General features: G+C 49.6%; 1 protein-coding gene across 3 annotated transcripts; it reads left to right on the top strand.

Moving 5' to 3' along the window:
• Positions 1-48,521: 48,521 nt before the first annotated feature.
• KATNBL1 (katanin regulatory subunit B1 like 1) lies at positions 48,522-125,817 on the top strand. Of its 3 annotated transcripts, XM_085627471.1 has the most exons (11): positions 48,522-48,647; positions 48,725-48,926; positions 68,268-68,398; positions 70,001-70,044; positions 70,141-70,423; positions 75,844-75,962; positions 96,538-96,588; positions 96,669-96,758; positions 115,441-115,530; positions 118,502-118,595; positions 125,203-125,817. In XM_085627471.1, the coding sequence occupies exons 3-11, from the start codon at positions 68,282-68,284 to the stop codon at positions 125,233-125,235; spliced, it is 921 nt and encodes a 306-aa protein (XP_085483597.1). In that variant the 5' UTR covers positions 48,522-48,647; positions 48,725-48,926; positions 68,268-68,281; the 3' UTR covers positions 125,236-125,817. The 3 variants fall into 3 exon arrangements, with proteins under 3 accessions (XP_085483597.1, XP_085483598.1, XP_085483596.1); XM_085627472.1 differs by lacking the exons at positions 48,522-48,647; positions 48,725-48,926 and adding an exon at positions 48,927-48,990; XM_085627470.1 differs by lacking the exons at positions 48,522-48,647; positions 48,725-48,926 and adding an exon at positions 60,887-61,052.
• Positions 125,818-144,179: the final 18,362 nt, after the last annotated feature.

The raw sequence follows: 144,179 nt of genomic DNA, 5'->3' as shown, positions 1-144,179 counted from the left end.
CGATTTGACATTTGCTGGCCTTGATCGTGAGTCCGGCCCGCTGGAGGGCGGCCAGGACGGCCTTCAGGTGGAGGAGGTGCTCGGCCCAGTGGTTGCTGTACACGGCAATGTCATCTAAGTAGGCCGCGCTGAAGGCCTCAAGCCCGGCCAACACCTTGTTCACCAGTCTTTGGAAGGTGGCCGGGGCGTTCTTCATTCCGAAGGGCATCACCCGAAAGTGGTAATGCCCATCCGGGGTCGAAAAGGCGGATCTTTCTTGGGCGCCGGGGGTGAGCTGGATTTGCCAGTACCCGGCGGTGAGGTCCAGCGTGCTCAAGTAGCGAGCGGCCCCTAGGCGGTCGATGAGTTCGTCGGCCCGGGGTATCGGGTGTGCGTCTGTCTTGGTTACTGCATTCAGGGCTCGGTAGTCCACGCAGAATCGCAACTCTGGGGGGTGACCGGGAGCTGCGGCCTTGGGCACCAGGACGACAGGGCTGGCCCACGGGCTGTCGGAAGGCTCGATGACCCCCAGGGCCAGCATCTTCGCTACTTCGGCCTGGATGCAGGCCCGCACTCGGTCAGGCACCCGGTAGGCTCTGTGTCGTATGGGGGGGCTCTCCCCGGTGTCGACGTCGTGGACGCACCAGTGGGTCACCCCCGGGGTGAGAGAGAAGAGGGCTGCGTAGTCCCGCAGTAATTGCTGGCAGTCGTTGCGCTGTTCCGGGGTCAGGGACGAGGCGAGTTGGACCCCTTCGATTGATCCATCGTGAATGTCGGATTGCAAGAGGTCGGGCAAGGGCTCGGAATCGTCCTCGCCCCCTTCGTCAGTCGCCAGCAGCAGGCTCAGTTCGGTCCGGGCGAAGTGGGGTTTTAGCCTGTTAGCATGTAGGACCCGGAGGGGGTTCCGGGGGGACTCCAGATCGACCAGGTAGGTGACGGGACTTTTCTTCTCCACCACCTTGAAGGGCCCGGTCCACTTGTCCTGGAGGGCGCCGGGTTCGACCGGGGCCATGACCCATACTTTCTGACCTGGCTCGAATTCTATAGTAGAGGTGTTGCGATCGTACCACCGCTTCATGTCCTCCTGGCTGGCCTCGAGGTTGGCTTCGGCCATGGCTCGGAACCTGCGGGTCTGGTTTCGGAGGGTCAGGAGGTATCGGTAGACGTCAGGAGGGGCGCCTCGGGGCTTCATCTCCCAGCCCTCCTTGACCAGGCTGAGCGGTCCGCGGACCGGGTGTCCATACAATAGTTCAAACGGGCTGAACCCCAGGGACTTCTGCGGGACCTCCCGATAGGCAAACAGGAGGCAGGGCAGCAGGACATCCCATTTCCGCCGGAGGGGTTCTTCCAGGCCCTGGATCATCCCTTTTAATGTTCGGTTGAACCGCTCAACCAGTCCGTTCCCCTGAGGGTGATAGGGGGTCGTGAACTTGTATGTGACCCCGCACTGTTGCCACAGGGACCGCATGTACCTGGAGATAAAGTTCGTGCCGCGGTCGCTCACCACTTCGCTGGGGAATCCCCCTCGGGAGAAGATCCCCATCAAGGCCCGGCCGACCACAGGGGCCGTTATAGTTCTTAGCGGGACCGCCTCCGGGTACCTGGTGGCGTGGTCCACGAGGACCAGGATGAAGCGGTGGCCCAGGGCGGTTTGGGAGTCCAGGGGTCCCACAATATCGATTCCGACCCGTTCGAACGGGGTGCTGACGGCTGGAAAGGGCTGGAGGGGGGCCTTGACCCGACCCCCCGTCTTTCCGCTGGCTTGGCAGGTCTGGCAGGACCGGCAGTGGTTGTCCACATCTCTCCGCATCCGGGGCCAGTAGAAGTGGGTCACCAGACGACTGTACGTTTTGTCTTGCCCCAAGTGTCCGGCGAGGGGCACATCATGGGCCAGGTTGAGAAGGAACTCCCGGAAGCGGAGGGGGACCACCAACACGCGGCTGGCCCCGAGTTCTGCTACTTTCTGTTCACTGTACAACAGGCCCTCGGCCCAGTAGACCCAGTGGGTGCCGGTCTGGTCACCGTTGGCTTGCGCGGTCGCCTGTTGTCGGACCCCTTCGAGAGAGGGACAGGACTGTTGTTCTTGCTGGAACTGCACTCGGGTGGGGCCCCCTTCGTGTCGCCATTGTGTCAGCTCTGGGAGGGCGCTCGGAGAAGCCATCTCTTCGGGGGAGGATTCGCTGGGTCCAGGGTCGGTGTCCGCCTCCTCCTCGCTGCTGGTGGGAGGGGGTGTGAGCCCCTCGGGTTGGGCGGTCCCGGAGGTCGAGGATGAGCGGGGGGCCTGGGTGGTCATGGACCGGGTGATGGCGCAGGCCCAATCAGCCAGTCCCAACATTCGGAGGTGCTCTCGTCGCTCTACTTGAGCCCAGGGGGAACTTTCCAAGTCGTTCCCCAGGAGGCAGTCGACCGGGGCGTCGTCGCGCACTGTCACCTTCAGCAGGCCCGTCACCCCTCCCCACTCGAAGGGGACCAGGGCCATCTGGCATAGGCTTTCACTGTTGTCGGCCGTCCGTACGGGGCACAGCACATTCGGTAGAATCTGTTCAGGGGTCACCAGGTGGCAGCGGACAGCGGTGATACTGGCGCCTGTGTCACGAAGGGCTTCGGCCCGTTGTCCATTGACCGTGACCTGCTGCCGGTACTTCTGGGTGTTGGTTGGGATGGGGGTGCAGGGTACCATCTCTTGGCTACCCAGGCAGACCAGGGACATGGCTGCCGGCTCCCACTCAGTGTTCTCTCGGTCGAGGGCCTCCTCTTCCTCTTCTCCTCCCCCCAAGGCGGCGGCTGTCAGCTGCCGGGGCGGGGGCCCGCCGGCCCCGTTTCTTCGGTTCAGAGGGCAGGCCGGATCGCTGGCAAAGTGTCCGGTTTGTTGGCAGCCGTAGCAGGTCACTGGTGGCCGTGGTCCGGGTCGGGCCGGGCCCACCCTTCGGGCTAGGCTCGGGGAGAGATGTGGCTGCGGTGGCCCTCGAGGGGGGCTCCTGGGGGCCCCGGCGGGAGGGTCTCGGTTCCTGTTCGGCCCTCCCCCCCCACCGCGCTGGCGGGGGGGTCCGTTGGGGTTCCTCTGGTACTCCCCCATTGAGTTCCGGGGGACCCGGGAGTTGACCCATCGATCGGCCTCGACGGCAAGTTTTCGCGGGTCGGTCATTTTGCTGTCGAGGAGGTGCTGTCTCAGTTCCACGAAGCAATTGTTGGAAAGGTGTTCCCACACGATGAGGTCGACCAGCTGCCCGTAGGTGGTTACTTTGCTCCCTTTGATCCACCCTTCTAGGGCCCGACTGAAAAAGTCCACATATTCCACCCATGTGGTACCCGGGATTTTCTTGCAGTCTCTGAACCGCTGGCGGTACATTTCCGCTGTTAGCCCGTAGCGGGTGAGCAGGGCCTCCTTCATGTGATCGTAGGAGGTCATCACCTCCTCCGGTAGCTGGAGCAGCGTGTCCCGCCCCTCACTCAGGAACCGCCCCCACAGGCCCGCGCCCCAGTCTTTTCGGGGCACCCGATGAGAGGTCATGGCCACCTCGTAGGCCTTGAACCATTGTTGGATGTCGTCATTCTTGTAATACTCCTTGACGACCTCTTTCGGGATATGTACCTTGGCCTCGGAAGGCGGTAGAGTGTCTCTAGTACTGGGGGTGTCGGTCCCTCCGTTCTTGGCCTTGATCTCGAGCTCCTTGAGACTGCGCTCGTGCTCAAGAGTTAGTTTCTTTTCCTCCAACTCCCGGTGTCGTCTCTTCTCCTCTATCTCTTCTTGAAGGCGCAGCTGCTCTAGGGCCAGTTTCTTTTCTGCCAGCTGGAGTTCGCCGTCCAGCCGCAGTCGGGCGAGCTCTAGCTCGTGGCTCCGGACCTTTTCCCGCTCTCGTATTTCTTCTTCGGAGAGGCCGGTTTCTAGGCTCTTTCTTCCTCCGGTTGCCGGAGTCCGTGCGGTTGCTGTGGTCTCAGTCAGGGGCAAGGGCCCTTCTTCCTGGGAGGGGCCTGCCCCGGCCTCCAACCATGCCCTCAGAGCTTTCTGCATCTCCTCTTTGGTACCTAGGCTGGTGGTTGCAATGCCTTTGTCTTTGCAGAACTGTTTTAATTCTTTGTGCGTATATTCTTCCAGCCGTTCGGGCTGGAACTCCATTGTCGCGTTGTTTTCCTGGCTGCTCATGATGCTGTTCGTTTGGATGGGTAGCTAGTGGGTACTGGCTGGTACGTACTGCGTTCGGCTCGGATCCCGTCGCTGGCCACCAAATGTTGGAAGGCGGACCCCGAGGAGTCGGTACGACCACCAAGGGGGGCCCTCACACTGCACGAAGTAGCCGAGCGCTGCCGAGAAGTCTCCTAAGAGATCCTTCTCCTATCACGTACTAGCACAGTAACACCACCACACAGGACTCAAGGAGGTTGTCTTGTGACAAGCAATTCTTTATCAGCAATAAAAAGGTTACGAGGTCAATATTTACACGAAGGGATCGAGGGATCCACCAAAAGTCTCAGTGTCTCTTTGGAAGGGTCGGGGTAGCGGGACAGTCTTTGGCAGGAATGCGGTACGAGGGTACCTGGGGCCCAGTTCTTATCCTCAAGCTGGAGGACCTCCGGATCTCGGATGGGTCGAGCCGCGACGGCGTCAGCAGGGCTCTGGCGTACAGTTCGTGGAGAGCCGCGATCAAATCAGCAGGGCTCTCAAGATGGTTTCTGCTCAGCTCGAGCCGCGACGTCGTCAGCAGGGCTCCTAGGAAGGTTTCAGCGAGGTTGGGCCGCGACGGCGTCAGCAGGGCTCCGATGTTCCAGGTGGTTCAGAAAGGGTTCACAAGAAGGAGCCGCGACGCAGTCAGCAGGGCTCGTGATGGTTCCGACAAGAGTTCTTCTCCGTAGGGTCAGCCGCGATTCAATCAGCAGGGCTCTCGACTCCGGGATACAACTGCCGAGCTGTGGTGGGGTCGCCCCAGATATAGGTCTGGAGCCCTTTGATGTCCGGACCTATGCGCCCGAGGGGGCGGAGTGGCCGGGTGGAGGTGGCCAGACGCCCAGCAGGAGAGGCGCCAGGCCCATGGGAGTTGCAGGGCGATCACACCTCGAGAGGGGAGGACAGTTGGGGGTCCCATCGATACTGTCCTCCGCCGGGGGCGATGAATGGTTCCTGCGGCACCCCCTGGCTAGTTCGTGGTGCCTCGATGTCGGGGCTTCGCTGGGGTCGAGGCCGGGTTGAGCGGGGGTGCACGGTGTGACGTGGATGCCAACAAGATGGCGGAGCCACGAGGAGTATGCGACCACGTGCAGCTCCGGGTGAAGGGCCTTGGTGCAGTTCAGACGGGTGGCCCGTGAAGGCCGGGGCGGGGAACGGGCACAATCCAGGGGGTTAAGGACCACGCCACGCGGCCGGGTCCAACAGGCGTAATCCTGCTTTCCTTTTAAATATCTATTTTGTTTTAAAATGAAACCACATAGGCGGGCACGTTATACCACGTGTACCCAACAACTCCTTATCTTCGAAACTAAGGCACTTGTGATGCGTTTGAGCTTGTAATTGGTCAGCGTATTTGATTCGTTATTACCACCATCGATCTCCTCGCATTATTGTACAGCTTTCTCAAATTAAGGCCTCATTTTACTGGCCTCTGCGCTTAACGAGCATTTAGGAGAAGCGATCATCCGCTGATTCAATCAATGCCGTGACCCCGGCAGCGCATTACGTGACCTCGCAGTGCTATAACGGCGGCCCGGCGGTGTGACCTCGTGACACGTTCATGGTCTGAGGTAAATATCTGCAGCTGTGAGAACGGCCCGCCTGCCTCTTGCTGCCAACAGCCTCTTCCTGATATACTAAACACCTTCCTTAGTAGTTTACATGAAATAAGCCAGCTCTAGACTGTGGGTTTTAGACATCGGGTAGGTGGGGTTGGCAGGATGTAACAAGCAGCTCTTCTAAAAGGACGAGGATATCGACAAGACATGCAGCTTGTTCTGTTTGTCTTTGCTTGTGTCTAATGATGCTCTCTCCTTTATTGATAAACCACGCCTGTGAGTTGATGCGTTTCAGAGGGCTGTCCGCGGTAGAATGCCAGCCGCAAATGCCACGAGTGGGGAAAATACTCGTTTACTCTAATGACTTACTTACAAAACTTTACAATTTTTAAATCATTGAAATATAAATTTGGAAGGATGGCAACGCCCAGCCGCTGCTATGAGTAGAGAAATGCAAGGAGGCGGTTTATGTGAATTCTTGCCTGGGCTGGACCATCTCTTGACTACCTCACATAGATTCTTATTACATAAGTTACCACACATGAATTTCTTGCTTTACAATAGAGATTCCTTTTCAGGTCTCGCCTACGCCGCGCGCATGTGCTGCATAGGAGGGCCTTTAGTCGTCGCTCGGCTCTTTTTTGAAGCACATACTCGTGCTTGTGGCGGCATCCACCTTGCGGGAGCGAGCAGTGGCACGCATGCTAATTGGCTGTTGCTCGCTCCCGCAAGGCGGAAGGCACCACAAACAAGAGTGTGCTTGAAAACAGCTGCTGTTGCTCCCCCTGTCTCCCACAACCCTCCCGCCCATTCCTTTCTTTGATGCTTTTTTTTAAACTTTCAACTCGAGGCGCGCATGCGCTTGTTTGCTTTTGGTGCAATATGTAATTAATGTATGTTTAATTCATAATTGGATTGTATCCTCTTAAAAGCGAAGTTGAGCACTTCACCAATAATGTTACATTACATTAAGACTGTTGATTCCTCTTGAATTCTTTCACCACAAATCAAGCATTTCAGAAGATAGGTACGTCCACCCTCAATCACTTTTTCTTATCTGAATGCCCCCAACACGGTCCTCCCGCAAGGGTCAATCGGCATTCTCGAATTACCATAATTATTTTTGAAGGGAACATCGCTTTCTAACCATAAGCAGCACGTTATTTGGGTCATATTTTTATGTCCGAGTTTTGTTGTGACTCAGTAACTCTTCAGTATCAATGATACTGACCCGTGCCCTCTCCGGTATCAGTTTACACAGACAATAGCATTTAGCTGCTGCCAGAGGCCTGGCACTTACATTCTACCATCGTAGAGTGTTTCATTCCCTATGCGCACTTGCGATGCCGGCATTCTTTTTTGAAAATAAGATTGTAATCAAACTTCACGGTGCCTCTATTTCTACCAGCCTCTCTCTCTCTACCTCTCTACCTCTCTCTCTCTACCTCCCTACCTCTCTACCTCTCTCTACCTCTCTCTACCGCTCTCTCTCTACCGCTCTCTCTCTACCTCTCTCTCTCACCTCTCTAGCTCTCTCTACCTCTCTCTCTATCTCTCTCTACCTCTCTCTCTCTCTACCTCTTTACCTCTCTCTCTACCTCTCTCTATCGACCTCTCTCTCTACCTCTCTCTCTCTTTACCTCTCTACCTCTCTACCTCTCTCTACTTCTCCCTACCTCTCTCTACCACTCTCTCTACCTCTCTCTCTACCTCTCTATGTCTCTCTACCTCTCTACCTCTCCCTCTACCTTTCTACCTCTCTACCTCTCTCTCTCTCTACCTCCCTACCTCTCTCTCTACCTCTCTACCTCTCTACCCCTCTCTCTCTCTCTCTACCTCTCTCTCTACCCCTCTCTCTCTCTCTCTCTCTCTCTCTCTCTCTCTCTCTCTCTCTCTCCCTCTCTCTCTACCCCTCTCTACCTCTACCTCTCTACCTCTCTCTACCTCTCTACCTCTCTCTACCGCTCTCTACCTCTCTACCTCTCTTCCTCTCTCTACCTCTCTCTACCTCGCTATCTACCTCTCTACCTCTCTCTACCTCTCTACCGCTGTACCTCTCTCTACCTCCCTACCTCTACCTCTATACCTCTCTCTACCTCTCTACCTCTCTCTCTACCTCTCTCTTCCTCTCTCTCTCTACCTCTCTCTACCTCTCTACCTTTCTCAAAGATGGCTGCAGCGTCTACGTGGGATGCGGCAGACTAAGTGGCAGCCAGAGCCTGATAGCACAGCTTGTCCTTTAAAAAAAAAAAAAAGCATTGTCATAGCCAATAGGTCTCCCCTTTGGGACCTCATAAGTGTTTAGTTATCCAGTACAATATCCTTGGTGCAACAACATCAAGTGTTGCATGGCTAAACACTTATAAGGTCCCAAAGGCGAGACCTATTGGCTATGCCAATGCTTGTTTCAAATGTTTTAAGTCAGATTGCTTCCACTATAACATGTTTTCATCGGTGAGCCCCTTATGCCAAGGAGTACATTCAGTATGACAGTGCCAGAAATGTACCCTGGATACTTTAGCCACAGCCATGGGTACCTCTGAAAATGTCCTCCGGTATACAAAGGTCAGCATTTTGCCATTGACACCCCCAATAAAAAAATGAGTACGGGAAATCTTATGACAAGAGTTACCTCAAATACCTGTTCCAACATTAGGCTAGGGATCGACCTCATGCTAAGAATTACGTGCATCATGACAGAGCCTTCAGCCAGGTGTGGTAGCGTGTGTTCTGTGTCCCTGACGCTGGGTATGACTGGGTTAGCGGCTTTCTCAGGCAGTTCGAGTCCCCACAGCTAATGATGGTGCCTTCGTAGAAGCATGTCGGGGCCTGCAGTTTGCCGTAGGTAGCACCTTAGATCCATATTCTATTAGTAGCCTTGTCCATAAGGCAAGAATAACCCCCAGTAAACCAAACCAGCTGCACACGTGCACGCATGACACACATGCAATGACGCACATTCTCTCACACACATTCTCACTATATCTCTTGCACTCTTTCGTACCTTTGTACTTTGTCACACACACCCACATACACTGCCACTCACACTTCTGTTAGTCAATCTACTTTTATTGTGTTAGAAAAGCTTGCTCTGCTGCGTCTGCTATACCTACCTTGCCTTTTAATTAAGCTTAATAAAAATCTATTCTCAAAAATAATAATATATTGCCTTGTCAATGTTTGTTGCATGTATGATGTGGATGAAAAGTGCACTTCCTTAAAATAGCTCTAGAGGGCTTATGTTTGGTTTTACGTGTGGATCAAGCAGTTACAGTATTGGAAATTGTGAAAAAGTGGTTCTGTATATACTGTTCCTTAATAGGTACAGGGTGTACAGAGTCCACAGACCCCAAGGGTTTAACAGAGGTTAAAGTTAGATATAACCTTACTCTCCAAAGTGGTAGCCTGGTCGAGCAGTAAGGCAGTATCAGAGGACAGTGTAAAGCATTTGTTGTACACACTCAGTCAGCAAATGGTTCCACACACTCAATAACTGAACTCTAGGCCAATGGTTTATATATAAAAAATATATGCTTGTTTTATTTTAGAACCAACACTTGGAATTAAAATATACTTTCTCGACAGGAGATGTTTCACAAAAATACTTTTGTATATGCAATAGACTTTTTAGTAAACAGTTACAAGTAGTTGCAGTAGGCAACTCTATTTCTAAACACAACAATACATTGAGCTCAATGATAAATTCCAGTTATATGCAACAGATTACTTTTTAGATTACTTTTGTAATTCCAGGACTGGATCCTAGATTCAGTCCTGGGTCAGTTCTCAGAATCAGTTGATGAAAGTCGACTTTGTTACTGTAATGATTTTTAACTAATATTTAACTATTTTAAAAGTTGACACTTAGAAAATATTTCAGAGCAAACAATCAATGATTCCCTATGGAAGAAAATTCAGGTCATAGGTACAGTATGTTCTCGTTACTTTTGTAATCCAGTACTGGGTGCCTAGACTCAGTACTGGGACCTTTATCCAAAACAGGTAAGTAATTACGTTTTCAGATATTATACGATTTTTGAAGAATATTTAAAGATTGCAGAAATCAACACTTAGAAGAAATTTCAGAACAACAGTCAATGGTTTCCTATGGAAGAAAAATGAGTTAAAGGTAAGTATAGTTGTGGGTACTTTTCAGAGTCAGTGCTGGGCACCAAGATCCAGCACTGGGAGCTCACCTAAGAGCAGGTGAGTAAATTCGTTTTTGTCACTCGGCTGATTTTTGGTGAATATTTGAAGATTTGAAAAGTCCACACTTAGAAGAAATTTCAGGAAAAAGCCAGTCAATGTTACCCTATGAGGAAAATAGAGTTTGCGGTTTAAGGGTAAGTACTCGACTGGCAGAGTTGAGGTTCTGGGCACAGACTCAGGGGTCTCCCAGGGTCAGGTAGGTACAGTTGGTTCACCCTCAGCGAATCTAGGGCGGCCGGGTGCAGAGAGAGTTAGGCCCAATGTTATCCTATGAGGGATAGGGGGGCCTTGGTTGGTGGCTGCTGTCTGGCAAGCCACGCGGCTGTGGGAGCTGGGCTCCTGGTCACTTACTCAGGGCAAGTGGGGAAGTAGGAAAGTGTAGAGTTTTCACTGCCAGGGCCACTCGGGCGGCTAGGTGCAGAGGGCTTTTGAGCCTTCGGGCGCTCAATGGATTTCAATGGGAAATCTCCGGTTTGGAAAAAGACTGCAGGCTCGGGGACGAGGACTCTTCAGGTGCCACCACCACTTCGAGAGGTAAGTTGGGTAGTTGGAGGATAGGTAGGTACCCCGGGATTGGACACAGAGGGCCGTGGGGCGCCGGGTGCAGGGGTGCCTTTTGGTGTCGGAAAATCTTACCCTCTGTTGATCGCGGTTGGGGTGGCACTCTGTTCTGAGGCTGCAGGCTTCTTCAGGATTGTCGAGGGGGGTCCTTGGGTGCCAGACTCGGGGTCACAGTCGCCGTGGGGTCATCCTCGTGGGTTTAGTTCACTCCGGCACCGGCCAGGCTTGGCTGGTGCAGAGTGGGCTGGGATCGCGGTTCCGGGCTGCTGCCAGGGGTGAAAGGTAGGTTCTGAGTAGAGCCTCTACTCATGGGAGTCCCAGGGGATCAGAGTTCAAAGGTAGCCAGGTCCTCCGGGGTTTCTGAGGTTGCTGGCCACAAGAGATGCCGGGTTTGGGGCAGGTGCAGGTTCGAGGTCAACAGGCCCGTAGGGCTGGGGCCAAAGCAGTTGGTGTCTCCCTCTCCTTCGCAGCTGCAGGGCAGGTCTTCTTTTCTTCTCGCTCTTCTTGTAATTTCAGAATCTGGAATCTGGGGAAGGAAGGTTCAGGGTGCCCCTAAATACTAGATTTAGGGGCATTACAGGTAGGTGAAGGACAGGGACCAATGGGTCCCCGTCCTGGGGTGGGTACACCCCCTATCCTGCCTCTCTCCTGTGGGAGGGGGGCAGTAGCCAAGTCCTGATAGGGTAGGGGTCCCCATCTTCAAGATGGCGAGAGCCCGGAGATGTGCTTCACCTCGCCTCCCCCACCTGAGGGGAGGGGTTGGCAGGCTGGCACATCCCCTGTCCTTATTTGGGGTTTCTGGCCAAAGCTTCCTGCCAGAGTGGGGGTTGCAGGGGCCTGGGGAAGCTCACAGAGGCGGCATGCCTTTGAAGCTTCCCCCTGCCCATTCTGGGGGAGGAGATTTAGCACCTCGCCCAGGATGTGCATTGTTGCAGGACCAGGAGAGCAGGGGCTCTCCTACCCAGGGGTCCAGCAACATGTCTGCTGGGTGGCAGCCTAGGCAGCCTCAGAGCAGACGTGGATTCGTAGGTTAGGTTTCAGGGGCACCTCTAAGATGCCCTCTGGGGTGCTGGGTACATTAATTCCCACACTGGCATCAGTGTGGGTTTAATGTGCTGAGAAGTTTGATACCAAACTTCCCAGTCTTCAGTGTTGCCGTTATGGTGCTGTGGAGCTCGTGTTTGATGAGCTCTCAGCACCATGCACTCTTAAATGACAGCACTGCACTTACAGTGCCCAGGAATGGACCTGGGTACTGTAGGGGCACAGGGCTCCTGTTCCTGTGCCCACACCATTGGCATAAGGCACCCAGCTAGAGGGGTGACTGATGTATGCCATGGCAGTGTAGGTGATGGGCATGGCACACAGGGATGTGTGCCATGTCGACTTTGTTTTGGTTTTGTACCCAAACACTCAGCCTGCAAAGGCAGTGTGTGTGCGTGTAAGGGTACAGGGCCTCTAAGGGTGGCACAAGGTGTGCTGCGGCTCTTAGAGGTCTCCCTTGGTCACAAAGCCCTGGGTACTTAGGGTACCATTTAGTAGGGCCTGACATGTGGCCAGGGTTTGCCAATTGGGTTTGGTTTGTTTTAGGGAAGGAACATAGGCCCTGGGCACCTGATGGGCAGGAGTCCAGGGCACACTCAGTCAAAGTACATTCAGCAATTCAGCAAAAAGTGGGGGCATACCATGCAAGAAAGATGGCACTTTCTCACAGAAATGAACTAACACACGTTCTTACAGGTAATATCACGGCATCCGGCTGACCTTATGAAATGCTGGACTTCTTCGGCAACCGTGAATTTTATCCAGTAACACTTTGCACTTTTGGGTTTTTGAGACCCAGCTTGCAATGGAAAAAAACCTACAAGTCCTGACATGAAGCAATGTGGTGAATGGAAAGCCAGGAATGCCCGAAGGTGTCACACTGTCCTCAATCCATCACCATGCCCAAAGCCTCAGCTGTAGTCTCCCTCCTCGCCCCATCCCATATTCTCAGTCCACTCTCCCCTCTTGAACCAACCCCGTTCTTGCAGATGGAATTAACTAGGTGACTACAACTATGGAAGGAGCAGGTATTCTGTGGGTGCCTTTGTAGAAATATGTGTATATTCATGAGAGTTGTGTAATGTTTATATGTGCACAGTAAGAGGTGTGCTCATGTAAGTGCTGGGTGATGGTGAATAGTGTAAGTGAGTGCAGCATGACCGGTGCGAGTGCAGGGTGAAAAACGTGCCTTATTGAGTGAAGGGTGAGCTGCGTGATTGCGATGTGAGAGAAGGACCCATGTGTGTGTTGGGTGAGAGGAGTGCGTGCAGAGTGAAAGGGGGGTGTGCAGAGTGGTGTGAATGTAGGGTGAGTGGTGTTCCTGTGTGTGGTGCAGAGTGAGGGCCGAGAGTGAAGGGTGATCTGTGAGAGTGACTGGTGAGTGCATGATGAGAGGAGTTAGTGCAGAGAGAGTGGTGTGTCCCTATGAGTTCTGGCAGGCAGATGTCCCTGTGTGCTGGTTGGATGAACAGGGTGCATGTATGAATGCAGGCTGAGGGGTTTGTCTGTGGGAGTGCAGGATGAGAGGAGGTAGTGCAAGGTGAGTGCTGTACTTTGTTGTGGGGTTTTAGTGCAGGGTGAGTGCTCTGCCCATGTGAGTGAAGGGTGAGCTGTGCAAGTGACAGGAGTGCCTATGTGAGTGCACCATGAGTGATGTGACAGTGTTAGAGTAGGGTGAGAGGAGTGTCTGACGGTTGAGTCATGTGACATGAGTTTGGGTGCAGGTGAAAGTGAGGAGTGGGAGGAATGACTGCATGTTGAGTGATGTGCTTGTTTGAGTGAGATTGCTAAGTGAGCAGTGAGAGTGACAGGTGAGTGAAGTGTCACATGAGTACAGGGTGAGTAGTGTGCTTGTGTAAAGTGCCTGGTGAGTTGTGTGAGGGCAGTGTGAACACTGTGAGTGTAGGGTGAGCAGTGAAAGTAACAAGTAAATGGAGTGCCATGTGCTTGCAGAGTGAGCGGTGTGATCATGTGAGTGCAGGGCAGGAGGAGGGTGAAAGGCGTGAGTGCATGGTGAGCAGTGTGAGTGCACTGTGATCACTATGAGTATAGGGTGAGTGATGAAAGTGACCAGTGAGTGGAGTGTCATGTGCGTTCAGGGTGAGCGGTGTGCTTGTAAAGAGCAGTGTAGGAAGAGAGTGAATCGCGTGAGTGCATGGTGAGCAGTGTGAGTGCAGTGTGATCACTATGAGTGTAGGGTGAGTGGTGAAAGTGACCAGTGAGTGGAGTGTTGTGTGCGTGCAGGGTGAGTGGTGTGCTTGTGAGTGCAGTGTAGGAAGAGAGTGAATGGAGTGAGTGCATGGTGATCACTGTGAGTGCAGGATGAGCATGAAAGTGAAGGGTGAGCGGTGAGAATGAGATGGGAGTTGTCTGAACGCGGGACGTATTCCCAGACACCTGGAGAATCTCAGCATTGCATTGATGGCTGAAGTAGGGTTTCAGATATAAGTTAAACTACTGCTATTATAGCATCAATCAGGGGTGGAGGGTGGAGGAAATGTAAGGAATAGGCAGAGTAGGGACCCAGGGGGAACTGTACTCTGTGAAAAAACACAAAGCCTCCTCTACCAATTCACAAAGACATGTAAATGCTCTTTTAAAGACCTGCGAAAAACTCTGGTGAGGCGGGGATAAGCCTCCAGACTGAGACTTTAGCTCCCCTGTTGTATGTCTGAGCCCGGGCTGCTGCAGCTTGAGCTGCTGTGGGCTCGACTGGGCAGTTACTGGAGTCTTATCTCCGACACACCAGAGTTTTTCACAGGTCTTTAAATGACCATTTACATGCCTTTAGGAGCTGATAAATGAGGTTTTGTGTTTTTCACTGACTCCAGTACCCTCTGGGTTCCTCCTCTGCCTATTCCTTACATATGCATTTTATGTTTACTTATAGAGTGGGAGAATGCATTTCGTGAAAAGGCATCTAATGAGTAAGGATGCCACCTTTACAAAAGAAAAATACCTGCCATTTGTCGTTGTTTAAAGAGTCTGCAAAGTTCTCTCTTTGACACTAAATAGGGCTGTAAATAAAATGGTATGTATTTATTTGTAACATTCCTTTTCTGTATTTATTTCCTTAAATTATTAGTCATGGATCATTAATGCAGTCGTAGAACACATTTAAACGTGCTATTTATATTTGCTGGAGGAGGGTGGGCGCACACTGCCTCACATCCCAGCACACAGTTTGCCCCGATGCATCATAGTAAATGCAGTGCATGATGACACTTAGGGCCCAATTATGATCGCGTACAGAAAAGCCCTGTGACCGCCATGGAATCGGGGAAAATCCCCCCGCAGGACCCGCAGCAATTCCGTTGGTCAAATTACAATGCAATTTACGCAAAATCAGACCCGGACGGATGTCACAAAAGACCGTCCACCACGGTCAGAAAAGCTGCAAATCCGACTGCGGCGGACGGGGATAGTTGTTCGACAGCTCGAAAAGGCCGCTCCTGCCACAGCATGACTGCACAGGCAAGTACGATGATAAGGCGGAGCTGGAAGACCCAGCACTGCGACCGACCGCCGCGCATGCACATAGGCCAGATGAATGGCAGACGGAACCAACTTCACAACAACGGCCGAAGTGTGCCTGTGCTCCCTGCCGCCCTCAACCACAACACACATGCAACAATGATACACCCCAACTTGCTCCTGGTAAGGAAAGCCATGCGCAGCATGGAAGAGACATCTGGAGGTCATCACTCATGTGGACACACCCACATATCACAGATGAAAACCAACCCCTCCCTGGACCAGCAGCCTTTGCACACCACAAGCCGAGACAGAGACAAAACACCATTGACTCACACTGCACAACATCACGCCCACCTATCTCCACACAACACCACTCTTACCCACACACCTCACACACTACAAACATCTCCACCACTACCATGCACCCAGCACCCATCATTCATTTGCACCATACCCCCCAAGAAAATGCCCAAATTCCCCGACTCAGAGTTGAAAGTGATGGCAGACGAGATAATCTGGATAGAACCACATTTGTTCGGGCACATGGTCCAACACACCCCACTTGCTCGCAAGAATCAGATGTGGGCAAGGATCCACAGTAAAGTCAATTCCGTAGGGACCACCTTCCCACTGTGCGTGACATCAGGAAGAAGTGGCTCCACCCCAAGGCCCAGCTCAAGCATCGGGCCCAGAGGAACCACGCGGCGGCACAGAAAACTGGTGGCGGCTGTAAGAAGCTGGCTCTATATATACTGCACCAAAGTGAGGTACAGTGTGTATAGAGTCCAAGGGTCTCCAGAGGTTTGGCAGAGGTTAAAGTTAGATAGAACCTTACTCTCTAAAGTCATAGCTTGGTCGAGCAGTAAGGCAGTATCAGAGGACAGTGTTAAGCATTTGCTGTACACACTCAGCCAGCAAATGAATTCACACACTCGAGAACTGAACTCTAGGCCAATTGTTGTTGTAAAAAAATATACTGTAGTTTATTTTTAGAACCAAGCAAGCCTGGTACAGATAAGCATTAAATACTTTTCAGTAATACGTTACTGGATATAGAATAGTTTGAAAATGCAATAGAAATTGTACTTTGTTTGATTTACAGGGGAGCAGTAGTATGCAACAATTAGAAAATACAGTACATTGAAATTTAATACGCTTTTTCAGTAAATTACAGGTAAGTTACTTTATACGTTACTTTTCTAACTCAGTGCTGGATACCTAGATTCAGCACTGTGACATTTCCGAGAAACAGGCAAGCAATTACGTTTTGGTTATTCGCATGAGTTTTAAAGAATATTTTCAGTTTTTAAAACTCCACACTTAGAAACTTTTGGGAGCTGTACATTGAAATGAACAGGCGTTCACAGTAAATTGCAGGTAAGTTACTTTTCAGGCTACTTTTCTAATTCAGTGCTGGATACCTAGATTCAGCACTGGAAAATTTCCTGCAAACAAGGGAGTAAACAAGTTTTAGTTATTTGTGCGATTTTTAAGGAATATTTTTATATTTCAAAACTCCACCCTTGGAAACTTTTTGGAGAAAAAGTGTCAATGTTATCCTATGGGAGGAAAACAGGTTAGCGGTCCACAGGCAAGTAAACAAATGTGGGTGTTAAGGTTCTGGGGTTAGGCTCAGGGGTCTCCCAGGGTCAGTGATGCACTGTTGTTGCACCCTCAGCGGCACTAGGGCGGCCGGGTGCAAAGTGTTGAAACCTAATGTTATTCTATGGAGCTGTACATTGAAATGAATAGGCGTTCACAGTAAATTGCAGGTAAGTTACTTTTCACGCTACTTTTCTAATTCAGTGCTGGATACCTAGATTCAGCACTGGAAAATTTCCTGCAAACAAGGGAGTAAACAAGTTTTAGTTATTTGTGCGATTTTTAAGGAATATTTTTATATTTCAAAACTCCACCCTTGGAAACTTTTTGGAGAAAAAGTGTCAATGTTATCCTATGGGAGGAAAACAGGTTAGCGGTCCACAGGCAAGTAAACAGATGTGGGTGTTAAGGTTCTGGGGTTAGGCTCAGGGGTCTCCCAGGGTCAGTGATGCACTGTTGTTGCACCCTCAGCGGCACTAGGGCGGCCGGGTGCAAAGTGTTGAAACCTAATGTTATTCTATGGAGGAAAGGGGGTCTCCGGTTGGTGGCTGCTGGCAAACAGGCCACGAGGTTTTGGGAGCAAAGCTCCTAGGGTTTAGCTCAGGGCAAGGTGGGGACCAAAGTAGCACCAAAGGTGCACCCTCAGCGGCACTGGAGCGGCCGGGTGCCGGGTGCTGTATTGAGGTCGGGTGCCCTGTTGTTTTCAATGGAGAACCTCCGGGACAAAGAAGCACTGCAGGCTCGGGACGAGGATCTTCTGGGTGCAACTACCAATTCGAGGGGTAAGTTGGGATGTCGTTGGGTTGGTGCACCGTTGGTTTAAGCACACAAGGCCGTGGGGCGTCGGGTGCAGGGGTGCCTAGGGACGTCAGATTTTTTTACCCGCTCTGGTCACGGTAGGGGGGGGTTCTCTGGATTGAGGCTGCAGGCGTCATCTGGAGGCTTGAGGCAAGTCAGGGGTCGCCGGATCTCGGGTCGGGATCGCTGGGGGGACCTCCTTGTGGTATTTTTTTCGCTCGGGCCGGGTTCGGCGGGTGCAGAGTGGGCTGGATTCGCGGTCTCTGGCTGGCACCAGAAGCTGCAGTTTGAACAAGCCGTTGTTCACAGGAGATTCAGTCTTTAAAGTGAAGGCAGGCAGGTCCTCCGGGGTGTTTGAGGTAGCAGGCTACAGGACACACCGGGATTTCGCAGGAGCAGGTTAGAGGGGAGACAGGCCTGTAGGGCTGGGGCCAAGTCAGTCGACGTCGTCCTCTTGCTAGCTCTGCACGGCTCTTCGTCCTTCTTCTTATCTTCTTTTCTTGTTGTTGCTGGATCTGAGGAAGGAAGGTTCAGGGTGCCCCCTAAATACAACATTTAGGGGCGTTACAGGTAGGTAAAGGGCAGGGACCAATGGGTCCCTTCCCTGGGGGGGGGGGGTACACCCCCTATTCTGCCTCTCTCCAGTGGGAGGGGGCAGGAGCCTGTCTCTGGTTAGCTGGGTCCCCCCATCCTCTAGATAGCGGGGACTCGAGGTTGTGCTTCACTTCGCCTCCCCCAGGGGTGGAGTTGGCAGAGGTGGGCACACCTCTCTTCCTCACTTGTTTTTCCCGCCAGTTCTCCCACCCAAAGTGGGGGGTAGAACCAGAGGGGACCAGTTGCTGTAAGCAGCAAATGGGCTGGACAGGCTCACAAAGGTGGCATGCCTTTGAAGCATCTCCTTCGTGAACCCTGCCCATCCTGGGGGAGGAGGCTTGGCACCTCGTCCTAGGATGTGCATTGTTTTAGGCCCCCGAGAGCAGCAGGTTCTCGACCCAGGGGTCCAGAAACATATCTGGTAGTGGCAGCCTAGGCAGCCACTCAGTCAGGTCACAAGAAGTTGGTCGAGTTTCAGGGGGCATCTCTAAGATGCCCTCTGTTGTGCATTTTACATTAAAACCCACACTGGCATCAGTGTGGGTTTAATGTGCTGAGAAGTTTAATACCAAACTTCCCAGTCTTCAGTGTAGCCATCATGGTGCTGTGGAGTTCGTAATGACAAACTCCCAGCACCATATACTCTTAATGGCAGCACTGCCCTTACGGTGCCCAGGAATGGACTTGGCAATGTAGGGGTACAGGGCTCATGCATCTGTACCCTCACCACTGGCATAGGGCACACAGCTAGAGGGGTGACTGATGTATGCCAGGGCAGTGGTTTGTGGGTATGGTACACCGGGATGTGTGCCATGTCGACTCTTCACTTTGTTCTGCACCAAGACACGCAGCCTGCAAAGGCAGTGTGTGAGTGTCAGGATACAGGGCCTCTAAGGGTGGCGCAATAAGTGCTGCAGCCATGTCATCTCAAATTAAATGTGCCAAACATGAACATCAAAGTTGTGCTGTGTGCAGAACATGCTGACAAATTGACCTTACTGCAAAAGGTGACTCGATAGCAACAGTAGGCGAACGTGCCATGGACGAGCCCATCCAGCCCCCCCGCCCCCCGGAAGATGAACCCTCGGATGCAGAGTTCCTGGTCTGTTCAGGTGAGGAGGACCTATATGGCCCTTCCGGCAAGCCCAGGACAGCCCATGATCAGGCCCTCACTGTCACCACCACCACCCCAATGACTCCCACAACAGCTGCACCACCAACGCAGACCCCTGCAGTAACAACCTGTGTGTCAGCCACCTCCACCATCACCACTGCTGCCTCCAACACTGTCCCTTTGCCAACAGCTGCGAATAACACCAGGCAAACCGGGGATGCTGGGGCAGTGTGCAGCTGTGGCGCCAGGCAACGCAACAGGTCCGTGGCTTTAGGGCATGTGGGAGGCCAACTGGGGGACAGTCACAGGAGGACAATGAGGCAGAAGCCCTGGACACCGTGCTAACTGTCCTTGGTGCATACCAGCAGAACCAGGGACAGATGGGCCAGGTCCTTGAAGTACTGCCGGACCAGCGCCTGCTGCAGAGGTCCATGGACAATCACTTGGAACAAATTGCCGAGTACATGGGCCAGCTTGTGGGTGATCTGCGGGACATGCCAGCTGCTTTGACAGGTGCCTGCCCCCCCTCTGGCCAGCCGGACGTTAGTCACACCACTGCAGCAGTGGCCACAGGGAGGGGTGAGCCATACCACAGTGAATCCTCAGACACCTCTAAGCATGCAGCAGGTTCCCCCCCTGGCAAAAAGCTGAGGGGTGGTCCCAAAAAGATCACGGGATGATCACGTGGCACAGCACCGTGCCGTACCAGTTCTTGGAGCAACCGCTGATGGCACCACTGTAACACCGAGGATTGACTTTGTTGTAAATCAGAACCTACATTGCCACAAGGATGGGAGTGTTCTGTTGTACTTTGGAACTCTACCATTGTGTGTCCTACACTAACGATCCGTGTACCATCACTTTCAAAATCACCTGTCATCTGTCACACATTGGCCACAACTCACAACAGTATCCCTTGGTGTCAAGAGCATTTACATCACAGTAAGTAGCACGTTGACTCACATTGCAAAGTATCCGAATATGTAAAAGCGACAATCCAATGATAGAGTGGAGGAAGCTGGAAGGACACAACGAAATAACTGTGCGTTGACAAATGATAGAATAACCCCAAAAGCACATCAGTAGGCAACACTGTACAATATGCCTTCCAGAGAACACCGGCCAACACCATCAACATGGACAGTAGGGGGACTGGAGCACACAACTGCATCTCCCCACACAGTTCACCCCTTAGCATCCTGGTAAATGCAGTTCAGCTGAAATGCTAACTTGTGTCACCGTTGTCGTGTGTCACCAAGGTTGGTGCAGGTCAGTGCTGTGATTCTCTAGACTTGTGTGTCACGTTATCATCCTACATCAGTAGAGGTAAGCTACATTGTGATCAGTGTCTGCTGAGGAAGCTGCCACAATCCACTCGAGTCTCTGTACCTCTCCCTGCCCAACTCATGTGAAACACTTCAGTCACATGACAAGTAAGCATCATGGCTGAACTGCATTTGCCAGACTGTCAAGGGGTGAAGTGTGCTGGGTGGTGAAGCAGTGTGCTCCCATCCCCATAATAACATCAACATGGACATGACGGAAGTTGTCACAGATCACATAGCAGAGAACTTGAAATCCTTAGCAGTGTGCCCACAAGAGCCAGCATCACACCACATCCTGTCATGTGGACGATGGCGACATTGTCGCATTCAGACACTCAAGTACTGTTGCCCAGGGATTTACATAAGACGTGCGATTTATGCATGTTTCACCACATGAATACCAGTCCCTGACAACATACCCACGCCAAATCTATTTTCCAAACGTACTTAGCTGTTCCTGCATGAGCACAACTGCTGCGTGCACAGGCAGGCATCACGTATATGGGAACTGTTACACGTGTCCTTTTTGTGGCAATGTTCTGCTAACTCCCCCATATGTGATTGTGGGTAGTCATTTGTGGCTTCAAATTCCCACAGCGAAAGCATACTTCAATAAGTGTGCATGCACAATGGGCCTCTGTTTAGACAAGTAGTCGCTCTCACATCAGCCTGAAGACCTTCGGATTACAGGTGTCTTGACCGTCCCGCGCGATTCAGTCGCTGCTGAACACGGCTCTCCCACTATTTTTGAGGTGAACTGACACACAAATTATTAATAGTGTCTGATAATGAAGCCTGTTGCACACTTTTTTATCAGACTTGTGGGCTCTGGCCTTGTCCCTTCCTTCCATGCTTCTCCGGGAGTTCCACCAGGTGTCATTCCTCCAATTTGCACACTGCATTTTGCGGTTTGAGATCATCAATTTGGCTGTACAGCTGAGCACTGGTTCTGAGATTGCTCTCACGCCATGTCTGACCGTCCTGTGGTCCAGGCCGAGCCCGGTCAGTTGCAACTGTACCGCGACGCATGCAGCTTCTCTCTGGATGTGTCCCATTGGCTGTGCTGGGCTTCAGTTATAGGCTAACGTTCTGCCATGCATATTTCACCTGCGTGCAACCTATCTTTTCCTGCAGAAGATGTCTGTTTCAGTGGGCCATGGATGTCTGCCTTTCAAACACATACGTTGCTGACCTGGATCATGAGCTGTGGGTGAGTCCTTTGTTGGTCCACGTGTAAGACTGCTTCGGTGAGACACGTTTATGGGATGCCTTCCAATGTGTCAGACGGGCTGACAACTGCGCCTGTGCGTTTGCGCAATGGCTCCTGTGCAATGTCTATATCGAACCTCTCCCATGTTGCGATTGGATGCGCCTTGCAACCTCGTGGTGCGAGGAGCACATCTGTTCCTTCATACTGCTGGACTGGATGGTGGTCCTCTTTGCTGAAGATGAACTGGTGCATCTCTTGGAACTGATTGCCTTCGAAGCTGCCTGTGCCTTCTTGGATTCATCACTACTTCACAGCAACAGGAACTGTTGGTGACTAATTCAATTCTCGTTTCCCTTTCTTCACACCTCCTGACAAGAATTGTCTTCCAGCTCTCTGACCATAGCCCTATCTGCATTGGCTTGGACTGTGCTGAGCTCTGCGGTCTGATTCACTTGGTACCACAGACCGGAGCAAGTGGAGGCTGTCATCTGACTGTTGTGGACATTGTCGTCTGGCATGAGCCCGGCTTCCATTATGCAGCTGTAACGCACAAACATTACCTGGCGTTGTTGTTTTGCAAGTACCCAGGGCTCGAGTCGGGGGCACACACAGGTACATGGCATTCCCCCCTCTTTACATGGGGTCGACGCCGTCCCCCCTGCCAGGATGTTGGTGCTTAACTTGTCCCGGTGTACTCTCCAGTTACTGGGACCCGTTCAGCAGCACCTGCACGTTGACTGCTCTCCATCCCAGCAGCAACGTGCAGGCAGCGTATGAGCCTTTCTCACCTCCAGCCGGGCCGAAGCAAAGGATATCCGGCCTCCTTTTGTTTGTGCACGCTGACTGGTGGCCGCCTTGAACCTACATTTGAATGTAGATGCCACAGAGGGAATCATGGGCACGCAGCTGGCCTTCGCTTCATTTAAGGGAGCAATGCTTTTGCCTGTGTTCTGTCCCTGTATATCAATGCAGACACTGTGAGGCTGTCAGATAGGTTTGTCTGTCCCAGTATTTGTACAAATCATTTCAGTCGCACTATTTTACTTCTTTCATAGCGCTACGTCGCGGCGTTGTGAGGTCATTTGCATTTTGTCTTACTTAGTCAGTCCCCCCACTTCTTTTTTTGGGACCTGTGCCCTGCAAGTACCTTAGTATATATTTGCAAATATATATATAGGAAACTTATTCCAACAAGGTGAAGTGTTTTAAAAACAGATGTAGACACATATATACAACTGTGCACTATGCTGTTGTAATGACCAAATATGACCCTGAGAACAACTTAGTAATTTATCTATTTTTATTTTCTTGTTTATCAATATAATTTTATACAATACATCAAATTTGGTCTTTTTCAGTACTTTTTTATACAAATTGCTCCCATTGTGGATACTAAATCATTGTATATACAAATTGATCAATAACATTCCGTTTAATCTCGGCCATAATAATTCCTTTAGCATGGCTCTATTAGATTTGATTGATCAATTATATTCCAATTAATATCAACAAAAAATGTTTTTATTAAAGCATGGCTCAATTTAGATCTACGTGCGTTTCGGCGTTCAGCCTTCCTCAGGCAGCCATGATTCTTTAGCTCCTAGAACATAATACGAAAAAACAAACTGTGATCGTTTATATACAATAACTGACTCAAGTGCACAATAAATGAAAAAAAAGAACGATTCTATTTATCATACATTATTTACAACAGCTTCCAGTTCTATCATGGAATTCATGGTGTCTCAGTCCAACATAAGGAGTATAAAATGTGAATAATTAAGAGTTGTGCGGAATATAAAGGATGTGTCACAATGCCCATGACAATATAGGCCCTTGTAATGTGGTGGCCAGCAAAATGAAGACGGAGTCCGATATAATGTCACAAGTCCTTATTAGTAATGTGGCCCAAATACTAATTATATCTACCTTCAGGTTTGCATACCTTTTGCCAATAGATCTGGTGTCGGTAATCAGAGACTGTGTAGATAAACGCGAAGCGTGCTCTGCCACCTATTGGATAGCACGAGCTGGCATGAAATTACACCAGCGTATCTGTCAACAAAAAAGAAGCTAATCAGATGAAATTTGCCAGTCACATGTGGGACCATAGGGGCTGTCTGTGCACCTAATCTGAAACCATGTACTTCTATATAACAGATGTACAATAGTACGCTAGAGCGAGGTTTTGAAAAAAGACCTTAATTACCTAGCGTTCTAGGATATCGAGGCTTCCTGCATCCGGTATTCGTTCGTGCAATATCCTCAGCTTTTCCTAGAAGCGTCTTGTATATCCAATAGTATTGAAAATGTGCAAAAAGTCACGAGGATTCAAAAACGTGCCTCAATAACACAAACAGGTGTGTTACTCAATAACGGGACACATCTAAAAAGAATCGGATGAGAAAAGGGGAGAGAATGGAGGCCAGTTTTACGGGGAATGTTGGGAGAGTGCCCGAAACTAATATGCAAACCTACTTGTAAGTATGATTACAGTGAATGTGTATATACTTACTAATGATTAATGACAGATCCCCACACTACGACAACCGACTGCTCCCATAGGACTTGGGGTTAGAGTTACCGCTTCTCATTTGCAGCTCAGCACCACGATCTAAACGGAAGAGCATGACTTTAGAGCCGCTTGCCTGTCGCATGCTGTTCCGGTGACCCACCCGTCTCAGTGTATAAAAGAAAAGTAAAGTAAATTCCCTCTTATATTTGAATGGGTGAGTGGACTAGTGATCTCAACAGTCCAGTCACCTAGTGTGCTAACTTGACAAAGGGACTAAGCTAAATATACACTACACTGTCGATCAAAATGCACCTACCCGGTTCTGCGAACTCGTCGGTCCAATTAATGGCCGCTGCGTCCGTTTCCGTGATAGCAGTAGAGACAGAGCCATATCACCCGGGTGTGATTATATCCCCTCAGCTCGTCTGCGATAGGTTAAATCACGTGAGCAAGCTCATATGGCGTCCAATGGCAGCTACCTATGGAAGAATACCAGAGCAGGCATTTTCCAAGTAAACAAACGGGCGCCATTTCAGGCTGATGTTGTGTCCCTAAGATACTATGAGAGATGGAAGGATAAAATCCAAATAGTTAACAAGTATGTGTCCCAAAGTGCAAATAGTTGGATACGCACCAAAAAGAGGGGGAAGGGGGCACAAGCACAAGTGAAGCAAATGGCAAGGGATTGTATGTAGTGTGGCCAATCAAAAGCTAAGATAGAAACTCAATGTGCTAGGAACGCTCTGCCCTATCCATCGGCCTAAAGCGGAGATCCTGTGGCCGCAACCAGCAAAGGGCGGGCGCTAGTACGATATTTACAGTGAACCTCACAAGGAGAAAAGATGGAAATATTATGTCGGAGAGCCAGTTGGTTGGCATATGGCACAGGTTGGTTGGCATGGTAGATAATAAACCTGTGTAGTGACCCATATCTCCTGGGGTGGAGATTAACAACTTAACCCTGTGTGGCCTAGTGCAGTAAAGACTGTATGTCCTGTAGTTCTACGTCAATACCTAAATTGCACACCCATTAATTGTTAAAGCGAATTGCTTGACTCCATGGGATTTCATTATTAAGTCCTCTTTTGTATGTGTCAAGAGAAAATATCCAAAAAACCTCTCTCCTTTTGCGGATTTCTGTCCCTTGGGATCCATTGATGCTGATCTTTTCTAGAATCAGCCACCGTATGTCTTCTGTCGTGTGGTTGAGATCAATGAAGTGTTGTACAAGTGGTGCTTTTACCTTTTTCGTCCTGATTGCTGATCTGTGTTCAGTTAGTCTTGTGCTCATTGATCTAGATGTCTCCCCTACATACGTTTTATTGCAGGGACACAAAATTGCATAGATGATATTTGCTGTTTTGCAATTCGTCAGGCTTTGTAGGTCTACAGTGACTCCATTAATGAGATATTGTTTGACTTCCAAAGCAAATTTACAAGCGATGCATGACATGCATTTAAAATTGCCTTTCACAGCAGGCAATCCATGTAGGGTGGTCTGTGACATGCTAGGTGGAATTTGTCGCATCCGAGATCTTGTTATGAGGTCCTTTAGATTTTTGTTCTTGCGGTACGCAAACATGGGTTTTGCCAAGTGGTCTGATTTGTCTCTTGTGGCATTTAAAATATGCCAATTTGAATTGACAATCTGACGTATGGTGTCATTCAACGTCGAATGTCGTGTGATAAATACAAGCCGATCTTGTTGTTTAGGAGTTTTGTCGCTGAGCAGATATTGACGGTCATAAAATCGTGCTCTCCTGTAAGATTCACGGACCAATCTTCTAGGGTACCCCCTAGCTATGAATTTGGCTTTCATGACAACAGACTGCTTGTCATAGTCAGACAAATTGGTACAGTTTCTACGAAGACGTAGAAACTGTCCAAATGGGATGGTAATTTTTTGAGTCTTGGGATGATAGCTGGAGAAATGTAGCAACGTGTTGCGGGCAGTAGGCTTCGTGAATAAGTCAACTGAAAGCTTCTGTTCATTGACTTTGATCGTAACGTCAAGAAATTCAACACTTTGTCTGTCACTAGTTGCCACAAAACGGATGTTCGTGTCGCAGAGATTGAGCCATGAGACAAAGTCCGTGAGATCCTCCTCAGTTCCATTCCAGATGTAAAAAACATCATCTATGAATCTTGACCAACTTGTGACGGATTCACTAAATGGAGCAACATCATTGTAGATATACTTGTGCTCATAGTGTGCCATGAATATATTCGCCACTGTTGGGGCACATGAAGCCCCCATACTGACTCCCTTAGTCTGCTGGAATAATGACCCATTAAATTCAAAAGTGATTTCCTGCAATACTATGTGCAGACACTCCAAAATAAATTGGGTCGGACAGTCAATGCTGAAGGCTTCAATGAACCAATCAACTGCTTCTAATGCAGCTATCTGAGGAATGTTGCTATACAAAGCCTCTATATCCATTGTTACAAGTATTTGTGTTGCCTCATGGAAATGTAACTGTTCGACCTTATTAATGAGGGCTGTGGTGTCCCTTATGTAAGATTTTATTTTGGGGACATACAGACGTAACATGGTGTCAACGTATTTGGATAATGTTTCAGTAACAGACCCAATAGTTGTTACAATGGGCCTGTGTGGTGGGTTGGTCATACTTTTATGGATTTTGGGGATCCCATATATAGATGCCATTTTGGGTTTCGTGAAATTCAAATACTGCCACTCTTTCTCACATATGATCCCTTCGTCCAGAGCTATGTTAGTCATGTCCTCTATTACTTTGGAAACTCTTTTGGTGGGGTCAGAAAAGATCGGGATATAATGATCTTTATTAGAGAGCATAGTGAGCATGTTAGTCACATATAGATCAGTTTCCATCAAAACGATGCCACCACCCTTATCACATCCTTTGATGGTGATGTCTTTGTTGTTCTTAAGACCCCCTAAAGCTTGATGGTTATCCTGAGATAGATTATATTTAGGTGCTGGGATGAATTTTGTAGCAGTGGTTAATTTGTTGAACACCACATGTTCAAAAATGGTAATCTCCGGGCCCACTTGTTCAAGCGTGGGGACAAAGGTGGATGGGGGTGCTAGACCTGATTTATTGGGGATGGATGCTTCCTGAAGGGTCTGACCTTCGAAAAAAGCATGAAGTCTGATATTCCGAAAAAAAGCTTGGCTTTTGAGTGAGGAATAAAGGACAGGCCTTTGGTCAGCAAGGACTGGGTCTGACCATCAATCTTATATCCACTGAGGTTAAATATCGGTATTTGCTTTACTCGCGCCAATATTGGGCATGTCTCGTTACCAGGACCTGAGGGTCGTCCTGGTAAAAATTCTGTCCCTGCGGATAATTGTGTGCTTGTTGGTAGTTGCCCCGTTGACGTCATTGGTATCTGGGGCGCCATCTGGATCTCTGCGTCCCGCGCCTGCTAAAAAACCAGGTCGTTCACCTCTACTGTTGCCTGGAATTTGACGCCCTGGGGTACGAGCCTGATACTGGTTGTAGTTTTCACTTTCGGAATCTGACGTGTCCGAAAAAGTAACCACTTTTTTGACAAATCTCTCTGACAAATATTTGCTTAAACTAAATTAGGGGTACCCTTGTTATAGTACATTAAGTACCTTAGTATATGTCTGTCATATGAGAGGTGTCCGCAGAGCTTGTTCTCTGCGCGGTCCTAGAGTACTGTCTGAACATTCTGTCAGTGGTCCGAGGACATTAGCTTCAGAGTGAGTAGGAGAGCAAGTGAGGCAGTATGGCAATGGTGTCCTGTGCGTAGGGGCGCTTCATTGTGTTCAGTCCCTGCGTGCCCAAGTTCTCTAATCCTGTGCATAGTCCTGTATGTGTACAAAATGACAGAAACATGTGTCAAAGTCTGTGAGACAACAGCAAGGCACACAGACACAGTCATAGTCGCTCATTGTTGCATCACACTCGACGGAAGTAGTTGACGATGAGCTGTTGAAGCTGGTCAAGGCCTTCTTCCTCACCACTGTCATTGTCATTGGGCATGTGTGGGTTGGGAGCGGGGTTGATGTTGCTGGTCCGCCAGATGTAGCACTCACATGCCAACCCTGGATACTCTGCACACACGTGTGAGATGATCTGCTCCGCCTGTCATACCACTTGCACGTTGATGGAGTGGTAGTGTTTGCGGTTCCTATAGATGGGTTCACTTGCCTGTGGTGGTACGAGGCCAATGTGTGTACAATCAATTGCTCCCATCGACATTTGGGATGCCTCCCAGGCAGGGCCGGCTCCAGGAATCTTTAATTATGTGGTCCAACAAGGCATTCGGGTGGACCACGGCGTGCCCAATTTGTCACTTATATCTCTCACCAGTTTTACAAGGGCCATGGAGATGCATTCTTTCCTTCCAAATTCTGTTTCTAGATGTTATCACTCTCAAGAAGTGTGATTATCCATAAAGGGTCCTTCTGATGGGAGGAGGTTACCTGAGGTGGGAGTATCAGGCAAGTGACACTTCTCATGCTCTCACTCATGCCCTCCTCCTCGGATTCCCTCTCTGCCACCCTCGTCCAGTGCCCCTCATATCTCCATAGCCACTCGCTAATGTGCATTTCATTTGTTGTATGGCACTAATGATATGAGTGCAGGGAATGACAGTACCTTACATCACGCACACATTGTACAGAGACAATCAATCATGCAAGTCTGTAAGTACATCAGTCTACAGGGAATGTCACAAAAGCCAAAGAGCATTACTAGGTGTGGGAGTCACATGTCATCCACACTGGTAGACAGGATTTTTTAGGGCATTTGGTCTGGAGAAGCACTGACTCAGGACGTGGGTGGGAACATTTACAGGCAATGGCAGCCAGTACGTGTGTTGGGAGTGCTAGGATTACAAGTATGTCTGATTTGCAGACAATGGACACCTCTGATTGTCGGCCTACGTCACTGGCCCTTCACAAGACGACCCCTGGCCAAGAGACGCCAGTCAGATGTCAAGGGATATTCAAGCAGAGGTCACAGGTTGGATGTTTCGTTACACAACATTGATAGAGTGCGGGAGTCCTTTGCCTTTTTTACTTCTTTCCTCATTTAAGTCCATCTGGCCACGAGGAGTGGCTATGTATGTCATTTCACTCTCCTTTCCTTGGACATTCCATGTGTGTGAAGACTTGGCTCACGGGTCCCACTCTCTCATCCCTTCACAGTGTAGTGAGCAACTGGCCACGGTTCTAGTTGTTCTGATGTAACAGCTGTGAGAAGTTGGCCTGATATATGCTGTCCACTAGTTCTAGTGGGCACCTTGTATCAGTCCAAACAACCCCTTATGGTGAATAGTTAAATACAACCTTTATTGAAAGCTATCCTAGTGGTAGCTATGGAGAGCAGCCTTCAGGCTAAGTCTTGCAGGAATGTAAAGCAGCTTGTTTTACCAGTCTATAATCTCTTGAATGATCAAATGAAAAGACAACCACACTAGGTATATATTCAAAATATATGTATTTAGTATAAAACACACCCCTCTAGTCTCTTTATGAGACTGGAGTTCGAAGTACTTAGTTTACAAGTCAGCAATTATCAGTAATAGCACAAATACACGTTTGGGCCCTAGGGGCGTACCAAACCATATACCAACAAAAAGGGGTATAATAACCACGACTGGAATAGACCCTAGGCCTATAGCCTCTAGAATCGCTGGGACCCCAAGGAACCACCCAAGGTAGTGACAAAGGGGACCCACGGGGACTGTATGCAGTGTGTAAACACAACCGTGGGTTCCCGTTATCTTCTATGGGCAATGTCGCGGTTGGAAATTTAAAGATTAGGGACACTTCTAATCGAGTCAGGACCAAACCCTTTTGGACTTAAGACGTTCTAGGGCTAGCACCCACGAGAGCACCGGAGCACTCGAGTTACCTCACCCAGGGAAGCTGGGTGCATAGGTGTCTTTTGGTGTCGGGTCGCGTCGTCGATTGTAATGCAAGTCTGCAAAGAACTGCTGCTGCCGTGAAGAGGAGAAGTGTCCGCAGAGATCCAAGCCTGGATCTGGGATGGAAGGAACCTGAAAGCAGAGAGGACAGAGTCTGGGTCACTTGCCAGTGACCTAGGGCAGGATGGACCAATGCCCACAGATGTCGGGTGCTTCAGGTGAGCGAATGGGTGTCTTGACTCTTCAGCCACGAGGTCCAGGAGGCATCGACGAAGTCCACGAGCCGGATTCAAGCTGTCCCACGAAGTCTGTCGAGTGATGCGGTGTCGGCGACCAGAATGGACCCAACAAGCCTTGGCAACGGCAAGTCACTGGAATTTAAAGAAAGGACTGCAGTGCAGACCAGCAAGGTCTGAGGGATTCACCCAGCGAGGGTAAGTCAGAGCACGTCTGGAGCAACCAGGAAAGCCCAAGTAGAAGAGGAGTTGCCTTCATGGGGACCTGCTAGCCAACGGGCTAGTGATCGCGAAGGAGCCTCAAGCGGTCGCACTTGAAACTGACCCACAGGTCACTCGTGGAGTGGAGGTCAGCAATCTTCGGTGTAGGAGGTGCTCAAGGCTGGGGCTACTCGGAGCCCAAAGCACAACTTCGAGGAGGACCAGGAAGATAGTGTTGCTGCAAAAGTTCACGGTGTCCAGGGGTCACGGTTCCATGTCACCCACGATAGCCACGGGGCTCAGCTTTGCTGTGGACTCAGGGTAGCCTCTGGGAAGTCTGGAAATCCACCTCTGGTGATGCAAAGTCTGGAAATCCACCTCTGGTGATGCAAAGACTTCAGCCTCCGGCGGGAGCTTCAGTGATGCAGACCGGTCAGTTGCTTCTTTGGTGCCTGCCAAGCAGGGGAGTCACTCCTTGACCCCAAGGGAGATTTCTTCAGTCTTCTAGTCAGGATAGAACGTCGAAGGTCCAGGATGTACGTTGCAGAGTTTCATCCAGGGTAATCTAAATTCCTAGGGACTGGATTCCTATACTTATAGTAAGTTTAGAAGATAGACTAACTCTAAGTCCCCACCTATGGGTGGGCTTGGAAAGAGGGGTGGTTACTCCCATTTCCTTTGTCCAGTTTCACGCCAGAGCAGGGGCAGGTAGCCCCTGCAACCGGTTTGAACTGGGCTATGCACAGGGACAGCAAACGTGCCCCCAGGGCAGGACTTCAAAGCACCAGAGAGTGCTCCCGCCCAGCCCCAATACACATCTGCCTGTCTGGGGAGGTGGTTACACCTCCCTTCGACAGGAAACCTATTGTCCAGGCTTCCCCTGCAGGAGTTTTGGTCAGCAGCAGGAGGCCAGACCCGTGTCTGTGGCAGAGGCATCCATTTTGTGATGTCAGGGCTCAGGAAAGTCTTACCGGGTTAGACCAGTGTGAACACGTCGCTCCCTCTAGAAGGGTGGAATGCTACCCCCGCCGCCAGAACTGGCGGGGGGGTAGTATTCCAAAGCGTTTGACACCAAACACAACATGTTTTGATGCAGCCATCCCAAAGTTAGCATTTACCGCGAGGTTATAATGCACTTAAGAGTATATTGTATGGCTGTATCACAGAACAGCTATAAGGAAGGATTTCCGAAAGCTGCAGAGGGGCTCAGCTCATGCTTGGGCACCCTCTCACATAAAACCAAGCACTCTGCCTTCAGGATTGTCAAGGCCTGCCATAGGAGTGGCTTATAGGTTTATATGTGTCTGTATAATGGTAGTGATATAGGTAGCCTATACCACAGTAAGGGGTGCAAGCACACCCTTACCCAGGCTGCAGTAGCAGACCTGTGGTGCCATTTTGGAGTGCTTCCCAGGGGTGGCATAATACATGCTTCAGCCCCTGGTAGGCCTCTGAGGTACCTATGCCCTAGGTACATAGTATACCATGTACTAGGGGCTTATAAGGCACTCCAGAATCCATTTAGATATGTACCTAATGTACATGCAAACTATTTTACAGAGAAAGCAGATAGACTGGGGCCCTGAATAGCAGGATCCCAGTCCAACTAAGTCATACACCAGCAAAACACCAGGCAAAAAGTGGGGGCAACCATATAGTCTGATTCCACCTTCCTACACCAGTCACTCCCAGAGGGCTGGCTTACCCCCCACCCCACAGCACAGGCGTCACTGGACCTGTGACCCCGCCAACAAACGGGGCCGGAGGCACGTGCCCTGGGCCAGCTCTCCTATACATGTACGGTGTCTGTGTGGTTACTACCTATGCATGGGGGCCTCGTGCCCCACAACATTAAACATGGGGTGCACCAATCACTTTAGGCAAACGAGTTGTGACGTGTTAGGTAATTCGCAGGTCGCCAATGCAAATAAAGTATGTGTTCGCATGCGCAGTAGCTGGCATCCGCAGCGATGATATGCATTGGCACCAATTGAATGTTGCAGGGTTGCGGTCGCAGCTTCCGGGCCACCAGGGTGTGGCACACACTATGCGGATGAGCCATCAGCCAATGGGAGCCTTCGGCGGCGTACATATTTTGATATTGCGGTGTGTGCGCTCTGCAACTGCGGGGCTCGGCATTGGCCCTAATTGCCTTCAAGGGCACCAAGGGTCACTCATGGGGATTGGGTGGGCCTCGCACTTTGCACTTGGCAGGTTGCCACATTCATCGTGGTGCCGCCATGCTTGCTGGGAGTTGTAGATGTTAAGGGTTGCATGCGTGGAGATGTTTGATACGTACCTCTGCTGTTGAGGGCGGCGGTGTCTTGGCTTCCAGAGGTGCAGCAGGTAGTGCAGCGGGAAGGCCTGTTGTGCAGGATCCATGGCGGCTACGGGGGTTTAGATGGCTTCTGTTTCGGCTCCTCCTCTCCGTTGTTGTATTTCCGCCATCCACAACGTGGTGGTTTTTAGGCTGCGGTGGGATGGGCTGTCTACAACCTCGTGATTTGGTTGGCGGACGGAACGTGTTTCCGCACGCCGGTCCTGCTCTGTTTGCTCCGTCCACTACCCTTGCGTACGCAAAAGTCGCGCAGAGCCTGACAGACAGCTGCGGACAAAAAATGCCCTTTGTGGGTCCATTGTAATTTGTTGGTCGCAATGAACACACCTGGGGCGGAAAACATTACGGTTTTCTGCCACCAGCACGGATGGCCTTCCGTCCGTCATCATAATGAGCCGCTTATTTAGGTATCAGACTTTCGTTTTTCACCCTTGTTGGTGCAGCCAGTGCTGTGTATCTCTGGACACGTGTTTCAGGATAGTTGTCTTTCTTCAGTAGAGAGAGCAACACATTCCTTTTTGGGGGTGCTGGAAATGCTGCCCAAAGTCTTCTCAGGTCCACTCGCTGGGCGCAGGTGTATCAACCAGAGCTTGTCAGCTCATTAGCTCAAGGAAGCTAATGAGCTAATGAAAAGGCTCCCTTGAGCCATTGAGCTGACGAGCTTTTGGAGATGCACCTGTGCACCAGAGAGAGGTACTGAGACCTGAAAAAACTGTGGCAGCTTGCTCAGCAACCCCAGATAAATGTAGTTTTTTATCTCTACTGATGAAGGATAATATTCAGCAAACACATGTCTAGAGATTGCCAGCACTAACCTGCACCAACTTTGGTGAAACACTTTAGCAAAAACTCAAGTAAGCATTTAAAATGAACTGCATTTACCATAATGCTATGGGGTTAAATGTGCTGGGATGTGAAGCAGTGTGCTCCCACCCCCCTTGTGCTATTTATATTTGCTGTTTGGAGTATACACAAATAAATACTTAAAATACCGGTTTTAGGGATTTTGCTTTTTTTGTACTGGCTGGGACATCAAAATACCGGTGGTGTCGGTATAAAGCTGGCAACACTAATCAGGAGAATTAAAGTTTGTTGCAGAATCAGCACATTATTTATTTTCTTCACCCTTCATCCCTAATTGATTCCATCATAATAGCAATAGTTTAATATATCTGAAACCCTTCGCCAGCCGTCAATACAATGCTGAGTTGCTCCAGATGTTTGGTAATACGTCCCATGTTCAGACAACTCCCTCCTCATTCACACCGCTCACTCTTCACTTTCAAGCTTACCCTGCACTTACAGCGAACACACTGCTCACCATGAATCCTCCTCTTACCCTAAGCTCACATGAGCACACCGCTCACCCTGCACTCACAGCTCCACACTGCAATTATGCTCCAGGCCATGAACTCACGCCGTTATCCCTCCAATTACCCCGCGGTCACATGAGTACACCGCTCATCTGGCATTCACAGTAATCACACTGCACTCACACCACTCACCAAGCACTCATGCTTTTCACCCTGCACTTACACAAGCACACTACTCACCCTGCACTCGTGTGACACTTCACTGCCCTGTCACTCTCACTGCTCACAAAACTCATATGTCACATCACTCTTGTCACCCTACTCTCACACTGTCACATCACTCACTAAGCTCTCACATAGGCACTCCTGTCACTCACACAGCTCACCCTTCACTCACCCTGCACTCACACCCCACAAACAAGCACAGCACTCACCCTAGAGTCACACCACTCACCCTGCACTCCCACGGACACATTTCTCAGCCTGCATTCATAGAGGCCCTCTGTTCATCCAGCCAGCCCACAGGGACACCTGCCTGCCAGAACTCACAGAGACACTCCACTCACTCTGCACTAACTCCTCTCCTCTCATCATGCACTCACCAGTCACTCTCACAGATCACCCTTCACTCTCGCCGCTCACCGTGCACCACACAGGCACACCACTCACCCTGCATTTAAACCGCTAATACAACCCTGCATCACTCCCCTCACTCTGCACGCACTCCTCTCATCAGACACTCACATGGGCTCTCCTCTCACATTCCATTCATGCAGCTCACCGGACACTCACATCAGCACATTTTTCACCATATTCTCGCTTTCCCCTCAGTCTCCCGAGTAAAATGATACCTCACTTGTGTGGGCGTCCAATGCAGATTTGGCTAAAAACTTTTTTTTTTTAAATGTACCGCTTAGAATTCTCGGTGCTATACCCTTAATCCCTATGTTTTGGGCTCTTCCCAGTCACAGGCCCATGCCCCACCCACACAAGTGAGGTATCATTTTACTCGGGAGACTTAGGGGAACGCTGTGGGGTAGGACATTTGTGCCGGCACAGAGATTCCATGCAAAAATATGTGGAAAATATGTTTTTTTCAGCTAAATTTCAGGTTTGCAGGAGATTCTGGGTCAGAAAACGTTGGAGGATCCACGCAAGGCATACCACAATGGACTCCCCCGGGTCTCTAGTTTTCAGAAATGTGTGGGTTTGGTAGTTTCCCAAGGTGACCACCGAGCCCGGGCCAAAAACCCAGGTGACCCCCCCTGTAAAACCAGGTTATTTGTGATAGGTAATTTTGATGTTGTATCAATACATTTTGGACCCATGCCTGTCGTGGGTACTTGACCCACCCATGCGAGTGAGGTACCCTTTGTATCGGGAGACCAGGGGGGAATGCTGGATGGTAGGAAAATTGTGTTTTTTCTGACACCAGAATATTATGACACAGTAATGCAAGGACAATGTGTGACTATAGCCACCTTTTGAAGTTTGCACGGCATTGTGAGTAAAACAACTTGTGATCCCTGAGAGGCTCACCACCCAGCACTGCCCATCTTCTTTACTTTACGGAAATATCTAAAGTTGGTAACTTTTTCTAGAGACAGACTACACCTCAGCACAGAAAGACAGGTGAGACAAATATGACTGCCTATCCATCTGTTCCTCAAGTACACACATACTGGTTGGATTTGGCACATCGGTGAGTGAAAGGTTCGAAATGTATATTTTATTAACAAGAGATTTCACAAAAAGGAAATGCACTGTTAATAATTAAAAGGTTAAAAACCTGAACCAATGACTCACAGCTTGTGAGGTGTAAAGCCACAACAAGGCACAAACCTCTTTACAGGCCATTCACACACCTTGTATACTTGACACACACTTTCACACCACCAGCTACGGACCAAGCACATTGCAACACTCACATCCACAGACAATGTGGACACAATGTACACCCTGGCAGAGAGGGACAGAAAAGACAAACATTACTTCAAAATGACCAATTCCTAAAGTACTCACACATACTGGTTGGATTTGGCACCAACCTCTTTACAGGCCATTCACACACCTTTTATACGTGACACACAAGACCATTCACACCGCCAGCCGCGGATCCAGCACATTACAACATTCACATCAACATACAGCACCATTCAAGGCCCCATCACTTTCATACGCCCACATGACTGACACACCAATCACACCGGCTGGTGGTTGACATAGTGTCTGCAGTGGCGTTTGACTAGCAGAGTGTGGAATGACCAGCAGCAAGTCACTACTCACACACTGCCAGCCAAATGCCAGCCCACACATACCGCCAGGCAAGCACAAGCCCACCCACACCGCCAGCCCACACATACCGCCATCCAAGCGCCAGCCCACACAGCCAGCCAAATGCCAGCCCACGCACACCGCCAGTCAAGCACCAGCCCACCCACACCGCCAGCCCACAAATACTGCCAGCCCACACATACTGTCAGCCAAGTGCCAGCTGTGAGAAGTTGGCCTGGCATATGCTGGTCACTAGTTATAGTGGCCACCTTGCACCAGTCCAATTCGACTCTTATGGTAGATAGGTTTAAGACAACCTTTTAAAGAAAGCTATCCTAGTGGTAGCTGTGGAGAGCAGCCTTCATTCTCTGAGGAATGTAAAGCAGCTTGTTTTACCTTATAATCTCTTGAATTACCAAATGAAAAGACACGACACAGGTATATATATCAAATATATATGTATTTATTTCTAGACACAATCTACTAATCTCTTTATGAGATTAGAAGCCAGGTAAACATTCAAATGTCAACAGTTCTCAATAAATTAATCACAAATATGGCTGGGGCCCTAGGGGCGTACCAGACCATATACTAAAAAAAGGGTTTAACCAAGTCGACTTGCAAAATGACAAAGCCTAGGGCCTTGGGAATCGCTGGGGCTTCACTACTGCAGTGTTAGCAGGTAAGTAAAAAGCCCACGGGAGACGCGTGCAGTGTCTAAACACAGCCGCGGGTTTCCTATAGGTTACAATGGAGCAAGTCGCGGTTTGTATTTTAAAGTTTTAGGGCACTTCGAAGAAGTCAACAAGCAAGCCACTTACAAGGTAAGTATTTCGAGGGCCAACACACACTTGGGCACCGGAGTGCACGAGTTACCTCACCCAGGGAAGCCGAGTGCATAGGTGTCTTTTGGTGTCGGGTCGCGATGCTGTTTTCAATGGAGACCAATGAAGACTTGCTGCTTTAGACGACTGAAGAGGTGTCCGCTGGAATCCGAAGGTGGATTGAAGATGAAGAGGACCTGAAAATTGAAGGGACAGTGTTCAAAGTCACTTGCCAGTGACCGGTGGCCAGCAAAATGGATGACCACAGATGTCGCGTCGCTTCAGGTCGTCGATGGTGTTTTGTCTCTTCGCTCACAAGGTCCAGGAGGGATCGACGATGACCAGCAGCTGGATTCGGAGTGTCTCACGACGTCTGCAGCTGACGACGGTGTCGGCAACCGGATTTGAGCCAACAAGCCTTGGCAACTGCAAGTCTCGTGTGAACTGAAGATAGTCGGTGATGCAGACCAGCAAGGTCTGATGGACTTACCCAGCGAGGGTAAGTGAGGGCTGGCCCGGAGCAACCAGGAGAGCCCTTTGAATCATTGAGAAAGTCTTCGGGGGACCCACTAGCCAACGGGCAAGGGATCGCGACGACGCCGCCACAGGAAAAGTTTCACAGGAGCCCACGGTCACTCAGGGCGGGGTAGGCCGCTGAATTTTGGAACAAGACCTGCTGGGGACTTGGGCCACAAATGGTCCAAAGCACAAGTTTGTAGAACGTTGTTTAGGGTTTGCACTCGAAATCAGTGCACGGTTCCCAGGTATTGCTGTTCCTCGTCACTCGTGGGGTCCAGATGCCACAGCTTCGCTGGGGACTCAAAATGGCCGTCGAGAGGTCAAGAAATCCGCTTCTGGGGCCGCAGGGACTTCGGACTCCGGCGGGAGCGGTGAAGTTTGCAACCGTTGATTGAGGTTATAGGTGCCTGCCAAGCAGGGGAGTCACTCCTTGACTCCAACGTTGATTCTTCAGTCTTCCAAAGACAGTGGAACGTCGAAGGGCCAGGATTCTTCTTTGTAGAGCGTTGTCCAGGGTGATCTGAATTGCATTGGCAATGCTTGCTATCTTATAGTGAAGATAGGGGAGGGACTAGCTCTATGACCACTCCTCTAGGAGGGTCAGGGTAGTGGGTGGTTACACCCACTTCCCTTTGTCCAATTAAGCGCCAGAGCAGGGGCAGGTAGCCCCTGAACCGGTTTGAGCTGGCATATGCACAGAGGAGCCTACTGCTCCCCCAGTGCAGGACTTCAAAGCACTCTAGGAGTGCACCCACCCAGCTCCAATACACTAAATCCTGTCTGGGAGGTGGTGACACCTCCCTGTGACAGGATGCCTTTTGTTGGGCTTCCTCCACTGCGAGTTTCGGTCAGCAGCAGGAGGGCAGCCCAGTGTCTGTGCTGGTGGCATCCATTTTGTGATGCCAGGGCTCTTGGAGATTTCTACTGTTTAGTACAGTGGGTACATGTCATCCCCTCTAGAAGGGTGGGATCATACTCCCATACCAGTTACTGGTGTGGGGGTATGATTCCAAGTTGTTTGACACCAAACACAACATGTTTTGATGCAGTCATTCCAAAGTTAGCATTTACCGCGAGGTTATAATGCACTTAAGAGTATATGGTTTAACTGCATCCACAAACAGTAGCAGAGAATAGACTCTGCCAGCTGCAGAGGGGTCCTGCTCATGCAGAAGCACACCCTCACATAGTAAACCAAACACCCTGCCCTCAGGATTGTTAGGGCCTGCAAGAGGGGTGGCTGATAGGGTTATATGTGTGTGTATGGTGAGATATAGGAACCTATACCTCAGTGAGGAGTGCTAACACTACCTCACACTGGCTGCAGTAGCAGGCCTGTGGTGTCAGATTGAGTCTGCTTCCCAGGGTTGGCATAATACATGCTGCAGCCCCTGGTAGGCCTGTGAAGTACCAATGCCCTAGGTACCTAAGGTACCATATACTAGGGGCTCATAAGGTACCACAGTATCCAATCACTAGTGCATCTCATATGCACACCAAGTTGTTTAGAGAGATCAGTGAGACTGGGGCCCTGATTAGCAGGGACCCAGCCAGACTATAGCCAGAAACCAGTGTATACATCAGAAAAAAAGTGGGGGCAACATAAGTGCAGATCCTACTCTCCTACACCAGCCCACGCACTCCGCCAGCCAAGCGCCAGCCCACGCACACCGTCAGCCAAGCGCCAGTCCACGCATACGTCATCAAATTTTTTTAACAAGAAAGGAAACACAAACCAAATGCAACTTGATACAAAACTATACCCACTAAAATAATAGCAGTAACTAAAGACATCATTCTAAAGCCAACCGTGAAACTGAACAACTATATAAAACCATACAGACCAGGCAGTACACTATTAGACTCACGGTTGCTCCCAAAAACTCTTTTGAGTGTGATACAATCGGAAACATGTGGGCACATACAGTCCAGGATTAGAAGGACAATCAGCACAGTGCATACGACTCTCCTTCCACATACCTTTTCGTAAACAGACTCTACATCTCTTACAGGGATGTTTTTTTGGGGCGTGGGAGGAATTAAATCGGGAAAGTGGCGACCTTTCAATCTAGCCACATCCTCCACCACGCCGACTCCAGGAAAACTTGCCTGTTCCACTACAACAAGGCTGCCTAGCACAGACTCCTGAAACTGAACAAAAGTAATCTTTGACGCAGGAGAACACTCCTTGGATACAACAAAAGCATTAAAAGTTGCTAAATTGCAGAGATGGATGGCCAACTTCTTATACCAAATGTAAGCCTTACGAACAGCAAGGTAAGGTTCCAACCTCTGATCTACTCTATCAACACCGCCCAAGGGCTTATTGTAGTCTACAATGCACACGGGTTTGCACACTTCAGCAACCTGACCCCAAATAGTCACTGGTGAAGTACTCTCATCGTGGATGGTAGTCAGCATGTACACATCCCTGCTGTCCACAAATTTAACAGCTAGCAGTTCCTCACTATGCAAGGCACTGCACTGTCCCCTCTGAACCTTTATTCAAACAACCTAAACCCTCAGTGGTAGGGACAATTGCGCAGAGAAATGATGAGTCAATTCAGTATATCAATACAAACCCTTGCTACAGGTTAACAATACGACGACCACCAACATCGTAATATAGGCTAACAAAGGTAACCACAAGCATCAACAAGTTTGGAAACCGAGCGAAAGTTAAACTAAATTCCACGTTGTCAGCCAGTATACGAGCGTAAATGTCTACCAATCTCAACAGAAAAATCAAAAGGAAAGTACTGGTAGGTTAAGTATAACAGTAGGATTCGTAATCTAATAACAGAGCACCACAAGACGGCATCACTAATATATCAACTACATGGGCGCTAATGTAAGTATACTAAAGTCTAAGAACTAATATTAAACTGATAATCAAGTCTCACGTCAAATTACGAGTAATCCCCAGAATCGTATACAATAATCATCATATGATTACACTCGTAAATACCTGAAAGTAAAGCGAAGGGTCCAATATCTTGACCACCTTTTTTCTGTAGTTCCCCTTCTTTCCTCTGCACACAATTTGCAAATTTTAAACGTTGTTTGACATTATATCTTACATTTTGCTCCAACCACGATGTTTACCTATTAGGTCTTGTAATGTCTTAATAGCTACATATTTTGCTTTAATGCTTGATGTCACTATGTTTATTTACTTTCTGTTGTTACATTAAGCAATTTCCTTATGAAACTCGGTTATTTCTTTGTCTCCAGCCCTGATGAAGTCCGTGACCTATTAAGTCAGGACGAAACACGTGTTGGCTGGCAGTGGGCTTGCATCGAAGAAGTTTCTTTCAAGAAATAAACACAAAATATGAAAACCTGGAATTTAATTTGAAATATTTCGTTTGATGTGCACTCGCACTTTCACATGCTTGTTGACTTTCTAGTAACCCTTTTGCTCGGTTTCCAAACTTGTTGATGCTTTATTCAAACAAGCTCTTTTGGGTAACCTTTACGGTTAGAGCGGATTGTGCCACAAGCAAGCGTATCCACTTTGAACATTTCCTTAAACAATAACACAGCAGTGTAGAAGTTATCTAGGTACAAATGGTGACCTTTGTTAAAAAGTCATCTAGCAAGTTCCCACACAATTTTCTCTGAAACTCCTAAAGTGAATAGACAAACAGGGGGGTCAATAGCGGAATCCCTGCCAGTGTACACCCGGAAATTATTGACATCTCCTGTCTTACTCTCAGACACCATATACATCTTAATTCCATAACATGCCCACTTGCTAGTAATATACTGTTTAAAAACCAAACGGCCCTTGAACAGGACCAAAGACTATACTATATGTATAGGCAAAAGATTTACACAATCCACTCTACACCCTGCCTCACCACTAAAGTCAGGCAACACCGGCTGCACCATGTTTGGATCAACCCAGAGTCCAGTAGGAAGCCTTGCAGCCTCAGGCTGCAATCCCGATGTCTCTTGCTGCACCATCGAAACATCAGTGTCCTTCTCTAAAAACAGGCACTTCATCCGCATCGAGAGTAGCTTCATCAGATGATTCCTCGTGACAGAAAACTCACTGCCAGAATCTTGCACTCCCTCAGATGCACTGTCAGTCTCATAATCCTGCTCAGAGGAAGATTCAAAAGCATACCAACCACCTGCTGAGCAGTAATTCTACGGCTAGCCATAATCCTTACTAATAAAAGTAACTTGTCAAACAAGTCAACAACAACAAAAACTTTGTAAAATAAGTAAAAAAACAAAAAGGTGGCTTTATCACAAAGACCTATATACTCCAAGGCTATACCACTCACTTGCCAGAAGTAGCTAGGCTCACCACCACCTACTCTGCACAGACACAGTAAGGACCAACAATATCCCACTAAAAAAGAAAAAGAAAATTACAGATAAGACAATGCAAAACACATAGCAAAGAATGTCATGCTCAAAACACTAACTAAATATGCTTCTATTATGACACCACTAACAAAAAATTCATACATGCATGAGAATAATACTAATTTGGAGTAGACACAACAAAAAAATTCTTACCAAACAAATACAACTACGCAAAACTGCAGATCAACCACTGCCGAACCCGCAAACAAGAATCAAAAGCTTTGCACTAGAATAACAAGGAGAAATAAAACATTACAATCACATATGCAAATAATGCACTAGTCCACACACTATCTACCAGCCAAGCAAAGGTGGTAGGTGGGCCTAAAAGCATAAGGCTGATCTGCCCCCACGGGGAGCAGAAACAGACAAAAAATTCACCCTCATAAAGGGGGAGCGACTCTTGCCCAAGGGGTCACTCCCCAACACCAACATTTTAAAAAACCCTGGTGTTTAGTGGCTTGTGCACCCCTTAGGGACAGATGGGCCTGAAAACATATGGTGATCTGCCCCCAAAGGGTGCAGAAATGACCACAATAATCACCCCTTAAAGGGGAGCGACCCTTGCCCAAGGGGCCACTCCCAACAACACTAAAACAATCCCTGGTGGCCTAGTGGGCATACAATAAAATTCATTGTTTATTTGGGCTGATCTGCCCTCCAAGGGGGCAGAAACGGCCCAAATAAAGGCTCCCCAAAGGAGGGTGACCCTTGCCTAAGGGGCTGCACCCCAAAAACATATTGCTGCCCTAAGGGGAGTGACCCTTGCGCAAGGAGCCACTCCCCATCAACACTAAAACAATCCCTAGTGTCTAATGGCTTGGGCCTAGAATCACAAGCCCGATCTGCCCCCACGGGGGGCACAAACAGCCAAAATAAATGATCCCTAAAGTGGAGCGACCCTTGCCTAAGGGGCCGCTCCCCACAAACATATTTATTTTTTTAATCCCTGGTGGCCTAGTGGACACACAATAAACTTTATATTTTACTTGGGCCGATCTGCCGTCCCATGGGGGGCAGAAACAGCCAAAATAAATGATCCCCAAAGGAGAGCGACCCTTGCCTAAGGGGCCGTTCCCCACAAACATATATATTTTTTAATCCCTGGTGGCCTAGTGGGCACAAAATAAAATTAATATTTTACTTGGGCTAATCTGCCCTACCAGGGGTGCAGAAACGGCCCAAATAAATGCTCCCGAAAGGGGAGAGGCCTTTGCCTAAGGGGCTGCTCCCCAAAAACATATCCCTGGTGGCCTAGTTGGCACACAGCTACTTTTTAAATTATTTTTATTATTCCAATCTGACCCCCCCCCCGGGGGACAGACCCATCCAAACAAATTGCTCCCCCGAGGGGAGCGACCCTTGCCCAAGGGGCCGCTCCCTGACACAAAGGGCAATAAATAAACAAAAAACTGGCTTTCCTGCTGCACAATCGCGCCCCATGCATGATCATGCAGCAGGAATGCTTTAAGAGACATCGGAGGAAAGGAAAACCCTTTCCTTTCCACCGATGCCTCTTTTTTAAAAATCTCCCCTCCCATGAGGAGAAACGTACCTCCTCTCTCTTGGATTCGTTGAAAGCAATGGCTTCCAGGGCGTCCGGTATCCTCTAATGATGTCATTAGATGATGTGGTGGGGGCGGGGGTGGTGGGGCAGCGGAAGGGCTTCCCCTGCCTTCTCCGGTGGGGACAGCTTGAAGGGCGGCCCACGGGGGGAGTGCCAGTTTGAGCTGTTGGTGTTCATTATTTAGCAATGCCAATAGCTCAAACTTTAATAATGCGAGACCTATTGCATTGCAAATGCTTGTTTCTTCAGTGGACTCTCGGTTGGCAGAGAACTGCTGTTGCTAAAGGCAAAAAAGAGATGTTTTGGCTGTGAGCGGACTGGCTCTATAGCAGGCGGCTTGAGGAAGATGCATACATAACACGGAAGAGGTGCCAAGAGAGGTCACGTGGGCTTAGTGGGTGAAAGGTCATGCATTGAGAGATTAGGCAAGCACATCTGGTTTAAGGGTCTGCCCCAATGAGAACAGGAGCATTTGTCAGCCAGCTGTGCGGGTTATTGAACATTGGAGTATACTTTAGAGTTGGCAATTAACTACCATCTGGTTAATGGGTTTTGGTTGATGAAATGCAATTGCCGTATTATGGAATTTATGGCGGGAAAAAGCAAAAGTGTCTAAACAAGCCAGTTTGTGGAGCTCAGTTTAAAAATGGTTTCACTGTTTAAAAACAGGTAATTGCCCGAAGCAAATAATTTCATGTGCTTTGAGAACTTTTCCAGACAAGCGCAGCATAAATCTACCTCAAAAGGCACGTTTTATGAGCCTAAACTCATATTACCTTGTAACATGCAGAAAAAGATTCTGAAGCTGGGTTTTGACTTTGTTCGATTAATAGACTGACAGGAGGCTCAGACATGCTAAAGGTTTAGGCCTGCTCAGCAGCAGCGGCTCACGTTTCTCAAGCAAAATCTATTCAGCACTGTAATTTGACCCTTGCGCTGCACCCAAACGAACCCTTTGCTCTATCTCCCGTTAATGTATGCAATGGGGGGTGGGAGGGGGGGGGGGCGTTTGGGCAGCTAGCTCTACGACGTTGCGTTTTGGCGCTAAGCCATATCTAATAAATGAGTGTGATCTGGATGTGCCACAAACTTTAATGACATGTGAAAAGCAGGCACAAACAAGGAGGCATGCTGTATGTGGACTAACACCTGCATTTAATATGTGCAAGCTCTGGGAAGCCTATGTCGGCAGGTATGCACCCTATACATTGCTGCAGTCTCAGTTATGTGTGAGACCCACTTTGGAGCTGGAGAACCAGGTCGAGCCTTAGCGTGGGCTCAGCCTCCTGTGATTGTGCATAAATCACTTAATCTCCCTGTGCCTACCAAGAAATTAATGTGTAACTAACTGTTGATATGTAAAGCGCTCCAATACCTTCGGGTCGAGTTCGTGCTAAATATACATCCGCAAAAAGATATGTGTGCTTTATCCTCAAGCACACATCTTACTTATATGTTCTGTTAATTACACTAGGAATTTCTACAGCATAATGTAACTCCACTGTACAAACCCTGCACTAGAGTGCGCAGACTCACCTTTGCATCATCACGCAAACTAGCCTATTTTATTAGCACGGGCAATTCTTTGTAGACCTGGCGGTGCTCGGTTTTCTATAATTTCCGCCTCCTACCAAAGCTACTTTTTTACGCTCCGCTCCATTGTGTGAAAGATCGTACATTTCCCCCTTTGTTTCTTACATGGCCTCCTTTAGTTCTAGTTTATTCGAAAGCTTACATTCTTTATAATGGCTTAGATAGCTTTATGGTCCACCCAACTGTTTACTCTCAATAATTTTTTATTACAATGTCGGCAAACATTGTCAAAGTCAATAGGTTTTGCTGTTCTGTAATGCATGTGTACAGAGGCACAAATCCACAATCCAGTATTTGTAAAGCGCACAGCTACCCGTAGGCATCCCGGTGCTGGGGGCAGTCGGGAAGATTAAGCGAGCTATTGCCCAGAGTCACATGGTGCTGGGCTGACCTGCCACCGGTGCCGGGGATCGAACCGTAATCCCCAGCATCTGGCGGCAGTCGCCCTGGCCGCTGCGCCATACCTCTTGCAAACAGGTGGTGACACGCATAGGCACTGATGCACAAAGGCACAGTCATAAGTGCACAATCCTGTTCAGCAGGAGGCACACCATGACATGAGTAACTAGGGTGGGAGGTGCGTATACATATGTGCGCGTTCATACAGAAATACCTAGAGGCCATATCCCCATGTGACTAAAGCTAATGACTTGCAGGAACATCACTTCAACTGAGAAGGCTGCTAGGACAAGACCTTGATTTTATGACTGCGGAAATGGGATAGAAAATTCTCTCCCAATGCAGTGTCCAAAAAAGCTACACTGCAATACTTCTGGTAAAGAAATAGGGTTGATTTTGTGGAAATCTGCCTCCATCCAAAGGAAAACATACCTGAGAGGTGTGCAATAAAGCCAGCCATTGAGAATGAGCATGAAATCACAGCCATTCAATTGCTGGTGTACCTGAATCCCCCTGGAAAGTAGCCGAGCCACCAGAGGAGCCAGCAGATTTGTGAACAGCCTAGGAGATTATATTAGTGCAAAGGGGACAGGTAGGGTTGTTTCTACAACTCGAGGCAAAACCACAATCCATCTTAAGGGGGAGAGATGAAATGTAGAAAACAGGCCGGCACCCACACAGCCTTAAGAATGCACACCACTGCTGTCGTGCCCCAATTGAGGTCTATTGCTAAGTCCACACCTGAACCTGAGTTGCAGGGCATAGTGAGAACGTTAATGAAACCTTCAGTAAACACGAAAGAGGGACAACATGAGAAAGGCAAGAACATGCATGCAGGTACTTGCAACACCCATCTGTTGGGACAGCAAATGAATAGGAAGCGTTTGGACCAGTCCTGATCTCTTACAGTACGGGCTTCTGGGTTTTAAAGTATTTTTTCTTATTGTTGCGAGATTCCTATCTTGTGGCGAAGAAAAGAGACGCAAAGTTAAGGTTAATTCTACATTGACCTCTTCGAAGTCTAATCCGTCATTTGCCACAAAAATCTAAAACTATGAAAGTTAGCCTGACGAAAACAAGCAGACAATATTTAATTTTAGAGAAAGGTAAAAATTACTAAATGCTGTCTTCACAACAGTACATTTTTGTGGAAAAGATAGAGGTAACAATAACGAGAGAAGGACGGCAACACAGGGAAAGGCATAGCCTGCTCACAGCAAGAACCAGGACTCTTTTATTCCTTGCTCAAAACGGCTTGTCTGGAATGAAGAGGAGCCTATGTATCCAGCTGCAAACACCAGTCCCATACTGTAGAGGATATGACTTTATGGCCAGACTAGTTACTGATTTAGGAGCTGAGCGAACTGGGTTCGAGTCTCTGCAGCACCTCAACATTCTGTGATTCTGGGCGAATTACAATCTTATTGTTTTAAAAAAGGCAATTACTGAAATGGGCGGAGCAAAGGCGGGACATGCGCCCGCCTTTGCCCAATTGCGTGCCTTTTTTTAAATAAAAAAAACACGCTAAAGCCAATGACAGCCGGCGAAAGCCTGACCACATGCACAAGCGTGTGGTCAGCTTTCAGAACCCCGTACAAGAAGTCTTGCGCTGCACGAGCAGTGCTAGGCACTACAAAACTAGGCGCGAGACCTAAAAAAAGAAGCATAATACGAAGCCTCCGGTCCTGTAATAGAATTCATGGAGATGAAGGCTATGGGGCGGATGAACAGGATGCAAAGCCAGAAGCGCCAAACGACGAGACCCATGGGGGGTGTGAGCGCTTGTTTACAAACTAATAAGGAAGTAACTATAGTTGGCCGGGTGTCTGCACAGCCAGCCAGATTGTAACCAGGCTACGGGTGTGCACAGTGTTCCCGAGCCCAAAGCATTGTGGGGAGGATGTGGCCTGGCGGCCAGAGCTGCCAACTTTGGATCTGGAACCAGGTCCAAGTGTCCGCGTCACCCACATCCTGTGACTCTAGGCACATCACTTCATCTCCCCGTGCCTAACACAAATGAACGTGTCCTTGTGACGTCACCGGTGCTCAGGTAAAGCGACCTGATCCCCTAGGCTCGAGTTCCAGACATGCCAACCCTTCCGATTCAGGCGCGAGACTACCGATTTCAAGGCTAGTCTCCCGCCTCCCGATTCAAGCGTCTAGAAACCCGATTCCTCGGGGTTTCAGCTGACAGGCCTTGGTATTGTACAGGGTGCTAATTCTGCCAGCAATAGTCAGAGTGGCGATGCAGGGGTTCTAGGAGGGGTGAAAAACCAACAAAGCCTCATTAACAAGCGAATGGTCTTTTAAAGACCTCTGAAGTACTCGGGGAGGCTGTGTGGGTGCCTGGGCTGCCACACAGGGGGATGGGGCGTAGTATGCACTGCCAGCAACGTGCCAGGCCAGTGCCCAACACTTGCATCACCCTCTCTCTGCCTGCCATTGCGCTCCATGCTTCTGAAAAGTAAGACAAAAACGTGCATTTGCGTTTCAAATGTCCGATCCTGCAGCAGCACGCTTCCAAAGCCCACACATGACAGTAACCCGATTCACGACCACATTCTCCCGATTTTTTCTAAAAAATCTCCCACTTTGCTCTTCTGAAATTTTGGCATGTATGGAGTTCGCGCTGTAGAAATCCGCAAAAAAAGCATGAACACGACACCGCGCCTCGCGCAGAACTGGAGCACGGAGCCCTGCGTACACCGTGCGGAACGAGGCGTGAAACGCACACCGGGCGAAATCGATAGGAACGAGAATTTTCAAAACGAGGCCTGAAACACACCGGCCAGAGAAGCGACGTTCAAACGTAGGTTCAAAGACGCTTGAACTTGAGACGTATGATTCAAATGCTGAACGTGTCCGGAACGAGGCTTGAAACGCAGACCCCTTTAAAGGACGGCTGATAGAGGTACCGCTGTCGGAGGAATTACTGAAAAGGACTTTGAAACCAGAGCGAGGCTTGGTACGCAAAATCTCGATTATTCAGTGTTGTTTTTTTCAGAACTAACCGCAGTAACCACTTCTTTTTGTAACTCTCAGCTGCCGCACACGAGACGAACACTAGTCTAAGCACCACTTGGGTCCTGGGAAGCAGAGTCCGGTTCTGATCCAGATCGAGGCTTGAAACGCGCACGCGGGGAGGTGGGGAGCCTTTGGCTCAGCTCACGTGACCGGAAGCAGAAGTGCTGGGCAGGGACCGGAAGTAGGACCGGGGACCAGCGCTTACGGGGACCATGAGCCGGTGAGTGAGTTCTGGGCAAGGGGCGGCTGGAGGAGGCGAGGACCAAAGGGGCCAGGGGCCGGGAGTGAGTGCAGAGAGCGAGCGAGCGAGAGAGAGGGAGGCGGGAGAAGCCACGCCAGGGCCCAGAAGTGAATGTAACAAGAGCCCCCCTTGCCCTGTCCGCTCCCGCCTCTGCCACCCCAGCACTGCCCCCCCTCCCAGACAGGTGTCAGCCCAGCACTGCCTGCCCCCCCCCCTGACAGGTGTCAGCCCACCACTGCCACCCCTCCCCAGACAGGTGTCAGCTAATCACTGCTCTCCCCCCAGGCAGGTGTCAGCCCAGCACTACTCCCCCCCCCCCCCCCCCCGACAGGTGTCAGCCCAACACTGCTCCCCCCGCCAAGACAGGTGTCAGCCCATCACTGCCCCCCCCCCCCCCGGCAGGTGTCAGCCCAACACTGCCCCCACCCCCCCCCCCCGACAGGTGTCAGCCCACCACTACCCCCCATCAGGCAGGTGTCAGCCCAGCACTACCCCCCCCCACGACAGGTGTCAGCCCAACACTGCTCCCCCCTCCAAGACCGGTGTCAGCCCAGCACTGCCCCCCCCCCCACAGGTGTCAGCCCACCACTACCCCCCACCAGGCAGGTGTCAGCCCAGCACTGCCCACCCCCCGACAGGTGTCAGCCCAGCCCCCCTCTCAGACAGGTGTCAGCCCAGCACTGCCCCCCCTCCCAGACAGGTGTCAGCCCAGCACTGCCCCCCCCCCCCCCCCCCGACAGGTATCAGGCCAACACTGCTCCCCCGGCAGGTGTCACTACCCCCCCTGACAGATGTCGGCCCACCACTGCCCCCCCCCCCCCCCCGACAGGTGTCAGCTCATCACTGCTCTCCCCCCAGGCAGCTGTCAGCCCAGCACTACTCCCCCTCCAAGACAGGTGTCAGCCCAACACTGCTCCCCCCCAGGCAAGTGTCAGCCCAGCACTGCCCGCCTTCCGGCAGGTGTCAGCCCAGCACTGCCCCCCTCCCCAGGCAGGTGTCAGCCCAGCACTGCCCTCCCCCCCCCGGCAGGTGTCATCCCATCACTGCTCCCCCAACGCAGGTGTCATTCCATCACTGCTCCCCCCACGCAGGTGTCATCCCATCACTGCGCCCCCCCCCACCGGCAGGTGTCATCCCATCACTGCCCACCCCCGGACAGGTGTCAGCCCAGCCCCCCTCCCAGACAGGTGTCAGCCCACCACTGCCCCCCCCCCCCCCCGACAGGTGTCAGCCCAGCACTGCCCCCCCCCCGACAGGTATCAGGCCAACACTGCTCCCCCCGGCAAGTGTCACTACCCCCCATGACAGATGTCGGCCCACCACTGCCTCCTCCCTCCCAGACGGGTGTCAGCCCACCACTGCTCCCCCCCCCCCCCCCCCCACGGGTGTGAGCCCACCGCTGCTTCCCCCCTCCCTCCCAGACGGGTGTCAGCCCACCGCTGCTTCCCCCCTCCCTCCCAGACGGGTGTCAGCCCACCGCTGCTCCCCCCTCCCTCCCAGACGGGTGTCAGCCCACCGCTGCTCCCCCCTCCCTCCCAGACAGGTGTCAGCCCACCGCTGCTCCCCCCCCCTCCCTCCCAGACGGGTATCAGCCTACCGCTGCTCCCCCCTCCCTCCCAGACGGGTGTCAGCCCACCGCTGCTCCCCCCCCTCCCTCCCAGACGGGTGTCAGTCCACCGCTGCTCCCCCCTCCCTCCCAGACGGGTGTCAGTCCACCGCTGCTCCTCCCTCCCAGACGGGTGTCAGTCCACCGCTGCTCCCCCCCCCCCCCAGACAGGTGTCAGCCCAGCACTGCCCCCCCCGACAGGTATCAGGCCAACACTGCTCCCCCCGGCAAGTGTCACTACCCCCCATGACAGATGTCGGCCCACCACTGCCTCCTCCCTCCCAGACGGGTGTCAGCCCACCACTGCTCCCCCCCCCCCCCCCCACGGATGTGAGCTCACCGCTGCTTCCCCCCTCCCTCCCAGACGGGTGTCAGCCCACCGCTGCTTCCCCCCTCCCTCCCAGACGGGCGTCAGCCCACCGCTGCTCCCCCCTCCCTCCCAGACGGGTGTCAGCCCACCGCTGCTCCCCCCCCCCCCTCCCTCCCAGACGGGTATCAGCCCACCGCTGCTCCCCCCCCCCTCCCTCCCAGACGGGTATCAGCCCACCGCTGCTCCCCCCCCCCTCCCTCCCAGATGGGTGTCAGCCCACCGCTGCTCCCCCCCTCCCTCCCAGACGGGTGTCAGTCCACCGCTGCTCCCCCCACCTTCCCAGACGGGTGTCAGTCCACCGCTGCTCCCCCCCCCCCCACCTTCCCAGACGGGTGTCAGTCTACCGCTGCTCTCCCCCCCCCCCACCTTCCCAGACGGGTGTCAGTCTACCGCTGCTCGCCCCCCCTCCCTCCCTGACGGGTGTCAGTCTACCGCTACTCGCACCCCCCTCCCTCCCTGACGGGTGTCAGTCTTACGCTGCTCGCCCCCCCTCCTTCCCTGACGGGTGTCAGTCTACCGCTGCTCGCCCCCCCTCCCTCCCTGACGGGTGTCAGTCTACCGCTGCTCCCCCACCCCCCCCCCCCCCCCCAGACGGGTGTCAGTCCGCCGCTGCTCCCCCCTCTCCCCCCCCTCCCTCCCAGACGGGTGTCAGTCCACCGCTGCTCCCTCCCTCCCGGCGGGTGTCAGTCCACCGCTGCTCCCCCCCCCCCCCTTCCTCCCAGACGGGTGTCAGTCCACCGCTGCTCCCCCCCCCCCCTCCCTCCCAGATGGGTGTCAGTCCACCGCTGCTCCCCCCCCCCCCCCCTCCCTCCCAGACGGGTGTCAGTCCACCGCTGCTCCCCCCCCCCCCTCCCTCCCAGACGGGTGTCAGTCCACCGCTGCTCCCCCCCCTCCCTCCCAGACGGGTGTCAGTCCACAGCTGCTCCCTCCCCCCTCCCTCCCAGACGGGTGTCAGCCCGCCACTTACCCCTTGACAGGTGTCAGCCCGCCACTTACCCCTTGACAGGTGTCAGCCCGCCACTTACCCCTTGACAGGTGTCAGCCCGCCACTTACCCCTTGACAGGTGTCAGCCCGCCACTTACCCCTTGACAGGTGTCAGCCCGCCACTTACCCCTTGACAGGTGTCAGCCCGCCACTTACCCCTTGACAGGTGTCAGCCCGCCACTTACCCCTTGGCAGGTGTCAGCCCGCCACTTACCCCTTGGCAGGTGTCAGCCCGCCACTTACCCCTTGGCAGGTGTCAGCCCGCCACTTACCCCTTGGCAGGTGTCAGCCCGCCACTTACCCCTTGGCAGGTGTCAGCCCGCCACTTACCCCTTGGCAGGTGTCAGCCCGCCACTTACCCCTTGGCAGGTGTCAGCCCGCCACTTACCCCTTGGCAGGTGTCAGCCCGCCACTGCTTCCTCCCTCCCAGACAGGTGTCAGCCCGCCACTGCTTCCTCCCTCCCAGACAGGTGTCAGCCCGCCACTGCTTCCTCCCTCCCAGACAGGTGTCAGCCCGCCACTGCTTCCTCCCTCCCAGACAGGTGTCAGCCCGCCACTTACCCCTTGGCAGGTGTCAGCCCGCCACTTACCCCTTGGCAGGTGTCAGCCCGCCACTTACCCCTTGGCAGGTGTCAGCCCGCCACTTACCCCTTGGCAGGTGTCAGCCCGCCACTTACCCCTTGGCAGGTGTCAGCCCGCCACTTACCCCTTGGCAGGTGTCAGCCCGCCACTTACCCCTTGGCAGGTGTCAGCCCGCCACTTACCCCTTGGCAGGTGTCAGCCCGCCACTTACCCCTTGGCAGGTGTCAGCCCGCCACTTACCCCTTGGCAGGTGTCAGCCCGCCACTTACCCCTTGGCAGGTGTCAGCCCGCCACTGCTTCCTCCCTCCCAGACAGGTGTCAGCCCGCCACTGCTTCCTCCCTCCCAGACAGGTGTCAGCCCGCCACTGCTTCCTCCCTCCCAGACAGGTGTCAGCCCGCCACTGCTTCCTCCCTCCCAGACAGGTGTCAGCCCACCACCCGCCCCCGATAGGTGTCAGCCCGCCACTGCCTCCTCCCAGACGGGTGTCAGCCCGCCACTGCCCCCCCCCTCCCAGACGGGTGTCAGTCCACCACTGCTCCCCCACCCTTCCACCGACAGGTGTCAGCCTACCACTGCCATGTCCCCTGTCTGTCAGCTCCCCGCTGCCCCCTGGTACTGAAAGAATATTGGTGCATTTCAGCAGATTGTTTTATACTTTCTGCTTCTTTGTTTTTAAACTGATGAAATGGCTGCTGGCGGTGTTGTGGGCCCACAGAAGCCCTTGTTTTGCTTGCCAGTTATAGTGGAGGCATAAATTACTCTGCAAGAAAAAGCAGACCTTTGATGGTAATGTGACAATGGAGGGGGGAGCAAGTGGGCATGTTTCAGAATGGGTTGATTCTCACTAACCTATTAATTGTTTTGATCACGTGGGGTGCTGCTTGGAAGGCTTCATAGAGGTCAGATTATATCTGGGATGCCAGTGATATTTTCATTGACTCAATTGAAATATGACAGTACCCGGCCTTGGACAACAACTCTAATGGTTAAGTAGAGAAAAAACGTAACTCGGAGAATCGTAGAAAGACCTTGCTAGCTGATTTTTTTGCAATATCTTTATTTCAATGCGGAGGCTGGTATCATTGTAGAGTCACGTGTGACTTTGTGGTGTTGCAAGTCCTGGGGTGAAGCTATCGAGGTTGATTGCTTTCAACCTTGCACTCTGCATTCTGTTGCTGTCACTATCATTGAGCCCTAACTCTCTGTGAACGTCATGAAAGGGGACTTCTTTCCACAGTAAAGACTAAGATGTTTTTGGGTCCAAGCTTTCCAGGCAGAACAGCTCTCTGGTTCCCTAAAGGCATCTTGGAGACATTCAGAAAGCTTACCTGGGAATGCATTCCGCCCGTTCTTTACTGTTGGCTTTGTGGTTTGTAGCTCACAATTTCTGGCTTTTTGTTCGCTGGCTTTACTTGTTTTAGACTGTCCAGCTTAAGTTCGTTCCTTCCCCTGCCCAAAAATCTGTTTACTTTATTATTTAACCAGAACTGAATTTATGTAACCAGGCCTTTAAATCTAGTTCTCATCTGGTCATATTTCCTGTGCATTCAAAGATGAGGTCAGATGTCAGGTTCTGTCTTTCAGGGAGCTTGGTGTTTACTTTTCTTTCTCTGGCTTCAAAGTGAGAGGATATATGTAAAAATCCAGCTGGACACCAATGAAAGCTAGAAAGACTAAGTTATCTTTTTCTAGGACATAAAATAACGTAAAGGCCTGTACATGAACTGTGCAGATATTTCAGAATATGGAAAGCTCAAATGAAGCCCATTTTTGGGGATAATTTTGACGCGTGGTGGCAACAAATACTTTAATTTAGACTTTTCCACACCTTTTTTGCGCACTGTATACTTGTATAAAAAAACGGTATTTCTGTGGAAATGGTCATTTCAATAAAATGTGTTGTCTGTAATGACAGTGCACTACCGCAGCTTGCACACTCCACTTTACCCCACTGCACTCTATCTACGCCACCCCACTCTACTCTGTACTACTTTAAGCCATTGCACACTACTCTGCTAAGCACCTCTGCACTCTTTGCCACTGCACTGTATCCCAATCCACTTCTAAGCACTCCCTTTACGGCACTACACTCTACGACCCTTCACTCTAGTCTGAAACAATCTACTCTATGCCATTTAATTTCACTTTGCACCATTCCACTCCACTTTATGCCACTCCACACCACTGCAATCTACCTGGCGACACTCCACTGCACTCTGCGTCACTGCGCACTATGCCACTGCGCACTATGCCGCTACACTCTGCGCAAATGCACTTTACTCAAATCCAATGCACTGTACCCCACTGCATTCTACGCCAATCTACTCTGCAACACTGCACTATACTCTACAACACTATGCTACTGCTCTGTACACCACTCTACACCATTGCACTCTACGTCACTTTACTCTATACCACTCTATGCCACTACATTTTACACCATTGCACTCAATAACACTACTCTGCAACACTGCATTCTAGGCCAAAGCGCTCTACGCCACTCTAATCTACTGTGCACCACACCACTCTCCTATACACCACTACACCACTGCATTGTGCACCAATGCACTCTGACCCACTACTCTGCAAGTCTTCACTTTCCACCACTGAACTCTATACCACTCTACGCCACTGCTTTTTACTCTGCACCACACAACTCTATGCCAAGGCACTTTATGCCACTACACTCTACACCACTGCTCTCCACGCCACTGCACTCTTCATCAATCTACTCCATGCCGCTGCACTCAACACCACTCTACACCTCTTCACTCTACCGACGCCACCCTATGCCACATGACTCTACTCTGAAACAATCCGCTCTATGCCACTGCACTCTGCGCCACTCCACACCAATGCAGTCTTCTCTGCATCACCCTACTCTACGTCACTGCACTCAGTGCCAATGGATTCTACACCACTTTACTCAAAGCAAATGCACTCTACGCCAATCTACTCTGCCCCACTAAACTATGCCACTTCCATCTAGTCCACTCCACTCTGACACTTGTCTCCACGGTACTCCACTCTGACTCTCTACCCCATTAAACTTTACTCCACCCCAGATAAGTCGCCTCTTCCTCCCATGAAAGGGGGTAGAATTGTTTTCTGCATCAGGGACTTAAACAGCTTTAAAATCATCTCCCTATTGCAGCACTCTGCACGTTCAAAAACCATGCTTTCTACTTTTAAATATAACCCCGGCCAGGAGAAATCTTGCTGAATCCAATTCTTGGTTTTGACCACCCCAGTATGACCAAAGGGCATTGACAGCAGCAGTTTCTTCCTCAATTCAATCTGAGGCTGTTTAGTAACCCTGAAAACTGAGCCATCCTTCCCATTCAGTTAAACTCTTACATTCCAGAATGGTTTTATACCACCCTTAAGTCCCTAGCCCTCTCTCAACCGCCAGAACGGTCCCTAAGGTATTGTCACTTTCCAATTTGTTCTTCCACTCCTATTCCATAACAGAGTGCACATGCTCTCTCTGACACCGCCTTACTCATCGGAACCTGTGCTTCCTCCTTATTAATTTGTTAATGTTAAGCTATTTATAAAGCGCAACATATACCCGGAGGTGTTTTAGCGCTGAATATGTAGGCAGCGAGAGAGCAGAATGGAAGGACCCATTGATTGAAAAGCCAAGTTTTTAAGTTTCTTGAACTGGGGCAGGGATTGAGCTGACCTAAGATTGAGCGGAAGGAGATTCCAGGATGTAGCTGCTCTCACCGCATAGCTGCTGCCACCCCATTTAATTTTTTTTTCTTTTCTAATCTGATGGAATTTACCCTGGAGGAGCTTGCTGATCTTGGGTTTCTTGTCGGAGTGTACCATGATGAGGCTTTCTTCAAACAGGAAGGTCCTAAATCGTGGAGTGCTTTATATGTCAAACGGGGCCTTAAATGTGGTTCTGTTTTTGACTCTCACCCAGTAAAGATCCTTAAGAGCAGAGGAAACGGAGTGGTACCTAGGCAGGTCCAATAAGAGTCTGGCTGCTGAGTTTTGAAGAATTTGTACTTTGTTCAGCTATTAAGCTTGCAGGCCGATGTAGAGGCTGTTGCAGTAGTCTATCTTGGACAGTACCAAGTTGGAGATGTCTGACTTCCTCATAGAGATTTGTGCCACCTTTGATAAACAACCCGCAGCCTTATTCAGGATTCCACAAATTTTCTGTACATGGAAGGTACATTTATGGAAATTCAGCACTCAGTCTTATTCTAGATCAAACCCCATCTAGACCCTGATAATGAACCTCTCCCTCAGGGGTTTGTGAACTGTTCTGATGGTGAAGAACTCACCCCCAAGAAATCCCGTAGCTTTCTAATGGCCTTCACCACAGGCAAAGCTTCTTTCTCTGCCGTAGAGTAGGTGACCTCTGCATCCTTCAGTGATCTGGACGCAAAGGCAAAAGTCTTCTCTCCACTCTCTGACTTTGAATATGGCGCAGCTCCTTACAACAGATGCTCATATGATGGATGGACTGCAGAACAATTCAAAACATTCACCCCCAGTCTAGAGAGCTGGGTTAAATCCATCATTCTTTTGCTCACCATGCCACCCCAGTTTAGACCTGGCCAAATGCAAATCAGTGACCCTGTGCCTCATGGGAACAGTCCAGCCTGAACTGCCAAGCTAGGTCCTCCCTGGACCAGAAACAAGCATCCTAGGACCGGTTTCGGGGTTTCACCCCTCTTCAGCCAGGATAGCTTGAATCCAGTGGCACAGTGAGCCTGGGACACACATCTGGGCATACCCGGCGCACTTATAGCAAGAAAGCAAAAGTCACACAGATGATGGACGGAATGCAGAACAAATCAAAACATGCACTCCCAGTCAATAGATCTGGGTTAAATTCCTCCTTCTTTTGCTCACTATGCTTAACCAGTTTAGACCTGGCCATATGAAAATCAGTCTTGACCACGTGGCTCATGGGAACAGTCCAGCCCGAACTGCCAAGCCAGGTCCTCCACTGTTTGCATGACCCACTAGGTCTAACCTGGGGTGGCATTGTGAGCAAAAGAATGATGGATTTAACCCAGATTTCTAGACTGGGGGTGAATGTTTTGATTTGTTCTGCAGTCCGTCCATCAATTGTGTCTTTTACAGCTCCAGCATCCCTGCTAGGAACGAAGGCTTGAAGATCAGGGTTACCCTAAGATCTGGTTTGATCATTCTAAACTCTTCCTCACATTCATTGCAGCAAACAACTTTATAACCTTTTTCTTCACCAAGCATCTCACCTGTATCATGTTTTTAGAAAGTCTTTCCAAGAAACTCCTGTAAAGTTCCATCATACCCATCAAAGATAGCTCATCCATTACTCTTACAAGACACTCCTAATTGCTTCTTCACCATCCCTCTTTCGTCTCGCACTCGTAGAAGATATCCTGAATAACCGACTTCTTTTTGTCTAGATATTCACTTCTCTGCTCTTAAAGTCCGTCCTTCATCAGTGAATGTTTCAAAAACTTTCCTCACCTGCTCTTTATATTCTGCCCAATTGTTACCATAAACCAACATATCATCCTGGAAGCATTGACTCCCTCAGCACCCCTCTAATGCTGTCAACTCAGAAAAGATTGTTATAAAAGCTGTTATTCTTGTCACTCCTCATGAAGACACACCTGATGATTGGGAGAAGCCTGATCAAGAGTATTAAAGATCTTGGCTCCCCCAGCTTGGACCCCATCTCCAAGAGAGATTCATCAATGTCGACCTCCGAGTTTTAAAACTGTGCCGGACAAAACATAATGTGTATTTGTGAATCGCTTGTTTTCCCAGAAGGCCATCCTTGTGCTGATTAATCGATGTTAATTGTTACCAAACTAAATGGTGCTCCTTTTATTGACATTAGAAGGATGAAATGCTGAGTGTACCCACGTAGATCTGAACCCGTGCCCATGAGGTCAAACACAGGCGCCTACAGTGGACGCATTAGTCCACTACGCCACCAGACCCTACTCATATAATGTAACTGTCTGCCTGGTTTCTTGGCCACGACAATAGGAGCCAACCACTCTGTTGCATCAATAAAAGCTATAACTTCCATTCTGCGGACTGCATTAAGTTCAAATTTCATTGCATCATATTTCCAACAGGTAGTCAGTCTCCTTACTTTTGACTCAACAGGGACTGCCCCTTTTTTAACTGTATCTTAAACTACTCCAAGTCTTCACAAAAAATAATCTGGGAACAGTCTGCTTCCATGTCCTCCTCAGGCACCTGTCTGTGGTTCAGCATTGGGTTCGTTATGCTCCTAACTCCTTGTGCTGCGGCATCCAGAATGTGATCCCTTTTACTGAACCACATCTATACCTCAACTGCATTGGTTTTATTCTTGAACTCGGGCGCTCGTACAAAATACCCCATTCAGCTTTATCTCCTGCCCTCCACACCCTCCAGCTTCTATACTGTCACCAAACTGAAGTTTCTCTTCGCAGAAATAATGAAAAGGCGAGCAGGACTCTAACCTAATTTCCATTGCACTGCCCATTGTTTCCCATCATTTTCATTGCTCCCTCATCAGACTTCTTCACACTCTCGTTTCTTATTGTAATTCAAAGGCCAGCAGTATTTGTCAGTCCCCTGTCCCCACAGTTATTACAGATAGCCTTTTGTGCTGCATTTTGCCTCTCGCTCGCTATGTGGCCTTGTTAACTACAACAAAAGGACACCCCATTACATTTCAACTCCTATCCTTATTAGCCACAACATGTCTTATTTCACTGCACTTACATCTTTTTTATGTTTACTAACTTTCTTTTTCTCTCTAGTACAAACCTTTCTGTGTCCCACTCTTTGTTGCAGCATCAGTGACCCCACTGAATCGGGGTTCGTTTCTCTGCCAAAGTTCTATATGCGATTTTGTAATTTTCCACAATTAAGGGAGCGTTTTCTCTCCGGGTACTTTCACTGCACAATGATACCTTTTTAAGTATTGTCCTGCCCTTGGAGAGAGAATGTAAATACACTTTATTCCTACAGATGTTGAAATCATTTAGACCTCTTGCCTCGCTCTGGCCTCGTTCTGGCACACTGAGTGCTTTATGTCCTTCTGGACCGAAATAGTGAATTAATAGCAGTAGTTTTCATTTGATCGCTAGATTCGCTGCACACAGCGGGATTTAGTTCAAACACAGTCTTTCAATTTGCCCATTTAATGGATGGCTCCCTGTATGACTTAGGAAAATCAGTCGGGAATTATTCTTTCCATGGTTCCATTGAAAGGATAACACTATTAACCAATCAGACTTCAGAAGCGCCTAGGATTGTTAATGATACACAAAATATTTTTTTACTGTGACCAGACTTGTCCAATGTAACCCAAAATCCTGAGGAAAAAAGTCAAACTCTAGGTATCTAGTGGACTTTAGATCAAATGATCTCCTAAAAGCAGCACCAACCTTTTCTGGGTCATCCGATAACTCATCACTGACTGCGAGTTCCCCAAGCTGTAGAAGTCCCTAATGGGCTCCTCCTGAAGTCAAACCCGTGAACGGGGCAGGTGGTGAATAAGTCACGGTCTAATCCACCAGTCCAATGCTCACTTCCTCCAAGGATTTCAGTGGTTTGCCAATACGAAACGGTGTCTCTTTGACTGTACGCGTATTTCCACTGCCAATAGGCATCAGCCTCCAATCAAGTAAGCACTCGCAGGATGTGTATCTTTCGAATTAAGGTGTCCCTGTCAATGTAAATAAGTGTCACAATATCCAAACGGCTCTTGCTACACCTTGCCCTGCTTTGCTAAAAATGTAAATCTGTGCCTCCCACCCAAACGGATACAGAGAAAGCTGGTCTCTGATACGGGCTGGTCTCTGATTACTGTCACTGCTGTACTGGCTTCTAGGCTTTAGCACCAAGACATTGCCAATGTACACATCCCAACATCATCCCTCAAATGCTGCACCCACATGTACTTCTAATATGGTGCTCATGTGGATGTGGGGGCGCCACACTTGTCCCGAGGCTGACCATTTTACGCACTAGTTGTTAGTGTCACAAGCTCCCTTGCACCTACTCTGTTTGCGCTCTTCTGCTTGGGTTGGAAGTGATGTCACACATGGTGATGGCATCTTTTTGTGATGTCTCACACTGCCTTTTGTCGCTTGATTGAGCCCTTATGCTTTCTCTTGCTTTTTACAGAATAGTGTTTCTCTTGTACGAGTCCTGTGAAGGCCTCCATCTTATTACAGTGCATCAACCGCCACCTCTTGCTGCCACCGCTCCTGTCTGCATATATGATCTACTCCTTACATGCTTTGGATCCTGTGCATTTGTGTTGTGGTGTGCATGGTCACTCATCACCAGTGTGAAAATGAAGAATGGGGCCTCCTTTTCGAAAGGAAACACCACTCTTTATTATACAGGGCCTAACAAACGCCTGCTTCTCCCAGATGTTGTCCACCTGAAGCACACAGAGTGCCAGTGCTCCGCAGTCGGTCATAGAATGTCCCCACAATCACAGTTCCAAGAAACCACACTGTCTTCAAGGAAGTGAGCTCGAAGTACACCTTGATGTTATGGCGCCGCAGTTCTTCAGATGGCTGTGAAGGCTCCAGGTGAGGCCTTTAGGTCGAGTTAAGTATTGTCCTTGTGCTGGTTGAATCTTGAGCGCCTTGTGTGGCAAGCGCTCTCTAATGGCCTCCATGCAGAGATTCAAGCTCACTGGGCATAGAATGAGACAGTTGAAGATTCTTTTCCTTTCACAGATGGGGTGAATATGTTGATGATGTGCAGGCTGCTTTTAACAATCTTTTTCTTGGAAAATTGATGGTTGTTAGTTTTTCTATTGATCTTTCGGAAAGCACTTTGGGAGTGGGATTTGTGCCTTGCTTGGTGGCCTTGAGTAGCCGCTGCTTCTTTTGGCTACTTTACTACTCACAGTAGGGTGTCATTCTCCCTTGACCTCAGTGATGAGCTTCTTCAGAGATGTGCGGAGAGCTTCAGGGCTTTGAGATTCTCTTGCTTCTACTGTAATGTTTGCTATTCTTGAGCTATCGGGTGTACCTTGAGTTCATGTATAACTATCGCTGTTGAGGGTGCCGATGAAGGTGGTTTGTGTATCATTATTTTGCAGAGGATTTCGTGTGAGTGGTAATAGTGAAGCTTTTGATTTGAGTGAAACTGTTGTTCTCGATGGCAGGGTCTGGCGTTAAGAAAAATTAAGATAATGGCTGTGCGATCTGGGCACCCTGTGCTGGCCGTTGTATAAATCTACATTCATTTGGTTCATGCATGAGTCCTAGTGTTTCGCAGGTGCGTTGGTGATCGAGACGTTAAATAAATCTGAAACTTTGCCTTTGGGAAGCAAGTAGTGACTTGTCCGATGTCAGAGTTCCTCACCTGGGCGAGGCAAACTTCATTCATGGACTACTTCATCCATGAGGGCTATAACCTCTGAAGATTATTTACAGGTTTAAGTTTAATGCTCAAGTGGAATTCATAGGATCGACACTAGAATTGAAAGTTTGCTGCTACTGACCAGAATGATGGATGACTGCATCACCTCCTGTTCTGTTTGCATGAAGTGCAGTAGTTTGGGGGTACTGGGACGCTGATGTGTTGGAGTGTGGTGGAGAGCCAGGTCTCTGTGAAAATCATTTGGAGGTTTTGTGTAACGACTCATGACTGCTGAGCAGAGTGAGTGATAATTAGCAGGAAGTGCACGTTGCTGTCAGCGTGTTTGTTATTTGAGGTGATGAGTGCAAGTGTTGCCTGAGCACTTGTGGTGCGAGGTTGTGTGGAGATTCTTTATGCGCTTGACGAGATGAGAGAAGCCACTCCGCCTCCTGCTAGTAAAGCTGAGGATTTTTATGTGTGTATTATTCGAAAAGTTTTATGGAGCGCAAGCAAGACCCAAAAGGGTATCAGAGCACTGTATGCGTACAACAACAAAATGGATATAAAGATGGAACTTAACCAGCAAAAGGTCAAAGGGGGGGACACACAAGTTCAAAGAGGGGCAGGGGGTCGTCCAATCTAGTGGGACCTGTAAGGTTTAAGCAGAGAAGAAACAAAATTAAAAATTGAAACAGCACGTTAAAAAGAGTATCCCGAACGGAGACATGAGTAGATAGTGATAATATCTGTGTTAATGCTGTTGAAGGTCATTCGGGTGTAGCCATTTTGCATGTTTTTTTTAAAGAGGCAGTTGAAGGGTTGGTTTTGATCTCCGGCGGAAGAGCGTTCAATATTTTTGAAGCCATACCAGAGAAAGCACGATTGTACGTTATTTTCTTATTGAATTTGGGAGGTTTCAATAATAGGGTGCTAAAGCTTCTTCAGATCTGGCTCGAGCCCGATAGCTCAGGTTTTTTTGCCAGGTAAACGGGGGTGTTGTGATGAATAGCTTTGTGTGTCAGGCAAGCTGTCTTGAACCTGATCCTCGCTTCAATGGTCAGCCAGTTTAGTTGAATTGGGTCTGGTGTGATGTGGTCTTGTTTTCTGGAGCCAGTGATGAGTCTGGCTGAAGCGTTCAGGGTGGCTCCAAGTAGAACCAAACTAGTTTTAGGTAGCCCAGCAAGGGTCACCAACCCATATTCCAAGCATGAGATAACTATGGATTGTACAGCTGGCTGGATGTCCTCAGGTGGAAGGAAAGGCTTGATTTTCCTAAGGGTGTTTTGCTGAAGATTGGCTGATCTTGCTATAAAAAGTACGCTGTTCAGTTATAAGTTTATGATTTATTAGATAAGTTAAGCACAGCAACAATAACGTAGTTATCTTCTTAAGAGTCACTGCAACTGACTCAAGTACCGCATTCTTGCATAACCTTCTTCCAGAACTAGAACCTATGGTAACAAAAGATTCCTATACATAATATTGAATACAACACTTGCATATTTAGGTATTTGTCCAAGGTTATACCTAAAGATTTAGCTGAGTCAACATGTGGTGTGCAGTTAAGAGCAGTAAGATGTTTGAGCCAGTCCAGGGTAGGTGCAGAGTGGTTGTGGGGGCAATCAGAAGGAATTCAGATTTGAGGGTATTTAACAATAGATGGTTAAGAGCTACCATTATTGCGTTTTTAGGAGAACATCATTTGGTGTTTTTATGTCATCTGGAGAGGAGATCTTCAAATTTAGTTGTCATCAGCATACATATGGTGCTGGATGTTAGAGCAGTTCAGAATATCGGAGAGCGGTTTCATAAAAAGGTTGCAAAGAGTGGGCGAAAGTGCAGAGCCCTGAGGTACTCCAATGGTGACCTGCGTACTATCTGCAAGAGATTGGGTGCGGTTCTGTTAGAAAGAGGCCAAGCAGTTTAAGACTGGGCCAGAAAATCCCATCCTATATTGAAGAAGAGCAATTGGGTTTTTATGTTTGATGGTGTCAAATGATGAGGACAGGTCAAGAAGAATCAAAAGACCAGGGACATTTTGATCAAGGGATCTCAAGGAGTCATCAACGATACGAGTTAGAGCTGTTTCAGTACTGTGCCCCGCTCTGAAACCCGACTGGTAGAGGTCAAGGAGCTGACATTTCTCAATATGGTTCCAGAGCTGTGCGTGGACGCATTTCTCGAGCAGTTTAGCTAGAGTCATGATGCTGGTGATCGGATGGAAGTTATTGGGTTCAGCTAAGTCGGCAATGGGCTTCTTTCGGATGGGAGTGACTTGAACTGACTTGAGGCAATCTGAAATCCTCCTTGTAAGAGCGGTTCCCGGAGGATCCGGGACCACAGAGGGAGGATGGCTGAATTGAGGTCTTTAAAAAAACGTTCCCAGTAGTGGATCGCTGAAGTGATTGGAAGGTTTTAAGGACACCGTAGATTGGAGCCACTCTGTGTCTTCTGGTAGAAGAAAAGTATTCCATGATGCGTTTTTTGGGAGTGCGACTTATGTGGAAGGAAGGTGCTGAAGGCTCCGTAGGTTCCTCTGCTAATGCGGGGGAGTTCAGATGGCAAAGATTTGGAGTTGTAGGTTGCAGCTCAAGTTAATTTTTCTTGGCCTTTTTAGTGAAGTGTGCTGAGAAGTCCTCCTCCCTAGGAAAGGAGGATATGTGTGTAGAGCTAGGGTTGGGAGAGTGGTAAGGTTGCTGTTTGATGATTTCGAAGAGTTTCTTGTCTGTTTTTAACGCTGTCAAGTTGAGCCCTGAAGTGATCGGTTTTAGCATTGTGAATACGTTTGTTGTATGCGCTTCTCATCTTCCTTACCTGATTGAGGCTGGTAGTGGAAGGAGAGTTTCTCCAAAGTCTCTCTGAAAGCCTAAGTTTGCGATGTTCTTCATTTAAGGAACTATTAAACCAGGGTTTGGATTGTTTGATCGGAATCCTTTTGAGTTGCTTTGGAGCAATAGAGTTGAAAATACTAGTCCTATAGTTATGTAGTGATCAGTAAGGTCGTCCAGATTGGTCATGTTAGGGGGCGGCTTGAGACTATATTCTAGCAAATGGATGTTAAATCATTAATGTTGATGTCTCTTAGGTTACGAGACAGTTGTTTGGTTTTACGTGGCTGGCCCTGTCTGTGCATGACATTTTCCAGTATTTGGAAGTATATTTGGTGGTGATCCGACCAGTCACAGGGTAAAAAGTCTTCAAATTGAATGATATTGTCTTTAGCTTTGATTGGGTCGAGCCCTTGTTTTGTGGAGGTCCCTTGCAGACCTGGGTGAAGTAGAGGTCGGAGAGGAAGGCTTTAAAGGATCATCCGTGTCGTTCCAATGAAGGTTGAAGTCTCGGAGGAAGATATGGCTGAGTTGGTCTGAGCAGGAGGTTATGGACTCCATCATTTGCTCGATGAAGTGAAGATTGTCCCCTGGTGGATGATAAATTGTGTGGATCACACAGACAATCTTCGGAAGTCCAAGTGTGCTGAGCAGCATTGAGGTAGTCCGTGAGTCCTGAGATAACCCTATAGAGTGCACGTTGTCTTGCGGTTGAACACCTTTTTAGGGTCGGAGCAGTTAGGGGTCAAATAGCAGGGAGGAGGTAAGTCTTAGAGCTACAATGTCTGGGAGAGACGACGACTAGTTGCTCACAGGAGGACATCAGAGAATTTTGAGTTTGTTTCAGCACGAGATTGGAGCAATGTATGAAAGCAAAGCCTCCTCCAAGCCCCCCCACCCCTTTTAACAGGTAGATCGCATCTGATAATGTCATAATCAGGAGGGATTAAGATGTCGAACTGGAGAGGAGGAGTCATTGAGCCGAGTTTCAGTACGGATCAAGAGGTCTAAGTTTTGCGAGATGATGAGTTTCGAAATATATGCTGCGTGTTTCTCAGCTGATCTGTGGTTGAGAAGCAATGATTTGATGTGTGCGCTGTTAGTGACTACTTCACTGTGAGAAGTTGTGATCTGAAGGGTATCCCTATTCACAGATCTTAAGTTCACACTGGGTTCTCTACCAGGGTCAGAGGAAATAGTTGTGATGTTGATTGTAGTGTCAGAGGGGCCAGAGCCGTTGTATGATCTAAGAAGAGAGAGGGTGTTGTCGTCCGACAACTGAGGCAAAAACCTAAGGGGCCTAGACTGGTGGTTTGGAAGAGGCCGGGTTCTCCAGAGAGGGTAAGTGGGTAAATGTGAGAAGACAGTTCATCCCCACCGTGTTTATCCCTTGGGGGAGGACTGGGTTGGTCTGTCCCCAGGGAGGGGAGAAGTTTCCAGGAGGATGATGCTAGAGAAGGTCAAATTCGAAATTCGGCACAACTTTCTGGACCGCACAAGGGTCTTCGGCCATCCAACACATTTTGATGGAATGATTATCCAGTTCATCAATGACTGTAGCTGGATTTGGGTAGATAAAGGGTCGAAGGCTATTGGAGCATTTCACCCACCAAGTTAAGAATGTTCTAAATTAAAAAGGGAGAAACAGACGGACATTGGACTGTTGGAGCAGAAGGCATTTGGCAGCCATTGTTGGCCCTGGGCCTCGCCATGGTCTTCAGTGGAGCTCCCAACACTCTGTTTAAATGAAGTTTCGTTGCGATATTTGACAATTGTGCAGGTCTCTGATGCTTCTTGGTGGCTATTGAGATGGCTATCGAGCAGAGACCTGAGGCTCGTTGTGCTGAGTTCAAGGATGCCCTAACACTTAGACTTCATCTACTCTGACAAGGAGGCCACTGGAGGGGCAGCTATGCCGCTCTACAGCCCCATAGCATATTGTATATTTGTGCGCAGTACTGAGTGCGAAATTCTGATGGTAGCATTGCATGAGTATTGATGGGAGACTAAACTTGAGAAGGAAAAGGAAATAAACTGCTGTGGGCAGTTCGGGGGTGTACAGGCAAGGTTACAGGAGACCGTCTTCAGTTGGACAAATTAATGGTACAAAGTCAGAATTCAAAATGTGCTTTCAGGAATTAAGCATTCTTCTACTACCCAACGGTGGAATGTGCAAACACTGAAAGCGTGTGTTCCCATTGCAAGTCATTTGTTTCAGTAACATGGCTGCTAGATTGGTTGAAGGGGTTACTGATCATGTGAGTCTGTTGTGTTGCACAGAACACTCATTTGATGCTCTATATTATGTTTATTTGAACCTCTACTCCGTGGTTGTGTGGTACAGTTTGTGGTCTAAAGGGCCCTCATTTCTGAAAGATGGTGCTGACTGTAGCAGGCTGATCAGCATGATTGGGAAACACTTTTTCTCCCCAGACTCTCTTCTGCCGTCATTGAGATTTTCTGACTCTCGGTGCCGGGACCTCTGACACTCGGTGCCGGGACCTCTGACACTCGGTGCCGGGACCTCTGACACTCGGTGCCGGGACCTCTGACACTCGGTGCCGGGACCTCTGACACTCGGTGCCGGGACCTCTGACACTCGGTGCCGGGACCTCTGACACTCGGTGCCGGGACCTCTGACACTCGGTGCCGGGACCTCTGACACTCGGTGCCGGGACCTCTGACACTCGGTGCCGGGACCTCTGACACTCGGTGCCGGGACCTCTGACACTCGGTGCCGGGACCTCTGACACTCGGTGCCGGGACCTCTGACACTCGGTGCCGGGACCTCTGACACTCGGTGCCGGGACCTCTGACACTCGGTGCCGGGACCTCTGACACTCGGTGCCGGGACCTCTGACACTCGGTGCCGGGACCTCTGACACTCGGTGCCGGGACCTCTGACACTCGGTGCCGGGACCTCTGACTCTCGGTGCCGGGACCTCTGACACTCGGTGCCGGGACCTCTGACTCTCGGTGCCGGGACCTCTGACTCTCGGTGCCGGGACCTCTGACTCTCGGTGCCGGGACCTCTGACTCTCGGTGCCGGGACCTCTGACTCTCGGTGCCGGGACCTCTGACTCTCGGTGCCGGGACCTCTGACTCTCGGTGCCGGGACCTCTGACTCTCGGTGCCGGGACCTCTGACTCTCGGTGACGGGACCTCTGACTCTCGGTGCCGGGACCTCTGTCTCTCGGTGACGGGACCTCTGACACACTCGGTGACGGGACCTCTGACACACTCGGTGACGGGATGCTGCTGATCCCTTCCTCCTGGGATCTTCAGTGAACAGTGTAACCTCAAGGAGAACCAGATAAAATCGATACCCATTACCAGATTTATTTTCTCTTCTGTTTCCGATGGCGCTCCTTGTAGTCCTCTGCTCTGGATTCTTCTATTCTTTATTGACGTCTGAGGCAACGCCTGTCTTGGTTGATTGTAAATCTGATCACATTTCTGTTTCACTATATAAATGAGATGTACTCATAATATTAAATTATTGGAAATTCATTTTTTCTGATCACTGGTAAATGCTTGGGAGTCAGTTTGTTTTTATTCATGTTTAGTCAGAATTTGATGTTTCTACTTTTCCTTTTGCACATACAGGACCTGGGGAGATTATGGCATCTAGATTCCAAGATGTCCGAAAACGGATCCTTTCGCCAGTGGAGGAGGAATGCATTTCTGAAGTCCCGAGGAAGCGGATCTCTCCTTCCTCTAAAGAGAACATGAGGAAGGTGAGAAACACCTTTGGCCCTCTGTGTCTGTGAACAAGTGGAGTTTGTGCTCTGGGTGTGTTTATGCATTCTGTGTTTTTATTGTTGATATCTCTGGTCCCTACTGTTTTTGCTGTGCACTCTTTGTTCTGCTGTCAGTATCCCCGGCCTTTGTGTATCTGCTGTGACTGTCTCTGGTCTCTTCTGTGCTGCCGTGGGTGTTTCTGGCCTCTTCTGTGCTGCCGTGGATGTCTCTGGTCTCTTTCGTGCTGCCTCTGGTGCCTCTTGCCTGCTGCCGTGGGTGCCTCTTGGTCTCTTGCGTGCTGCCGTGGGTGCCTCTTGCGTGCTGCTCTCGGTGCCTCTTGGTCTCTTGCCTACTGCCGCGGGCGCTTCTTGTCTGCTGCCGCGGGCGCCTCTTGGTCTCTTGCCTGCTGCCACGGGCGCCTCTTGCCTGCTGCCGCGGGTGCCTCTTGGTCTCTTGCCTGCTGCCGCGGGGCCTCTTGGTCTCTTGCCTGCTGCCGTGGGTGCCTCTTGGTCTCTTGCGTGCTGCTGTGGGTGCCTCTTGCGTGCTGCTCTGGGTGCCTCTTGGTCTCTTGCCTACTGCCGCGGGCGCTTCTTGCCTGCTGCCGTGGGCGCCTCTTGGTCTCTTGCCTGCTGCCGCGGGCGCCTCTTGGTCGCTTGCCTGCTGCCGCGGGCGCCTCTTGGTCGCTTGCCTGCTGCCGCGGGCGCCTCTTGGTCGCTTGCCTGCTGCCGCGGGCGCCTCTTGGTCGCTTGCCTGCTGCCGCGGGCGCCTTTTGGTCGCTTGCCTGCTGCCGCGGGCGCCTTTTGGTCGCTTGCCTGCTGCCGCCTCTTGGTCGCTTGCCTGCTGCCGCAGGACTCTGTTCTCTCATGCTACTGTGAACATCTCTTCTGTGCAGCCACAGGTTTCTGTTCCTGTGCCTGGTCTCTTCTGTGCAGCTGTTAGATTTTGGTCTCTTCTGTGCAGCCGTAGGGTCTCTTTTATGCAGTCATGGGTGTCTGGTCAAGCTGCCGTGGGGATGTCTGGTGTCTTCTGCGCTGATGTGGGTTTCTGTGGTCTCTTCTGCACTGCCGTGGGTCTCTCTAGTCTCTTCCGTGCCGCTCTGGGCGTCTGGTCTCTTCCGTGCCGCTCTGGGCGTCTGGTCTCTTCCGTGCCGCTCTGGGCGTCTGGTCTCTTCCGTGCCGCTCTGGGCGTCTGGTCTCTTCCGTGCCGCTCTGGGCGTCTGGTCTCTTCCGTGCCGCTCTGGGCGTGTCGTCTCTTCCGTACTCTGCTCTGTGTAAATGTTTGCTTTGGCAGGCCATGAAATCTATGTGGTGATTCTCCGTGAATCCCTAAAGTTTATGGAGCGGCAGGTGAGTGCCACGTGTAGCTCTGCTGTTTCTGTGGTGACCATGGTTGGGCTGTTGGAGGCTCTGTTACAGGTAGAGTGTAGCAGTGGTGCTTTACTGGTGGTGGTGCTGTGGAGAGCTGCCACATTATTTGTTTGATGCAACGGGCAGCTCTTCGTTTTGGAGACAGTACATTTTTAGCAGTGGTATTTGGATGCATTTGGTGTGTTGAGTCTTCGTTTCATTTAAACATTTGAATCTTCCTTTTGTTGACAGGATAAGAACCCTGTGCAAGAGACGTCTGTACTCTACAAGCTCAGGTAGGGAGCCGTGCACATTCTTATGGTAGCCCTTCTTGCTTTCCAGACTGGTTTGTACAACAGACATTTTGTGATGTGCCTCTCGTATTCCTGCAGGACAACAGCCAATTGGGCTGTGAGTAGCCCACGCAAGTCTTATAAAATCCTACACTTCAGGAGAAGATCCTCACAGATAAGCTTAAGCCCCTGTTCCCGAAGGAGGACACTCCCCATCACTGGGGACCGTGACATGGATAATAAGGAAAATGAGGTAGCATTTGCTGGGAACCTGCAGGAGAAACTTCTGAAGGAAAGCCGGACGTACCTGCTCAACTCTAGTGATCCGGGCACTTCCCAGACCGACGGGCCTGGCTCAAAGTACAGCAGCTTCTGCACAGAGGTGAGTTTGTGCTGGTTGGATCCCGGGTCTTTTACTTGGCTTTCCTTGCAAAGGTTGCTTGCATGTTTGATTTATCAAAGTGCTTAGAATTGAGGCAGAAATATCTTCTTCAGAGCCCTGAGTTCTCTCCTCAGTGCCATGATTGTCCTGCTGCTCTGTGCTCTCTTGTAACTGAAGTATGAGCCACAGAGTCATACTTCTGACTCTTCTCCTCTTATAGCCGACAGTGACAAAGGCTGTCACGGCAAGGGCAACGCTTTTTTTGCCAGTACATTGAAGTCGGGCGAATGGAACATTTCCATGTCTCACCCGCATTTTTATTTCAGAATACAGACAAAGGAAGGCAGATCTGACCCGTGAGGTTGACCCACCAAGTAGGTCGCTCCCCTCACCGCCACGCAGCCCCCTGTGTGTCCTGGTTCCTGCTGCCACTGCCGCCCTTGTTAGCCGCCTCCAACCCGGCTAAGTACTGTTTGCCGTTCTTGATTGTCTGCTCGTCTTGGTTGTTGTTGTTCCCTTGATTGCCCCCCTGTGCCACTCTTGCCTTTTGTACCCTTTTTTGTACCCCTGTGCGCGATTTCCACATTTGTGCCCCCTTTCTCTCCCCCCTGTGCCACTCTTGCCTTTTGTACCCTTTTTGTACCCCTGTGCTCGGTTTCCACATTTGTGCCCCCTTTCTCGCTGTCCCCGCTGCCTCTGCTTCCCCTGCCGTTTTCTTTCCTGCCGCTGCGGCCCCGCCCCCTCGACTCCCATTGGCCACCCCGCTCCCAGCTGCTCCTCCCTCCCTCTGCCCCTCATATGGAGGCCGCGCAAACCCGTCTGCGCCCGGACCGCGCCCAGAGCCAGTACCCCTGGCCCCTGCTGGAGCCAGAAGCATCGACTGAGATATGACCCCACCGCCCTCGACGCACTCAACACCGGACGACCACCCACCTGCTACCGAGCCACCCCGAGGCGCACCCAGGGACCCTTCACCTGCCAATCCTGCAAATTCACCTGCCTTCGAACCTACATCCTCCTAGGGGACCTGAACTTCCACCTGGAGAAAAACGACAACACCACCACCCTGCTCGACAACCTCGCCAACCTCGGACTCAAGCAACTGGTGAACACCCCCACCCACCTCCCTGGCCACACGCTCGACCCCATCTTCTCCGCTAGCAACCACGTCTCCTTCAGCCACTACACTGGACCGACCACAGATGCATCCACTTCACCTTCCAAAAGAATACATCCCACCACCGTGCGCAACAAATCCCCCGCAGAAGCGGGAGCAAAATCGCCACAGACCAGCTCCTTTCATCGCTGAGCCTGAACCCGCCAGCCAACACCGCTGACACCAACGACGCAGCCCACAACCTCGCACAGTGGATCACCAACTGCGCCGAAGACCTCGCCCCACTGAAGAAACCCCCTTGCATGACTGGCAACAGGAAAACCTCATGGTTCACAGACGCCCTCAAAGAATCAAAGAAATCCTGCCGTACCCTCAAAAACCTGGTGCCACGAACGGACTACAGAAAACATGACAGCCCTCAAGAACGCCACTCGCGAACACCACCAGCTGATCCGCACCACCAAAAGGTCATCGTTCAAAGAGCGGCTCGACAGCAACACCCACAACAGCAAGGAACTCTTCAGCATCGTCAAAGAGCTCTCCAACTCCAGCGCCAACAACATCACACCGTCGCAAGACCTCTGCAACTCCCTCGCCACATACTTCCACCGCAAGATCGCAGACATACACGACAGCTTCGGACCCCAGACTTCGCCTCCAGTCACTGAACCAACGACGCCCACCACCACCCTCAGCGCCTGGACCCCCATCAGCACTGAAGACACCACCTACGTAATGAACACCATCCACTCTGGCTCCCCCTCTGACCCATGCCCACATCATATCTTCAACAAAGCCGACATCATCATCGCACCCCACCTCCGGAACGTCATAAACAACTCCTTCACGTCAGCCACCTTCCCTGAGAGCTGGAAGCACGCAGAAATCAACGCCCTTCTGAAGAAACCCACAGCGGACCCCAAAGACCTCAAGAACTTCCGCCCCATCTCTCTTCTGCCCTTCCCGGCTAAAGTCGTCGAAAACCGTCAATAAACAGCTGTCTGCATTCCTCGAGGCAAACAACCTGCTTGACCCGTCCCAGTCCGGATTTCGAGCCAACCACATCACCGAGACCGCCCTCATCGCAGCCACCGACGACATCAGGACCCTGACGGACAACGGAGAAACAACCGCTCTCATCCTCCTAGACCTCTTGGCAGCCTTTGACACCGTATGCCATCGCACCCTAATAACCCGCCTATTCAACACTGTAATCCAAGGAAAGGCCCTGTACTTAATCACCTCGTTCCTCTCCGACAGAACCCAGTGAGTCCGCCTCCCTCCCTTCTGCTCAGAGGCCACCAAGATCATCTGCGGCGTACCCCAAGGCTCCTCGCTCAGCCCAACCCTCTTCAATCTCTACATGAGCCCCCTCGCCACCATCGCACGCAGACACAACATCAACATCCTCTCCTATGCCGACGACACCCAGCTGATACTCTCCCTCACCAAAGACCCAGCCACCGCCAAAACCAACCTCCAGGAAGGGATGAAAGACGTCGCAGAATGGATGAAGCTCAGTCGCCTGAAGCTGAACTCAGACAAGACGGAAGTCCTCATCCTCAGACAATCCCCATCCGCCTGGGATGACTCCTGGTGGCCCACAGCGCTGGGCACCGCACCAACACCCACGAACCACGCACGCAACCTGGGATTCATCCTGGACTCCTCCCTCACGATGACCAAGCAAGTCAACGCCGTCTCATCCACTTGCTTCAACACCCTGCGCATGCTCCGAAAAATCTTCAGGTGGATCCCCACCGAAACCAGAAAGACCGTCACCCAAGCCCTCGTCACCAGCCGACTGGACTACGGAAACGCGCTATACGCAGGAACCACTGCCAAACTTCAGGAACGACTCCCAACGCATACAGAACGCCTCCGCACGACTCATCCTCGACATCCCTCGCCACAGCCACATATCCACCCACCTGAGAAACATGCACTGGCTCCCCGTCAACAAGAGGATCACATTCAGGCTCCTCACCAACGCACACAAAGCACTCCACGACATGGGCCCCGAATACCTCAACAACCGCCTCTCGTTCTACACCCCCACCCGCCAGCTCCGCCAACCTCGCCACCGTCCCACGGATACGCAGAACCACCACCGGAGGAAGATCGTTCTCCTACCTGCCAGCCAAAACATGGAACTCCCTCCCCGCACACCTACGACTGACACAGGACCATCTCACCTTCAGGAAACACCTCAAGACCTGGCTATTCGAGCAGTAGCAGCACCCTCCACCCCAGCGCCTTGAAACCTTCGCGGGTGAGTAGCGCGCTATAAAAATGTACTGATTGATTGATTGGAAGGAGAGAGGATTAGAACTTTGTGGCTGATCCTTCGGAAACTCGTGTGGAAAGGATGTGATTTAATCCACTTCTTCCATCTCCGAATCTCACTTCTGGCTTTGTCCTCCTGCAGCGCTCCCCACGCATAGGACGGGCAACAGTTGAGCAGCTGTTTTAGATCTGTACTAACAGAACCCCCTGTGCACTGCTCCTTGCAACTGCTCTTGAAATGAGACCCGCTGAACCCTGTGATTGCTCTTAGGGAGAGACCTGCTGGTTGCTGCTTGCTCTCTTGGTTTGAAACTCTCTGGTCACAGTAACTGCTCTCATTATTAAACTTTATCGTATTCTTGAGGCCTGATGATCTGGGCCGGAGGATGCTTTCAGAATGAAGTACTCTGGTCCTTGTGACTGTTCTCAGAATGTGATGCTTTAATTTCTGCAACTTTTTGACAATGAGACGCTCTGGTCTCTGGTTATTCAAGACCATTGATCCGAACCGGAGTCTGCTTTGGGAACGGGACACTTTTTTCCTTGTCTATAACTGCTCAGAGAAGGGGGAACTCTTGTCCAAAAGCACTCTGTGAGTGCCTTAGAGTGAATGCTCTGAGACACTCAAGACCTTTTCCGGGCCTGCTGTCTGAATGAGATGCTTGGGTTCCTGTTCAGGTGAGCCATTGACGTTGAAGACCATATTTTTTGTGGTGTCTTTGAAAACATCAAGGTTGGCTTCATGTTTTTGCGGTCTCTGAGCGATGGTGAAAGTCCTACCCTGGGCAGTGAGAAGCAGCACATAATTCAAGCACTTTCTTGTTGGGTTGCCATTGTGACGTAAGTAGAGCTGCATCTCGGCTCACTGACCAGGCTTTGTTTCTGGGTCTAGGCTCCCCGTCCCAACCTTGAAGCTGCATCTCGGCTCACTGACCAGGCTTTGTTTCTGGGTCTAGGCTCCCCGTCCCAACCTTGGAGCTGCATCTCGGCTCACTGACCAGGCTTTGTTTCTGGGTCTAGGCTCCCCGTCCCAACCATGGAGCTGCATCTCGGCTCACTGACCAGGCTTTGTTTCTGGGTCTAGGCTCCCCGTCCCAACCTTGGAGCTGCATCTCAGCTCACTGCCCTGGCCTTGTTGCTGGGTCTAGGCTCCCTGCCCCAACCGTGAAGCTTCATCTCAGATCACTGTCCTGGCCTTGATATTGGTTCTTTACTCCCTGTCCTGGCCTTGTTTGTGGATCTGGGATCCCCATCCTAGCTTCGATGCTGGATCTATGCTCCGTTTCCTGGCTTTCACATTGAATCTTGGCCCCCTGGCTCTTGTCTTGAGCCTAGGTCTTGTATCACTGTCCTGACCTTCATGCAAGGTTGACGCTTCCTGACTCAACCTTTGCTTGTTCTGGGTCTAGACTTCCTGTTCTAACACTTGTTTGCTCTTGGGCTTAATTTCCCTATCACAAACCTTGCTTGGCACAGTGAGTAGACCTTTTACCACGACATTAGCTTGGCACTGGGTCTACGCTCTCTGTCCTGACCTTTGCTTGCAGCGTGGTCTAGGCTCCTTGTCCCTACCTGTGCTTGGCTCTTTGTCTAGACTTTCTGTCCTGATCTTTGCTTGGCACCAAGTCTAGGCAGAGAGCACCAAGCAAAGGCTCTCTGTCCTGACCTTTTTTTCCTGCCGCCTGCCGCCCAGTTCTTGGGATCTCCATCCTGACCTTTCCTTCCACTGGGCCTTGTCCCAATTTTGGTGGGCTCTTAACCTCTTGTCCCTATCTTGGTGTCTTGACTTCTTGTTATTGTCTGGTGCCTATTTTTGGGGTCCTATAATGCCCCCTGCAGAATCTTGGAAAGGGCTCTCAGTTTTTGGGTCTCAGTAGTGGTCATTCCCGTTGCCAAGTGCTGATCGCACTCTGACCTAGTGTACTTTCCAAGGTGTGGTGCTTGGTTCCCATCCCGGTTAGGCCTGCAGCATCTGATGATGAGTGCTGTTGAGTTATTTTTGATTTGTTGTTTTCAGGTTTCCAGTCACCATGAGACGATGGCGCAGGTTCTTTTCAGCAGGAGCCTCCGATTGAACGTGGCGTTGACCTTCTGGAAGCGACAGAACATTTGTGAGCTCATTGCCTATTTACTGAGGTAACCCCCGGCTCATGCACTTGTATCGCTACCTTCTTTATGTAGCTTCTTGGATCGTTGCTCTTCCTTTCATACTTCATGACCTGTTTCCTCTAATTGCTTTCCAGCAACTCCACACACCTTTCCTCTGTCAGCATGCCACGTTTTCTTTTTATAGTGTCTGTATTATTCAATTGTGGCCACATGGCTGGGTACTGATGTTGGTGCGCGCCTATTATCAGATTAGAAATGTGTGTACACATCTGTCGCTCGCCACAGTGGACTGGGTCCTTTGTTTTTAGAGCAGAATCTCTTCGTCGTGGTCTCTACTTGTGCATGTTTTCATTTTCCATGAATGTTTTGTCTGCCGTTAGTGGCTTCTCTTGTGGGCCAGCAGTGTGTAATTTGGGGACCTGGTCCTGACCCTGCCAGTCTTGCCAAGAATGTGGGTTCTATAACAGGTGCATGTTGACATCTATGGGGCCGGAAGTGAACCCTGCAGTGTTGTTCTGCATCTGCTGCTGCCTTACTAGAGACCTCTTTTATCCCACCTCTGCTAGTGTCCCTGTGGCACTCCTTGCGTTATCCTGTGTCTGCAGGAGCCCCTGTGGCACTTCTTGTGTTACCCTACATTTGCTGGTGACCCTGTGTTACTCCTTGCAGTACCCTACATGTGCTGGAGACCCTGTGTTTCTCCTTGCATTATCACCGGTGCCCCTGCGTCACACTTCGCACTACGTTGCCTCTGGTGGGAGTCCATGTGGCACTCCTCACATTATCTTGTCTGCTGGGGCCACTGTGCCACTCCTTGCGTTTCCCTACATTTGCTGGTGACCCTGTATTACTCCTTGCATTACCCTACATTTGCTGGAGACTGTGGTACTCCTTGCGTTATCCTACATTTGCTGGAGACCCTGTGGTACTCCTTGCATTATCGCAGGTGCCCCTGTGTCACTCTTCGCACCACGTTGCCTCTGGTGGGAGTCCAACTGGTATTCTTTGCATTATCCTACCTCTGTGTGAGGTGATCCAGTTTGCAGGCTGCAGCCTTGGAAGGAAGGAAGGTGTAACTCATGGAGTGTAATCCCCTGGAGTGCATCTCCTGTGCACCTTCTACATTGTTGCTGCTTGTTCTGGAGAAAGGTGTAATCCCCTGGAGTGCATCTCCTGTGCACCTTCTACATTGTTGCTGCATGTTTTGGAGAAAGGTGTAATCCCCTGGAGTGCATCACCTGTGCCCCTACTTTGTTCTTGCTGGGTATTGTAGAGTAAGATGTAATACCCCTTCTCCATTCGTAATGCATGTTTTGGAGGAAGGTGTAACCCCCTGGAGGGCAGCACTTGAGTTGCTTCTCCATTCCTGCTGCACGTTTTATAATTGGATGTAATCCCCTGGATTGTAATGCCTGCGTCCCTTCTCCATCTTTGCTTCCTGTTCTGGAGGAAGATGTAATCACCCCTCCACCTAGGAGTGCAGCTCCTGTGTCTCTTTTCCTCTTGCCACTTGTCCTGTAGGAAGCTATAATCCCCAAAAGTGCAGCCCTGTGTCCCTTCTGCATTTATGCTGTGTGTTTTGGAGGAGGGGTGTAATCCCCAGGAGTGCAGCTCCTGTGTCCCTTCTACGTTGTTGCTGCTCCTTCAGGGGGAAGGTGTAAACCTGTGGGGTGCAGTGTCTCTGTACCTTCTCAAAACTTTCTGCATATTTTCGAGGAAGGTGTAATGGCTTTGAGTGCAGTGCCTGCACCCCTTCTCCGGTGTTGCTGCTTATTTTAGAGTATGATGTAATCCCCAGGAGTGCAGCACCCACGTCCGTACTCCATTTTGCTTCATGTTTTGGAGAAAGGTGTATTCTCCTGGAGTGCAGCGCCTGCGTCCCTTCTCTATTCTTGCTGCATGTTTTGGAGGAAGGTGTAATTCCCCTGGAGTGCAGCGCCTGCGTCCCTTCTCTATTCTTGCTGCATGTTTTGGAGGAAGGTGTAATTCCCCTGGAGTGCAGCGCCTGCGTCCCTTCTCTATTCTTGCTGCATGTTTTGGAGGAAGGTGTAATTCCCCTGGAGTGCAGCGCCTGCGTCCCTTCTCTATTCTTGCTGCATGTTTTGGAGGAAGGTGTAATTCCCCTGGAGTGCAGCGCCTGCGTCCCTTCTCTATTCTTGCTGCATGTTTTGGAGGAAGGTGTAATTTCCCCTGGAGTGCAACTCCTGTATCCCTTCTGTATTGTTTCTACTACTTCTGGAGGAAGGTGGAATCCCGTGGGGTGCAGCGCCTGAATTTCTTCTACATTCTTGCTGCTTGTTTTGGAGGAGGTGCAATACCCTGGAGTGCAGCAACTGGATCCCTTCCGGCAGCACCAGAGTCCCTTTTCTATTCTTGCTGCTTTTTTTTTTTTTTTTGGAGGGAGTTTTAATCCCCTGGAGGGCAGTGCCTGTGCCCCATCTCCATTCTTGCTGGTTTTTTTGGAGGAAGGTGTAGTTCCCTGAGTGCAGCACCAGTATTTCTTCTCGCTGTTTGTTTTGGAGGACGGTATAATCCTCTGGAGTGCAGCGCCTCTGTCCCTCCATTCGTGGTGCTCGGAAGGTCATGGTGTGTTAGTATGTCCGGCTACTTTGTACCACAATACTCGCTGTCCCGAGTCTGAAGCCAGACTGCTCTGCAATATGTTGTTTTCTTCTCCCTACTCTTGGTTACTTTCCTTCTGCTACATTTCTTTAGAAGAAAGTGTTCCACATGAGATTTGTTTTTTGCGCTAAGGAGGTGTAATGTTTTCTATTGTCAGGGGCGGATTCCTCTAGGAACTTCCCTACTTGTCTGATACAGCCCAGGTCAGGATTGAAAGTTATCTTGTGTACTGCTGGACCTTTTCTGTGTCTAATAGGTGAAACGTTGGGACGGTGTCATGGATTCTCTGAGCTTCTCATTGGTAGAGATAGGTCAATGGGGAGAAGGGTTGGATTTGAGGATTGTTGGATTTGTTCAGGTACAATTTAAAAGTTGCATGATATCTGCAGTGAGTTGTACCACAGTGCTGGGATATGTCAACCTGAAGGAGTTCATTCTCCAGGATATTTTGAGCAGTTGTGGTGTAGTTGCTGGAGTCCAGCTGTTCACTGCTGGGATTTGCTTTAACAAGGTATACCTGCCTATGGAATCCCTTCATTTGGGCCTTCTGCCTATTTTCTCCTCCATATTTTATGTTTGTGAAGTTCGCTGTCACCTGAAGCATCTCGATGCTAAATGATGCGCAGCGATCGATGCAGGAGTATGGATATCCTGCTGCGATATTTAACCAGGGACCTGATGTACTGTTTGCTTTTGTTCGCAGGTCAGAGAGCGGGCGTGCAGCCTGCAGTGCGACCTACGTCACAAAGCAAACTAGCCATTCACAGGGGATTGCAAAGCCATCGGCCCAACTAGGCAGGTTGCTTTTTGCATTGACTGCACATACAGGATTTGTGACTTGCAAAGGGCAGCAGACCTCCATACCTGCATTTGCATTCCCAGTTTTTATAGTAACCAAGCTTGGTCTTGCTAGTTTGTCCACTTGGGCATTCATTGATCACTTGGAGTCTATGGTCATGCCGAGGTTTCTTACTTCCTTAGATACTTTAGGCAGTGATCCCAGTTCATCAGGCCACGCAGCAAGCGGGTCATAATTTTTCCAATCGCCACACAGGAGTATTTCTGTTTTGGAAGCGTTCAATTTGAGGTGGCTCCACGGCATCCATTGATCCACAGCGCTGAGACAACTGAAAATTGGCGAGTTTCAATAGACTTTGAAGCATTCCAGTTGAAGGAGTATTTGCATGTCATTTCCATAATTATACATCCAGTATAATGGGGTTACCCAGTGACCCTCAGAACCTGGGTATCTGGAATCTAAGGTAAGGTAGGGTCTGTCGGGAAGAGAATAATAACTTTAACTTTGTCATAAACGCATATACAAGAAACGAAAAGGAACACGCCTAGATTGATGTAATCAAGTGGAATTGTATTAGCAAATGTATTCATTTTTCTTAAAATATACTTTGGTGATAACGTAGTCCTGGCTGTCAAGGGAAACAAAATGTTTAAAAAAACAACGCAAAATAGACTAATCTGTGATTAGGTGATCTAGAAGTGACAAAGTGCTTTGGGTGAATACATATTTAAAGTGCTGTACAAAACGTATATAAAATGTTCATTCAATAGACCTCAATCCCTATAAACTTAAATCTCCAATCCGCACAAGGTTCTGCTTTTCACATGAAGTGGAAAGATTAAGGAAATGATTGTGTAGGCAAGTCGACATTTCGACTCAATAGGTGCGTGATTCAGGTGGAGTCGCAGCAGGTCTTCAGGACAGGGGGGGGCAGCCAGTTGAGATAACAATCAAAAGCCTGATGAGTGCTTTGATTGAAGGATCCACCGGAGGAGGGATTCTAGTCAAGGATGAGAGACTGCATCAATGTTGAATAGTAGGAGCAGGAGTCAAATAATTAGTGCAGCCATGTAGGTGAGTCACATCGGCTGCGGCGTCAATCACAAGGCTCTTGGCGGCCAGCGATGAATGAACCTTTTGTTTCCTGTGACAGCCTGACTGTTATCACCAAAGTGTATTGTAAGAAAAATGAATTAATTTGCTAATACAATTCCACTTGATTACATCAATCTAGGTGTGCTTATATGTTTATGACCAAGTTAAAGTAATTATTCTCTTCCCAACAGAATCTACCTTACCTTAGATCTCCATAATTATAGCACATGAGGTGAAATTGATTGATCATTGCGGGTAATGACTTTATGTAGATGTTGAAAAGCATGAGCGAGATGGTAGAGCCTTGAGGGATCCCTGCTTTTGTGAAGGATGGTTTAGACGAGAAAGGGGTGTATGGATGACATTAGTTCTGTTGCAAAAGTAGGATGTGATCCAGTCTAGAGCAGTCGCCTCTATGCCAGCTTCGTAGAGTCTTTGTATCAGAGTGTCATGGTCAACCGTCTCAAAGGCAGCCGAGAGATTCCAAGAGAAGTAGTGCAGCAACCCCGTTGCGGTCAACTATGTTCTTCAGGTAATCACAGATGGCAACGAGGGCAGATTCTGTGCTCTTCCCGGACGGAATCCTGTTTGGAAGTCTGAAAGTATTGCATTCTCTTCAATTAATTGTGACATCTGGGCGAACGCTGCTCTTTCTATCAGTTTGCCCAGGAAAGGTCCATTTGTAATGGGTCTGTAGTTGTCAGGGTTCAGCGGGTCCAAGTTTGTTTTCTTCAGTAAAGGGCGGATGTGTGATTTTTTTTTTTTTTTTTTTTTTTGGAGTTCTTCTGGAAATATTCCGGTAGTTAAGGAATCGTTGATTCTTCTTACTGGAGTGGCAGCAGAGGTTGTTAGAAGAATTGTCTTGAAGGTTTGTGGTGGGCACGGGTCAGAAGGGCTGCCGGCGGGCCTGCTTGCTTTGACCAGGTCCATAAATGTATTGTGTGAAATGTTTTTAGGAATGGAGAGGCTGGGTTAGAGTATTCTTGGATTGTTTTGTAAAAGAGTCGGTACTGGTGCTTTGTTTCTGTTTTAAGTACGAGTCCAACGTGTCTGCTTTGGCCCTGTAATGGTTTGCCAGTTTGTCTGTGAAATCTTGAATAACCGGATGAGCTCCTTCTAGACAGTTGGGTATGAGAAATTCAGTGAGAATTTTAAAGAATTCTTTATTTGCACATTTAGCATTTTGAATTCTGTCTGAAATAGTATTTTTTCTTAGCTTTTTTGATTGTTGACTTGTACAATCTTAATTTTCTGTTGGTGAAGTTTGTCTTGATTGGTGTTTGTTTTGAGCCAGGCACGTTACAGCTTTCTAATTTATTGTTTTATCTCTGTATTTCTCCAAGGTGCCTGTTTTTTGTTCTGTTGTCATTTTTAGTGGTATTAGGATATTAAAAGCTTCCTGTTACCAATCGTATAGCTTTTTATCAGAATTTATTGTTTCTAGATCTGTACTGGCTGTTAGTTGTGTTTTTAAGTGTTCCAAATTGAGTTTGTTCCAAGGTCGATAGGTGGATGCACGTAAGGTGGTTTTAGATGCGTCGCTTTGTGTTGGTTTATGTTGGAAAGCAAGGAAATGGTGGCCTATGTGGTGGTATCCTTGTTTGAAAGGTAACCAGTTTGGTATTAGCAAAGACGACACCTAGGATGTGTCCAGTGTTGTGTGTGGGTTTGTGGACAATCTGATGTAGGTTCAGTGTGTCTAGGCTAGCGATGATTGTTTTTGGATGGGTCTTATTGGGTTTATCAAACCAAATGTTGATGTCACATAGAATGCATAGGTTGGAGTGTACAGTTATCAGGTTTGAAACAGTGTCTAGAAGTGTCTGGGAATGTTGCGTTGCTAGGCGGAGGTCTGTAAAGGAGCATGAAGTTACAGGACGAAGATGGTGTTTGATTGCGTCTGGTGAAAAGGGCCTCGCAACCTTTTATGAAGATGTTGTCAACTTTAGTGATATGTAAGTTTGTCTGAACACAAAAGCGAGACCACCTCTTTTTTTGCCTATATGATTTTGGGTGATAGCCTAGGAAACGGCTTCATGCAGGACTGGAGCGATATCCTCTCCCAACCATGATTCAGTAATGAAAAGTAAGTCCGGTTTTGTGTCAATGAGAAGGTCGTGGATGAGATGTTTGTTTTTGGAAAGCGATCGAGCATTTATTAGTTTAAAGAACGTGCTTTGGTGACAGTGTGACTGTTTTGTAGAAGAGTGAGCAGTATTTTATGGACTTGTGGCAGGTGTGTCCTTAGTGTTGGTATTGGGTAATTGAGAATAGCAATTGTGTAGCTGTTCTGTATCGTGTTCCTCGTCCAGCAGACTAAGAAGGCATTTTGATGGGTCTGCTTGTGTAGCTGGTAGAGACAGTGGTTGAGAGCGAGTTGGGGCGCTGTGTTTTTGTAGTGTAACCTTGTGCAGTAGCCATGGAGAAGCGAAGTTGTGAGATGTGGCTTGTTGCTTATTTTGTTTGCATCTATTTGGGGCTGAAGGTGTATGAGTTAGGGGTGGTGTTGCAGCATGGGGGTCATGTAGTAAGGCTCTAAATTGTCCAATGGATGAGAGGCGCGTGAAAGAGTTGCTGTATATGTCATGTTGGGGGTAAAGGGAAAGCTTGGCATTGGAGTTTGTTCATTTGTGTAGTCTGAAAGGTGGGTGTATGTTTGTAGTTTGTGACGGAACGTTTAATGAGGTATTGTGCATGGTGAAATTTTATTGTGCCTGTGTGTTTTTGTTTTTGAGAAGTAGTGAAACGAGGTGCTGATATATTTGTTTGAGATTAATTTGTTTGTATAGTATTGTTTGTGAGTGGAAGTTGTAAGGTAAGGGGGTGATGTGTTTAAGTAGAGTGTAGGAGGGGATGAAGTAGAGTTAGGAGTGTTTGTCTTTGACTGGTTTGCTGCAAGGTGTAATGTGTAGTGCAGTGGAGTGTAAGTGTTGTGCTGTTGTGTTGTTGTGGTAGAAAGAAAAGGAGGGTGTTCGAAGAAATAATGAAAGGCGGAGTATAGGTTTGTTGGTGACCAAGGGGTCTGTTGAAGTAATTAGAGCAGGGAGTGTGTGTCTGGATGGGATAAAGTTACGTATGGTATGGGTTTTGATTGTGTTAGTGGTATAGGATACAGGTGTGTACAAGTATATGGTAGCAGGAGTACCTAGGCCCTGTAGGTTGTCTCTCGTGTACTACATCACTTGTTGTGTGCCTACAAGTATGACCAGGTAAGCCATGATTCCCAGGCTGCCACTGTAGACTGAAAGCGCAAATTAAAACTGATAACTCTACTACGCAGTTTAAGGTAATGACTAGTCCACATCTCCCCTTTTATTGCATAATTGTCGCCCCTATAGCAGGCAGTCTGAGCCTTAAGTCGGGGTGCTTGTGTGTATACATGTTCCAGCAGTAACAACCCAAGATTGTTGTTTTACAGTGGGGAGGCTAGTAGCCCCATTGGCAAGTACAGAGTTACAGGCTGGCACCTCAGCCCTGAAAATGTCTGGATGGGACTACCAAGGTTGGTACTGTTTTGTATCAAAATAATCTGTGCATTAAATCAGATTAAATGGTTAAATTAAATTTTGTATCTGGTGGACAAGGTGCAACTTTAGAAGTTGCCACCTTAGTTTCCCGTGCCCGTTTACTGATGTATACGGGGCTTGTGCGGCAGACAGCTTTCTGCCCTCCTAGGGTGACGTGCTAACGAATCCCTGGAAAGGACACTAGGAGTGCGCTTGGGAGAGAGGTGTTACCTTCCTCCTGCAGGAAGCCACACAGTGGGTGACCCAAAAGGTGAGTTTCAAGGAGGAAGCCTCCTCTGAAGGACAAAACACGTGAGAGGGGCTTCTCTATTGTATAGGTAGACAGGCTGGTACTGGGGAGAAGCCAGTTGTCAAACCGGTATTTCCATGTGTACCCCTTGGTAGCCACATCTCCGGGGGTGGGCTTAGGAGCTCTGAGTGTCAAGAGAGGGCTCTCACCATCTTGGAAGTGGGCAGAATGGTGCATTTTGGGATAGCCAGATGCCACACTCAACAGGAATGGGTCACCAGGCGGGAGAGAACCTGGCAGCCCATTGGCTACCAACCATATTCTGCCCTGAGGGCACATTTCAAGCATGAGGGGGGCAGCCCTGGCACCCAGACCCTACCAAATCATCGAAGACTGAACTTAGTGGCTAGCAAAGAGAGGGACTGTGCCTGCCATGTCCTGCTCTTGACAAGCTGTCTCAAGAGCCCAGTCACGCCAAGACTCAAAGGCTAGTTGATATGGCTCCTTTTCGCAGCACAGGGACACAGCAGCTGAAGTAGCCTGCTGTGGCTAGTTGGTATCTGAAAGTCTTCAAACCGCTATCCCCGCTGCCATTCAGCACCAAGGATTATGCCCCCATGCACAGAGTTGCACCCTAGTTCGCTGAACTTAGGAGTGCTCTTGGGACCCTCCGAAGACTAGTTATCGACACTGGAAGAATTAGCCTTTGACCATGACATCAGACGACTGGTAGTCCAATGTTGACTGGACTTTGTGGGATGTCAACCCTTCATCCAGTACCCCCTCACCGTCCTTGTGGACTGAGGAATCCCTGTAGGAAGTCCCTTGTCAACCACGTCTGATCCACAGCATCCTTAGAGTATCTTCAGCATCCTTCATCCCTTGCATCAGGACCACTCCATGGGAATCCATTGCAATGCAGATAAAATGCCTGGACCTGCTCGACTACTACTTTTTCTAAGTGTCCAATTCATTGACTTTGCAAGGCTTGTTTGCGGTTGTGTGAAATCTGTTTTTAGGTCGAGCCTCGCAGCAGCGTGCATGCGCTGCTTGCTCTGTGAGGCATGCTGTAGTAGAGTATGCTGTGCAAGCCTCGCCCACGCTCCTCCCATATTTGTAATTGGCTTCTGTTAATCTCCTTGGTAAACGCTGGCATCCGATTCATCGAGGCTTGTTAGTCCCGCCTTGGTACCGCCCAGTCTCCATTGGTTACTGCCCATAAGGACTGGACCTTTTTAGAGTCGCATCCAGCTTTATTCGGTTAAAAATACAACCATAAAAGCATCCTAAAGGTAAAAGCATTTTCACATTTCATCGCAGTGTATACAATAAAAGACATTAAAGATTAAAAAAAACATTTCTACCATACTTGAGTACACTTAGAAAACGAGATACCATAAATACCTAAAAACTATCCCAAGGGACACTTTATGCATAAAGTGGCTAGGGTAACCAACTGGCATAGGTGCAAATTCAGGACAGTTAGTGTAAAACTTCAGGACAAAGGGTCAAAGTTCAGGACAAAAACTCAGGACAGAAGGTCAAAATTCAGGACAGAAATTTGGGACAAAAGGTACGTTTTCAAACACATCAGAGGAAGTCGTACAATAGTGTATAAGTAAGTAAATAGACAACCAAAATAAGTACACGTCAAAATAAGTTTATATTAAGTTGAGACAATCGAGCACCTCACCGATTTGTTATGTGCACAGCTTTGAGCACCCGTGCAGGTCTATTTGTGGTATTTCATATGATATTTTGTTTAGAGTTTGGGGTTCCTTTGAAGTGTTGTCCCACCCGCACTGCAGGGGATGCAGAGACCTTCAGCCTTCATGACGCCCCTCCACCAAAGACCTCCCTCTGCACAGATTCCCTCACTATCAACCTCCCATGGTGCCCCTCATCTCTACATAGACCCTTGCTGATGTGTATGTCATTTATTTTACAGTGCTGCTCAGCCCAATGTAGGGTGTTGAGCGCTTTACTCAATCACTTATTTTTCAGAGACAATGACTCATATAAGTATGTAAATCAATATATAGGATATTTTTAAGACAAGGAGGGCTACAAGGTGTAGGAGTCACATGGCTTACATACTTGGTAGGTACTATATGCAGGGCCACTGGAATTATGCAGCAGGGAGGGCCAAATTATGCTGCAGCGTTGACTAAATTATTTGGCAAGAAAAGGGAATTTATGCACATTTTAACACTTTCTGGTCATATGTTGCACCTCATTAGTACCCGTATAACACCCAAATTTAGTAATATGCAAAGGAAGGTGACCAGTCAACCTTTACAAAGGGCCTTTGCAACACGTCACTGCCTTTATAGTTATTTGTTTACCATTTGAGGTAGACACTGTTTTTAAATTATAATCTTCAGATAATGATGGATTATGTGGCACATGCGGCCAATCCATAATCATGGAAAAACTGTTGAAGCCGCATAATTCCAGTGACCCCGAAATACAAACTGAGGATATAACGCATCACATATATGAAATACCAGCATTTGTTAAGCGCACACAGCTACCTCCGGAGAGATGTCCCGGCGCTGGGGGCCATCAGGAAGATTAAGCGAGCTATTGCCCAGAGTCACAAGGTGCTGGGCTAACCTGCCGCCAGCATCGGGGTTCGAACCATGAGACCCCGTGTTCCGTAGTGAGCTGCCCTGGCCACTGCACCACCCCTCTTCCCTAACACAGTGGTTGGGGTTGTCTTTACAATTAATACTTTGCTCTGCATGTTATAAGTTGTGCTTTACAAGAGGCGCATTATGCCTCTATGATTCTTTGAGTCAAAACCGGGATTAGTGAAAACTCAGATCTCTCCAAGAGATACATTAATCAGCAGAGTTAAATAGACATTTTTGATATGGCCCGAAAATTGCAGGCACACAAAGCACACAGAAGTCTTTCAAAATGTAACTTAGTCCTCCAGCACAGCTCCTCCACAAAAGCAGCATGCTGTGCCCTAGGCCTATGCAGAGGACGGCACGCCACAAGGTGTAACTACACAAGGGCCCATTGCAAGGGAGGAGCCAGAAAAATAAAATACCCACGCCATATATGGCACAAAATAAAGAAGCAAAGTGAGCTATCCTGGTCTTTCCTTTTGAAGTCTGGGGAAAATTGTTCCTCTGATGAAAATTTGTAAAAATAATCCAAAATTAGGCTTTTACAGCAGGAAAGAAACCTGGTCAAAAACTGCTTTTGCCTGTATTGACGGTTGTCTTTTATTCTTTCCGGCTTTTCATTTTATTTCTTTCCTTACGTCCTTTTTTCTGTCCACCTTTGTTCTCTACTTTCTTCTTTACATACTCCATTTATTTTTCTTTCTGTCTGTGCATCCTTTCATTCAGTCTCTCATTCTCTCTATTCTTTAAATTCATTTCATTTTCTTTTCACATTTCCATATTCCGCATTAACATTCATTTTGTGTTTCTTTTTTCCCATTTGATCATCCTTTTGTCCGTCCTTCCATTGTTAAATCTAAATCTTTCTCTCTTTCCTGCTTTCTTTCATTATTTGCATTCTATTCTTCCTTCGCTTTCTCTCTCCATTTGCCTTGTGCTTCTTTTTGATTTACCATTATCATAATTTCTCTTTCTGTCACCGCTTCTGGCTACTTCGGCACCCTCTGCCCCCCCTACATCCCCTCCAACCCCCCCCCCCCCCCCCCCACACACAGCTGCACCACAGTGATTATTCTTGCTTTATTTCTTTGTTAATCTGTCCTGTGCTGATTTGCGGGTTAGGAAGGGCCATGAAACACTTATCTGACCCCCGGGTGCTTCCCTACACCTTTGGCCCACTGTCATTCTTTAGGTTATAATCTGCCACGTCAGAATGACAATGGGCCTGTACAAAGAGGAGCGTGGTCAGGGGAGGGGCTGCTGCGACCTCAGAAATGCGAGCTGGCTCCGATGGGCACAGGGGAACAGCACCGCTTGCTGCCGTCCCCAAAATTACAGACAACAGGCGTCCGTGAAAGAAATGCTCACGGACAAGGGGCCCAAATAGCGGACGGTTGGTCACCCTAAAAGTGGTACGTGCAAATTATACAGTACGAGAACAAAACATGATCCTGCGCATCATAAGTCAATATGCATCCTGTCTTCTTCGTATACGAGGGCCTCAAGATGTGATTTTTTTTTTTTTTCTTATTCTATTTGCCTTCTGAACGTAGGTCGCCACTGCATTATAAACTGTTGTTAACTAAATTACAAATGTATTCAAAGGCAATTTTATATGTAAGCAATCTGGTCTTTAAAAATAATGGACGTAAAATGCTCTTCCTAATGTCTTTATGCAAGTCGCAAAATAAAATGCAAAGTTGTCTGATCTTCCTTCGCAGGGACACTTTGGGAGATTTCGTTTCCACTTACCCATTGTTTAGAAGCTATTAAAAAGTGGCCAATCCCCATTCTTAATCTTGTGAGAAAATCTGTGTTTTGTATTCGCGACCTGAATTAAATAACATTGAGTCCCTGATCCCAAGGGACCTTTTAGTTTGCTTGTTACACGGCATGCTTTATCTAGTGGGTGAGCACTATTTACTTTATTGACAATGGCGGCTGCTTTTTGTTGTTGTACGTGCATCCTGAGGACGGCGCCCGCTTCAGGGACACCGTGATCAGCTAACATGTAATTTTTTTAACTTTAATTCGGAGCGCTTCACCCTCTTCACGGACCGCGCGTTCTATCTTTTTTAAACTTTTGCAATGCCAGAGGTTAAAAACTCGCAATTGCGAGACCTATAGCATTGTTTTTTTACTTCCTTCGTACAAATATGTTTATAGCTGCTTGAGGCCCAACCTGCCCCAGAGACCGCGAAATCTCCAAGTTAGCGCTTTGATATGGGCTGCCCGGCAGCACAAAGGTGATGAGCTGCGTCCTGGAAACTCAGAACACGTGAGGGCGTCTGGAATGTGGCAATGTCTCAGAGGGCCCCGACAGTGCCTTGAAGCGGGGGTTCAGGGTGTCTCAGCATGTGAAATTCTGATAGCAGATGGGAGGCAGGGATTACACAGGCCTCACTCGGGCGCGTGCATTATTTGTCTGTAAAGTTGGGTTGTGGCGGAGGCGGGCTACCTTACTTTGTTTTCATAATGCACCTTGCTATTACTCGGGGCTTTTCACCACAACGTGCTATTTACTAATTATCGGCCAAATTCACTACGCCTTTCGGGTACATATGTTGGACGTTCATACTCTGTCGGCTTGTTTAATGCAGTAAATTGGCACATTGTGTAGGATTTCGTGGTTTTGAAAGGATTTTCTCTAATATTACACCATTGATGGGGCAGAGAGTCAGTTTTCCACAGCACGGATGCTTTGCAAAGTCTTGGAAAGGTATACATTCAGAAGTTTGTGGGTGTTCGCCAGTTATCTTATAAGGCACATCAACACCATGGATGCGGTCATTGGTTTACTCCTGGTATTGGCAGGAGGAAATCCATGTGCCAAGTGGAAGGCGGGAGAGCAGGGAAGGAGTTTTTCCTGCTGTATTGAAGTATGGACTTGAAGCTCCGCCTTCTCTCTCCCCATATTTTTAATTGGCTTGTGTCATTGTCCTTTGTAAATGCTGGCTCATGATGTTTTAATAGGCTTATCTGAAAGAGACTATTAGTTATGGATTCCTCACCTTAGAATTACCCCCAGGCGTCAGGCTGGAGCCGGAGAATTTTTCTTCAGCAGTACCCCCTGCACGTCAGTAGGTGGCGTCGGTCGACTCCGCATTCGTCATTGGCGTTGTGATTGCTGGAATGACATTGCGGTATCTACTTAGGTGCCACCCCTGCACGCTGAGGTCAGTTCTTCCTTTTTCCGCGCCAGCCAGTGCAGATTCAGAGAGAGCGGTACCTTGATTCGCTTATTGACTCTTTCTGCAACTTTTTTGTCGGCTTCTTTTCGAGTCGTCGCGTCTTCTGGTGCACACGGATGTCATCTCGTCAGACCGACTTCAAGCTTTGTGGCTCCTGCCACAAGCTGATGTCGGCAACCGACCCCTATCTCGTGTGCCAATGGTGTCTGAAGCGTGCCCACAACCCGAAGTCGTGCTCTGACTGCTGGGCCATGGCCACGAAGTCTTTGCAGGAGCAGTCCCGAAAGCATCTGGTGGCCCGGCAGTCGGCTCCACGCAGTTCCAAGTCCTGGTCGAGAGGGAGGTCGTATGACCAGTTGCGGAGCCATCACCACCACTCCTCGTCGAAGTCTTCGTCTTCAGGTAAGTTGAAGCACAAAAGGAGGCGAAGAATCTTCGTCGCTCTTTGTACATCAGGCCCCCATGACCCTTATTTGTTTGTATAATTAGCGGTGCTCTGTGATCTTTAACTCGACTGGTGGGCAGGTCCACGCAAGGAGGTTGGGATGAATAAGGCCGACCTCCCATACTGCTCCTCGTCTTGGGATGAATTAGGCCGTCCTCCCATAGTGCTCCTCGTCTTGGGATGAGTTAGGCCGTCCTCCCATAGTGCTCTTCGTCTTGGGGTGGAGATGAATAAAGCCGTCCTCCCATAGTGCTCTTCGTCTTGGGGTGAAGATGAATAAGGCCGTCCTCCCACAGTGCTCCTCGTCTTGGGGTTTGGATGAAAAAGGCCGTCCTCCCATAGTGCTCATCGTCTTGGGGTGAAGATGAATAAGGCCGTCCTCCCATAGTGCTCCTCATCTTGGGATGAATAAGGCCGTCCTCCCATAGTGTTCCTCGTCTTGGGGTGGAGATGAATAAGGCCGTCCTCCCATACTGCTCCTCGTCTTGGGGTTGGAATGAATAAGGCCGTCCTCCCATACTGCTCCTCGTCTTGGGATGAAAAAGGCCGTCCTCCCATAGTGCTCCTCGTCTTGGGATGAAAAAGGCCGTCCTCCCACAGTGTTCCTCGTCTTGGGTTGGAGATGAATAAGGCCGTCCTCCCACAGTGTCCCTAGTCTTGGGGTGGAGATGAATAAGGCCGTCCTCCCATAGTGCTCCTCGTTTAAGGGTTGGTATGAATAAGGCCGTCCTCCCATAGTGCTCATATTCTTGGGTGGAGATGAATAAGGCCGTCCTCCCATAGTGCTCATCGTCTTGGGTGGAGATGAATATGGCCGTCCTCCCATAGTGCTCCTCGTCTTGGGGTTTGGATGAAAAAGGCCGTCCTCCCATAGTGCTCATCGTCTTGGGGTGAAGATGAATAAGGCCGTCCTCCCATAGTGCTCCTCATCTTGGGATGAATAAGGCCGTCCTCCCATAGTGTTCCTCGTCTTGGGGTGGAGATGAATAAGGCCGTCCTCCCATACTGCTCCTCGTCTTGGGGTTGGAATGAATAAGGCCGTCCTCCCATAGTGCTCCTCGTCTTGGGGTGAAGATGAATAAGGCCGTCCTCTCATAGTGCTGCTCGTCATGGGATGAATAAGGCCGTCCTCCCATAGTGTTCCTCGTCTTGGGGTGGAGATGAATAAGGCCGTCCTCCCATACTGCTCCTCGTCTTGGGGTTGGAATGAATAAGGCCGTCCTCCCATAGTGCTCCTCGTCTTGGGGTTGGTATGAAGAAGGCCGTTCTCCCATACTGCTCCTCGTCTGGGGGAGGAGGGGGGATGAATAAGGTTGTCGTCCTATAGTGCTCCTCGTCTTGGATTGTTTCACCGTTGGCAGTTTCATTTAGTTTTAGGAGCTGTACATTACGGTCACATTGCAGACCGATTCTACTGGTTTTGTGGTTCTAATTTGTGCTGAAAGACCTTCTTGTCTGCTGTGCTGTTCCGTGTTTCCTGCTGTTGATGTATGGACTACAGTAATGTTTCCCTCTCCTGTACTCTGGGATTAATATGCGTTTTCCGCTCTGTGTGGGCAAGTCTCCGGTTGCTGTTTTTTTTTTTTCAGGAACATATTGTTTAGAGTTGTATCAAACCTATCTGAGTCCTCATAACTCTTAGAGCACAATTCTGGTTATTACAGTGTTTCTTCTCCCTCTGCAGAGAGACAAGGTACTCTGCACTGGTAGAGAGACACCAGCTTTTGCCGATTGAGGATCAGTAGCTGTGTTGGGGCAGGAGTGGCCGTGCAGCGGTGCTTGCAGGAGGGCAGGAGTGGCCGTGCAGCGGTGCTTGCAGGGGGGCAGGAGTGGCCGTGCAGCGGTGCTTGCAGGGGGGCAGGAGTGGCCGTGCAGCGGTGCTTGCAGTGGGGCAGGAGTGGCCGTGCAGCGGTGCTTGCAGGGGGGCAAGAGTGGCCGTGCAGCGGTGCTTGCAGGGGGGCAGGAGTGGCCGTGTGTGAGTGCCATCTTTCTTGCATGGTATGCCCCCATTTTTTGCTAAATTGCTGAATGTACTTTGACTGAGTGTACCCTGGACTCCTGCCAATCAGGTGCCCAGGGCCTATGTTCCTTCCTTAAAACACACAAACTCCAAATTGGCAAACCCTGGCCACATGTCAGCCCCTAGTAAATGGTACCCTAGGTACCCAGGGCCTTGTGACCAGGGAAGGCCCCTAAGGGCTGCAGCACTCCTTGTGCCACCCTTAGGGGCCCTGTACCCTTACACACACACACACTGCCTTTGCAGGCTGAGTGTCTGGATGCAGGACAAAATGAAGAGTCGACATGGCACACATCTCTGTGTGCCATGCCCAACACCCACACTGCCAAGGCATATGTCAGTCACCCCTCTGGCTGGGTGCCTTATGCCCATGGTGTGGGCACAGGAGCAGGAGCCCTGTGCCCCTACAGTACCCAGGTCCATTCCCGGGCACTGTAAGTGCAGTGCTGCCATTTAAGAGTACATGGTGCTGAGAGCTCGTCAAACACGAGCTCCACAGCACCATAATGGCAACACTAAAGACTGGGAAGTTTGGTACCAAACTTCTCAGCACATTAAACCCACACTGATGCCAGTGTGAGATTTAATGTACCAAGCACCCCAGAGGGCATCTTAGAGATGCCCCCTTACAACTAACCTACAATCCACGTCTGCTCTGAGGCTGCCCAGGCTGCCACACAGCAGACACGTTGCTGGACCCCTGGGTGGGAGAGCCCCTGCTCTCCCGGGCCTGCAACAATGCACATCCTGGGTGAGGTGATAAATCTCCTCCCCCAGGATGAGCAAAGGGAAGCTTCAAAGGCATGCCGCCTCTTGGAGTTTCCCCAGGCCACTGCAACCCCCCACTCTGGCGGGAAGCTTGGCCGGAAACCCCATACAAGGACAGGGGATGTGCCAGCCTGCCCACCCCACCCCTCAGGTGGGGGAGGCGAGGTGAAGCACATCTCCGGGCTCTCGCCATCTTGAAGATGGGGGGCCCTACCCTATCAGGATTAGGCTACTGCCCCCCTCCCACAGGAGAGAGGCAGGATAGGGGGTGTACCCACCCCAGGACAAGGACCCATTGGTCCCTGGCCTTCACCTACCTGTAACGCCCCTAAATCTAGTATTTAGGGGCACCCTGAACCTTCCTTCCCTAGATTCCAGATAGAAAACTACAAGAAGAGCAAGAAGAACAAGGACCTGCCCTGCAGCTGCTAAAAAGAGAAGAAGACACCAACTGCTTTGGCCCCAGCCCTACCGGCCTGTCGACTCTCGAACCTGCACCAGCGCGGCATCTCTCGTGGCCAGCAACCTCACCAACCCCGGAGGACCTGGCTACCTCTTGGCTCTAAGCCCCTGGGACTCCCATGAGTAGAGGCTCTACTCAAGAAACCTATTTTTAACCCCTGGCAGCAGCCCGGAACCGCGGACCCAACCCACTCTGCACCAGCCAAGCCTGGCCAGTGCCGGAGTGGACAAAGACCCTGAGGACGACCCCCACGGCGACTGTGACCCCGAGTCCGGCACCCAAGGACCCCCCTCGACATTCCGGAAGAAGCCTGCAGCCTCAGAACAGAGTGCCACCCCAACCGCGATCAACAAGAGGGTAAGATTTCAGACGTCAATAGGCACCCCTGCACCCGGCGGCCTGCGGCCCCCTGTGCCCAATCCCGGGGTACCCACCTAATCTACAACTACCCAACTTACCTCTCGAAGTGGTGGTGGCACCTGAAGCATCCTCGTCCCCGAGCTTGCAGCCTTTTTCCAAACCGGAACATTCCCATTGATTTCCATTGAGCGCCCGAAGTCTCAAAAGCACCCTGCACCCAGCCGCCAGAGTGGCCCTGGCAGTGCCCTCTCTACACTAACCTACTTCCCCACTTGCCCTGAGTAAGTGACCAGGAGCCCAGCTCCCACAGCCGCGTGGCTTGCCAGACAGCAGCCACCAACCAAGGCCCCCCTATCCCTCATAGGATAACATTGGGCCTAACTCTCTCTGCACCCGGCCGTCCTGAAACCGCTGAGGGTGAACCAACTGTACCTACCTGACACTGGGGGACCCCTGAGTCTATGCCCGGAATTTCAACTCTGCCAGTCGAATACTTACCCTTAACCCGCTAACTTCATTTTCCTCATAGGGTAACATTGACTGGCTTTTTCTTCAAAAATCTTCTAAGTGTGAACTTTTCAAAACTGCAAATATTCACCAAAAATCAGCCAAGTGACAAAAACGAATTTACTCACCTGCTCCTAGGTGAACTCCCAGTGCTGGATCTTGGTGCCCAGCCCTGACTCTGAAAAGTGTCCACAACTATACTTACCTCTAACTCATTTTTCTCCCATAGGAAACCATTGTCTGCTTTTCTGTGAAATTTCTTCTAAGTGTCTATTTTTGCAAATTTGAAATATTCTTTTAAAATCGTACCATTTCTGCAAACGAAATTACTTACCTGTTTCAGATAAGGACCCCAGTCCTGGGTCTAGGTACCCAGTCCTGGATTACTAAAGTAACGATAAAGTACTCTACCTGCAATTTGAATTTCTTGCCATAGAGATCCATTGAATGTTTCCTATGAAATATTTTCTAAGTGCTATCTTTTGAAATAGCTAAATATTATTTAAAAATCATTACAGTTATTAAGTCGACTTTCATCACTTGATTCTGAATACTGACCCAAGGCTGGATCTAGGAGCCAGACCTGGAATTCCAAAAGTAATCTGAAAAGTAATTTATTACAAATAACCTGAATTTACCATTGAGCTCAATGCATTGTTATGTTTAGGAAATAGGATTGTTTATTACAACCAACTGTGACTGTTTACATAAATTTATTGCTTATGGCAAAAGTATTTATATTCAACCTCTCATTCTGAGAAAGTATATTTTTATCCCCTCCGTGGTTCTAAAAATAAAACAAGCATATATTTTATATATATATATAAACCATTGGCCTAGAGTTCAGTTATTGAGTGCGTGAAACCATTTGCTGACTGGGTGTGTACAATAAATGCTTTACACTGTCCTCTGGTACTGCCTTACTGCTCGACCAAGCTACCACTTTTTGAGAGTAAGGTCATACCTGACTTTGACCTCTATCAGCCTCTGGGGGACTGTGGACTCTGTACACCCTGTACCTATTAGGGAACAGTATATACAGAGCCACTTTCTCACACCGTGCAGCGGTGCTTGCAGGGGGGCAGGAGTGGCCGTGCAGCGGTGCTTGCAGGGGGGCAGGAGTGGCCGTGCAGCGGTGCTTGCAGGGGGGCAGGAGTGGCCGTGCAGCGGTGCTTGCAGGGGGGCAGGAGTGGCCGTGCAGCGGTGCTTGCAGGGGGGCAGGAGTGGCCGTGCAGCGGTGCTTGCAGGGGGGCAGGAGTGGCCGTGCAGCGGTGCTTGCAGGGAGGCAGGAGTGGCCGCGGTGCTTGCAGGGGGGCAGGAGTGGCCGTGCCGCGGTGCTTGCAGGGGGGCAGGAGTGGCCGTGCCGCGGTGCTTTCAGGTGGGCAGGAGTGGCCGTGCAGCGCTGCATGCAGGGGGGCAGGAGTGGCCGTGCAGCGCTGCATGCAGGGGGGCAGGAGTGGCCGTGCAGCGCTGCATGCAGGGGGGCAGGAGTGGCCGTGCAGCGGTGCTTGCAGGGGGGCAGGAGTGGCCGTGCAGCGGTGCTTGCAGGGGGGCAGGAGTGGCCGTGCAGCGGTGCTTGCATGGGGGCAGGAGGGTCCGCGCAGCGGTGCTTGCAGGGGGCAGGAGGGGCCGCATAGCAGCGTTTGCAGGGGTGCCTGTTTGTTGTGCTGTACAGTCGGGGAGTAGTGTCCGGTGTTTGCTTTTCCCCAAGCATCCCACCCTGCCGAGGGTTGTGGTTTGTGCTAGGGTCACGTGTTCTGTGTCTTATGTTGGAAGTGTGTGATAGAAGGATGGATGGGGAGGATGTCCGCAGTGTGGCATTGCACGAACGCTGCATGTCAGCTGAGGGATACATGAAAAGGTGTCGGATGTGCGGACCGGGGTATTCAGAACCGTGTTCAATGAAGCATGTTTCTTTAACTATTCTTTTGCTTCTGCAGGATCGAAGACCTCGGTGTGTTGGCAGACTGCCTGCCAAGCCTCACAAACAGGTATGTCTAAGCGAACACGTCTCTTGTTCTTCACGTGAGTCTTTGAGTGAATCGGATGTAATTCCCCTCTGTACTTTCAGCATACAGGAAGAGAAGGCTTGCGTCTCACCCGGGTGCTGTGTTGATCTCATGCCCATGGTATCAAAATTAATTGCGCGTCCTTATGAACAGTAAGTATATTTTTTACTCTCTAGTTCTTCACTGCCCTCTAGCCTCTGTCCTTTGCTTTCCGTGTCCTCACTGAACTGAAGTCTTTACTCCTAAAGCGGCACTTGTTCCCGTGCAGCTGGCATGGCTTACACAATTGGGTTATGTGCAAGAGAAAAGGTCACCATGATGCCATTGCAATGTCATAGTGGTGCCCTCTTGGAATGGTCCCTCCATCTCCACTAGATGTAGGGTTCAGTATACCATTGAGTTACGCTGACTTCATGACGTAGTGAAGCCCCGCTGGAATGCTCCCTCCCCGGAGAGCCGTGCCTCACCACAAGATACAGGGCTCAGTATTCCATAGTGCGACACTGACTTAATGACATAGCAAAGCCCCCTCCCCCCCCCCCCCCCCCCCCCATGCTTTGTATCGCTCCACGAGAGATGGGGTCAGTATACCATTGAGTTACACTGACTTCATGACATAGCGAAGCCCTGTATGAAAGTGCTCCTTTTTGGCCTGGTTTCCCCCTTAATGTTGATGCTTTTTGACTAAGTGTTCCCTGGGTTCCTGCTAACCTGGTACCCAGGGGCCTATGTTCTTTCCATAAAACTGTACCTTGTACCCCCAATTGGCACCTCTCTGGCCACATGTCAGTACCTTTAAAAGGTACCCAGGGCACTGTGACCAGAGTGGCCTCTGAGGGCTGCAGCACCTATTGTGCCACCCTTAGAGGCCCTGTACCCTGACACTCGCACACTGCCATAGCAGGCTGCACGTTGTAGTGCAGAGTAAAGTGAGGAGTTGACATGGCACACATCCCTGTGTGCCATGCCTACAACCCACTGCCCTGGCATAGGTCAGTCACCCCTCTAACCGGGTGCAGTATACCAGTGGTGAGAGTACAGGTGCATGAGCCCTGTGCCCCTACAGTGTTTAAGTCCATTCTTAGACATTATAAGTTCATGAAAGCCATAAAAGAGTGTATTGTCTGGTAGTTTCTCATTACCAACTCCACAGCACCATAATGATTTTATTGGAAACTGAGAAGTTCGGTATCAAACTTCTCAGCACATTAAACCCACACTAATGTCAGACATGTTTCTGGACCCCTGGGTCGAGAGCCTGCTGCTCTCAGGGGGCCAGAAACAATGCACATCCTGGGTGGAGGTGCCAAGCCTCCTTCCCCAGGATAGGCAGGGTCCACGAAGGGGAAGCTTCAAAGGCTTACCACCTTTGTGAGCTGACCCAGCCATTTGCTACTCCCAGCAAACTGGCCCCCACCATTTCTAACCCCCACTTTGGGAGGGAGAATCGGCAGGAAAACTAAGATAGGAGGCTCACCCCCTCAGGTGAGTGAGAAGAGGTGAAGCACAACTCAGTCCCTACCATCTTGAAGATGGGGGTACCTAGCCAACCAGAGAGGCTTATGCCCCCTACCACTGGAGGGTGGCATAATAGGGGGTGTACCCAACCCAAGGAAGGGACCCAATGGTCCCGAACTGTTCCTACCTGAGATGCAAAGAAGTGGAGGACCCAACTGCCTTGGCCCCAGTCCTACCGGCCTGTTGAAACCTCTACCTGCTCCAGCGGAATCCCGGCATGTCCTTCAGCCAGCAGCCCCCAGAACCCGGAGGGCCTGCCCTGCCTTCCCTACAAGGACTCTGTTTCCCTGGAGCACAGAACATGCTCAGGAACCAGACTCTGGCTCCTTCCGAATCCGCAGGTCTTCACCACTCTACTCCGACGCCCATACCCCAAGTTTGAGTGCCCCAACACCACAAGGTGTTCCTGGCGATCCTGACTTGGGATCTGGTGATCCCTAACCTACCTCAAGCCTCCAGACTATGCCTGTAGCCTCTATGTGAAGGGTACTCGCAACTGGAGCTGGTAAGGAAACCCTGGTGCCTAAAGACACTCCCTCACCCGCTGCCCCATGACCTTGGGTGGCCCAACCGACTATTTCCAGGCAACCCCCAGCCTGTTTTTCTTACCTTTATGAAGAAAATGTCCCAGTGTCTTATCTAGGCGTATCACACGGAGTAGAAAAAGTAATCCAAAAAGTAATCACAAAGTAATTCCAACTGTTTTGAAATATTTTACAAGCCTGTAACAGATTACATTCTCATCCAGCTTGCTTGCTGATCTGTCTGGAAATGTACAATTCTATTTACCTGTACCAGGCCTGGCTCGGTTCTAAAAATGAAATGCAACTAAAGAAATACTTTTAATATAAACAATCTGTCTCAGCTCAATCTTTGAGTGTGTGACATAATTTCTTGCCTGAGCGTGTACAATAAATGCTTAGCACTACCGTCTGATAAAGCCTTACTCCTCGACCACACTACCACAAATAGAGAGTGAGGTCCTATCTACTTTACCTCTGCCTACCTTTGGTGTTCCCCCCACCCCCCTCCCCCCCCCCCCCCCCGCCTGGAAATCTCTCTCTACAATATGTACGGTTCAGTATACCATTGAGTTACACTGACTCCATGGCATAGTGAAGGTGACTTCATGGCATAGTGAAGGTGTTCCCCCTGCAGAGAGCAGTGTCTCTTTCCACAAGATGTAGGTTTCAGACTTCATGAGATGGTGATTTCCCCCCCCCCCCCCACCCCCGGCCTGGAATGGTGTGCGCCCTCCCCCCAGAGCTTTTCCTCTCTCCACAAGATGTAGGATTCAGTATGCCATTGCCCTACACTGACTTAATGACAGAGTATACTCCCCTCGAACTGTGCCCCCCCTGCGGAGAGCAGTGTCTCTCATTCCACAAGATGGAGGGATCCGTAAACCATTGCGTTATACTGACTTCATGACCTGGTGACGCCCCCTGGAATGGTACCCCTGGAGAGACCATTGTATCTCTCCACAAGATGAAGGGTTCAGCATGCTATTGATTTAGTGACTTCATCACATAGTGACCCCCCCCCCCCTGGAATGGTGCCTCCCGGGGGAAAGCTGTGCCTCTCTCCTCAGGATGTAGGGTTCAGTAGTCCTTTGCGCTACACTGAATTCATGACATAGTGAAGCCCTCTACCCAGTCAGGCAAAGGAGCAGCTGTCTCATGCTCTGCCTTCTTTTCCCTACAATTAGTGGGGACATTTCCTAGCAGTGGGTTTCTGTCTCCCTTACATGCAGCATTCTGTATGAAAGCTACACGTTCAGGTATAGTTTGCGCCAGACAGCCTTGCCTTAGCCGCACCCAGGCGGAGGTGCCGTGGCAGTGACATGGCCTGAACTTGGTGTTACAAAAGGTGCATGGGATCTAGCCACTATGACATTGCCCCACATGCTCTGGCCCCATTTCTTGCTTTGTCCCAAGGGATCGAGTGTATGCATGTGAAGTGTAATCCGAACTCTTCCGCCCCCCTTAATTGTCCTGCTAGTTGCAAAAGATTTTGTCCTTTTAGCTGCTTTAACTACGAGTCAGTGTGTGTGTGTGTGTGTGTGTGACGTGTCAGCTGCCAAATCAGTTCGCTGACACCCAATAGCCCTCCCCTGTATGCCAAGACAGCCTCGTGAAGGTGGTCTCGATGGTAGCTGGTGTCTTTGCTGGTATACTTGCGACGAGGGGGTGTTTAATGCTGCGGATCTTAGGATGGGAACCTCTGGGGTAGAGCAGGCGATGATCCGTTCCATCATCAGTATCCTGGATGCTCCTTCTCGGTTTGGATCGCAGATCAAATCGTTGTAGATAAGTAGGGGATGAGGGAGAATATAATAATGGTCCTCTCAGGCAAATGACTCCTATCTCTAGTTTGAGGGGTTCAGTGAAGGGGATTCTTGACATTGTATCCGAGAACCCTTTGATTGCTGCAGTTTTTTTTGTTTTTTTTTGTTTTTAATAAGTGGACCATCCCTTCCCTTAGGCATGGCCTTGCAGCTCCTGTGTCTTTTACAGAGTCCTATGGTATATTATTCACATGTGCCATGACCACTGGCTCGTCCTTTGGTCTGTTGGTGGTTGATAGTATGAGGCATGTCATGGCGTGCCTCCTCTGCCTCGAGCATTGGCTCCCCTTCTCTTTTGCTTGACTGGGGAGGTCCTGTAGTCTCACCCTTGCCACCGGTTCCCAGTGAACTAGGGTCCCCTTCCTCACTCCTGCTAGCTGTACTACGGTATAGAGCCTCCACGAATCTCCCAGTCACCCGTGTGTGTTCGCCTGAACCAGTGGGAGGGCGTGCTCTTTGTGCTGCTGGGGTTCTGTGTGTCGGGTGCGACGGAAGGGGTGGACAAACTTCCTGCACTGGACTGGGGTTGCTCAGTGACTGCCTGGGCCAGCTAATCTTACATGCCTGAGCCTAACCGCTCGTTGTTCGGTGGGCGGCCTGCTGGCTTCTTCTATCAGTGGCTTGGAATGTAATGCAGGAAGAGCGGGCAAGAGCTGCTGACTCCTTGTTTACTATCTGTAGTGCAGGATTATCGATCTGGACTTCCTCGAGGATGGCCCATAGTTCTAATAATGCCTCCCTTTTATCTTTCTTTTGACCTGTGTTCAAGCATGTTGGTGTCGAAAGTCCCTTGCCAAAGGAGGGAAAATGTGTGTGCCTTCGGGTGTGCATGCCATTCTTGGCAAACCTAACTTTTTTTTTTTTAGCTTGTGTGGGAAACCTGGTTTGAATGTGTTGTAATGGTGTCTCCATGATCCGTTTGATCATGTTATAGCACAAGATAACTTAGCGTCTTTGTTTTTAGGAGCTCTCTGGTTTCGATCTGAAATTGTGGGGAAAATACAAACGGGGTTTCACTACTTCCAAATTACGTTACTATGAGCTCAGCGCTATGTACAGATGCATCGACAAACATGAATACTTCATAAACGCAAACAGCAATGCATATGGAAGGCTACAACCTTCAAGAAATGCAATTGTTAATAAAAACAATTTAACGATATGGCTTTGATGTCAAATACAGGTTGTGAGAAATTGCGGCACCATCATTTGGAACATTAAATTATTGACTAAAACACAACACTTAAAGCAAAACACAGTTTGAAAAATTAACAGCAATACAGCATTGAACATTAACAATTACACCCTTTATCACGCCTAGAGGTCCAAGCGGTCAGCACAACAAATAATTGCATCTACTTTCAGACTCGGGCGTACCATCTGCATCATGCCCAGCGGTCCAAGTCGCTAGCTCAATCAATTGTACCCTGTATCACACCCAGGGGCCGAGCGTACCAACTGTATTACACCAAGCGGTCCAATCGACTAGCACAGTTGCACCGGTATCACACCGAGGGGCCAAGCGTACCATCTGTATCACGGCCAGCAATCCAAGCGACCAACACCCAAAAAGTGACAGATGAAAAATTATGACTGTCAAAAATGTCCTCATCCTGCTCCTAGCACATGCTATCCTGTGACTACGGAAGATCTGTGCGGTACACGATACTAAGTGAGCCTGATAGTCTGTCACTGTCGGTTCTGGGACAAAGATAATAACAATTTGCAGAAAAAAGGAATAACTTGAGAACCACAGGCCCCTCTTGGCCAAACACAAGCTTCACTCCATCTCCCAGGTCCAAATTGTAAGAAACTGGCTCTATATATACTACACCAATATGAGGTATAGTGTGTGTATAGAGTTCAAGTGTCCCCAGAGGTAGGCAGAGGTTAAAGTTAGATATAACCTTGCTCTCTAAAGTGGTAGCTTGGTCGAGCAGTAAGGCAGTATCAGAGGACAGTGTAAAGCATTTGATGTACACACTCAGTCAGCAAATGAATTCACACACTCAAGAACTGAACTGTAGGCCAATTGTTGTTGTATAAAAGTATACTGTTTATTTTTAGAACCAAGCAAGCCTGGTACATGTAAGCATTAAATACTTTTCAGTAATAAGTTACTGGCTATAAGACGGTTTGAAAATGCCATAGAAATTGTAATTGGTTTGATTTACAGGGGAGCAGTAGTATGCAACACTTAGCAAATACATTACATTGGAATGAACATCAATCAATCAAACATTTGTAGAGCGCACTACACACCCGTGAGGGTCTCAAGGCGCGGGGGGGGGCACTACTGATCGAACAGCCAGGTCTTGAGTAGCCTCCTGAAGGTCAGCAGGTCTTGGGTCTATCGTAGGCTCAGTGGGAGGGTGTTCCAGGTCTTGGCGGCGAGGTGGGAGAAGGATCTCCCGCCGGTGATTGTTCTTCGGATGCGCGGGACGGTGTCGAGTGTGAGGTCGGTGGAGAATAGGCTTTTTCAGTAAATTGCAGGTAAGTTACTTTTTACGTTACTTTTCTAACTCTGTGCTGGATACCTAGATTCAGCACTGGGACACTTCTGCTAACGGGTGAGTAAACACGTTTTGGTTATTTGTGCGATTTTCAAAGAATATTTATAGGTTTCAAAACTCCACACTTAAAAACTTCTTGGAGAAAAAGTGTCAGTTATCCTATGGAAGGAAAACAGATGAACGGTTCACAGGTAAGTAATTGACTGTGGGAGTTAAGGTTCTGGGGTTAGACTCTCGTCTCCCAGGGTCGGTGATGCACTGTTGTTTCACCCTCAGCTGCACTAGCGTGGCCGGGTGCAGAGTGTTGAGGCCCAATGTTATCCAATGGAGGATAGGGGGTCTCCGGTTGTTGACTGCTGGCAAGCAGGTTGTGTGAGCAAAGCTCCTAGGGTTAAGCTCCGGGCAAGGTGGGGACCAAAGAAACACCAAAGGTGCACCCTCAGCGGCACTAGGGTGGCAGGGTGCAGGGTGCTGTTTTGAGGTCGGGTCCCCTGTTTTCAATGGAGAACCTCCGGGACAAAGAAACACTGCAGGCTGTAGGACGAGGATCTTCTGGGTGTGACCACTACTTCGAGGGGTTAGTTGGAATGTCGTGGGTTGGTTAGGCACCATTGGTTTGGGCACACAAGGCCGTGGGTCGTCGGGTGCAGGGGTGCCTTGCGACGTCTGATTTTCTTACCCGCTCTGGTCGCTTTAGCGGGGAGGGGTCCTCTGGATTGAGGCTGCAGTCGTCGTCTGGAGGCTTGAGGCAGGTCAGGGGTCGCCGGATCTCGGTTCAGCATCGCCGGGGGACCTCCTCATGGTGTTTTTCCACTCTAGCTCGTGCCGGGTTCGGCGGGTGCAGAGTGGGCTGGATTCGCAGTCTCTGGCTGGCACCAGAAGCTGCATTTTAAACACGTCCGGTGTTCACGGGAGAAACAGTCTGGGAAATTAAGGCAGGCAGGTCCTCCGGGGTTTGTGATGTTGCTGGCTGCTGGACATGCCGGGATTTCGCAGGAGCAGGTTTGAGGGGAGACAGGCCTGGAGGGCTGGGGCCAAGTCAGTGGGTGTCGTCCTCTTGTTAGCTCTGCACGGATCTTCGTCCTTCTTCTTTTCTTCTTGTAGGTAGGCTGGATCTCAGGAAGGAAGGTTCCGGGTGCCCCCTAAATACTAAATTTAGGGGCGTTACAGGTAGGTAAAGGGCAGGTCCCTTCCCTTGGGTGGGTACACCCCCTAATCTGCCACTCTCCAGTGGGAGGGGGGCAGGAGCCTGTCCCTGGTTGGCTGACCCCAGCCCATCCTCAAGATGGCGGGAACTCGAGGTTGTGCTTCACCTCGCCTCCCCCTCCTGAGCGTTGGGGTTGGCAGAGGTGGGCACACCTCTTTTCCTCACTTGTTTTTCCTGCCGGATCTCCCGCCCAAAGTGGGGGGGTAGAACCAGTGGGGGACCAGTTGCTAAAAGCAGCAAATGGTCTGGAGAGGCTCACAAAGGCGACATGCCTTTGAAGCTTCTCCTTCGTGAACCTTGCCCATCCTGGGGGAGGAGGCTTGGCACCTCGTCCCACGATGTGCATTGTTTCAGGCCCCCGAGAGCAGCATGCTCTCGACTCGGGGGTCCAGAAACATGTCTGGTGGTGGCAGCCTAAGCAGCCACTCAGCCTGGACACTAGTAGTAGTTTTTTTTTTAGGGGGCATCTCGATGCCCTCTGTGTGCATTTTACATTAAATCCCACACTGGCATCAGTGTGGGTTTAATGTGCTGAGAAGTTTGATACCAAACTTCCCATTCTTCAGTGTAGCCATTATGGTACTGTGGAGTTCGTAATGACAAACTCCCAGCACCATATACTCTTAATGGCAGCACTGCACTTACAGTGCCCAGGAATGGACTTGGTCCCTGTAGGGGTACAGGGCTCATGCACCTGTACCTTCACCACTGGCATAGGGCACCCAGCTTGAGGGGTGACTGATGTATGCCGGGGCAGTGGTTTGTGGGTGTGGCACACAGGGATGTGTGCCATGTCGACCCTTCACTTAGTTCTCCACCAAGACATGCAGCCTGCAAAAGGAGGGGGGGGGGGGGGGGGAGGAGGTGTCTGTGTGTGTGTGTGTCTGTCTGTCGCACAATAAGTGCTGCAGCCCTTAGAGGCCTTCTCTGGTCACAGTGCCCAGGGTACCTGTGGTACCATTTACCAGGGGCTGACATGTAGCCAGAGATGCCAATTGGGTTTAGGCTTCAATGCAGTTTTAGGGAATGAACATGGGCCCTGCATACCTGATTAGCAGGAGCCCAGGGCACACTCGAACATCAGCAATTCAGCAAAAAGTGAGGGCATACCATGCAAGAAAGAGGACACTTTCTCTCACCAAATCTTTTACCCTAAATGTACCAATCGCACCCTGTATCACACCAGGGGCTAATGCTACTGTCTGTGTAACACCCAGTGGAAAAAGTGTACCATCTATTACGCCCAGCATTCCAAGTTTCTTTCAGAGACCCACGGTACTGGTAAACCGGTGGCACTGAGAAACCCTTTAGCCTAAAAAATAAGATTGAGGAGTCCACTCTGACAACACAAATATTCACCTTTCCTAGCGTGCTAACTATAAAAAAAAAGTGACTTTCGTGGGATCGCCTCTGAAGCTGCCTTGCGACTACTCAGCTGGGACATATAAATGATATAATATGCCAGATTTCTGTTGATAGCAGGGCGCTCAGGTTTATTTTTTGCTCTTCTCCCTAGTTAATCATACGCCACATGCTGTACTAAGGTTCTGATGTAGTCTCTCACCCTCTGTGACGGCTGCTTCAGGAAGGACCCACCCCCCTGCGGATTCAGCAGAACTTTCAATCCGTTGCGGCATCTGCTCACCTTCCTTGCTGCGCCAAAGTGAATCCGTCTGGACGGGATCACCTTCCTTTGGCTACAGTCTGGTTTGAGGTACAAATCCGCTCCTATCTGGCTCGTCAAAATGTTACTTGAACATGAAATTCCTTGAAAAAACAAGAGGCATTTGGCTAAACAGGAAAAATGTGTTTAATTAAACAGTGCAGCCGGGAGAACGGATATATTCATAGGGTCTGAGGACTGTCTCAATTTACAATCTAACGTGGACTTTTATACAGTGCAGTGGGTGTAGTAAAAAGGTTCCGCCAGTCAATTTTTGGAAAGGAATGCAGCCCACTGTCTTTGGAGCCATAAATGAAGGTTTAGATGAAGAATCCAGATGGGCCTCGACCTTGTGTGCACACAATGCGGCCAGTAGATAACGTGCCCAGATTTCCAACATGGGTAGCGTGTGATCACTGCATGTACTGTGCATGCTTTGCCCTTATTGGCTGAGTGTTCTAACTTTGTGGCATTTGATTTTATGGTGTTTTGGGAACGTGTAGCCCCTCCGGCCATGTGTGCTTTATTGGGGCCAATATCCCTGGACCATTGTGGTGTTGCTGTGCTTAACTGTGGGTTTGATCTGGGATTTCCTGTTCCCGCGTTGCTCTGCTGGCTACATGCTACCCCACTTGCGATCTGTCAATCAGTGACCTTAGGCCGTGGAAGCTGTATAACTATGTATATTGATTCAGGGTTGATGTGGAGTTCACGTGTGAATTTGTCAGTAAAGCTGCAATTTTGTTTCTGTATATAAAGGTATGATTTCTCACGATAACATGGACTTTTTCAATATTAATAGGATGTTGATCCAGCTGTGACCCTGTTGACTGGATCCAGGGGAAAGGGAGGTATCTGATAGACTGTTAGTTGTAGATTCCTTACCTTAGAATTTTCCCCAGGCATCAGTCTGGATCCGGAAAAGTTTTCTTCTGCAATACCCCTGCGTGTTGGTAGGTGGCGTCGGTTGACTCCACGTACGTTGTGGTCGACCGGGATGACATCGCAGTGCCTACTTAGACGCCGCTCCTGTGCGCTGACGTAAGTTTTCTTTTTCTGTGCCAGCCTAGTGCAGATTCTGAGAGCTACCCCTTTTTTTTGGCTAGCTTTTTGCGACTTTTGTCTAAGTTTTGTTTTTTAGCCTTGGACTCCTGGTGCGCGAGGGATGTCCTAACGTCGGACTCGCTTCAAACCCTGCGACTCATGTCTCAAGATGTCTGTGACAGATCCGCACCTCGTGTGCTTTTGGTGTCTAGAACACGACCACAACCCGAAGTCATGCTCTGACTGCTGGGCCATGACCCCGAAGACTTTGCAGGAGTGGTCCTGAAAGTTGTTGGACGCCCGGCAGTCAGCTCCGCACCGTTCCTGGTCTCATTCGAGAGGAAGGTTACGAGGTCATTCGCGGAGCCCACACTCCTCGTCGCACTCCAAGTCGTTGAGGTCCTCCGGTAAGTCAAAATACAAGAAGGCGTAGAAGCACCGGCACTCTTCACCTTTTCCCAGTCAGTCGGCTGACGCAACGCGGGACTTGAAACGTCGTCGCCGGTGCCTGCTTCAGGGACGACTCCGCGCCTCCCACCCGTTCTGGGAGCTGGAGCATCTCCTGCCCACCTCAGACAGTTTTACGAGGCCTTACACCTCCTCTTTGGGCAGCCCGACTCCACTGGTGCACCTTCGGGCCCCGCAGAGCAGGTTGGGGGTCCTGGGCCTTCGATGCCAGTGGCCCCTGCACTGGAGGGCCCAGTGGATCCAGATCGACAGTCTATCTCACTCGACCTTCCCGGTGCTGATCCTGACAACACTGTCCTTTGCTCCGGCTGTGCCCCCGGCCGAAGCCGTCCCCATCCCCGAGTTGGACACAGTCATACTGAAGTCTTAACCAATGTTGAAGGGTGCTTTTGTTACCCTGTTCATCCCTGGTGTTCCCTATTGACCAGAGGGTGATGATGAGGACTTGGAGGGGTCTCTCGACTCTTTAACTGACCAGATGGAAGAACCGGACTGGCGAGAGGACCTGGGTGATGCCGGTGGTCTGGACACCTCTCCAGAAACTGGTTTGCTTTCTCCCCCTACCGTGACTACACAGGAGGGAGCGTCCGATGATGTGGTGGTGAGAAGCAAAACAAAAGGGGATGATGTACGGAGTGTTGAACATTGCAAGCACTCACCCCCAGTCAACTGATCTGGGTTTAATCCATCATCATTTGGGTTGGACTGTTCCCAAGAGGCACAGGGTCAGACTGATTTGCATATGGCCATGTCTGAACTGGGGTGGCGTAGTGAGTTAAAGAATGATGATGGATTAAACCCAGATCAGTTGACTGGGGGTGAGTGCTTGCAATGTTCAACACTCCGTCCATCATTTCCTTTGGTTTTGCTTTGTTCGCCATAAGTTGGCAGGGTATGCTCAGACGTGAGTCCCTTGCTCACTTTGCCACTGGATTCAAGCAAGCCTGGCTGAAGACAGCTGAAATGCCAGAAACCGGTCCTAGGAAGCTTGTTTCCGGTCCAGGGAAGACATGGCTTGGCAGTTCGGGCTGGACTGTTCCCATGAGGCACAGGGTCAGACTGATTTGCATATGGCCATGTCTGAACTGGGGTGGCAGAGTGGGCTAAAGAACGGTGATGGATTAAACCCAGATCAGTTGACTGGGGGTGAGTGCTTGCAATGTTCAACACTCCGTCCATCATTTCCTTTGGTTTTGCTTTGTTCGCCATAAGTTGGCAGGGTATGCTCAGACGTGAGTCCCTTGCTCACTTTGCCACTGGATTCAAGCAAGCCTGGCTGAAGACGGCTGAAATGCCAGAAACCGGTCCTAGGAAGCTTGTTTCCGGTCCAGGGAAGACATGGCTTGGCAGTTCGGGCTGGACTGTTCCCATGAGGCACAGGGTCAGACTGATTTGCATATGGCCATGTCTGAACTGGGGTGGCAGAGTGGGCTAAAGAACGGTGATGGATTAAACCCAGATCAGTTGACTGGGGGTGAGTGCTTGCAATGTTCAACACTCCGTCCATCATCCCCTTTGGTTTTGCTTTGTTCGCCCTAAGTTGGCAGGGTATGCCCAGACGTGGGTCCCTTGCTCACTTTGCCACTGGATTCAAGCTAGCCTGGCTGTTGACGGCTGATTAACCAGAAACCGGTGGATCATGCCAGGTGGCATATGCGGGCTTTGCAGTGGGACCTTAAGCTCCAATGGGCGCAGCATCAGGGGAATCTCTCCGACTAAGTCCAGATCTCGGAGGGAACTGCACAACAACTGCAGTGGTAGTGAACGAGCCAAGATTGGGTCAGAGGCAGATCCCTCTTCCTTTCCCACCCAGATCTAAGGGTAGTAACAGATGTGTCACTCCTGGGATGGGGCGCCATTTGGGGGAGGCAGAGAGCAGAGGAGTCTGGTCTCTTGCGGAGTCCGGTCTCCATATCAACCTGCCGGAGCTCCAGGCGATCAGACTGGCACTGAAGGCATTCCTTCCCTTTCTCAAAGGGTGTCGGTGTTCATACACAACACCATCGCCATGTGGCACTGCAATAAGCGGGGTGGGGTATAGGATCCTTTGTCAGGAGGCTCTTTGCCTCTGGATGTGCCTGGAATATCAAGGCATAGCCCTGGTGGTTCAACACCTGGCTGGTTCTCTGAACGCCAAGGTGGACAAATTCAGCTGTGCCTGGTGAATCAGGAATGGCGTCTTCACTTGGATGTGGTGCAAGGTCTCTTTCAGCATTGGGGAGAGTCTTGGTTGGATCTAATCGCCACCGAAGTGAACGCACAATGTCAGCAGTATTGATCTAGCAGTATTGATCTATGGAGTTTCCAAGTCGGCACTCGCTCTGCGTCGCTTTTCGTTGCGAGTGTAATTGCGGCCTCCTGTACGTCTTTCCTCCTGTACCACTTCTGCCCCGACTGCTCAAGAAGATCAAGCGCAACCGGGCCCAAGTCATTCTTGTAGCTCCGGACTAGGCAAGAAGAGTCTGGTACCCGAGCTTCTGAGTGTGACCATCAATCCTCCGATCAGTCTGCCTCTTCGGAGGATCTTCTGTCGCAGCAGCAGGGGTCGGTTCTTCACCCGAACCTGTCCAGTCTCCACTTCCTTGCGTAGAGATTGAGTGTCAGCAGTTGACAGCTTTTGTCCTTCCACCCGAAGTTTGTGATGTCATCTTGGCAGTAAGATTTCCCTCCACTAAATCCGTATACGCCTGTCGATGGAACAAGTTTGTGGCATGGCGCACAGCAAATGCTGTGGATCCCCTTTCTGCCCCTCTTTCAGAGGTCCTTTTGTATATACTTTCTTTGGCCCAGTAGGCCTCTGCTCTGGGCACTCTTAAAGGTTATCTTGCAGATATCTCTGGTTCTCTTTGGTTGCTAGATCACCCTATTTAATCACGCCCCTCATTGTAAATAGATTCTTTAAGGGCATTACTCCTCTGTTTCCTCCATCTCCCTTCTTAATGCCCCTGTGGGACTTGAATCTTGCTCTCGCGTTTCTTATGTGTGCTCCTTTCGAGCCTCTTCATAACTGTTCTCTCAGGCGCTTACCTCTCAAAACTACCTTCCTTGTTGCCATCACCTCTGCTCGCAGAGTGAGTGAGCTTCGAGCTCTGTCTTCCAAGCCCCCTTTCTTCTCTGTGCATCTGGACATAGTGGTACTTCAAAAGAAATCCTCGTTCCTCCCTAAAGTTGTCACTCCTTTTCACATCAGACAGACTATCACTCTGTCCTCCTTTTTCACACCTCTGCAGCCTTCCAAGGAGGAGGAGAGACTCCACCGTCTGAACCCTAAACGTGCGCTGTCATTCTATCTTGACCGCACCAAAGACTTCTGGGTGGATGATCAATTCTTGATTGGCTATGTGTAGGAAGCTGGCTCTGTATATACTACAACAAAGTGTGTTATAGTGTGCACAGAGACCAGTGGAACCCTAAAAGGTAGTCAGAGGTAAAGTTAGATAGCACCTCGCTCTCTGTTTGTGGGAGTGTGGTCGAGCAGAAAGGCTTTATCAGAGGACCGTGTTAAGCATTTGTTGTTCACACTCAATCAGCAAATGAATTCACACTCAATGACTGAACTTCAGGCTAATTGTTTTTGTATAAAAATATTCTTTTAGTTATTTTATTTCCTAGAATCTAGCAAGCCTGGCACAGGTAAGTGACAAATACTTAGCAGTAAATATACAGTTTATAAAGTTTGAATTGCAATTGTAAATTTACTTTGATTCGATTACAGTAGTGTTACTGGTAATGCAAGGCTTTTCAGAATACAGTACATATGCTTTGTATAGGACTTTTAGTAAAATTACAGGTAAGTTACTTTTGGAATTACTTTTATTACACAGTGCAGTATGCCTGGATACTGCACTGGGACATTTCCTGTAAACCAGTAAGTAAAAGCGTTTTTGTTAGTACAATATTAAAGAATTTCTTAAGGTTTTCGTACTCCAGACGTAGAAACTTTCATAGAAAAAAGTCAATATTATTCTATGGAGGAAAATAGTTTCATCGGTTTTGAGGTAAGTATTTGGTAGTGGGAGTTGAGGTTCTGGGAGTAGGTTTAGGGGTCCCCCCGGGTCAAGGATTCACTCGATTTACACCCTCAGTGGCACTAGAGTGGCCGGGTGCAGAGGCCCAATGTTATCCATTGGGGGATAGGGAGCCTCCGCTTGGTGGCTGCTGATGAGAAAGCCTCTGGGTTGTGGGAGCAAAGCTCCTGGACTTAAGCTCAGGACAAATGGAGGTTTAGGCCAGCACAAAAGATGCACCCTCAGCGGCACTGGGGCGGCCGGGTGCAGAGTCCTGTTTTGGCATCGGAATCTGTAGCTTTTAATGGGGACTATTCGGTTTGCAAAAGCACCACAGGCTCGGGGGCAAAGGTCTTTTGGGTGCGACCATCACTTGGAGAGGTAAGTTGGGATCTTGGGGGTTGGTTAGGCACCGTCTGTTGGGCCAACCAAGGCTGTGGAGCGTCTGGTGCAGGAGTACCTTTTGGGCCTTCTGGGCCTTCGAGTGGCCAGGGGTGTTGGGCCACTTGAACTCCGGCAGTGGGCGTCTGGTGCAGAGTGGTGCAGACTCGCGGAACTGGAGTCTGTTTGAACAAATCCAGTGTTCACGGGAGACAGAGTCTTTGGGATTGAAGGCAGGCAGATCCTCCGGGTTTGTCAAGGTTGCTGGCTGCAGGATACACCAGGATTTTGCTGGAGCAGCTTTGAGGTGGGGCCAAGCCAGTGGACGTTCTCCTCTTGTTAGTTTCGGTACGGCTGTTCGGTCCTTCTTCTTTTCTTCTTGCAGGTTCTTATCTGAGGAAGCAAGGTTCAGGGTTGGCCCTTAATACTAGATTTAGGGGTGTTACAGGTAGGTAAAAGGTTGGAACCATTGGGTCCCTTCCTTTGGGTTGGTACACGCCCTATTATGCCACCCTTCAGTGGGAGGTGGGCATAAGCCTTTCCCTGGTTGGCTGGGTCCCCCCCATGTGCAAGTTGGCGGGGACTGAGAGTTGTGCTTCACCTCGCCTCCCCCACTTGAGGGGTGGAGTTGGCAGAGGTGGGCACACCTCTCTTCCTCGCTTGTTTTTCCTACTGGTTCTCCCGCCCAAAGTGGGGGTCAGAACTAGTGGGGACCAGTTGCTGAAAGCAGCAAGTGGCATGGGGAAACTCACCAAGGCGGCAAGCCCCTTCGTGAACCCTGCCCATCCTGGGGGAGGAGGCTTGGCACCTCGTCCCAGGATGTGCATTGTTTCAGGCCCGCAAGAGCAGCAGGCTCTAGACTCTGGTCCAGAAACATATCTGGTGGTGGCAGCTGAAAGCAGCTACTCAGCCTGGACACTAGTGGTAGGGCTTTTTTTAGGGGGCATCTCTAAGATGCCCTCTGTGTGCATTTTTCACTAAATCCCACACTGGCTTCAGTGTGGGTTTAATGTGCTGAGAAGTTGAATACCAAACATCTGTTTTCAGTGTAGCCATTATGGTGCTGTGGAGTTCGTAATGACAAACTCCCACCACCATACACTCTTAATGGCAGAAAAGAGCTTACAATATCTAGGAATGGACTTAGACACTGTAGGGGTATAGGGCTCATGCACCTGTACCCTCGCCTCGGTTATAGGGCACCCAGCTAAATGGGTGACTGATCTATGCCAGGTCAGTGGGTTGTAGGCATGGCACACATCCCTGTGTGCCATGTCGACTCTTCACTTTGTTCTGCACCAAAACACGCTGCCTGCAAGGACAGTGTGTCAGTGTTAGGGTACAGGGCCTCTTAGGGTGGCACAAGAAGTGCTGCAGCCCTTAGAGGCCTTCCCTGGTCACAGTGCCCTGGGTACCTGTGGTACCATTTACCAGGGCCTGACCAATGGCCAGAGATGCCAATTGAGTTTGGTTTTCAATGCAGTTTTAGGGAATGAACATAGGCCCTGAGTACCTGATTAGCAAGAGCCCAGGCCACACTCAGTCAAAGTACATCAGCAATAAGTGGGGGCAACCATGCAGAAAGAGGGCACTTTCTCACACTATGTGGGTGCCAAGAAAGGCCGGGCTGTTCGAAAACGTACCATCTCTCAATGGGTTGTCCTTTGCATAAAGACCTGCTACGCTTTAGCTAAGAAAGATCCTCCATTGGGGCTGAGGGACTGCGGGCCCACTCCACTAGGGCTACAGCAGCACCCACTGCATTAGCACGCGAGTCCAACATCTGCCAGGCAACAATGTGCGCATCCCTGCACACGTTTACCAGACACTATTGCCTGGGCAGCCAAGTCTGAAGGGACGGCTACTTTGCCCGTTCTGTCCTCCAGGATTTTCTGGTGTAAACTTGGTTCGCAGTCCCTCCGGGGATGGTATGGCTGGGGTATTGATTCTAAATAATGAATCTATAACTGTCTCTTTCATTTGAACAAGTTACTTACCTTCGGTAACGATGTATCTGTAAGAGACGCATGCTGGCTATAGATTCCTTACCGCCCCACATAGCCTCTTCGCTCTACGAACTGATTTCTAGGGAAAGGGACTCTCTTACAGGGCCTTAGTTGTGGTACACCAGTGGTCAGTGTCTTTTATGGCTCTGCGCTTCTGGCATTGAAAGTTGTGTCATAATTGACATCAGCACGCAGGGGCAGCGTCTAAGTAGGCACCGCAACGTCATACCGGCGAACACAAAGCGGATGATGGATGCGGAGTTGACCAATGCCCCTTACTGACGCACATGGGTATTGCTGAAGAAAAAAATCTCCGGATCCAGACTGACGCCTGGGAAAAATCTAAGGTAAAGAATCTACAACTAACATATGTCTCTACCAGATACATAATTACTGAAGGTAAGTAACTTGTTCTTCTGGTAGATATCAAGCCAGCTGTGACCCAGGTGACTGCATCCGGGGTAAAGGGAGGTTTCTGATGGATGTCGATCCAGGTGACCATCAGCAATGAAAGCAGGATTCTGGTAGGTGCTGTCCATCTGTGACCGAACAGACTGCTTGCATGGGGCAGGAGTAGCTGTCCAGCGGTGCTTGTTTGTTGTGGTCTACAGTCGGGGGGGTATAGGATGGGGGAGCAGTGTCTGGTGTTGGCTCTTGCCCAAGCATCCCACACTATGACCCAGCTAACTTCCTCAGGTTTAAAGGAAGGTTTCTGAAGGATGTCGATCCAGCTGTGACACAGGTGACAGTCTGGGTAGGTTTCTGATGGATTTCGATCCAGCTGTGAACCAGCTAAGTGTTTTGGGGATAAATGGAGATTTCTCATCTGTGACCCAGTTGACTATTCCCAGGGTAAATGGAGGTTTCTGATGGATGTCCATCCATCTGGGACCCAGGTGACCGCAGCTGAGACCCAACACGCTGCGTATGGGATAAGGATAGGTTTCTGAAGGATGTTGATCCAGCTGTGACACAGGTGACAGTCTGGGGAAGTTTCTGATGGATGTCCATCCATCTGGGACCCAGGTGACCGCATCTGTGCCTACCCTTCCAGCTGAGACCCCACACGCTGCGTATGGGATAAGGATCGGTTTCTGGTGGTTTCTTCCAGTTCAGTCTGCTGAGGCTGGTGTTCCTTATCTGACGTTTGCTTGTAAAGTCCAGGGAAGTGGGTTCTGCTATTGTTGGTTAAGGGCGTTTTTCGTGCTGTGTATAAAACGTTTTGGTCCCTTAAGTGTCCTTGAGTCCGTACCTGCAAACCTTGGTGCAACGGTTATCATCTCCTGAAAGTACAGCCAAGCGATACTGCTGACCGAAGGGTGAAGGTGTATTTCTTCATTCATCTAATGTGCTCGTATGGTGTTGGCATTGGTATCAGCCAGTGATTGATGTCTGCTTTGTCATTCACCCATACCGATGTGCTACTAGTTTCTGGTCCTATTTTTGCACAGTTGCTAGGTTTGTCTTTTAGTGCCATTTTGGTATTTCCAACACCCCTGCTTCTGGCATGCTCACTCCCCCTGCTTTCTTCACGCACAGTGCTCCTGGTTTTTGATTTTTATCTTATTTTCTCATTCACTATATTTCTAGATTGTCACGGATTTTCTCACTTTTTTAGCAGTGTTTTGTTTTACTGTTTCTTGACTTCTCATGCGCCATGTTTCAATACTTTTTCGATAGGTACAAGGTGGTCGGCTTGAACTGGCTTCAGGCAGTCCTCAAAAGATGGTGGCTGGAGCTGTCTGGCGGTCCAGAGAGCCAGGAAGACAGGTGAGTGTCAAGTGTGGGTTGAAGGAAGGCAGCGATTCCTCTTCCCTGAGCTCGGTTTTACTTCCCTCTACACAAAGAGCAGTCTGGGCCCTGCATTTCCTCTTTTTTCTGTTCTTTTCTACCCTTTTTGAAATTTAATTCCAGTGGGCTATTTATACTGTGTTTCTGCCGGCCTTCACCCGGTCCCCTACAATGTGCCGAGGCTCTGCCTACACCTCTCAGATTAGTTAGTACTAACCGATATATTCTATGTACGACCCTAACCTTACAAATCAAGCCAGCAGGAGCGATGACCTGTATAGTTTAATCACTCCCTGTGGTGCCCTACAATGAGTACGAAAGATACTGTTCCCCCTAGCAAGTGCGCCCAAGGAAATGGGTGTGTACAAACAAACGTCCACCTGCGAATATTCTGCGGTCAGGAGGTGGCTCTCCTACTGCCTGGTTCTGAATGTGTGTAGACACTGCAGAGACACAGACCCGGTGCAATCTGCAGCATAGCAAAGGAGAAACTGGGGACATGATGAACTGAGCATTCCTCCCACATACACAAACCCAGGAACTCTCTGAACCCCTCGCATGCACTAGATAGGCTGTTTTACTTCACTGAAAGGAGTTGATACAGGCCACTCCTTTTTATGGCGTATGAGTGGATGAGTCTCGTCCTCTTCAGAGACATCGATGCAGTTATTCTGGACCCAGAATACTCATCAGACAAATGGAAATAAATCACTGAATGTCACGATAAACAAAGTACAACATGGATGGCCTCACACAAGCAGGCAGTTCACTTAGCTTATCCAGGCGTTTCCAAATGCAGCTCTTCAGAGCTGTGGCAGCCCACAGCAGTTCATGGGGATGTGCTGTGCTAACTCAGCGTGTGTCCAGTATCAGCAAGTGGCTGTTTCCGGAAGAGACAAAGAACTCCGCAGGGCGCTGAGTGACTGCACGCTCACCCAGTGTGCTAGCGACTATAGCAGGAAGCACGCTGTGGTTTACTAATCGCAACGGGCTCCACTTAAGGCACAGGTAGGGGCCGGTCACATCAAGGGCTCCAGGATACTCCGTGTAAGGAATGCGCCATGCCAGAACCTGCTGGAGCAAATAGTGTAAGACAGCCAGGAAGTCTGGCAAGCGAGGACACAATCACGGTGCGTGGCTCCAATACCCACGTATTTAAAATGGCCGCAGGGTGTTTGCGGCTCGTGATCGTGTCTCACTCTTGAGAGGGTCGTGAGTAGGCCCACTCCTCTCCTGATGAAGACTCCCAGGGAGATGGGGAAGGTAGTGAGCTCCCCGCCTCCAAGATGGGGAGTAGAGGGACTAGAACCTCCAGAGGGAGGCTAGACTCTGTACAAGACCGTCAAGACCACTTCACTGAGGAGGACAACCTTCTAGCAAGGCTGCCCAAGAGGTTAGAGCTACAGATTAGGCTCCTAGCTCTAGAAAACAAGCATTTGCAATGCAATAGGCCTCGCATTACTGAAATTTGAGCTATTGATGTTGCAAATAATGTTTCTTAGATTTTTTATTTTATGTAAATAAATATCCCAGCAGTAGCATAAGTAATAAAAGAAAATCCACTAAGGAAAGGGTGCAGTACTATAGACTATTACTAAGTGTTCCTATTGAGTTGAGAAAGGACCTCTATTAGCTATAGAAGGTCCTGCACCCTTAATGCAATTATGAAGTGAAGGATTGCAGCTGAGCAGACGTTTCGATTTGTTTTTATTGGAAGGTAGATTTTTGTTAGCCTGCATTTAAACATTGCGCTATTAGAATAAACAACAATGGTGCATTTTTAAAACACAAACTAACAAAAATCTCACTCCCAATAAAAACAAAGGGAAACCGATAGTTGGCTGCGATCTTTCTCTTTATAATTGCATTAAGGGTGCAGTACCGTATGTGGCCAACAGAGGTCCCTTTACTACTCCACAGGGACACCTAGTTAAGAGCCTTTGGTGCCGCAATTTTTTTCTTGGTTCATGGCTTTCATTTTATTACGTGTGCTACTGCTGGAATGTTTCTTAACAAAAACATAATTAACCAACATTGCCATTTGCAATGCAAATAGGTCAAACTTTCAGTAATGCGAGACCGATTGCACCAGCTACTAAAAATGTGTTACATTGCAGGACAGCGTGCTATGCCTGCGACAGCCTGTAAGAGAGTCATTTAAGAAAGTAGTTCTCCAAGAACGTAAGTACGACATACCGAGCAACAAGGCATTTAACAGGGGCAGTTGGGGGGAAAGGAGGTGCTAAGGAGGGACCTAACCCTCTTCTTCAATTAAAAGCCCCATTTAACTGACGTAGCAGGCACGGAGACTGACGGAAAGTGTAGTGTGATATTTCCCTGAGATGACCAGGGTTCCGCCGGATCGCTGGTTATAAAACCCACAAGACTGCTCAGTCCGTGCACCAGTGGGTGGCTATATGTGCGTTGAAAGACTTCATGCAAGCTCCCGTTGGCATGAAGCAGCTCGGTTAGCAGCTTTCTACCAGCCGGCGAGAGTACGGCAGATGAGCTGCACACCCAGGGGACGTGCTGTGGTACCGCACACCCAGGGGACGTGCTGTGGTACCGCACACCCAGGGGACGTGCTGTGGTACCGCACACCCAGGGGACGTGCTGTGGTACCGCACACCCAGGGGACGTGCTGTGGTACCGCACACCCAGGGGACATGCTGTGGTACCGCACACCCAGGGGGCGTTCTGTGGTACCGCACACCCAGGGGGCGTGCTGTGGTACCGCACACCCAGGGGGCGTGCTGTGGTACCGCACACCCAGGGGGCGTGCTGTGGTACCGCGTATCGAGCACTGTGGTACCATCCACCCAGGGGTCGTGCTGTGGTACCATCCACCCAGGGGTCGTGCTGTGGTACTGCGCACCGAGTGCTGTGCTCTTCGCTTAGCATTTAGTTATACAAATCAGTAAGTTCGTCTTATCTATATTTTCTTTTGCAGGATTATTGTTATTTTGCGAAAACAGCTGAAAGGTGTTTGGGAACATGGACATCCACTCTGTTTGTTGCCAGGATATACGGGAGACCTCGCCAAGGTATTGTCCTCTGTGCTGTTGGACTCCATGAGAGAGATTGGGTGGTAGCTGGACTGTGAAGTGCGTTCCTGTTCAGTGCATCATGTGTATCTATGAAGACACTCAACCAGATCCCCAGGATTTTGCCGCATGGATTTGCAGACTTTGTGGCACAAAAAATCATAATTTTGCAACATTATTGCAGCACTTTATTTTATTCTTAATCATTATTTTTCAGCCTTATTTCAATAGAAACTGTTTTTGCAGAGTATGCCACTTTGAAACAGGCATATTTAAAGCGCCTGAGAGGGTTTAAAGCGCCTGAGAGGGTTTAAAGCACCCGAGATCGTTTAAAGTGCCTGAGAGGATTTGTTTGTTATATTCTCCGTTGTGGTAACGTTCTGGAGCATAGGTGAAGCCAAGCACTGTAGCACAGGGTTGCTAGTCATCCTGTTTTCTATGGCATTGTGCTGACTTGGGGCTAGCGGTTCCAAGCCCAGAGCCATCTGCTGTAGGACACCAAACCTCTTCCTCAAGCACCCTAGGTCGGAGGGTCGTAGTGGGTGGAGGTGCATTGCTGCCGCTCATATAAGCATGTTAAATTTTGCAGTATTCTAACACGCAACCTTCCTTGGCATGTTGGTTGCATACCTTACATAATCTGTGGAAATTTATTGCATACAGTGAGCATTCCTTCATGTATCCTCGCCTCATTCCCTGCCTTCGCCTCATTCCCTGCCTTCGCCTCATTCCCTGCCTTCCCTTATTCCCTAACCGTTGTACCCCTTTATTCCTGTACACCCTTCCATTCACTTCTGCATCGGGCTGCCTTCTTGCTCACTTTTGCCTGCTGCATCCATTTTCCTTTTTCTGCACCGATCTTCGCTTTTTCACTCATTGTAACCCTCTCCCTCTTTCCTATCTAACCGTTCTTTTCCTCATTCACTACTCCCCTTCACAACCGCCTCCTAAGAGTGGATTAGGGCCAGCAGAGCACCATGGCGCTACTTTACTGATCTCCAGTTGTCAGCAGTCGTTATTGACACCTACTCAGAGAGGCCAAGAAACAGATGTACGTGCCCCTTTCCTAGCATCCTTGGGACCCTCAATCAGGCCGCACCATAAGCGAATGTGCACAGTACGCCACCTTAAACTGAATCACTTCTAGCATGCGTAAGGTCTCTGTGTCAGTTTACATAGAATGATCGTAGGAAGCTGGCTCTGTATATACTATACCAAAGTGAGGTGTACTGTGCACAGAGTCCGGTGGGATAGCAGAGGATAAATTAGATCCTCTCTGTGGCAGTGTGATCGAGCGTTTATTGTATATACTCAATCCAGGACTGACGCACACACTCATTGACTGAATCCAGACCAATTAGGTAAGTATGTAAAGGTATACTTATGTTTTAGTTCTAGAACCAAGCAGGACTTGACGCAGGCAAGTGGAATATACTTCCAAATGCAAAACCTTACCAGCAAATGCAATTGTGAATGGAATTGTTATAGGTTTGTATTTGCAATTAAAACAGCTTAGAATACATAGAAATTACTTTTGATTACTTTTAGATTACTTTTCATGTGCTTTCACTCCTGGGGGTAGTATGCCGAGATATCACACAGTGGGCCTTACTAAATATAAGTACGAACGACAGTTTTGGGTTTGAAGCAAAGGTGCAGGGGGGGTCATTAGACGTCGGATCTTCTTAAGCGCTCCAGTTGAGGGCGGGGTGGGGATCTCGGGTTGAGGTTGCAGGCGCCTGCTTGAAGCTCGCGGTAGGTCAAGGATCACCAGGTCGGGATCGCTGAGGAGACCTCCTCGTGGTGTTGGGCCACTTGGCCCATGGCCGTCGGGTGCAGACTGGTGCAGAACTTCCTGGATCCGGGTTCTGTGTACGAGTCTTTGTTGAGCAAATCCGGTGCTCGTGGGCTACAGAGTCTTTTAGATGAAGGCCCAGCAGGTCCTCTGGGTTTTGGATGACTGCTGGAAACGCTGGGGTTTTGCTGTGAGCAGGTCTGAGTCGGCACAGGCCGGTAGGGCCGGGGACAAAGCGGTTGGTGTACTGTTCTTCCTGGGTCAGCCCGGTCCTTCTTCCTTGAATCTGAGGAGGCAAGGTTCAGGGTCATCCCTAAATACCAACTTTAGGGGTGTTACAGGGGTGTGCAGGTCGGGAGCAATAGGTCCCTTCCTTGGGGTGAGTATACCCCCTATTATGCCACCCTCCAGTCAGAGGGAGGCTTGAGCCTCTCTCTAATTGACTGTCCCCTCATCTTCAAGATGGAGGGGACAGATGTGTGCTTCACCTCGCCTCCCCCACCTGACTGGTGGGGTTGGAAAAGGTGGGCACACCTCTCCTCTGACTTGGTTTTCCCGCCAATTCTCCGGGTCAGAACCGGTGGGAGCCAGTTGCTGGGGCAGCAAAAGGCAGGACCGCTCACAAAGGCGGCAGGCCTTTGAAGCTTCCCCTTCGTGACCCAGCCCATCTTGGGGGAGGAGGCATGACCGCTCTGCCAAGGATGGGCTTTTTTTCTGGACCCAGAGAGCGGAGGCTCTCTACCTATGGTCTGGTCTGGTGTGGGCAAGTGGCGGACAGCTATTCAGGAACCAGACCAGGGCTGGTAGTATTTCAGGGGGCATCTCCAAGATGCCCTCTGAGTGCATTTTACAATAAATCCCACACTGGAATCAGTGTAGGTTTAATGTGCTGAGAAGTTTGCTACCAAACTTCTCAGTTTTCAGTGTAGCCATCATGGAGCTGTGGAGTTTGTAATGACAAACTCCCAGACCATATACTCTTTATGGCTTCACTGCACTCACAATGTGTAAGAATGGACTCAGACACTGTAGGGGCACAGGGCTCATGCTTGTGTACACTCACCACTGGCATAGTGCACTCAGCTAGAAGGGTGACTGACCTATGCCAGGGCAGTGGGTTTCAGGCATGGCACACAGATGTGTGCCATGTCGACTCTTCACTTTGTACTGCACCAAAACACGCAGGCTGCAAAGGCAGAGTGTGAGTGTAATGCTACCGGACGTCTAAGGGTGGCACAAGAAGTGCTGCAGCCCTTAGAGGCCTTCTTAGGACACAGTGCCCTGGGTACCTGTGGTACCATTTACCAGGGGCTGACCTGTGGCCAGAGATGTCATTTGGGTTTAGGCTTCAATGCAGTTTTAGGGACACAACATAGGCTCTGGGTACCTGATTAGCAGGAGCCCAGGGCACACCCAAAGCACATCAGCAATTCGCAAAAAGTGGGGGCAACCATGCAGAAAGAGGGCACTTTCTCGCAGGTTTCCACCCAAACCGGTCAAAGCTCTGCCTTCTTGCATGGAGATTGAGCAGCAACAGTTGACAGCTTTCCACCTTCCTCCCATAGTCTGTAATGTTAACTTGGCAGCCAGGTGTCCCTCTATCAAGGTGGTTTACACCTGCTGCTGGGCAAAATTTGTGGCATGGTATTCAGAAAGACCAATTGATCCCCTTGCGGTCCCCTTTTCTCTGGATCTCCTGTTCGTTCTTTCCCTTGCCCAACAGGACTCTGCTCTGGGCTGTGTTAAGGTGCATGTTCCTGCAATCTGATTTTCTTTGGTTGCGGGACCAACCTTCCCCTTCAGTCTCCTATTGTACATAGGTTTTTGAAAGGTTTGCAACATAGGTTTCCTCCCACTCCTTTTTGTTATGGTCCAGTAGGGCCTCAATCTCGTCCTCACTTTCCATATGTGTGCTCCCATTGAGCCTCTGCACAACTGTCCACTCTGGCGTCTTACCATCAAGACAGCCTTTCCCGTGGCTTTAGCGTCTGCCTGAAGGTTCAGTGAGCTTCAGGTTGTCAACTAGGCCTCCTTATCTTAGCATCTACTCAGAAAGCCTTCTTAGAAGAACTTCCTTTCTTCCAAAAGTGGTCACTTCATTTCACATAGGCCAAACCATCACTCTGCCTACTTTCTATGCTCCGCCTCATCCCTCAAAGGAAGAGGAGCGACTTCCCCGTCTGGATCCAAAAAGAGCGCTGTCTTTACACCTTGACTGCACATGAGAGGTCCGGGTGGATGACCAACTCTTTGCGCGCTCTATCAGAGCGAAGAAAGGACGGGCTCTACAGAAGAGGACCATCTCCCAGTGGATCCTTCTTTGTATCAAAATCTGCTACGCATTGGCCAAGAAGCAGCCCGCTGGTGTTACGCTCACTCCACGCCTTGGCTAAGAAGCAGCCCGCTGGTGTTTGAATGCTCACTCCACCAGAGCGAAAGCTGCAACCAGTGCATTCGTTTGCAGAGTTCCGCTACTGGACATCTGCCAGGCAGCCACGTGGGCTTCCCCACACACGTTTACCATATGCTACTGTCTGGACATTCAGGTCCGTGGGGATGGGTGTTTTGCCTATTAGGTCCTACAGGGCTTCCGCGTCTTAAAGTGGTCCACAGACCCTCCTCTGGGGAGGTATTGCTTGGGTATCTATTCTAAGGTAACAAATCTGCGGCTAGAAGTCTCCATCAGTTACTTACTGTCAGTAACACCTTATCTGGTAGCGACTATCGAGCCGCCGATTCTTTACTGATCTATCCATCCTCCCCGATATGCAAGCGGATTTCTAGTGACAGGGCTTTCCCCTTTTAGGGCCTTAGTTTTCCTATTGTGGTCAATGTTTTTTGTAGCTCCGCACATCTGCCGTGGAAAGTTGCAAAAAGTAAATTACAGTACGCCTGGGTGGTGCTTATATAGGCACCTCCGATGATGCCACGCAGAGCCGAACTGTTTCAGCTACCGGTACGCAGCAGTGCTGTTCATGAAACATTTCCTGATCGAGTCTGACTCGTGGGGATAATTCAAAGGTAAGGAATCTGCGACTAGATCTTCTCTATCAGAGAAGGCGTTACCAAATGTAAGTAACATGTTCTTTGATACCTTCGAGCGCCCACTTTGGTCGCATTGTTCAGGAAATAGCACAGCTGGGGAATCCGCTTGTAATCCTGTTCTCGCCATTTGGGTGACCAAGTCTTTCCACAGTAGAACGGTGTTTTTGCATGTTTACAGTCAGGTCATGTAATCTACATGTCCTGCCCGTGTCATATGTTGTACCCTACGTTCGGGCTTGGTAGGCCGGCCAGAGGCTGCATGGGAGGCTGTGGCTTTGCCATTGCCTTCGGTGGCAAAGTTGGGCTCGCCGTGCACGACTGCTCTGCCAGCCGGCAGTGGCGGAACCAGTGCTGCAAGCCCTGGCCCTCTAACTTCCATGCCGTGGATACCAGGGATTTACAGATAAGCTAGCCATTTCCAATGGGGTGTAGCCAATTTGACATATACTTTGGGGGTCAGGACACTGAGGTCTGATTAGCAGGACTCCTTGCACTCTCGGAGTTGAAAAACCAGCAGCATCAGTCAAGCTTGGGGGTGGCCCTACAGACAGGCATTTCCTTGCAGCTAATATGACGCACTTAACTTGAAAATGGCATTTTTAGTTTCAAAAACATCACTTCCTATTGTAAGTGAACTAGTTGCACTTACTATACACAAACCACTTTTCCCCCAGTCCCTAAAGATGATGTGGTGTTGAGAGCTAACCCTGGAGTCATTACTACGGTGGTATCCAGATTTCATGTTCATCTATACAAGTGTCTGCTTTATTTTTTTTTAAAAAACCTACGGACACCAGCAAAAAGTGTGCTTTACCCACTTGAAGTCAGGAGGGCCATCATGTTCAACATATACACGTGATGACGGGAGAGCCACCATGTGCAACATATTCACACGTAATGTCCAGAGGTCCGTCCTGTACAGTGTATACACACGTGATGTCAGGAAATCCATCATGTACAAAGTATACACATACTTGATGTCAGGAGAGCCATCGTGTACAACGCTTACACACGTGATGTCAGGAGGGCCATCATGTATAGCGTATACGCACATGCTGTCAGGAGAGCAATCGTGTGCTGCATATATACACATACTTGATGTCAGGAAAGCAATCCTGTACAACGTATACATGTGATGTCATGAGTGCCATCTTCTACAACGTATACACACTTGATGTCAGGAGGGCCATTCTGTGCAACGCATATACACTTGAGCCAGAGTCTAAAGGCTAGCTGATGTCACAGGCTTCTGTAGTCATATGGATAGCACAAACAATGGATTGTGTTACTCCACGGCAAGGAAAAGTAGTCTATCGCAGATTTAACAAGGACAATAGGAACAACTCTAGCATATGTGGGCAGTGTCTGGTTAAAGAAGATTTACACGGCTGCACATGGTCCTCCACACACGCCTCCACTACACACACCTTCATAAATATTCAAGGAGGGAAACGCACATGGTTCGCTCAATGTGTGGCTTTACTCACTGCCTCTAGAGGATTATGAGCTCCTAGCTACGTTCGGCTGATTGTTGCAAAACTAAGTATTGAAAGAATCAAAACTGTGCAAAGCAATGGAGGAAGTTGATGTACAAGAATCTGCTTCCTTTGTAAGGGGTCTGTGGGCCACCATGCTGCCCTCGTGCAGCTCTGGATCTTTCCTTTTAGGCCAAGGGCATGTCTTAAGAATATGCCTGTGCCTTGTGAGCTACATATGTGATGAGATGATGCTCTGCTCGCTGCTAAAATGCTTTCTTTGTCTCCCCAGGATGTCGAGGAGTATATGCTGCAGCTACACTGAGAGATGCTCGAGGCAGAGATGCCCTTCAGACTTCAGATGTGGGGAGAGTTTGCACTGGACCCGAAAGATATTGTGTTGAATAATGTTAGCAGCGGACTGATGGCCTTTCCACATGGGCGTGCTGTTACACCACTAAAGAGACACAAGTCCACTCCTGAGATGTCCTCAGCGAAGATCCTATCTTTGGTGGGCGGTGCTGTTGCTGCTGAAAGTCCTGCTTCCCGACAAACCCTGGTAGCGTTGTGTTCTTGTGGAAAGACCCTGCTCTTGTAGATGAAATGCTCGTTATGATCCCTAGTGGAGCCTTCTGCACTCCGGGCTGCGATGGCACGTGTACTGAGAGCCGGACATTACTGCCACTCTAAGCCTAGTGCTCCATATCTGAGACGATTGTGTGCAGTCCGCATTTCAAACTCCTCCGTCGTGTGACGTGCAAATCCTCCACACACACTTCGGGAGAGACCACTGGAGAAAGAACTGCAGCTATTGATCATGGAGAACAGACTCAACAAAAGTTTATTTTCTTATTATTTTTTGGGGATAGACATTAATCATATTAAAGACACTATGGTTTGCACTGTTTTTACTTCAGTTTGTAGCTTCTCTTACTTCATGTTCGTGACACTCAGGAAGGAGTGGGAACCGTGCCCCGCCTTGCAAGCAGGAACATCTCTTGCCGCATGCTTTTTTGCCTTGGTTTGAATTCTTTAAAGGGGGTTTCCTTTCTTAAACTGCATCCCGATGAACCCCCCCCCCCCCCCCCCCCCCCCTACGCAACACCACAGACTAATTATTTTGAATATAGAAAGTACTGTTCGGCCTAGCACAAGTGTTGTAGAGGAGTCCAGCTGCCATTGTGTATGTGTGTGCCAATATTTCTACTGTGCTGGCCTTCCTAGGGAGCCGCGCAGCTCTGCACATTGAGGTGCCGCGGGGCCAGTGCTTCATTATGAAAAGAATAAGTGCCAGGCCAAAGGCTTTGCTCGGGCGCCCTCAGCGGGCTCTACAGATGTCAGGAGTGCCAAATGCTAAGGCCATCTCTTCTTGATTCCAGCTCCTGCCTTGTTCATCGCCGGCAGACACTCGCTACTCCTTTATCTCACTCTTGTGCATTCTTTTTCATGCCTGGTATCATTCTTTGTCACTATTTGTACTTTTTTCCCTTCTATTCCCCTTTTTGTTTTTCTTTTCTCCTGTTCTGGGTTGAAGTTTCTAAAAAGAAGATCCACCAAAGATTGGAAACCGTGGTACAATGACTGTCTACATGCAGAAAGACGCACTCTAAGACTAGCTGAACGAGCATGGAGGTTCTTCCCGTCTATAGAACACCTAAAACACTTGAGATCGGTGTGGAACACCTATAATGAATGAATGAGAACCTCAATAGCAAATGTCTTTAGAACCCCGCTAGACCTAGCCAAAAAAGCACCTAAAACACTCTTTGACCTGGTCAAACAGCAATCGAATATTCAACCAAGCCCACCCATAAATAAGTCTAATTTGCTGCCAAACTCGAAGTAATTTGCCTCCACCTTACTGGGAAAGACGGAAACAATTGAAAATGACCTCCGGTCAGCAAGGGAGCTCCTTTTGGTTGTACCGCCCATCGGCCTCCATCCCTCACGGCTGAGCCACCTGGTCTCACAGGGCCCACCCCCAAAACCACCTCTTGGAATACATTCAAAACCTGCTTAAAGGATATTCACAACATCCTTACAGCACGTACACCCCTTCGGCGACCATTGCCATCAAATATCTTCAGGGAGATCAAATCTTCTTTACTCCCACTTTGGACGAAGAGGGTTAACGCCTCACTTCAGCAAGGCATTATCCAAGACTGCCTTATAGTAGGACAGGTAACCCCTATACTGATAAAACCCACCACAGATCGCTCTGACCCAAACAACTTCTGCCCTATTTGCAACATTCCAACTTTATCTAAGCTCATTCAAAAATGCATTCTAGTCCAACTTTGCAACACAAAAATCACTTCCAACTCCTAGACCAGTCTAAATGCAGCTTCTGTCAAGGCCAGCACTGAATCGGCTAACGCACAGTGGACACCTTGCTAAAAATGTTGGATCAGAACGAATCCTGCTCTCTAATTCTCCTAGACTTGTCATCTTCGTTCGATTTGGTTAAACATGACCGTCTCAAAGACTTACTGGATTGAGAAATGGTCTTTCAATCTGTACTAAACTGGTTTTCCTTGTTTCTTCACAACACGACTCAAAGAATTGTGGTTAATAAGTCCCTGTCCAATGCCACACCAGTCATGACCAGACCCCCCAGGATATTGCGGCATGGATTAGCAAATTTAGCGGCACAAATATGGAAATTTAGCGGCGCAAATATGGAAATTTAGCGGCATTTTTGCGGCACTTTATTTTACTCATAATTATTCCTTTTTAGCCTGAAATCAATGGAAACTGTTTTAGCAGGGTATTCCACTTTGCAATAGGCATGTTTAAAGTGTCTGCAGCTCTACGGAAGCACAGCTCAAGTCCTAACCTCGTGGGAAGGAGCTGTATTTCTCCCTGGGATGTTCTAGTGCCCATGTATGCACCTCTGCCGGGGCACCGCTACCTCCCGGATCCGTGAGGCAGGACACCTCTTCCTCAGGCACCCCAGGGCGCAGAATCGTAGTGGCTGTTCCAAATAAGTGAGACAGACTGCATAGGGAGGTCACCACCTGCTTACCTGGTTCAGTCCTCATAAGTCGACTTGAGCATACACCTAACACCCTGGTACTATTCCTTGTACCGCTAAATTTGCTAATCCATGCCGCAATATCCTGAGGGTCTGACTAGATTGAAAGATCTGTAGAAAAGTGAGCTGCAAAGCAAGCTGGTTTCAGTTCCCCCTTTGAAGGTGAAGACGTAATCATTAACTCATCAAGGTTCCATTTGGATGCAGGCAGGAGGAGTGTTGTGATGGGAGTAAAAAATGTAAGGAATTGTGCCATGCATGAGGTGTTCCCCAGGAGTCACATGTTTGCCGCAGAAAAGGGGTCCATCATATGTGAATTTGTATTCAGCCTACCTTCTGTATTTTATCTGTTTCAGGCATGTAAGTTCAACTTTAATTCTATGCAAAATGTAGAAATTGACTATTCATAGAACATGAGTTACTATTTCAAACTAGAAATCTTCTTCCTTATGGGCTAAACCTACGTCTCTCACCCTGCTAGTCACCTCTGACTTAACCTCTCACATCATTAAGCTGTTTAGAGTTTCCACAGAGTAGCTGGGGTACTTTAGAAGTGGTCTTTTTGGACTCTGCACTTTTTCATATTTATATTTATAGCGCAAACTCAACCGGAAGGTATTGATTGGAGCGCTTTACCTGAGCGCCAGTTACTTTACACAAGGATATAGTCATGTTTTTAGTGTTTAAGTTATTTTCCCAGAATCACAGGATGAAGAACCAACGTCGAGACTCGAACCGAGTTCTCCAGTTCCAGAGTTTGCAGTTTTGACTGTAACGCCACATCCTGTCACCTTGCCTCACTCACCAGGAGTTGCGAAGTATGCAAGCAATGCTTTCCCTTGATTACAGTCACTGTAATCAAGGGTCTGCGTCTTTCCCCCTTTCTGGTTTTGAATGTAATTTGAGTCATCTCAAAGTATTTGACATTTATGAGTCTTCAAATAATTAAAAATAACCATGCTCGTGCACTGCCAATTCCTTGCATGATATAAATATTGTGTCACAGATCGTTTTATTATATCCTTCAATAATATTTTGCCAGGTTTTTTGTTGTTGTCACGAAGCACGTGGAATTCTATGCCCGGCTGCGTCTCAAAAAGAAGTCTCAGGAATGTGTCATAAAGCAATGGCCGAAAATATAATTAAAATCCCAGAACATGCTGTTGTGCTCAGTATTGACGAACTGGAGACATTCCAATAGAAATACTATATATTTTCTAACATTGTTTAATCGCACATTTACGAAATGATTTTCAAATACTTTTTCTTGAACATACATTAACACGAGTGTAAGTTTTTAATAAACCCTTACAGTGTATGTGCACATCTACCAGCTTAGGCTTTCACAGAAGTGGGCAGCTGCCTCATTGAGTAACTTTTGATCCGCCGAGAGGCGGCTGCTGTGGCTCCTTCAAGATTAAGTTCAGAGGTCGGCACGAGTTCTAACAATACTCGAACCTTGTCCTGATAAAATGAGTACAGATGCTTTTATAAAGGGCACAGAAATAATGAGCTGGAGTGCCTTGTAAAAAAAAAAAAGATTGCGTTTTCCAAATTTCGCGGGCAGTTTAGTAAAAATCGCGGACTTTTTTCAAAACTGCCGATTTCGCGATTTTTTTGCAAATCGCGAAATCCTGGAGGGTCTGGTTAGGGGTTACACAAGGGTAGTCTTTCATCTACGCTCTTCACCTTTTCATGGAGCCCGTAGCCAAAATCTTGAATACTTCGAACACCCACTTCCACATGTACACGGATGACACCCAACTGTAACTAAAAATCTCTTCCACAGAAGATATATCCCTCAGCACAACCATACTAGAAACTCAAAACTGACTAACCCGCAACCACCTCAAACTTAATGCCATCAAAACAGAATTCTTCTAACCGTCTCACCCAATCACTCGTCCAAGATCGATCTGTCGTTGAATCATCTAAATACTTAGCTGCTCGCCAAGCGTTAAAGACTCCACAAGATGTCTGTTAATAACACTTCACAATAACCTGACCATGCAGAGCGCCTCCGTACTGCCATCAAAGGAGCAACCTACCAAATTAGCATTTTAACGAAATTAAAACCCTTTGTCCCTCAAGGCGACTTCAAATTGGCGGTCCAGGTGCTAGTCACTCTCAGATTGGGCTATGGAAGTGCAACTCAGTGGCCTTCCCAGATCCAAGCTGGCACCTCTAACGGCATTTCTCAATGCGGCTGCCAGACTCATCACAGGAACAGAAAGAAACAAACACGCCACCCTGGCTCTAAAACCCCTAAAGTGTCTCTCTTATGATTGCATGACCCATAAAGCTCTTCATTAAAACGCTCCTTGGTACTTGGCACAAAAGCTAGAAGTATCTGGTGGATGCAGATCCACGAGAAGCGTCATTACCCTTTTACTGAGACCACAAAAATGCAGTTAAAGTAAACTTGTAACGGAGCCTTCTTGGCTATTGCCCCGAGAATTTGGAACTCCCTACCACCTGAAATCAGACTGAGTCTCTCCACTGCATCCTTCAAAAAAGAAGTTAAATCTCTACTTAGGAGCACATTCCTGCCCTAGGTCGTACAACTCGACTCAAGATCTACACCCATGATTAACACTAGACTGGCGTACCATATCTGTTGTTTCATTGACTTATCCTAGAGATCTTACCTTCCGCAGTTTGTGAACTTACGCAGTTGTTACCTCTCTTGGATTATGTTGGTTGCTTTCCTGTTTGTCATATTTCTGATCATTTGTAAAGCACTCCGATACCCTCACAGGTCAAGTTCGGACTATGTAAAACTTTATAAATAAATGTTCGAGGCATATGAGCTGCAGATTACACACTTTTGCATAGATCGCCATCTGGTGTTGGGCCCGGATGTTTGCAGTTTGTTTTTCCTCTTGGAAAGTCTTTGGAAGTCACGAGGTCGGTGACTCCTCCTTTGGATCGTATTGCGCATGGGCTTCGGCTCCATCCTCAGATAGTTTTTTTCCGCCATCGGGCTCGGATGTAATCTTCGCGCTCCGGTTCCGAACAGCTTCCAGTTCGACGATCGACGCGCAATCCTCACCCCAATTCGCTGTATTGTTCGATCACGATCTCTTCAATCAATGCGCCTTCTCATCGGCACAAACCTTCGGTTCCAGTCGTCGACGGCGGCCTTCGGACCTACCCAAGCTCCGGTCCCGGCTCATGGAAAGAACTCCATTTAAAAAGTGCCCTCTATGTGGGTCCAAATTTCCCCACACCGATCGTCATGAGGTATGCAACCTCTGCCTCTCCCCTGAACACGAGGCTCGAGACTGTCCGGCCTGTAAGTCTTTCCGATCCAAAAAGACTATTCGGGACCGAAGAGCCAGAAGGAACATGGCACACTCCTCGACGTCCATTCCAGTCGACATCTTTGGAGACGACATTGACGATCCGGAACATCATCGCACCGAAGAGGACCTAGTCAGCGCTTCCGAGGCCGACGAGTCAGATATGGAAGACATCACTCCGACGCAGAGGGTTGTGAGTACCAATCTACCCCCCCATACCCGCACCGACCCCTAAAAAAGCTTCGGTCACGCCTTCGCCTCCGGGCCTAGGCACGACCAAAGACACTGCTTCACACACCCCACCTTCGGGCCCGGTGAAGAAGCCAAGTAAGCCTTCCGGCGGCTCAGGCTCGAGCCAGTCTACCAGCGGTGCCGAGAAACACACTAAGGCACCGAAAAAGAAATCTGCCTCCACCTAGACACCGAGCTCCGCACCGAAGCCCTCGGCGTTGAAACCCAGCTCTTCGGTACCGACGCCATCCTCGGTACCGACCAAACCACACAAGGCCACCGGCACCGACACTTCCAAGCCAAAGACCATCTCGGCGCCGACCAAGAGACCGGAGGGTCCCAAGCCAGGTTCTAAGCAACAAACCGGCACAGAAAAACCTAAAAAAGACATCGGCCCCGACTCCTTCGGCGCCGACGGACCAAATAACCTCACCAGAGCTATTTACACCGGATCCCTTGCAAAAAACTCTTACCAAGGATCCAAAAACTGGACATTTGACACTCTACCAAAAAGAGACATTTGGAGAAGCCTGCTCCGCCTCCACCTCCAAAGAGGAAGGACTCCGCTACCTCTCCGTACAGAATACCTTCTCCTTCCCCACCTCCATCCCCTCCGCCCTCTCCACCTCCACCTCATCGTTCTCTTACCTCGTCTCCAGACGATGATCAGGGGGACCCATATCATGATATAAGATGTGCCACAGGACGCCACCCCTACAGCATCCCCAGACCCATGGGACGATTACAATGTTCCAGATATCCCCAACGTCCCACAAGACGATCTTTACCCTTCTAGACCATCTCCACCAGAAGATTCATTAGGGTTCAACCATCTTTTGCAAAGGGCGGCACATTATCACGGGGTGGACTTGCATACAGACCCCGTGGAGGAAGATTTCCTCCTCGACACATTTGATACCTCACATAGGTCCACCTCCATACTGCCCATGCTCAAAGGGGTGGTAAAGCATGTGGCAGAAGTTTTTAAGGACCCAGTTAGAGCCAGGGTCATTAACCCACGTATTGAAAAAAAATACAAACCTGCTCCCTCTTACATCAGAGGACCAGCGCCACTAGATTCTTTAGTAGTATCTACGGCACATAAAAGGGCAAATTCACAAGCGTCTGGTGATGCACCACCACCTGACAAGGAATCAAAACTACTAGATGCATCCGGCAAACGCACAGCATCCCAGGCGGCCAACATATGGCGTATAGCAAACACTCAGGCACTACTGGCCAGATATGACAGGGCTCATTATGACGAGTTAGAAAGCATAATGCACCATCTCCCTGAAAAATATAAAGCTAGGGCCAACGAGTTAATTCAAGAGGGTAAAACAATCACAATTACCTCCATACGTTGTGCCCTAGATGCAGCAGACACAGCCTCCAGGGCCATCAACACCAGCGTCCTTCTCCGTCACCATGCTTGGCTAAGGGTATCTGGTTTTAAACCAGTAGTACAAGCCTCCATCCTTAACCATCCCTTTGACCAGGAACATCTATTTGGGCCAAAGGTGGATGAGGCCTTAGAAAAGATGAAAAAAGACACGGATACCGCAAAATCCATGGGGGCCTTACAGTCTCACCCGCCCAGATGCTATTTCGCCGCTCCTCCTTTCGGAGTACATCCAGAGGCTACTCCTCAGACACAGCGTCCACATCATACAAATCCCCTACTCAGACCACCTTTACAAAAGGTTACCAAAGAGGCGGCTACAGGGGTAACCGCAACAAGGGCAGAGGCAAAACAAACCATGCCCGTTCTGCCACACCTCCTACCCAATGACTTCCCCCCCCAGACCATTCCACTCCGGGCCGGGGCAGACTCCAAAATTTCCTTCATGTCTGGGAGACCATCACCTCAGACAAATGGGTGACCCAAATAATTCGGTCAGGCTACTGCCTAGAGCTAACATCTACCCCCCCCCCCCCCAAACATTCTATCCAGGCAACGCCCAATGTCACAAGAACATTCAAAATTACTAAAGCAGGAGGTAATCTCCCTCCTACAAAAACAGGCAATAGAACACGTTCCTGTCAATCAACAAAATATGGGGGTCTACTCCCTATATTTTCTCATACCAAAAAGGGACGAGACTCTACGACCTATTCTAGATCTCCGGCCCCTAAACACATACATACACTCAGACCATTTTCATATGGTAACGCTTCAGCAGGTACTTCCGCTCCTCTCCCAAAACGACTTCCTCACCACTCTGGACTTGAAAGACGCATACTTCCACATCCCAGTGCACCATGCTCACAGAAAGTACCTCAGATTTGTAGTGGACGGACAACACTACCAATTCAAAGTGCTCCCGTTCGGAGTCACAACAGCACCACGGGTATTCACCAAGTGCCTAGCAGTGGTGGCAGCACACTTGAGAAGACCGCACATTCACGTCTTCCCATACCTAGACGATTGGCCGATAAAAGCCACTACATACAATCAGTGTGTACAACACGCCGCCACCACAATCGAACTACTTCACCAACTAGGCTTCACGGTGAACCACCAAAAGTCACAGCTACAACCATCCCACATAAAACAGTACCTCGGTGCCACCATGGAGAGCTCAAAAGCGATAGCCTACCCCAATCCGGCCAGGATTGCAAGCATGCAGGCTTTGCGACAAAGATTCATACCTCAATACTCCCTTCCAGCACGAGTGTTCATGCAACTAATAGGGTTGATGGCCTCTTGCATTTTCATAGTGCCCCACGCAAGACTCCAGATGCGTCCCCTCCAAGAGTGCTTAGCGCACCAGTGGAACCAGGCCCAGGGTCAACTGACAGATCTGGTGTTGGTAGACGGTCACACCCATCGCTCTCTGCAGTGGTGGAACACCACCAACCTTTCCAAAGGTCGACCGTTCCTGGACCCGGTTCCCCAGATAATACTAACAACGGACGCATCGCTCTCCGGCTGGGGAGCTCACCTATTACATCTCACCGTGCAGGGCACATGGACACCTTAACAAAAGTTACTCCATATCAACCATCTGGAGTTACTAGCAATCTTTTTAGCCCTAAAATCTTTTCAAACACAGATTTCAGGCAAGGCAGTCCTCATTCGCACAGACAACATGACAGCCATGTATTATATACAAAAACAAGGCGGCACACACTCTCCACAGCTCTCTCAATTAGCACAGAGCATATGGAGATGGGCAATTCCCCACAAAATCTTTTATCCTAGCTCAACATGTCCCAGGAGTCCAAAACACTGTGGCAGATCTGCTCAGCAGACAGACACAACAAATCCACGAGTGGGAACTTCACCCACAGGTCCTTCACCTGTTCTTTCAAATGTGGGGGCATCCATAGATAGACCTCTTTGCCACCCACGAAAACAAAAAATGCCCATGCTTCGCCGCCAGATACCCACACCCATTGTCCAAAGGAAATGCGATATGGATGAACTGGTCAGGCAAATTTGCGTACGCTTTTCCGCCTCTCCCACTCATTATATTAGTGGTGCGCAAACTAAAACAGCACTCCCTCACACTAATCCTAGTAGCTCAAACGTGGGCCAGACAACCGTGGTACACCAAGCTGCTGGAACTCTCTGTAGTACCACACCAAAAACTATACCTCTCACCATGCCTCCTAACCCAGAACCATGGAGAGATCAGACACCCGGACCCAGCTCAGCTCAACCTTGCGATCTGGCTCCTGAAATCCTAGAATTTGGGTACCTAAATCTTCCCCCTGACTGTATGAACGTCATCGGAGAAGCTAGACGACCTATCACTAGAGCGTGCTACGCTGCCAAGTGGAAACGTTTTGTTGTTTATTGCCATAACAACACCATCAATCCCCTGGACGTGTCCATCCAACACATCATAAGCTACTTACTCCACCTACAAAGGTGTAATCTAGCCTATACGTCCATCCGACTACACCTCGCAGCAATTGCAGCTTACTTACAAAACAGGCTACATCTATCACTCTTCAGAGTACCTGCCATGAAAGCCTTCATGGAAGGCCTCAAAAGAATAATTCCCCCCAGAGTACCACCCTCACCTATGTGGAACTTAAATATCGTTCTCACAAGGCTAATGGGGCCTCCCTTCGAACCTTTGCACAAATGCGAACTACAATTCCTAACATGGAAAACAGCTTTCCTTGTAGCCATCACTTGCCTTAGAAGGGTCAGTGAGATACAAGCACTTACCATACAAGAACCTTTTCTTCAAATGCACCAAAACAAGGTTGTTCTCTGTACCAACCCAAAATTCCTACCTAAAGTCATTTCCCCTTTTCACCTAAACCAATCTGTAGAACTACCAGTATTTTTCTCGCAACCACAGACCGTTGCAGAAAGGGCTCTGCACACGCTGGATGTCAAACGAGCCTTGCTCTACTACATCGAGAGAACACAACCTTTCCGCAAGACCAAACAACTGTTTGTCTCTTTCTCTCCACCACATAAGGGCAGCCCCATCTCAAAATCAGGGATAGCTAGGTGGATTGTAAAATGCATCCAGATTTGCTACCACGAAGCAAAACGAACGCTGTCCGTTCCCCCTGATGCCCATTCTACAAGAAAGATAGGGGCTTCCATGGCATTTTTAGGGAACATCCTGTTAGATGATATCTGCAAAGCAGCTACATGGTCAACACTGCACACTTTCACCAAACACTATTGTGTAGATGTGCAAACTAAGCAACAAGCTAGTGTGGGCCAGGCTGTACTTAAAACACTATTTCAAACCACTGCAACAGATACCGGTGGTCGCCGCTAAGGTTGGGAACTTCTATATAGTCTATTCAAAAGTGTGTGATCTGCAGCTCATATGCCTCGAACGGAATATGCTATTTACCAGTGTGCATCTGTTCTTGGCATGTAGAGCTGCAGATCAACACACGCCCACCCGCCTCCCCGGCTACCTGTATCTGTTCCAGTTTATCTTATTTAGATACAACACACATGGGTTTCTTCACTGTTATTACTACGCTCCATCTTTCCCTGCTGGCGAAAAACAATCTGAGGATGGAGCCGAAGCCCATGCGCAGTACAAACCAAGGGAGGAGTCACCGACCTCGTGACTTCCAAAAGACTTTCCAAGAGGAAAAACAAACTGTAAACATCCAGGCCCAACACCAGATGGTGATCTATGCAAAAGTGTGTAGATCTGCAGTTCTACATGCCAAGAACAGATGCATACTGGTAAGTGGCATATTCCATATCACTTTCAGGGGTGGCAGAGCATCACATCCAACCAGTGGGTGCTCAAATCATTCTACAGGGCTACGGACTACCATTCCCATCAGACCTGCTGCTTATCCCATCCACCTCCGTGGTTTCTACAAAAATAAAATGGAGCCTCTTTTGGACAAAGCAGCCATAGTAAGTTTCTCGACATCAGAAATAGGAACTGGTTGTTACTCCTGTTATGGTCTGGTGCTGGAGAAGGGTAGTGGCCTTTGTCCTATTTTAGATCATCGCCCTCTCAAATTCTTCCTGAAAAAGGACAATTCAAGATGCTAATGTTGCGGACCTGCAGGATGCCTAGTTTTACCTTCCCATTCGGCAGTCTTACAGGTGTTACCTGCTGTTCAAGGTGGCCCAGAAGCATTTTCAGTTTTCCGTGCTCTCCTTCTGCCTTCCCAGTGCCCCTCGGGTATTCACAAAAGTGGTGGCAGTGGTTGCAGCACCTCTTCGGGTATTTGTTTTTCCCTACCTCAGTGACTGGCTGTTGAAGGTGGACTTGCCACACTCAATTGTAGACCACCTCCAGAAGACTAAGAACATCTTAACATTTTTGGGGTCCTCCATCAACCTACAAAACCTACAACTGACTCGGCAGAGGCTTCAGTCCATGGGAGCCATCCTGGTTATGCTGGGGTTTCAAGATTTTCCTCCATTTCAACGAGTCCAGGACAAGCTATCACCTTGATGTTTTAGCTCAAGTCCTAGGTCTCCGTGATGGTGGTTCTGAGACTTCTTGTCCTGCTTTTTGACTACGCCAGATGGCACGTGCAGGCTCTTCATTGAGATCTGGAGTCAAAGTGGCCTCCGTACCAAGGAAACTTGTCAGATTCCATCTCGGTGTTGAAGGAGACTGCAAAAGACCTACAGTTGCTCCAGCGGCAGACCTACCCTGCCCAGTGGGACAGTGGTGCCACATGTGTTGCTGTTATTTTCGGGAGGTTATCTGAGAGAGGTGAAATTCTGAGGTCTCTGGTGAAGACTCGACTCCACACCACTCTGTTCGAATGGCTGGCTATTTGCTTTGAGCCCTTCATTTGAAACAAGGGCAGCTTGTTCAGGTCCTCACAGACGACACTACCACCATGTGGTACTGCCACAAGCAGGGAGGGCGTAGACGGGTCATATGCTGTGTGCCAGGGGGTCCTGTTCCATTGCTTCATTTGAGTTGGTACTTGACACCGGCACGTATGACAGTCCACCACATGGTGCCACTGTTCATCTAGGTGAGCACATCAACAGTGTGTAAAAATTCAATATGCATTAAAAACTGATACCAGCCCTCCATGCCGTTTTTGTAGCTTTGGAATAGTCTGAATTATAACACGTAGGAGTAGTGTGATGGTACGTAGTTGTGCTGTTAATGGCAATGAGTGGTGCAAGCTGCAGTGAACTTCTGCGAAGGGCGCTGCTGGCACTTTTTAAATCCAATTAAGCACTGGCCATCGCTGCAGCGCTGTATCTATTCTATCTGAAGCAGAATCTTTCTCCGCTGTACCTATTCTATGTGCAGCAGAAGCTTGCGGTGCTGCTGCTCTGTATTGGTTTGGTGTGGGAGGGTGATGTGTGCTTCTGGTGCGCTCTACCAGTTCTGTTTATGAAAAAAGGCTCCCCTGCAGCTGTCTGTATTCGACCAGTTGTGTGTGAAACAGATTTCTACTGCCATTCTGTGTGTGGGTTATTTGCACTTCTGCTGCCCTTCCATGCATGTGCTGTGTAAAGGGAATGTTGTGAGGGGATCCTGTTCTGTGTGTGACAGAACCTTGGAGTGCAGCCACTCTGCATGCTTTGTTTGTGAGGGAAGCTTGCAATCTATTGAAGCTGTTTTGTGTGATGGAAGTTTGCACTGCTGCTACTGTACTGTACCTGTCAGTAGGTTATTCCTATTGCTGCCACTGTCGACATGTACCTGTTTAGGGCACCTTGGATGACTGTTGAGTTGTACCAGTCCTCAGAGAATGATGCGTTTAGGGTATCCTGTACGGCTGCTGAGCTGTACCTGTTCTGTGTGAGTGTGATGTGTTTAGGGTATTCTGTACGGCTGCTGAGCTGTACCTGTTCTGTGTGAGTGTGATGTGTTTAGGGTATCCTGTACGGCTGCTGAGCTGTACCTGTTCTGTGTGATGTGTTTAGGGTATCCTGTATGGCTGCTGAGCTGTACCTGTTCTGTGTGAGTGTGATGTATTTAGGGTATCCTGTACGGCTGCTGAGCTGTACTTGTTCTGTGTGAGAGTGTGATGTGTTTAGGGTATGCAGTACGGCTGCTGAGCGGTACCTGTTTTGTGTGAGAGTGAAGTGTTTAGGATATCCTGTACGGCTGCTGAGCGGTACCTGTTCTGTGTGAGTGTGATGTGTTTACCGTATCCTGTACGGGTGCTGAGCGGTATCTGTTCTGCTTGAGAGCGTAATGTTTGGAGTGTCCTATATTGCTGCTGAGCAGTACCTGTTGTGTGAGTGTGATGTGTGTCTTGTATCCTGGACTCTGCTGTGTTTGTACCTGTTCTGTGAGAGAATGAGGGGTTTCGAGTATCTTGGATTGAGGCTTTTCTTTCCGGAGCTCTTTTTTGTGAGCAGCTCTGCTTCTGTCAGTATTGAGTGTTTTATGTACCGCATCAAGGGCTGCAGTCCTGTTCTTGGTCTGTGCGTGCGGTATTTGCTCTGCTACCAAACTGTACCAGTTTTGTGAGAGAGGAAATGTAAGTAATTTTCAGTCCTTCTGCACAGTTCATGTTCCTTTTTAGGTCTCGGCTAGCGAAGGCTGCGCTTGCGCAGTCTCGCTTGCGAGATTTAATGCTAGGAGTGGGGCTTTAACCCGTCCCTTTTTTTACCTCTTCTCCATTGGCTGGCCTCTGAAATACTGGTCAGCCATTGGAGAAGAGCATTGTCTCTCCAAACAAGCCCTGTCTTTTTCGGATTCGGGGGCGTGTTTTTTACTTTCTTTCTCTCCTCTGGAATGTAAACATTCCAGCCAATGGCAAGAGGAGACAAAGAAAACACGCCCCTGAATCCGAAAACGCCGCTGCGTTTCTCCGAGGCATTTCTGCTTGACCTCGGAGAAAGGCGGTGGTGTTAATGGCGTCCTCTCCCCCTGCTGTCGGCTCCCGTGTTCGGCTGCTGCTCTGGTCTCCTCCCCGCTGTCCTCTCAGGCTGGCCCAGCGTGGGGCTCCCGGGGGCCTTTTGTGCGCGGTAATTGGTTAAAGATATATGGCAGCTTCGATTACTGTAATTACCGTCAGAGGCCCCTTATGTTGTTCGTTCCTTGGAGGATTCAACTCCTGGTTTCCTGATCTTCGGCCCCGTTCAAAGTCTTCGTGCAGAAACGCGGCATACTTCTCCCGTAGTGCAGAGTATTTGAAGACTGTGTTCCTTTTCACGCCTTGAATTCCACATTCCCACTCTGCAGTTCCTTCCTTGCCGGGCTGGAAATGTGAGTGCCCTATTCCCCGTCCCTTCTCTCCGTGTCCTGGTGTCTACCCGTCCTGTTTTCCTCACGGGCGTGCGCAGCTATGCGAGCTCTGTCTGGTCAATAGCAGGCTCGGCATGGCGTTTTGAGACGCACGCTCACTTCCTCAAGTGTTTAGACACCCCACTATAGGGAGGTTTCCCTTGCTCCCAGCCGCCCGTCTCAGCTGTTCATGAGATCGTTTGCATCGTTGTCTGCTATTATTTCTAACAGTGAACTAGAACCTTGGTTTTTGTACTTTTTGCATGTCAAACTTAGACACAGAATGTTATGTTCATTTCACCTGGAACGGCTCTACTCTCTTGTTCCTGCTGTGTATGGAGGAGTGAAGTCAGTTGGGATTTGCTGGGCCTGTGGACGGGGTCTGCTGCCACCCAGGCAGAGAGCAGAGGGGCGTGGTTCACCCTGGCGGGGGGGGGGGGGGGGGGGGGGCGGCGGCGGCAAAGTGGGCTCCCACCACCACAGGCCCAGCCAGCCCTGCAGGGATCCCGGGCCGGGGGCGCAAGGCCGGTCTTCTCATGTCTCGATGGATGCACCCGGGGGAGTTTCACAGACCCGGGCCCAGCCGCGCATGAATCCGATCCGGTGGAGCGGTAGGCACAGGCCCCGTGCCACGCCACTGATGGTGCCATGCAGACCCAGTACCCTCCCGGAACCCCCTGGACGGGGTAAGCCCCAGTCCCATGTCATGTATGATTGGGGGGGGGGGGGGGGCACTGACCCAGCCAGACCCTTAGAGGGGAAACAAACCCATCCTGCAGAGGGAGGCAGAGCCCCCCCCAACCATGCCCCCTCGGGTGCCATACTAGGGAGCGAGAACCAGTCCTGCAGGAATCCCGGGGTAGGAGTATGCGCAGACGGGCTACGATACCATAAATCCCCGATTCCCCAGAGTCCCAGATAGTAATCGCAGGCCCCATGTTATGTCAGGCCCATCCTCGCACCAGGGGCGTTTAAAGGGTGTATGGATGTAACCCGACCAGCTTGCACTAAAGCGGTAGGGACCAGCATGTCTGCCAGTCACGAGGTGGCACTAGGGCACAGCCCCCGCCTTACACGTGATGATGGGGGTGGCGATGGGGATAGGATGGTGCGATCAACACCATCTACCTACATCGGTAGGTCTACAGAGGCCCAGCCTGCTCTGCACCCTAGGAACGGGGGAACTGCCCGACAGAGGTAACCAGCACCAGGACTCTACGGGGGTAAGAGCCTTGGGGGAGCCTGTCAATCACGGGGTCTCCGTACCCATAAATCAGAACATCGAGGCTTTTTATCAAAGAGTTCTGATATGCGAATGAGGCCCTGATATATTAGTCCGTCGGTCCATCGCCCATATCTCGCGGGTGTTCGTTGGGCTTGGGCTGCTTTGGCCCATCTAAAGGTTTGGGGCCCCTCTGCACCGCATGGCTGGAGGAGCTCCACCGGGCACTGCGCTGCAGCGGAGAGTCCCGGCTCTGCCAAGCTAAGCGCTGTCTGACCCTGGACACTGGGCTGGGAGTCACCGAATTTACGCATCTGGGGCTGACTCTGGCGGTCTTTAGAGTGACATTCCAATGGAGTCGCCCTCACTGCCGCTTCTACACTCTCTTTAGGAAACAGCCGCCTCCCGTTTCACTGCGAGCACACGTATATACCCGCAGGGATGTTAACCTGAGCCAGCTTGGGCTGCACTTTAAACATTGTCCTGTGTTTATTGGTACAGAAGTTGAACAGCAGGAGTTAGGACGCCCTGTGCCATTAAACGTGCGTCTCAAGCACATTACTGTCCCAATATATATATTTAAATTTTTGGAGTGTTAAAAAGGGCGACCCGAAAGTATCAGAACGCTTTACAAGCGCACTAGTTGCGTTCCAGACAGACACATTTATTTTGACACGGGGAGATTAACTTTAAACGTCCCAGCCGAGACTCGAAAATATATATTTTTAACCATCACATGTTCGCAAAATTGAAGCACTTCTGAAGGGTTTTCAGAGATGGAAACGCTCTTGGAAAACACGAGTCTCTGGGGTCACAGATAATGTTAGTAGGGAATTTTGCCAGGCATTGGGAGCCCTCCAACTGAATCAAATAGTAAGTGGTCCAACTCACCAGTTGGGACACTTACTGGACCCCATATTCGTCAATTGGGGGGAAGTAGAAGCTAAGACCCCCATTCCCATTCCTTGGTCGGATCATCACCTGGTACCATTCTCCATACGAATTTCCGGGGTTAAACCCCTGGAGCCAGCTACACTGTACCATCCCAGGCGGAGATGGGCTACCTTTTCCCAGGCTAAATTCAGTGCGGCACTGACTAGAGGAGGAAGCCCGGGGGGGGGGGATGATGCGGATACGGCTAATACCAATCTATGCAAGCGTATCAATGAGGCGCTTGATTGCACAGCCCCACTTTCGCACGCCAGATTGGGTGGCCACCTTCAAAAAACTGCCCCGTGGTTCAGTGATGAACTACGGGTCACGAAAACAGCATTGAAGCGAGTCGAAAGACAGTGGCGGGGGGCTCCGTCTAAGGAAACTAGGGAGGCCTACCTAACGGAGAGGCGAATTTATCACGGGCTAATCAGGAAGTCCAAAGCAGCATATTACACCATCAGAGTTAGCGAAGCTGGTAACTCAACGAGGGAGCTCTTCTTGCTCTATAAAACCCTCTCGAGTGGGAAACCAGCCATGGCTCCAGACGACTGCTCGGTGGAATCCTGTGATAGGATCGCGGACTTCTTTTCCGAAAAGATAGCAAAAATCTACTCGGCATTTCCCAGTCATCCCATTGCTGGAACCGAATTTGCGGAAAGCCAGAGGGAATGGAGGGACAGACATATACTGACCAACTTTGTCACCCCGCCCTCAGAGGACCTACTAAAAATCTGTATATCCGTCAAGTCGGGTTCCCCGCGGGATCCCACCATGCCGAACCGGCTAGCGGATAGCTTATCGGTGCCGAAACCATATACAAGACATCTACTGGATGTGTCTTTTAGCACCAAGACCGTGCCCAAAGCCTGGAAACAGGCAGTAGTTCTACCTCTCAGGAAAAAATCCAACATCAGCTTTGAGAAACTAGAGAACCTCCGGCCGATCTCCCTTCTGCCCTATCTGGCCAAAGTGGCGGAAAAAACGGTAAACATGCAACTGATGGATTTCGTGGATGAGGCTGCCCTACTACACGATATCCAGTTTGGTTTCCGTCCCCGCCACTCAACGGAATCAGCGCTTCTGATGGCTGTGGAGACCTTACGCCAGGGGGCGGATGAGGGTCATACTATGGCCCTCATCCTATTGGACCTGAGTGCAGCATTCAACACCGTAGCTCACACCACCTTGCTACGGTTTCTGAATAGTGGAGGAATATCTGGAGATCCTCGCATGGATCCAGTCCTTCCTGACGGGGAGAAGCTTTCAGGTCCGCCAGGGCGAATGTTATTCCAGGGATATTGGATTGGACCAGGGCGTACCCCAGGGATCGTCCCTGTGCCCCACCCTATTTAATCTCTATGTCTCCCCAGTGGCCCCTATTGCTGTGGGCCATGGTCTGCACATTGTGTCCTACGCCGACGACACGCAGCTGGTTATCTCCCTCTCGCGAGTGCCCGGTCTTGCGGTGGACAGTTTCAGAGCCTGCATGCAAGACCTTGCAGCCTGGATGTCCACCAATTGCCTTAAACTAAATGGCAGCAAGACTGAGGTGCTCGTAGTGGGGGGGAACCCATCTGTCTGGTCGTCGGCGTGGTGGCCCCCATGTTTGGGTGAGGCTCCAACACCCTGCCAAGAAGTCCGGAACCTTGGAGTCTGGTTAGATGCTGACCTGTCTTTTGGACCGCAGATAGGACATGTGGCGGGCGTCTGCTTCAGCGTCCTGAAAAGTATACGGAAGGTCTTAGATCTCCTTCCCACGTCAGCCCGCAGAACGTTGGTGCATGCTCTCGTCACATCACGCCTGGATTATGGCAATTTGCTGTACCTGGGAGCAACTAACAAGGCCATAAATCGCCTTCAGGTGTTGCAGAACGCGGC

This window comes from Triturus cristatus, chromosome 9, assembly GCF_964204655.1.
Source record: "Triturus cristatus chromosome 9, aTriCri1.1, whole genome shotgun sequence".
Classification (NCBI taxonomy): domain Eukaryota; kingdom Metazoa; phylum Chordata; class Amphibia; order Caudata; family Salamandridae; genus Triturus; species Triturus cristatus.
The sequence above is the reverse complement of the archived record's forward strand: the minus strand, read 5'-3'. Positions and strand labels throughout refer to the sequence as shown.

What these genes read in the sequence shown, in the direction of transcription:
- KATNBL1 (XM_085627470.1), top strand. An exon ending in ACAGCAGCTTCTGCACAGAG is followed by an intron (nt 70,424 to 75,843) that starts GTGAGTTTGTGC and finishes TGTTGTTTTCAG; the next exon opens with GTTTCCAGTCACCATGAGAC. An exon ending in CTGCCAAGCCTCACAAACAG is followed by an intron (nt 96,589 to 96,668) that starts GTATGTCTAAGC and finishes CTGTACTTTCAG; the next exon opens with CATACAGGAAGAGAAGGCTT.